At 44.2% G+C, this 129889-nt stretch overlaps 4 protein-coding genes, 1 long non-coding RNA gene and 1 other non-coding gene across 11 annotated transcripts in view; 5 read left to right on the forward strand and 1 right to left on the reverse strand.

Moving 5' to 3' along the window:
- Positions 1-1576, forward strand: part of LOC129827621 (uncharacterized protein DKFZp434B061-like) — a 25813-nt gene extending 24237 nt beyond the window's left edge. For all 3 annotated transcript variants that reach the window (XM_055888629.1, XM_055888628.1, XM_055888627.1), the window contains one exon: positions 1-1576. This exon is cut by the window's left edge and continues 4364 nt beyond it. The gene's annotated coding sequence lies outside the window, so the exon portion shown is untranslated.
- A 104-nt stretch (positions 1577-1680) lies between these two features.
- Positions 1681-33501, reverse strand: LOC129827620 (F-BAR and double SH3 domains protein 1-like). The gene is made up of 19 exons (XM_055888625.1): positions 33408-33501; positions 27029-27126; positions 26508-26553; positions 24942-25015; positions 24537-24681; positions 22196-22332; positions 17989-18052; positions 17542-17670; positions 16805-16927; positions 15569-15664; positions 15273-15392; positions 15089-15193; positions 12229-12510; positions 12041-12124; positions 7165-7357; positions 5795-5997; positions 5305-5494; positions 3981-4036; positions 1681-2337 (listed from the first exon to the last, which is right to left on the reverse strand). Exons 1-19 carry the CDS (start codon positions 33426-33428, stop codon positions 2287-2289), a joined length of 2217 nt encoding a protein of 738 aa, XP_055744600.1. The 5' UTR covers positions 33429-33501; the 3' UTR covers positions 1681-2286.
- Positions 32405-40461, forward strand: LOC129827622 (uncharacterized). The gene is made up of 4 exons (XR_008755193.1): positions 32405-32491; positions 34190-34280; positions 34423-34568; positions 40378-40461. It is a non-coding gene; the product is annotated as an uncharacterized LOC129827622 (long non-coding RNA).
- An 8908-nt stretch (positions 40462-49369) lies between these two features.
- LOC129827623 (stress-70 protein, mitochondrial-like) lies at positions 49370-58687 on the forward strand. Its single transcript, XM_055888630.1, has 17 exons — positions 49370-49696; positions 50702-50760; positions 50893-50980; positions 51243-51424; positions 51543-51667; positions 51799-51872; positions 54476-54582; positions 54700-54862; positions 54977-55069; positions 55423-55632; positions 55716-55943; positions 56055-56159; positions 56258-56375; positions 56501-56595; positions 56736-56828; positions 56993-57133; positions 57333-58687. Exons 1-17 carry the CDS (start codon positions 49616-49618, stop codon positions 57420-57422), a joined length of 2052 nt encoding a protein of 683 aa, XP_055744605.1. The 5' UTR covers positions 49370-49615; the 3' UTR covers positions 57423-58687.
- A 465-nt stretch (positions 58688-59152) lies between these two features.
- Positions 59153-113319, forward strand: LOC129827624 (fibroblast growth factor receptor-like 1). 4 transcript variants are annotated; one of them, XM_055888631.1, is made up of 19 exons: positions 59154-59668; positions 60666-60717; positions 60930-60984; positions 61435-61523; positions 61728-61765; positions 61942-62006; positions 62225-62264; positions 62439-62491; positions 62856-62900; positions 63148-63231; positions 63481-63516; positions 63697-63780; positions 64160-65333; positions 65490-65589; positions 89142-89414; positions 110412-110504; positions 110597-110875; positions 111036-111389; positions 111535-113319. In XM_055888631.1, the coding sequence occupies exons 14-19, from the start codon at positions 65517-65519 to the stop codon at positions 111930-111932; spliced, it is 1470 nt and encodes a 489-aa protein (XP_055744606.1). In that variant the 5' UTR covers positions 59154-59668; positions 60666-60717; positions 60930-60984; positions 61435-61523; positions 61728-61765; positions 61942-62006; positions 62225-62264; positions 62439-62491; positions 62856-62900; positions 63148-63231; positions 63481-63516; positions 63697-63780; positions 64160-65333; positions 65490-65516; the 3' UTR covers positions 111933-113319. The 4 variants fall into 4 exon arrangements, with proteins under 4 accessions (XP_055744609.1, XP_055744606.1, XP_055744607.1 ...); XM_055888634.1 differs by lacking the exon at positions 60930-60984 and having other exon boundaries at positions 59153-59668; XM_055888632.1 differs by having other exon boundaries at positions 62856-63231.
- Positions 60188-60386, forward strand: LOC129828038 (small nucleolar RNA SNORA74). Its single transcript, XR_008755241.1, has one exon. It is a non-coding gene; the product is annotated as a small nucleolar RNA SNORA74 (small nucleolar RNA).
- Positions 113320-129889: the final 16570 nt, after the last annotated feature.

Here is a 129889-nt window from a genome sequence, read left to right on the forward strand (position 1 = left end):
GTTATCTGTTGCAAAACATTTGCTATGGTGTATCATAATGAATAGGACCCTGATCCATAGTAGTGAACAGTGTTTCTCTCATAGACATACAACATACGCCTCACCTCTTCTCTCTCGTTGACTCCAATTCCTTATTGCTGCACAACCAATGGGATTTCAGTGTGGTATGATGTTCAATGTCAACAGGGCATTAAGGCTGTGTTCATTTTTTTGCACAACAGATATTTCCTTATTAGCCAGAGAATACGGTTTTAGCCATACGATGACAATATTCCTGAGTTGAATTTGAATTATGGAAATTATGTGAAACTCTTGATACCAGATTATTTAATCTAGTTTTGCTTGAAACTGATCACATCTGTTTTCATTTACTACAGATGCATTGCAATTAGAAAATGCAAGGTTTTGATGTGACTAAATACTTATTTATTATTATTTGTCAAGAAAGCAAATACCAGGTTAAATGACTGTCATCCTCTTCTGAATGTAAAGGCTGATCAGAGTCAATGTGATTGTTGGTGTAACCTTTTTTATTTTTATTTAACCTTTATTTAACCTTTATTTAACTAGGCAAGTCAGTTAAGAACAACTTCTTATTTACAATGACGGCCTACTCCGGCCAAACCCTGACGACACTGGGCCAATTGTGCACCGCCCTATGGGACTCCCAATCACGGCTGGATGTGATGTAGTCTGGATTCAAACCAGGTACTGCAGTGACATCTCTTGTACTGTGATGCAGTGTCTTAGACCACTGCGCCACTCGGGAGCCCCAACCTTGTAGAGATAGTATCAACATTGAAAATATTATAATACGCAATAAAGAACAACTAACATAATGGCGTTTATATGCATTAGACATGTTTACTTTAATATGCATCATAGATGTGAAATGGTCAAGAAATCAGAAGCTTACTACTGAATATATCTGTCTGTATGTCACAGTCATAAATGTTTCACCAGCGAACAGTACTGTAACTCCATATGTGAATGGTACTATATCTGGTTATAGCTCTGCTAAGCAAAGAATATGACTAATTTTAATTAAGATTTCATGTTTCAAATGAACTGGCAAACAAAAGCACACCAAAGTATTCTTTTTGTGGAATCGAAGGAATCGTCACATACAGGAATCGAAGGAATCGTCACATACAGGAATCGAAGGAATCGTCACATACAGGAATCGAAGGAATCGTCACATACAGAAATCGAAGGAATCGTCACATACAGGAATCGTCACATACAGGAATCGTTTCCTGTATGTGTTACCAGGATGTGGTCTCCTCTGCTGGTCATGGCTGCTACATGCATTATCAGTTCACAGTAATGATCTAACTCCTTAGTCTTGAGTGTAAACTATATTTAAATGTGTTTGTAATGGCCTTAGAATCATATATTGCATGTGTCTTCATTGACCGACGCTGGAAATAACTCATGAGGAAAACATATATATATTATATGCATACTATTAATCAACAACCTGATGATTTGAGTAGTCTCAAATGTGAAAGTGCAGCTGTACAATGAACAATTCTTAAGGAATCAAACTAAGTATATATTAAAGCTATGCATTTGACCTTTGTTGTTCGTATGACTAATTGTTGCAGTGGACTTAGCCCAATGTGGTACTGTTAGAGCATTTTGTTCTGATACTTCAACCATCCTGTAATTCAGAGGTAAGATATTAACAAGGACAAACACACCAGGAAGATTGTTTGTATTCATCTCAGTGTCCATGTTTGATTCTGGTTCTCATGGAAATAGAACATGACATGTAGAATATGGTTTACTACTGTATAATTAATACAGTGCATTATGTGGTTTTCTACTGTATAATTAATACAGTACATTATATATGGTTTACTACTGTATAATTAATACAGTACATTATCATGCAAGCTAAAAAAACATCAGGCACAAGCTTATTTGAACTGCAATACTGAACATTTATTTCTACAGGATCTCAAATAACCCTGTATCTTATCATTCGCAAATTATAAACATCACTTCCTACAAGATAGTTTAATACTTCTGAAAACTGGTGAAGGATGTCCCTGAAGCTCAGAGACAGACGAATCCATGTTTTTTGACATATTATCACGTAAACAATACAAGAATACTGACTTTCAAAAATAGTGTAGCCCGTCAGGAAGAGACCAAGCTCACCTGGTAGCTACAAACTGTACAAGTCCCTGTGATGGTGTGTTTCATCCTTTTGGTGAAGGCACAAGACTCTCCTGTGGTGTCCACTCTGTCTCTTCTGAACACTCCCCCACACATGCTTCCTCAGGGCATGGGGGAGTGTCTCTGAGTCGGGGGAAGAGGGGGAGCCCTTGTCTGGGACAACAAAACAATGAATAAAGACAGACAAACAGATGATTCAGCAGACAATGGAAACTACATGAAGATTTGATCAACTGAAAAGATGTTCACGCTTACGGAGCATAATATAATGACTGAAAAACTGAGCCGTCTCGCTTTATGCTCCAAAATTCAATCAAGGTGATAGGGCACCACAAAAAGGATATGATGAGAAAATGAGGAAGCAGCACAAACCCTGCCCAGCCCTGTCCTACCCTGACCTACCCATATACCTACCCAGCCTCCCCACCCCTACCCAGCTCTACCCATCCTTACCCATCCCTACCCTACCTCAACACTACCCAGTCCTACCGAGCTCTACTCAACACTACCCAGCCCTACTCAACACTACCCAGTCCTACCCAGCCCTACTCAACACTACCCAGTCCTACCCAGCCCTACTCAACACTACCCTGCCCTACTCAACACTACCCAGTCCTACCCAGCCCTACTCAACACTACCCAGTCCTACTCAACACTACCCAGTCCTACCCAGCCCTACTCAACACTACCCAGTCCTACTCAACACTACCCAGTCCTACCCAGCCCTACTCAACACTACCCAGCACTACTCAACACTACCCAGTCCTACCCAGCCCTACTCAACACTACCCAGCCCTACTCAACACTACCCAGTCCTACCCAGCCCTACTCAACACTACCCAGTCCTACCCAGCCCTACTCAACACTACCCAGTCCTACCCAGCCCTACTCAACACTACCCAGTCCTACCCAGCCCTACTCAACACTACCCAGTCCTACCCAGCCATACTCAACACTACCCAATCCAACCCAGCCCTACTCAACACTACCCAGCCCTACTCAACACTACCCAGTCCTACCCAGCCCTACTCAACACTACCCAGTCCTACCCAGCACTACTCAACACTACCCAGTCCTACCCAGCCCTACTCAACACTACCCAGTCCTACCCAGCCCTACTCAACACTACCCAGTCCTACCAAGCTCTACTCAACACTACCCAGTCCTACCCAGCACTACTCAACACTAACCAGTCCTACCCAGCCCTACTCAACACTACCCAGTCCTACCCAGCCCTACTCAACACTACCCAGTCCTACCCAGCCCTACTCAACACTACCCAGTCCTACCCAGCCCTACTCAACACTACCCAGCCCTACTCAACACTACCCAGTCCTACCAAGCCCTAGTCAACACTACCCAGTCCTACCAAGCTCTACTCAACACTACCCAGTCCTACCCAGCCCTACTCAACACTACCCAGTCCTACCCAGCCCTACTCAACACTACCCAGTCCTACCAAGCTCTACTCAACACTACCCAGTCCTACCCAGCACTACTCAACACTAACCAGTCCTACCCAGCACTACTCAACACTACCCAGTCCTACCAAGCTCTACTCAACACTACCCAGCCCTACCCAGCCCTACTCAACACTACCCAGCCCTATCCAGTCCTACCCAGTCCTACCATTTCCTACACAACCCTACCCAGCCCTAGCCAAACCTTCCCAGTCTTACCCAGTCTTACCCATCCCTCCCCAGCCCTACCCTACCCACCCCTACCCACCCTGACCTACCCAGCCCCTCACTACCCATCCCTACCCACCCTACCCAGCCCTAGTCTAGTCTACATACCGGTCGTATTCTTCTGGCTGAGAGGTCAGGTGAGCTGTGTGTGCTACCTCCACTCTCTGAGAGGATATGAGAGAAAACAAGACCAGATACACAGTGTTCAGAGAAAAGAAAAGGAACAAAACAGTGTATGTACTGTACATTGTTAATGAAGACTACTGGGTTTCTAACAGTGTATGTACTGTACATTGTTAATGAAGACTACTGGGTTTCTAACAGTGTATGTACTGTACATTGTTAATGAAGACTACTGGGTTTCTAACAGTGTATGTACTGTACATTGTTAATGAAGACTACTGGGTTTCTAACAGTGTATGTACTGTACATTGTTAATGAAGACTACTGGGTTTCTAACAGTGTATGTACTGTACATTGTTAATGAAGACTACTGGGTTTCTAACAGTGTATGTACTGTACATTGTTAATGAAGACTACTGGGTTTCTAACAGTGTATGTACTGTACATTGTTAATGAAGACTACTGGGTTTCTAACAGTGTATGTACTGTACATTGTTAATGAAGACTACTGGGTTTCTAACAGTGTATGTACTGTACATTGTTAATGAAGACTACTGGGTTTCTAACAGTGTATGTACTGTACATTGTTAATGAAGACTACTGGGTTTCTAACAGTGTGTGTACTGTACATTGTTAATGAAGACTACTGGGTTTCTAACAGTGTATGTACTGTACATTGTTAATGAAGACTACTGGGTTTCTAACAGTGTATGTACTGTACATTGTTAATGAAGACTACTGGGTTTCTAACAGTGTATGTACTGTACATTGTTAATGAAGACTACTGGGTTTCTAACAGTGTATGTACTGTACATTGTTAATGAAGACTACTGGGTTTCTAACAGTGTATGTACTGTACATTGTTAATGAAGACTACGGGGTTTCTAACAGTGTATGTACTGTACATTGTTAATGAAGACTACTGGGTTTCTAACAGTGTATGTACTGTACATTGTTAATGAAGACTACTGGGTTTCTAACAGTGTATGTACTGTACATTGTTAATGAAGACTACTGGGTTTCTAACAGTGTATGTACTGTACATTGTTAATGAAGACTACTGGGTTTCTAACAGTGTGTGTACTGTACATTGTTAATGAAGACTACTGGGTTTCTAACAGTGTATGTACTGTACATTGTTAATGAAGACTACTGGGTTTCTAACAGTGTGTGTACTGTACATTGTTAATGAAGACTACTGGGTTTCTAACAGTGTATGTACTGTACATTGTTAATGAAGACTACTGGGTTTCTAACAGTGTGTGTACTGTACATCGGGTTTCTATGATGACTGAGAGTTAATCCCCACCTGCCCTGCTGTCTGACAGGCTCTGTGTTTTCAGTGAGAAAGAAGCCTGCAACCTGTCCTCCGGGTCCTTAGGGGGCGTACTGTTTACAGACCAGGACCCAGGGCCAGATGAGAAGCAGAGGAGACTGCAGGGGGTTCCAGAAATAGGGATTGGTGGAGAGAATGGAGGAAGAGTAGGGGTGGGAAGGCTCTGCAGAATGAAATGTAGAAACAATGGGAATTGAGATCATGAAAATAATAGTAATCCCCTTGAGAATGCAGAGTTTTTTTAACAGACTCCAAATTCTATCTGCAGAGTTGAATCTTCTATCACTTGACTAGTCTTATGGAATGTGTTGTACAGTATTATACCACAAGGTGGCACACTTCACAACTAGACCTCATCCATACTGTATGTTCAAAGCTTTCTTTCTCATCCCTCCATGTGTGTTTTGAGTCCAGGTACATTTGACAACAAAGTGTCATTCAGAGGGTTAACCAGATCTCTCACCTCCTCTTCCTCTTCCTCCCCGTCTCCCAGCAGCTCCACTACCAGAGAAGGAAAGACCCCCACGCGTCCGTCCAGCTCTCCCTCCCAGAAGCCGTCGTCCACCTCCCCCTGGCGGCAGCGCAGCAGCCTAATGACCGCCCCTTCTGGGAAGGACAGCTCCTCTGGACCCTGGCCCTGGTACTCATACAGAGCCCGTGCCAGACCTGCACCACAGAACAGACCAGACCAGAACCAAACACACAGACATCAGACTGGTTCTCAAACAGAGCCCGTGCCAGACCTGCACCACAGAACAGACCAGACCAGAACCAAACACACAGACATCAGACTGGTACTCAAACAGAGCCCGTGCCAAACCTGCACCACAGAACAGACCAGACCAGAACCAAACACACAGACATCAGACTGGTACTCAAACAGAGCCCGTCCCAGACCTGCACCACAGAACAGACCAGACCAGAACCAAACACACAGACATCAGACTGGTACTCAAACAGAGCCCGTCCCAGACCTGCACCACAGAACAGAACAGACCAGAACCAAACACACAGACATCAGACTGGTACTCAAACAGAGCCCGTCCCAGACCTGCACCACAGAACAGACCAGACCAGAACCAAACACACAGACATCAGACTGGTACTCAAACAGAGCCCGTGCCAGATATGCGTCACAGAACAGACTCAGACAAGTCAGTAATACATGGGTAATGTAACGGTAGTCCTCCTCCTCTTCAACCGAAAAGGAGGAGTAGTGAGGGAACCAAGGCGCAGCGGGTTGTGTACACATAATTTATTTAAAGACAAGACGAAAAAACACGAACTTCACTATAACTAACAAAACAACAAACGGAGTAGACAGACCTGGACGACGAACTTACATTAAACACGAAGAACGCACGAACAGGGAAAATAGACTACACAAAATGACGATGTACAAAAACAAACCGAACAGTCCCGTATGGTGTGACAAACACTGACACAGGAGACAACCACCCACAACGAACACTGTGAAACAACCTACCTAAATATGACTCTCAATTAGAGGAACGCCAAACATCTAATTAAGAGCCATACCAGGCAACCCTAAACCAACATAGAAACAGACAACATAGAATGCCCACCCAACCTCACGTCCTGACCAACTAACACATACAACAAACTAACAGAAATAGGTCAGAAACGTGACAGGTAAACGTTGTCTACATTACTAATGATTAACAAGATGGTGACACAGTTATATCAATGACGGCTTGAACTTGGAATTTGGCCACTTGTCCAAATGGTATCAATCATGTCACAAACATTCAGAGGTGGGAGAGAAGCTTTCTGGTTAGTGATGATTCTTAAGACAGAAGAGATCCTACTAACCCCCAGAGTGAGGGGAGCGGCCCTGCTGCCTCTTGGAATGTTGTGATGAGGAGCCGGAACTGTTGAAAGACCAGTCCAGCTCGGGACAAGGGAAGCCCTGCGCCAGGCAGACAGAGGAGCCCTCTCCTGGTGACCACAGGAACTGCAGGTACCTCTCGGGGACGTAGCCAACCTGGCCTGCTGCATTACGTGCCTGGAGAGGAGTACACAGTCAGTGAGTGTCAATAACATGGCTTTAGGGATAGTATATGCAGGGACAGTTGGACTTCATAGATGTGTTAATTAAGAAGATAGTATTATAGCCATTCAATTATGGAGTCTCGTTGGGTCAATTATAGAGTCTCGTTGGGTCAATTATAGAGTCTCGTTGGGTCAATTATGGAGTCTCGTTGGGTCAATTATAGAGTCTCGTTGGGTCAATTATAGAGTCTCGTTGGGACAATTATGGAGTCTCGTTGGGTCAATTATAGAGTCTCGTTGGGTCAATTATAGAGTCTCGTTGGGTCAATTATAGAGTCTCGTTGGGTCAATTATAGAGTCTCGTTGGGTCAATTATAGAGTCTCGTTGGGTCAATTATGGAGTCTCGTTGGGTCAATTATAGAGTCTCGTTGGGTCAATTGCAACCAACAGGCTTAATGCGCAGCTGTAGGTTGGCGCTGGATTTCTTAAAACAATACTAATGGGAGATTACGTGCACCAGCGTGTTAAAACAAACTTGCTTGCAACCAAAAAGCCACAAGAATAAACCAGAAGATCAGTTGATCTCCCGTTGTTACTGTGTCAAATGAGTTAGATACCGCACAGCTGGGTCTAGGTTCTCTACTCCAGGCCCCAATTAAATATCGACCTATCAGGAACATTGAAAATAGCAAAGCTGGTAATGAATCAATATTTATTGTAAGAATATACACTAGAATATACACATTATTGTTGTCTATCAACAATGACAAGCCACCGGGGTCTGACAATCTGGATGGAAAATTACTGAGGATAATAGCAGACAATATTGCCACTCCTATTTGCCACATCTTCAATTTAAGCCTACTAGAAAGTGTGTGCCCTCAGGACTGGAGGGAAGCTAAAGTCATTCCGCTACCCAAGAATAGTAAAGACCCCTTTACAGGCTCAAATAGCTGACCAATCAGCCTGTTACCAACCCTTAGTAAACTTCTGGAAAAAATTGTGTTTGACCAGATACAATGCTATTTCACAGTAAACAAATTGACAACAGACTTTCAGCATGCTTATAGTGAAGGACACTCAACAAGCATAGCACTTACACAAATGACTGATGATTGGCTGAGAGAAATTGATGATAAAATGATTGTGGGGGCTGTCTTGTTTGACTTCAGTGCAGCTTTTGAAATTATTGATCATTGTCTACTGCTGGAAAAACATATGTGTTAGGTCTTTACACCCCCTGCTATAATGTGGATAAAAAGTTACTTGTCTAACAGGTGTTATTTAATAGAAGCCTCTCAAACATAATCCAGGTAGAATCAGGAATTCCCCAGAGTAGCTGTTTAGGCCCCTTGCTCTTTCCAATTTTTACTAACAACATGCCACCGACTTTGAGTAAAGCCAGAGTGTCTATGTATGTGGATGACTTAACACTATACACGTCAGCTACTACAGCGACTGAAATGACTGCAACACTCAACAAAGAGCTGCAGTTAGTTTCAGAATGGGTGGCAATGAATACATTAGCCCTAAATATTTCTAAAACTAAAAGCATAATAATAAATCATGTGGAAATTGAGCAAGTTGAGATGACTAAACTGCTTGGAGTAACTCTGGATTGTAAAATGTCATGGTCAAAACATGTTGATACAACAGTAGCTAAGATGGGAAAAGTCCATAATAAAGCACTGCTCTGCCTTCTAAACAACACTATCAACAAGGCAGGTCCTACAGGCCCTAGTTTCTAACTTCTTAACACTATCAACAAGGCAGGTCCTACAAGCCCTAGTTTCTACCTTCTTAACAACACTATCAACAAGGCAGGTCCTACAGGCCCTAGTTTTGTTGCACCTTGACTACTGTTCAGTCGTGTTGTTACGAGTCCCGCCGAGGATGGTGCCTCTTCCCGTTCGGGCGGCGCTCGGCGGTCGTCGTCTCCGGTCTACTAGCTGCCACCGATCCCCTTTTCTGTTTTCTTTTTAGTTGGTCTAATTTGTTTCACCTGTTGTGTGTTTAGGTTAGGGGTTATTTAAACCCAGTTTGCCCGCTCACTTTTGTGCGGGCTTGTTTTTCTGTTTCGTGTTTGTGGTGTGTATTAGTGGATTTTTGTGATTCAATTTACTTTGGACATTACTCTTTACGCGCCCAGTGTTTAGTGTGGCGTCAACGGATTGTAGGTGATTACTGTAAGGAAATAAATTCCACTCGTTGAAGATATTCCTGCTCTCTGCACCTGACTCTTATTTCCACCACTGGAATTGTTACACGTGTGGTCAGGTGCCACAAAAAAATTGCAATTGATTCAGAACAGGGCAGCACGGCTGGCCCTTGGATGTACTCAGAGAGCTAATATCAATAATATGCATGTCAATCTCTCCTGGCTCAAAGTGGAGGAGCGATTGACTTCATCACTACTTCTATTTATGAGAGGTATTGACATGTTGAATGCACCAAGCTTTCTGTTTGAACTACTGGCACACAGCTCGGACACCCATGTATATCCAACATGTCACAAGAGGTCACTTCACAGTCCCCAAGTCCAGAACAGACTATGGGAGGCATACAGTACTACATAGAGCCATGACTACATGGAACTCTATTCCATGTATCTAACTGATGTAAGCAGTAAAATTATATTTAAAAAACAGATTAAAAAAACACCTTATGGAACAGCGGGTACTGTGAAGCAACACAAACATAGGCACAGACTCATGCATACACACACACACGATAACATACATACTATACACACACATACACATGGATTTAGTACTGTAGATATGTGATGGTGGTGGAGTAGGGGCCTGCACACAGCGTGTTGTGAAATCTGTGAATGTATTGTAATGTTTAAAAAAAATTATAAACTGCCTTAATTTTGCTGGACTCCAGGAAGAGTAGTTGCTGCCTTGGCAGCAGCCAATGGGGATCCATAATAAATACAAATGAGCTATTTCAGCCACACCCATTGCTGACAGGTGTATAAAATTGAGCACACAGCCATGTAATCTCCATAGACAAACATTGGCAGTAGAATGGACTTACTGAAGATCTGTGACTTTCAATGTGCCACCTTCATAGGATGCCACCTTTCCAACAAGTCAGTTTGTAAAATGTATGTACTGCTGGAGCTGCCCTGGTCAATTGTAAGTGCTGTTATTGTGAAGTGGAAACGTCTAGGAGCAACAACGGCTCAGCGAAGTGGTAGGCCACACAAGCGCACAGAATGGGACTGCCAAGTGCTTAAGCACGTAGCGCGTAAAAATCGTCTGTCCTTGGTTGCAACATACACTAGCGAGTTCCAAACTGCCTCTGGAAGCAACGTTAGCACAAGAACTGTTCATCAGGAGCTTCATGAAATGGGTTTCCATGGCCGAGTAGCCGCACACAAGCCTAAGATCACCTTGCACAATGCCAAGGGCCGGCTGGAGTGGTGTAAAGCTAGCTCCCATTGGACTCTGGAGCAGTGGAAATGCATTCTCTGGAGTGATAAATCACGCTTCACCATCTGGCAGTCCAACGGACGAATCTGGGTTTGGCGCATGCCAGGAGAACGCTACCTGCCCCAATGCATGGTGCTAACTGTAAAGTTTGGTGGAGGAGGAATAATGGTCTGGGGCTGTTTTTCATGGTTCGGACTAGACGCCTCAGTTCTAGTGAAGGGAAATCTTAACGCTACAGCATACAATGACATTCTAGACGATTCTGTGCTTCCAACTTTGTGGCAACAGCTTGGGGGAAAGCCCTTTCCTGTTTCAGCATAACAATAACCCTGTGCACAAAGCAGCCTTCCCCCAAGGCCAGTCAAGTTCTTCCACACCGATCTCGTCAAACCATTTCTGTACGAACCTCGCTTTGTGCACAGGGGTACTGTAGAGTACAGTACAGTAAAGTACAATACATTATAGACATCTATGTTTGGGCTACATTATAATATAATCTGTAATTTTACATTTAGTATCCTTGATTAGACTATAATTTTATGAAAACATATATTATACTAACTCAATCATGATTGGCTTGATTTAGTTACCAATTTTAGAATGTGGATAGTTCAGGATACTTTATCTTCTGATAAAATGTGAATGTTAAATTGTCACCGAGGAATGATTGTTAAATAGTCAAATCTGTGCTTAGTCTGCTCAAATAGAAGGTTTAATTTATTCTGAAGATAATACCCACCAGAGGGCTAAATAGTCTTGAAAAATGTTGGCAGTAACCAGGACATAAAGTTAACACTTTTAGAGAGCGGTAACATGATGGCCAATAGTGGTTGTAGTTGAGATCAACTGTGTGGGATCTTATTAATGGTTTACAGAGAGCTCGCCTAATGTTGACAGTGCTTAATGTTGGTTGCAATTGACCCGTTATTTTTCACAACTGTTACGGATCACTAAAGATGAAGTTGAAGCGACATAATGCCTCTCTTTCTCAAACAGGAAGACCGGCAGTTTGTTTACTTTGTGCTTAGTAGAAACAGGAAGTGAGGAGACCACAGGCATTTGGTAGAGTGGGCAAACGCGTGGGAACAACTGCCTGCTACAGTAAATAGCACTGTTCCATGAGACAAAAGTGACATCCCAAATGGCACCCTATACCCTACATAGTTCACTGCTTTTGACCAGAGCCCTATGGAGCCTAAATATGGAATAGGGTGCCATTTGGGACGTAGACAGAAAGAAATCTGTCCTCATTTACCTTCAGCCAGTCCTCCATGTCTCCATCCTCTATCACCTGAAGCTCTTCTCCCTCTGTGATTGACAGCTCGTCTCCTTGGCAGGCCTGCAGGAAGATGGGCCAGCAAATTACACACAATAACAACTGAGAGGAAAATCCCATTCCTGTAATGTTGACATTTCTAAAATGTTAAGTCCTGATATTGTCACCTGATAGCTGTAGAGAACCATGCAAGCCAAGGGGTATCCACACGGCACCGAGCAGGAAGTTGAATCGATGAAAGTGTCACCATCTTCATCGTAGTCGTCGAAGTCTGTGAACTCAAACTCGTCCTCGGAGATATCTCCGTTGGACATGCGTGCCTCGCTCAGCCTCCTGTCCCGCTCCAGCTCCTCGTCTGCCTGGGTCATAGCACTGCTCATCCATGGCTCCACGTCCACCCCCGCCGACGCCAGCAGCGCCAGCCTGGACTCCGCCTTCACCCGGCTCACCTGGACACACACACACACACACACACACACACACACACACACACACACACACACACACACACACACACACACACACACACACACACACACACACACACACACCACTTACTACCACCTGTCACCCCTCCCACACGTCTCTCACAGGTACCTTGTACCAGATTACTTTTCCTCAATGTCATCCCTTTTACAGCCACAACTCAATGTAACACCTCAGACACTGTAACACCTCAGACACTGTACCACCTCACACACTATAACACCTCACACACTATAACACCTCAGACACTGTAACAACTTACACACTGTAACACCTCACACAATGTAACACCTCACACACTGTACCACCTCACACACTATAACACCTCAGACACTATAACACCTCACACACTGTAACACCTCAGACACTGTAACAGCTCACACACTGTAACAACTCACACACTGTACCACCTCACACACTGTAACACCTCACACACTGTACCACCTAACACACTGTACCACCTAACACAATGTAACACCTAACACAATGTAACACCTAACACAATATACCACCTCACACACTGTACCACCTAACACACTGTACCACCTAACACAATGTAACACCTAACACAATGTAACACCTCAGACACTGTAACACCTCAGACAATGTAACACCTCACACAATGTAACACCTCAGACAATGTAACCTCTCACACAATGTTACACCTCAGACAATGTAACACCTCAGACACTGTAACAACTCACACACTGTAACAACTCACAAACTGTACCACCTCACACACTGTAACACCTCACACACTGCAACACCTCAGACACTGTAACAACTTACACACTGTAACAAATCACAAACAGTAACAACTCAGACACTGTAACAGCTCAGACACTGTAACAGCTCACACACTGTACCACCTCACACACTGTACCACCTAACACACTGTACCACCTAACACAATGTAACACCTAACACAATGTAACACCTAACACAATGTAACACCTCAGACACTGTAACAACTTACACACTGTAACACCTCACACACTGTAACACCTCAGACAATGTAACACCTCACACAATGTAACACCTCAGACAATGTAACCTCTCACACAATGTTACACCTCAGACAATGTAACACCTCAGACAATGTAACACCTCACACAATGTAATACCTCACACAATCTAACAGCTCACACACTGTAACAGCTCACACACTGTAACACCTCACACACTGTAACATCTCACACACTGTAACACCTCAGACACTGTAACACCTCAGACACTGTAACACCTCAGACAATGTAACACCTCACACAATGTAACACCTCACACAATGTAACACCTCACACACTGTAACACCTCAGACACTGTAACACCTCAGACACTGTAACACCTCAGACAATGTAACACCTCACACAATGTAACACCTCACACACTGTAACACCTCAGACACTGTAACACCTCAGACACTGTAACACCTCAGACAATGTAACACCTCACACACTGTAACAGCTCACACAATGTAACACCTCACACAATGTAACACCTCAGACAATGTAACACCTCAGACAATGTAACACCTCACACAATGTAACACCTCACACTATAACAGCTCACACAATGTAACACCTCACACAATGTAACACCTCAGACACAATAACTTAAACACACTACATATTAATAAGCCATCATACTAATAGTATTCATTAAACAGCACAGCAAAATAAGCGTTGTAGTCAACAAGGACATCTGGGGCTGGCAGTAGCATCATACTAGGTTCATATTAGCAGTATATTAACAGCATATTGGCTGCATTATGTTTCCTAAACCCAACTTCTTTCTTGTAAGTAAAGAAACATGGTTTTCCAGGCCAATACAAAAGCTTGATTACATCACATAACGCTTACTCTGAGCCCAAGACAACTGAATAAAGCAGGAGGAGGTGGTGGGTTGAAGGAAACAGTTCCAACTGACTCATAGTGCCAGCAGCATTTGCATTTGTCCTTGTGGGAAGTGGGAAGTAGGCAGTGACACACATTCCTTTCAGATCCAGATAGAGGGCATTCACCTGGCTCATCAATGTGCCAGGCAGAGTAAAGGCTCTAGTAGTAGAAAGCATCCTGCATCTGCAGAGCCATGGCTATAGGCCTAGAACACACGCAGCCTTGGTCTCATCACCCACCAGTCACTTAGCATTAAATAACTACATCCACCTCTACACTACCCCATAAGAGAACCCTTTGAAGATCCCTTTTTGGTTCCAGGTCGAACCCTTTTGGGTTTCATGTAGAACCCTTTCCACAGAGGGGAACCAAAAAGGGTTCTATCCAGAACCAAAAAGGATTATCTTATGGGGACAGCCAAAGAACCCTTTTGGAACCCTTTTTTCTAAGAGTGTAAAGAAGGCTAACACCAGCGTATCAAAGAGGAACTCTGATAAAGCCTGGTTAATGACTGCTTGCCTTATCATTATCAATTTCCTGGTAGGTTGGAATAGTAGGAGGGTAATGTTAATGTGAGTTCATTAACATTACGTTGGGCTAGTAGTAGCTAACAGTAACAGTAGCGTTGGGCTAGTAGTAGTCCTACCTGTGCTTTCCTCACACTCTCCTTCACCTCCACCATCTTCTGTTCCACGCTGACTCCCGTGTCTCCTGACAGCAGTTTGAAACGCCTGTCCAGCATCTGCAGTGCCTATGAGGAAGGTAGACAGAGGTTACACAAAGTCAAGCTCCCGAACCAGAGGTAAACAGAGCTTTCGCCCACTACTCACCCTATCTCCGTGTGAGATGATCTTGTAGTCTTTGGCAGCCTTAGCAGACCACTTGCGGGCCTCCTTGTCCAAACAGCTCTCCCCCTCAGCACTGGAGCTATGTTGCTTCAGAATGCACACCTTTAGAAAGAACAGGAGAGGTGAAGCTGGGATTATCTCACACACAAAAGACTACATGAAAATATCAACATTTTCACCTCAATCAGGGTTGTATTCAAACAGCTTTGTGGATATTAATTGTGATATAATGGTGTTTACATGGTAATCAAGAACAGTGGTACCACAGTGAGCCACACCTTGTCTTGAGGGGCAACCTGGAAGTGAAAGCCGGCTGTTCTGGTGAAGACCGGGAACTCCTGGAGGAAGATCTGGATGTTCCGTTCTCTTGACACCTATCAGAGAACCAAACAAACACTCTCATTACTGCCACATTGGCACATTATTTCTTACATACCGTAATTTCCGGACTATAAGCCGTTACTTTTTTCCCACGCTATGAACCTCGCGGTTTATACAATGACGCGGCTAATTTATGTTTGGTTTTTTTCTTCACAAGATTCACGCCGCCAAAAAACTGAGCACCGTCACATAATGTGACGTAAATCGAGCGCGCTCAAACTTCCCATCATTCTGATTACGGTAGTCATTTTGTCACCCTCATCATGGCAAAGACACAGAGAAATGCATATGATGCAGCTTTCAACTTGAAGGCGATCGATCTGGCTGTTGGAAAAGGAAATAGAGCTGCTGCACGGGAGCTTGGCCTTAATGAGTCGATGATAAGACGTTGGAAACAGCAGCGTGAGGAACTGACTCAGTGCAAAAAGACAACAAAAGCTTTCAGAGAAGAAAAGCAGATGGCCCGAACTAGAAAATGAGCTTGAAGACTGGGTCAACACACAGAGAGTAGACGGCCGAGGTGTTTCAACTGTGCAGATCCGACTGAAAGCCAAAACAATCGCCACCGCAATGAAGTTTGACTTTCTTGGTAGGCTACTGCTTACTGCTATTTTTTTTATTTTTGTTACAAGCCGTGTTTCGTTAAAGCCTATTTATTTTTGTTATAAGCCGTGTTTCGTTTAAAGGCCTATTTATTTTTGTTACAAGCCGTGTTTCGTTTAAAGGCTGTGTAAAGTTCATTTGTTTCAATGTACCTGTAGGCACTTGCGGCTTATAGACATGTGCGGTTTATTTATGTACAAAATACATATTTTTTTTAAATTCAGTGGGTACGGCTTATATTCAGGTGCGCTTAATAGTCCAGCAATTACGGTAGTTCACTACTTTGGACCAAAGCCCTATGGACCCTGGTCAAAAGTAATGCAATATATAGGGAATATGGTGTTATTTGGGACACAGACACTAGTTCACATGTCTCCCATAGAACAGAACATCAGTCAGTGGTCTGTCTGGCCTCCATCAGCGGTGCCCAGGTGAGGAATGTCACAGCTCTGGGTATTACAGTGGGGCTACTGTCTGTGGAAGGGTTTTACTGTGAAAAGGGCTTCAGTGGATCCCACGCATGGCCTCACCTTGGTGGAGTTCTCGCAGATCTGGCTAAAGTTACTATGCGTTGACCGGCAGGTGTCGATCTCTGTGCAGCACAAGAGAGTGAAGTGTTCTCGGATTTGCTCATACAGGTCACTGTCCAGTCTCTGTTGGGTAAACGACAGAGGTGAGAGCTGGGGTTATAGCCAAAGCCCTGATGCAGTACAAAATCAGAAGTGATTTGAGAAGGAAATGCCCTTTTCTTATTTTCCTATGTTTCAGTCATTCCAATGTTTCAGTCTGAGGGATTTGAATCAACTGATTCATAATGAATTACATTGGTTACTGCAATAACAAGAGTTGAGTCACTGAGGGATATTTCCCTTGATTGAGAGAGAGATACTTTCAAGAAGATTGTTGTGTTATGAATGTTCTGAGGGGAAAATACCCCTGAAATGAATGGTTTCTACTGAGCTGAACTTTTGACTCACCTGATTACTTTGCAAAGGTAAAAAGCCAAAAAATTACATTTGAGGATTTCCTATTTGGGTTCATTTCTGTGTACCAGGTAGTTTGTGCTCTCCACTCTACAGCTAAGACAACCACAATGCGACAGGAAATTATGCCAACTAGCAGTGACTCATCACAAACACAAAGGAAGGTTTTTTCACTGACAGGAGGTACGTCTGAGGGGACTATGCAGTGTGTTCAGTCTTATGACAGACTCATGATGAGAATCCAGAGAGACAGTATGCCGTTAGGAGATGCCAGGTGGTCTTACCCTCATGATGGCAGGCAGCTCTGCAGTGTAGTAGTACTGGTGATGAGAGTTGATGGCAGACAGTGTCAGAAGGTACTCATTACGCACCTCTGTCAGTCTCTGGTCACACTCCCTCAGCCTGGTATTCAGCTGGACAACGGTTACAGGCAGGAGTGAGTAGAGGATAAAATATGTTTCATTATTACAATCAAAATGCATTTGATTTGATTGGTAATCAATAGGCTAAGTGCAAGGTGACTAAGAAGAGTACAATATTCAACAACGCAACTCACTATTCCTACATGTTTTACTGAAGACATTCCTTCATAGTAAAGCATATAACGGATAAAACACGATTTGCCCTTTCAGAAATATGTGTACTCTCTGTGTACTAACTAGCCAGGTGACACTTATATGGCGGTGGTGGGGTACTTCAGCCTATACAGACCTTCATGTGTGTCAGCCTACCTTTGAACTCATTTTCTGCAAGCCTGTCCTAAAATGGAAAATTCCATGGTCACTCTTCTTGAATCTGAAAAAGGTCACATGGGCACGTGATAGAAATAATCAAACCAAGACTCTTAATGACATTATTATGAATAATAATCGATAGACATAAAATATGCATTTCAACCACGTATCTGAACTAAAATGCAATGACTACAGGTTTACAGAACATTTAACATGCCACTAACTGCTCCCTCTCAGATGATGAATAATTTAACTATGGTACAAGTAGCCTTAAAGGCCCAGTTTCAGTCAACAACTTGATGTTCCTGTGTGTTCTATATATTTCCACACTATGAGGTTGGAACAATACTATGAAATTGTGAAAATTATGATTATGCCCTTTTAGAGTGAGAGGTGTTTGAAAAGACCACCTGAAATTTCAGCCTGTTTTGGTGGGATGGAGTTTTGGTCTCCCATGTGACATCACCAGGTGGTACAGTGCCTTGCAAAAAATATTCATCCCCCTTGGCGTTTTTCCTATTTTGTTGCATTACAACCTGTAATTTAAATGGATTTAAATTTCCACGTGGACGGGGATATTGGAAAAAAATTGTAGACTTTCAGGTACTCAACAAGAAGGTCTGATTTCATTACTACTAAAACAGGACCCAGGTGGTAAGTATAAAGATCCAGTGCATTTAAAAAACTGGAGGCCTCTTACACTACAATGTTGTGATGTGAAAATCCTGGCGAAATGCATCGCACAGAGAATAAAAAAAGTTTGACCAGATATTGTTAAATCCTGATAGTATTTTTTTTACATGGACAATATATTGGAGATAATATACAACAATTACTTGAAGCAATTGAACATTATGAAACATCAAAGATACCAGGCCTGGTCTTCATAGCAGATTTTGAAAAGACATTTGATAAAGTACGGCTACTTTAATTTCGGTGAATCTCTTATACAATAGGTTAAAGTTATGTACAGCAACCCCAGATGCAAAATAGTAAATAATGGTTACTTCTCAGAAAGTATTGAGCTTTTAAGAGGAGTAAAACAAGGCTGTCCGTTGTCTCCAAATCTATTTATAATGGCCATTGAATGCTAGCTATTAAAATTAGATCCATCAAAAACATCAATGGGTTAGAAATCCAGGGGATAAAAACTAAAAAGTGTCCATTTATGCCGATGACTCAAGTTTTTTCTAAAGTCTGCAATCGGGATGCCTGCACATTGAAGATCTTGATCACTTTTTTTAGCCTTTTTGGACTAAAACCTAATTATGACAAGTGTACCATATTACGTATTGGATCGTTAAAAGACACAGTGTTTACACTACCTCTACACCTGTTGTATTCGGCGCATGTGACAAATAAAATAACATGTGATTTATAGTTTACCAATAAAATGGGCGGATGGTGAAGTAGACATACTTAGTATTCACATCTCAAAAAATATAAATGAACTTACCACAATCAATTTCAACAGAAAGTTTGCAAAAATAGATAAGATTCTGCAGCCATGGAAAAATAGAAAAATATACCGGTTTCATTTGAGGACCAACATGTTGACAGCTGAACCATGCAGGTTGCAAAATAAATGGGAAGAGATTTTTGATTTACCGATTCCATGGCACATGGTTTATGAACTGGTACAGAAAAATAAACACTTGATTCAACACTTAGAGTTTTTCAATTTAAATTATTATACAAAATTCCTGCCATCAACAGAAAGTATTAACTTTTTCCACATTTTGTTATGTTACAGCCTTTTTCTAAAATGGATTAAATGTATTTTTTTTAAATCCTCAGCAATCTACACACAATATCCCACAAAGACAAAGAGAAAACAGGTTTTTAGACATTTTTGCAAATTTATACCAAAAAAAAAACAGAAATACCTTATTTACATAAGTACTCAGAACCTTTGCTACGAGACTCGAAATTGAGCTCAGGTGCATCATTTTTCCATTGATCATCCTTGAGATGTTCCTACAACTTCCTTGGAGTCCACCTGTGGTAAATTAAATTGATTGGAAATGATTTGGAAAGGCACACACCTGTCTATATAAGGTCCCACAGTTGACAGTGCACGTCAGAGCAAAAACCAAGCCATGAGGTCGAAGAAATTGTTCGTAGAGCTCCGAGACAGGATTGTGTCGAGGCACAGGTCTGGGGAAGGGTAGAGTGACCAGACAGAAGCCACTCCTCAGTAAAAGGCACATGACAGCCCGCTTGGAGTATGCCAAAAGGCACCTAAAGACTCTCAAATCATGAGAAACAAGATTTTCTGGTATGATGAAACCAAGATTGAACTCTTTGGCCTGAATAACTAGTGTTACGTCTGGAGGAAACCTGCCACCATCCCTACGGTGAAGCATGGTGGTGGCAGCATCATGCTGTGGGGATGTTTTTCAGCGGCAGGGACTGGGAGACTAGTCAGCATGGAGGCAAAGATGAACGGAGCAAAGTACAGAGAGATCCTTGATGAAAACCTGCTCCAGAGCGCTCAGTACCTCAGACTTGGGCGAACGTTCACCTTCCAACAGGATAACAACCCTAAGCACACAGTCAAGACTACGCAGGAGTGGCTTCGGGACAAGTCTCTGAATGTCCTTGAGTGGCCCAGCCAGAGCCTGGACTTGAACCTAATCGAACATCTCTGGAAAGACCTGAAAATAGCTGTGCATCCAACCTGACAGAGCTTGAGAGGATGTGCAGAGAAGAATGGGATAAACTCCCCAAATACAGGTGTGCCAAGTTTGTAGCGTCATACCCAAGAAGACTCGAGGCTGTAATCGCTGCCAAAGGTGCTTCAACAAAGTTCTGAGTAAAGGGTCTGAATACTTACGTAAATGTGATATTTCAGTTTTTTAAATTAAAAAAACAGTTTTTGCTTGGTCATTATGGGGTATTGTGTGTATATTTATGAGGGGGAAAAAACTATTTAATCAATTTTAGAATAAGGCTGTAACCTAAGAAAATGTGGAAAAAGTCGATATGCGAGTGCCGGGCACTGTATATGGGGCATACAACAGTCTCAGCTTTGTAGATTTTGCTGCGAAGAGACAGAATCACTAGATCACTTATTCTGGTATTGCCCCTATGTAGCTTGTTTCTAGTCACAGGTTCAGGAATGGTTAAAAAATCACAACCTTCACTTAAAATGAACCTTACAAATAGCAGTGTTGGGCGATTTGGTCAGTCAATAAATAATATGATAATACTCGTAGGAATGGCTTTCAACTTTAGCTCACAATCTGTGGATACTATACAATTAGATAGGTTGAAAATGTATATAAAACATCACAGAAGCTATTTTTGTTTATTTTTGGCCATTTTAATCAAAAATTATCACAACTTCATTTTTACCCAGAAATAATTTGATATTGAGATAAAAACGTCTGCATTGGACCTTTAAGGCTGTCACATGGGAACAAAGCAGGGCTAGAGTAAGAGTATTACTGGAAAATCAATGAAAATAGATATGGTTTCATTTGGGCTTTTGTCTAACACAGGGATGGGCAACTTTGATGGGGATGGGAGCCACAAAAAAATGGAACTCATCATGAGGGGCCACAGTGGCTGGTGGGTCTACGTACCCACATCCATATCCCCACCTTGCGAGCAAAACATTTTAGCAGCCAACCTCGTGGCAGCGAAGATCATTGTTTTTAGTTTTATAGTTAATTTCCTGCAATTCCACACATTTTGCCATGGTGAGGAGAGAAGATTTAGCAATTTGATAACTCAACTGGGGCAGAGAGAAATGTTTACAGTTTATAATATGAAAACTGATGATCAATGGTTGGTAATTCGACCATGCTTACTAAAAGTTTAGATAGCTGGCCGCTAGATAAATTTACCAATCTAAAGGAAAGTTGCTGACATGGGCTAATTTAGTGACTGCTGATGCACAACCACATTTTGAAATTGCACCTTGTATATTCTATTATTCTAACTCTCAACAGTAAGTTGAGACCCCGACTGAGTCCCCCCCCAAAAAAATAAAATACATTTGAATTAATTAATCTTTTTAATTGTCTACAAAAGGGGGACCACGTGCCGCATGCCACCAGTTGCCCATCCCTGGTATATAACATACAGTATATGGATGGATATTGCACACTGATCGTAAAAACAGACAAACTCCATCCCAAATCAACCTATTCCCTACATAGTGCACTACTTTTGACCAGGCTCACACTCACAGACTTACTTGGCCTGTGCGTCAGCAGCTTTCTCCCTGGCCACGTTAGCCATGTGACTCAGCTGGTAGTATCTCTTCTTGACCTTGTGGAGCTCTCGTAGTGCATCCACTACCTCACCCTGTACCCTCTGCAGCTGCTCTAGACCCTGTAGGGCAACACAACACATCATATTATTACAATGTAATACAACAATATGCATGGACGGAACAGCGTATAGGGGTAACTGAAGGAGGAACAACCTGCATTTAAACTATGTCAAACTGTCTCTAGATGGACAGATTCAACAAATCCAATAGATTCAATGCTGGTTACGTTGTGCAAAAGGCATTGTTTTAAATGATAAATACTGTCCGTAGTTTAACAGTGCATGTAGCGTGTGGAGGTCAAGGCTGTAAAAGTGTAAGGGGTTTTCCAGGGTTTTCCACTGCTTGAATAGTAACCTTAAGATCACAATATTTTCAACGCTAACAAGTGACTCACGTTCCTACTTTGTTTGATTCTCTGTCATTAACAACAACTACCACAAAGTAGCATAAAGGTCGAGAGGAAGTCGTCAGTAAGTACTGATCAATTTGGTGCCTTTCCTAATAAGGTATAGAGAAAATGAAAGACTTTGGCTGTTTGTGTTAGATTGTCTTAGAATGTATTTCCCTCCTCAAGAAAAAGTGAATGTATGACATGAGAAAACCTCTGGTAATGAGTTGTGTGGTTTTGTGAATGGAGGCATTGTGGGCTTCATGAAAACTCCACTCAAAAACGACCTAATTTGTATTTTTTCATGATGATGTGGCAAGTGACGCTTCCTGAAAGACCAATAATCTAGAAAACTTCACTGCTGACATGCAAAACATTTTTAGTACTGTATCAAGAGAGGACTAATGGAGAAAAAAATATATATATATTGTTTTGGAGTGGATTTTTTTCTTTAAAACAACATGCTCCGGTTACATAATTTAATCATTTTCATAAGGAGGAAGCTATCATAAGCTACACTCTCTTTTAACCTATATATGTGTCGGGGGGCTAGGGTCAGTCTGTTATATCTGGAGTATTTCTCCTGTCTTATCCGGTGTCCTGTGTGAACTTAAGTGTGCTCTCTCTAATTCTCTCTTTCCTTCTTTCTCTCTCTCGGAGGACCTGAGCCTTAGGACCATGCCTCAGGACTACCTGGCATGATGACTCCTTGTTGTCCACCTGTCCATGCTGCTGCTCCAGTTTCAACTGTTCTTCCTGCGGCTATGACCTGTTCACTGGGATTACTATTATTTGACCTTGCTGGTTATTTATGAACATTTGAACATCTTGGCCATGTTCTGTTGTAATCTCCACCCGGCACAGCCAGAAGATGTCACGCCCTGGCCTTAGTATTCTTTGTTTTCTTTATTATTTTAGTTAGGTCAGGGTGTGACATGGGGAATGTTTGTGTTTTGGGTGTTTTTATGGTAAAGGGGTTGTTGGGTATAGTATATGGGTTTGTGTGGAGTACATGTGTCTAGTGTTGTCTATGTATGTTTAGTTGTCTAGGAGAGTCTATGGTTACCTGAATGAGTTCCCAATTAGAGACAGCTGAATTCGGTTGTCTCTGATTGGGAGCCTTATTTAGGGTAGCCATAGGCTCTCATTGGTGGTGAGTAATTGTCTATGTCAGAACGTTTGTAGCCTGTTGTATGTGCACAACGTTTATTAGCTTCACGATCGTTTGTTGTTTTGTTAGTTTGTATTAAGTGTTTCGTGTTTATTTTTCGTCATCTTTAAAATAAAAGAAGATGGCTTATTTTCCTAAAGCTGCGTTTTGGTCCATCAATCCGCCACACGATCGTGACAGAAGAGGACTGGCCACCCCTCATAGCCTGGTTCCTCTCTAGGTTTCTTTCTAGGTTTTGGCCTTTCTAGAGAGTTTTTCATAGCCACCGTGCTTCTACACCTGCATTGCTTGCTGTTTGGGGTTTCAGGCTAGGTTTCTGTACAGTACTTTGAGATATCAGCTGATGTAAGAAGGGCTATATAAATAAATTTGATTTTGATTTATTTTTAAAATTTGGGAGGTCTACTGAAAATCTGAGTAGATGAATTCTAGTAGGCTTGATGTGAGTGTGTGTTCAAGCTGTGGATAAATCAAACAAGCTTTCACAGACTCGAAAACCATTTCTACAAAATGTTCTCAGCTTAGTGAAGCCTGATGAAGAAAATGTACAGTTGTGAATGCTGCACTACTTTTGTGAAAATAGTTCACTTGTCTAAAAACATGCATTTTCTTCTATCTGGTTACTCAGACTAAGCTGCACTGCAATGTGAATCGTACATTATTTCAGTGCATCCTCCAATAAGCCACTGCACAGCTCAGCTCACCCTCTTGGCCTTCAGCTCCTTGGCTGCCCTCAGGCTCTTCAGAGCGTCGGCAGTGAGTGAACGATATCCGTCGGCCGCCGTGAGACGACACACTCCACTCTGTGCCGTGGCCTCAATCAGAGACCTCCACACAGCAAACACACTCCTGGCAGTATACACACACACAGAATGAGAGCGGTGTTATTACACCAGCACTATGGCATCCCCTGATGTTAGACTGTGTGATTAGTGATGGGAGCATCTTCAATCATGAATAATTACAGTATTTGACAGATATTTCCTTCATATATGTCTATGAAATGCTGAATGCAACTTGTTTTACAAAAATTGGTGGTTGGAATGGCTGAGAGTAAAAAGGTCATTAACATGTAGTGGGATCAAACTATCAAGCTTCTGATAGGTTACCCAGAGTGCAAAGAGTCTCCCTTGCCTCTTTGCCAGTCTTTCCTCTGGAACTGTATGGCCAGCCTCTGAAGGGCCTTAGAGAGAAGGATATGTTTTATTAAAGATGATAGGAAACACAATCAGGGATATTTCATTACATTCACCTTATAAACCTTGTTGTAACCCATAAATATGAATTTGGTTTGGAGTGCAAGTGCAGGCCCAGCCTAAAGTGAACACGTCTTGTTTTTGTGTACAGGATAACATGTAGATTTGGAGCGAAATGCAGAGTTTTTTAAATCAATACTAGAAGCTCTGCCCTCGAGGCCCCTGGTGGAACATCAACACCCCAGTGAAAACAGCCCTATCCAGTGTTCACTTCCTGTTTCAGATTAACTCACTACCGACTTCAGAGAAGTGATCCAGGAGCTTGGCTCAGAAACACACTGGCTCCTTCACACCAAGATATCAAATAGCAGAGCTGCTACACGCCAGCCACCAGTAGTACTAAAGCCACAGACCACTTTTATTCTGAACTTTTCAGATGTGGAGGGATCGGTTCACAGGCCCTTATTTCAGCATCGCCACCCTGCTACATTCCCCATGGTGCAAGGGTCTGAGGTGAAAACACTGGTCTGAGTGTGTAGGTTAACATTATTACAACTGTTAGACCTACTCCATAGGTCCAATGTTAATGCATTGTTAACAACCAACAGAACCAAGGGACAGCACCACAGGACACTCATTTCACTACGGAAACTAACTAGAAACCACAATGGTCAGAGGCAAGTTCAAAGTCCACGGCAACAAGTGGATAGGAGACTCAATAGGAATGCTCTTATGTCAGACACTACAGGAAGTTACTACAGTAGATATAACCCAGCTAGGCATGTTAGAAAAGGAAAAGGGTCAGTTCAGTGTATCTGAAGCAGACATTTCCACAGCCATTTAATGAAGTTATCAGCTTATCAAACACCCTATTATGTAAATCTTATCAGAATGACGTACACCATGGATGACTCCATGGGGAAACATCCAATGGAACATGAGAACTACAGTACAATATGCGACATCATTATCTCTGTTTTTTCTGGTTCCTGAGACAGATGCATACTGTGTGTTGTATTCCCCTGCCTTGCTTATGGACAACACCAAGGTCCCTGAAATACACACTAATATCTGAATCAATATCTGAATGCATTCCATTTCAAAACATTCAATATGAGTGCTTTCAGTAATGCTTTTAAATGTGGGGAGGAGGGTGGTAAGAGTGTTGCTTAAAATAGTTGTTGTGGGGATGCTACCAAAAACACTCTGAGAACAGGTTAGTGTCCAAATACTCCAACCACATTTCAGCTCAATGATACGCCACTCTACAAGATGTCCCAAGGTCATATCACATGGTTTACTGCCCCCCATCACTGGAGAGGTGAACATAAGACACGGACATACACCCAACTGGGCACAGATGTCAATTCAACGTCAATTCCACATTTCGTTGAAACAATGTTGATTCAACCAGTGTGTGCCCAGTGGGACCTGACCACGGCTTGTCAATCAGCATCAGTATTATGAGAGGCCTCTCACCTGACTGTACTCTTGTTCTATGGCAGCACGCTGTTTACTGAAGGACCTGGACAAAGAAAAATAAACATCACATCTAGGATATGTCAGTGAACTGCATTTAGACAGTAATTATATCATCTATCCATCTATATCTATATATATATATATGTATATATCTCTGAGAGATAATTGTCAGAGAGCATTAGTCAGCATATACCTCTGTAAACACCCAGGAGGCCTGACCACATGCTAGACATCTGAAGATTTGTTCATAAATCCTTCTGTTTCACTCAGCATCATTAGTGTCTATTGGTTCTTGTTGTGATTACACTGGAGTCATACACACAATATTATCAAATATGTACAGTATGTATTATACAAACACATGCTTCTGTAGGATGGGGAGAAGGGGGAACAAGCAGGAGCAGGGTAGGTTAGATGGAGTAGGGGGTGGGACAGTGGGCCAGGGTGGAGTAGGGTGATGCAGGGTATAGCAGAGACAGGTAGGGAGGATGGGGCAGGGTGGGACAGGATGGTCACACCTGATGTCCTCCAGGAGTTCTACCTCCTGCTGCTGTTTGCTCTGCAGCCGCCCAACTTGCTCCGCAAAGGCCATCTTCACCTGCTGGGTCTCCTTCACCTGTCAATCAAAACAGTGACACATACCTGTATCAGGACCGGCCAGCACCGGGACTAAATCAAATCAAAGTTTATTCGTCACGTGCACAGTGGATGTCAACAGTACAGTCTATCCAGTCAATAAAAATAAGTGATTATAATTATCAGTGAGGTCCAAAAGTATTGGGACAGATAAAATGTTTTTGTTGTTTTGTCTCTGTACTCCAGGACTTTGGATTTGAAATGATACAATGACTATGAGGTTAAGGTGCAGACTGACAGCTTTAATTTCAGGGTATTCTTATCCATATCGGGTGAACCGTTTAGAAATGACAGCCCTTCTGCTACGTAGTATTCGAGGGGGCAAGGACTCTACAATGTGTTGAAATTGTTCCGTAGGGATGTTGGCCCATGTTGATTCCAATGCTTCCCACAGTTGTGTCAAGTTGGCTGAATGTCCCTTGGGTGGTGGACCATTCTTGATACACACGGGAAACTGTTGAGCATTAAAAACTCAACGGCATTGCAGTTCTTGACAGAAACCAGTGCAACTGGTACCTACTACCATACCCCGTTCAAAGGCACTTACATTGTTGTGTCTTGCCCATTCACCCTCTGAATGGCACACATACACAATCCATGCCTCAATTGTCTCAAGGCTTAAAAATATTTCTTTAACCTGTCTCCCCTGCATCTACAGTGATTGAAGTGGATTTAACAAGTGACAGTCCTGGTCAGTCTATGTCATGAAAGTGTTCTTAATGTTTTATACACTCAGTGTACAGTTGAAGTCGGAAGTTTACATACACTTAGGTTAGAGTCATTAAAACTTGCTTTTCAACCACTCTACAAATTTCTTGTTAACAAACTATAGTTTTGGCAAGTCGGTTAGGACATCTACTTTGTGCATGACACAAGTTATTTTTCCAACAATTGTTTACCAACAGATTATTTCACTTATAATTCAGTGTATCACAATTCCAGTGGGTCAGAAGTGTACATACACTAAGTTGACTGTGCCTTTAAACAGCTTGGAAAATTCCAGAAAATTATGTCATGTCTTTAGAAGCTTCTGATAGGCTAATTGACATAATTTGAGTCAATTGGAGGTGTAGCTGTGGATGTATTTCAAGGCCTACCTTTAAACTCAGTGCCTCTTTGCTTGACATCATGGGAAAATGAAAGACATCAGCCAAGTTCTCAGAAAAAAAATTGTAGACCTCCACAAGTCTGGTTCATCCTTGGGAGCAATTTCCAAACGCCTGAAGGTACCACGTTCAGCTGTACAAACAATAGTACGCGAGTATAAACACCATGGGACCACGTAGCCGTCATACCGCTCAGGAAGGAGACGCGTTCTGTCTCCTAGAGATGAACGTATCTTGGTGCGAAAAGTGCAAATCAATCCCAGAACAACAGCAAAGGACCTTGTGAAGATGCTGGAGGAAACAGGTATGAAAGTATCTATATCCACAGGAAAACGAGTCCTATATCGACATAACCTGAAAGGCCGCTCAGCAAGGAAGAAGCCACTGCTCCAACACCGCCATAGCAAAAGCCAGACTACGATTTGCAACTGCTCATGGGGACAAAGATCATACTTTTTGAAGAAATGTCCTCTGGTCTGATGAAACAAAAATAGAACTGTTTGGCCATAATGACCATCGTTATGATCGGAGGAAAAAGGGGGAGGCTTGCAAGCCGAAGAACACCATACCAACCGTGAAGCACGGGGGTGGCAGCATCATGTTGTGGGGGTGCTTTTCTGCAGGAGGGACTGGTGCACTTCACAAAATAGATGGCAGCATGAGGCAGGAAAATGATGTGGATATATTGAAGCAACATCTCAAGACATCAGTCAGGAAGTTAAAGCTTAGTCGCAAATGGGTCTTCCAAATGGACAATGACCCCAAGCATACTTCCAAAGTTGTGGCAAAATGGCTTAAGGACAGCAAAGTCAAGGTATTGGAGTGGCCATCACAAAGCCCTGACCTCAATCCTATAGAAAATTTGTGGCCAGAACTGAAAAAGTGTGTGCGAGCAAGGAGGCCTACAAACCTGACTCAGTTACACCAGCTCTGTCAGGCGGAATGGGCCAAAATTCTAAAAACTTATTGTGGGAAGCTTGTAGAAGGCTACCCAAAACACGTTTGACCCAAATTAAAAATGTAAAGGCAATGCTACTAAATACTAATTGAGTGTATGTAAACTTCTGACCCACTGGGAATGTGATGAAAGAAATAAAAGCTGAAATAAATAATTCGCTCTACTATTATTCTGACATTTCACATTCTTAAAATAAAGTGGTGATCCTAACTGACCTAAGACAGGGAATCTTTACTAGGATTAAATGTCAGGAATTGTGAAAAAATGAGTTTAAATGTATTTGGCTAAGGTGTATGTACACTTCCGACTTCAACTGTATATGTGTATTAAAGTAGTCAAAAGTTATATATCTGGTTCCATATTCATAGCATGAAGTGTATTATCTGGTCCCATATTCATAGCATGCAATGACTACAACAAGCTTGTGACTAGCAATGATGGATGCATTAGCAGGTTGTTTTGGTTGTGTTTCAGATTATTTTGTGCCCAATATAAATGAATGGTACATAATGCATTGTGTGATTTTGGAGTCACTTTTATTGTAAATAAGAATGTTTCTAAACACTTCTACATTCATGTGGATGCTACCATGATTAATGGATAATCATGACCGAAATGTGAATGATGAGTGAGAAAGTTACAGATGCACAAAGATCAGACATGCTAACCTCTCACCATTACCAATAACAGGGGAGGTTATACATTTTTGGGGGAGTATGATATTTATGGGGGTGAGAGCGAGGCGATGTGATGTGGCTTAAATGCCAGTGCCAAATTTTTGTCCCAGTCCGCCTCTGGGTACATCAGCTGAAGACTTCAGTCTGAAGGTCAGAGTCAGCAACATCAGCGAACTAGTAACGTAATGTGCGTAACCGCGACATTCAAACGAGTCTACAAAGAAAACTAACGGGACTGTAGCGACTGTGTTGACTTCAAAATCGGGGGTGTGAACTAGGTTTCTATTCAAACGTTGATCGACATGGTAATGGCTCTATAGTAGAGGTCGACCGATTAATCGGAATGGCCGATTAATCGGGGCCGATTTCATGTTTTCATAACAATCGGAAATCGGTATTTTTGGGCGCCGATTTGCTGATTTTTTATTTTTTTTTACACCTTTATTTAATCTTTATTTAACTAGGCAAGTCAGTTAAGAACACATTCTTATTTTCAATGACGGCCTAGGAACGTTCTGCCTCGTTTAGGGGCAGAACGACAGATTTTTAACCTTGTCAGCTCGGGGGATTCAATCTTGCATTGATTACATTGCACTCCACGAGGAGCCTGCCTGTTAGCGAATGCAGTAAGCTAAGGTAAATTGCTAGCTAGCATTAAACTTATCTTATAAAAAACAATCAATCAATGACTGTCATTGCTCCAATGTGTACTTAACCATAAACATCAATGCCTTTCTTAAAATCAATACACAAGTATATATTTTTAAACCTGCATATTTAGCTAAAAGAAATCCAGGTTAGCAGGCAATATTAACCAGGTGAAATTGTGTCCTTTCTCTTGCGTTCATTGCACGCAGAGTCAGGGTATATGCAACAGTTTGGGCCGCCTGGCTCTTTGCGAACTAATTTGCCAGAACTTTACGTAATAATGACAACATTGAAGGTTGTGCAATGTAACTGAGTGTGGCATCCATGAGTCTAAATGAATATTTACACTCATGGATGCCACCCGTTAGATAAAATACGGAACGGAATAAAAGTTTTGTTTTCGAGGTGATAGTTTCCGGATTAGTCAAAGGTATATGGTTTAGAGAGAAATAGTCGACGCGTTATAATTCCTGTAATAACTTGCGGCTGAATTTGAAAGGGGTTCCTTCGTTATTTTACCATTCATGTCTTCCATAGAGAATGTCTTGATCTACTTCAAATAAGGTCTGTGTTTCGTGCAGGCTTAAACCGCCTCGACGTTTTGATACCCGTGTAAATCTCACTAGGATAAGGTAACGTTTGTCAACATATTTTCATAAATGCACTCTACAATTTTTTTTATCTTCGCTTCTATTTAGCCAATATTGATCAAATATTGTCCTATGGTTATCTACACAGTTATAAAATTGGCACGGTGATGTAAGCCTACACGAAACACAGACCTTATTTTAAGTTAATCTAAAAATATCCTATGGAATAAATGAAGGAACCGCTTTTGAGATTTTGCTAGGTGTCATGGGAATTATGACTCGCACTTTGGTTGTGTCACGTTCTGACCATAGTTCTTGTGTGTTTTACTTGTTTTAGTGTTGGTCAGGACGTGAGCTGGGTGGGCATTCTATGTTGTGTGTCTAGTTTGTCTGTTTCTATGTTTGGCCTAATATGGTTCTCAATCAGAGGCAGGTGTTTTGTGTTGTCTCTGATTGGGAATCATATTTAGGTGGCTTGTTTTGTGTTGGGATTTTGTGGGTGGTTGTTTCCTGTCTTTGTGTTTTCTCTGCACCAGATAGGGCTGTATCAGTTTGCCACATTTGTTATTTTGTTTTGTAAGTGTTCACGTTTATTCGTCTTCATTAAATATGTTGAGCACAAACTACGCTGCGTCTTGGGCCGATCCCTGCTACACCTCCTCTTCAGACGAAGAGGAGGAAGGCTGCCGTTACAGGTTGTCAATTCTTACCATGCCCATTATTAAAATAGGATTTCCTGCATATAGAAATTAAAGTTTTGTTTTCAACATTCATCACAGGTAACTTAAACTCTATTTTTATTCAAACAGTTGAGAGTATTTGTCTCCTAAGCAGACTCTTCAGTATCATTGTCACTTCAGAGCTGTGTGCATGTGTGTATTTATGTATTATATTAAGTTAAAATAAAAGTGTTCATTGTTCATTCAGTATTGTTGCAATTGTCATTACAAAAATGTGTGTATGATATATATATATATATATATATTTTATTTTTTATTTTTTAATAAATCGGCCGATTAGTTGGTATCGGCTTTTTTGGTCCTCCAATAATCGGTATCGGTATCGGCATTGAAAAATCATAATCGGTTGACCTCTACTCTATAGTATTGGAGAAAAGTTGAAAAAAACTGACCCTCCGTTACATCTTGAAGTGTCATGTCATAACATACAGCACACATAAAGCAACTATTTCTGTCTTACAATCTCTCTCCACCAGGTGTAGAACTCCTCTCATCGTTTAAAAACAAGAAATGGGCAGTGACTGGGGTAAGGGGGGATACCTAGTCATTTTTTTCGTCATCATTGCATGCGATCATCATTCTCAAAGCCGCTGTAGCACCGCCCTTCGACACAAATCTTCAAATAGGTATGTAATAACACATTATATAAACTCTTTATAGTGTTTTATTTACATTTTAGTCGTGATAAGGTGATAAGTTGGACAGATCGAGTTAAAAAAAGCAATTTTCCCACACGACATCTGTCCTCACTATCACGCATTAGTGTCGCTTCCCCACCCACCATTTCTTTTTAAAGACCCGACAGGCTCATTGCCTGCTTGAATTATGCAGAAACGGGCAGTGTTTAGGTCATGTAATTGATTTTATTGGAAAGGGGAGAAATCGTGCTTTACAATGGTATTGACATTACAGTTGATCTGGAAGTATTACGTTTTTGGGGCGCTAAAATAAGGGCAATTGTACGGACCAAGGCAATGTACGAGTTTACGTTAGCCACTTAGCTCCGACACGGAGCCAGTACATGCACTATGTTAATTCATTAACTCTCTACCGCTCTCTCTCTCTCTCTCTCTCTCTCTCTCTCTCTCTCTCTCTCTCTCTCTCTCTCTCTCTCTCTCTGTGTGTTATTGTGAATTGTGGGCATCAGAATATAAGAAATAGCAGAATTAAGGGTGCAAAATGTGCCTTGAGCATCATAAGGATGCTGACATCATTACTTGGAACCTACGAAAATGCCACAAGTGAAAACGACCAAGTTCAAATTAAGACTACTTCACAGGAGTAGGACTTTTCTATACATTTTCTATTATACAGTTCAGCTCTTGTGAAATAATTCGCAATAACAACTTACATTTTCAGAAACTTCACAGTTATGTAAAATGTAGTCTGGCAAATGAAAATAGAATAGGTACTTTCGGAGGTACTTTCAACGTATTTCAACATCTCTATGGCATTGCCACTTGCCACAGTTCATGTCGTTTGACATAATTGTGAAGTTAAAAAAATGTAAGTTGTTATTGCAAATTCTTGTAAAATTCTTACCTTTCTGGGAGGAGGTTGCATTTTCGGATTCTTTAGCGTCTCCTTTTTATTGTAGCGCAATAGCCTACTTCCCGAATGCTTTTGACACACTACACACTAAAGCATCTCTAGGTAGGTGGAGCATTACGTTGGACTAGCTGTTTTACATGCTCCAAACCTCCCTAATGGAATAGTGCCACCTAGCGGGCACTTATAATGCTGTCCTCCAAGAGTTTCACTTTTGATCGCCAGTAGCCACATAATTACGCTGTTAAGTTTTTTTGTTGGAGAGAAGAGCCCAGGAAGGTGGCATGAGAAGCTACCTAGGTATGAAGCCACATCAAACAACTCAAGTAGTCCAATGTCCAAAAACATCCAATGATTTCTTTGTTTATTACATTATTTGTATAATGTTGGTTTAGGATGAGATAGAAATTGTCTTTGTTTCTAACCACTAGAATTGAAAGATCAACACCAGAATGTAAAGGTCACCCAATGATATGGCTCTAATATTCTTCAGACAGATTTATCTGTGATGCACTTTGCCATACATAGACCTACATTCAAACCTAGGCTATAGTATCTAATTTACTGGTAATTTCACAATCAGGTCAATACAGGAACAGCAAACGCAGTAGTAGATATGTCTTCCAGGTGTTAATCGAATTATTAGCAATACAATTTCAAATTGATAAATAGTGAATAAAGAAATGATAAAGAAAATAATATAGAATCAAATGTTGTTATAGTTGATCAGTTGGGTGTAGAGCGGAGGTGTTGATAAATTCGAACACTTGTTTCAGCTGCTGCAGGAACATCTTTGGAGACACCACTGGTTCACAGTGGAGGGCCAGCTGAAAGCCCTTCAATGACAGAGAATAACACATACATCTGGTAAGATCTTTGTAATTGTGAGCAATGTTACAGTAATTTCATGGCGTTTCAGTTATCTCTGCCATGTCCAGAATGGCATTATAGTCTAAGAACAAATCTTTTTTTTAACCCCATTTTAACCCCCTTTTTTCATTATATCCAGTTGGTAGTTACAGTCTTGTCCCATTGCTGCAACTCCCGTACGGATACGGGAAGGAGCCATGCGTCCTCCGAAAACACGACCCTCTGCACTGCTTCTTGACACACTGCTCGCTTAACCCGGAAGCCAGCCACACCAATGTGTCAGAGGTAACACTGTACAACTGGTGACCATGTCAGCATGCATGCACCCGGCCCGCCACAGGAGTTGCTAGAGCGCATTGGGACAGGGACATCCCGGCCGGCCAAACCCTCCCCTAACCGCTAGGCCAATTGTGTGTCGTCTCATGGGTCTCCCGGTCGCGGCCAGCTGCGACACAGCCCGGGGTTGAACCCGGATCTGTAGTGACGCCTCAAGCACTGCAGTGCTTTAGACCGGTGCGCCACTCGGGGGGTCCATCTAAGAACAATTCTGTACATTTTTAACAATTCTGTGTATGTTGAGGGGAAATAACTTACCTTGGACCAATGAATCCCTAATCTTTTCTTCAGTAGGCCTGCGATACGATGCACACTCTGCAGTGACTCCAGTCCCTGTTTGAAGTAGTCTGCTGTGCATGTTCCCTATTCAAAGTAACAGAAGAAAATATACACATTGCATGACATCCCACTGGGCACAGACGTCAATTCAATGTCTATTCCACGTTGGTTCAACGTAATTTCATTGAAATTGCGTGGAAGCCATGTTGATTCAAGCAGTGGGATACCTCTACTGTAACTCCATTTAACATTTTATGTTTCTCTTACCACTGATGTGATGGGGATTTGGAGACACTGGCATTTTCGATCCTACAGAGATAAGTAAATGTTAGAAAACACAGTTGACAGAATTGTTTAATACAACAATTGTACTGCAATACATACATCTAGGTCAACATTCCTTTAGCAGACACCAATCCATCACATTAGGACTGAAAATACTGTGATATGTATTGGCAGGTATCCTAGTGGTTAGATAGTTGGACCAGTAACCAAAAGGTTGCTGGATCAAGCTGACAAGGTTGTTCCCCGGTAGGCTGTCATTGTAAATAAGAATTTGTTCTTAACTGACTTGCCTAGTTAAATAAAGGCTACATCTTTTTTACAAAAAATGTAAATGAGACAACACAACCAGGTTTTGCTAATTGAAATGAGAAACCAAAGGAAGTTAGTGCAGCCTGTGGTGGTAGGCTATATTGTATCTGTGTGTATTCTGATTGAGATAAGCAATGTCACAAGACAGATTAGAGATGCTCTAGCAGCTTTGCTTTTCAAAAAGAGGTGTGTTTCATGAAGTGCACAGCGTACAGAAGAATCAGACTGGCATGTCTAGCACTGAGATTTGTTTAACCTAGAGTACATTGAAGTGAAGAATAGATTGAGACAATTATCCAAGATTGTTATGGACTCACCATTCCAGTTGTGCTGCAGCCTTCAGGACAGTTCTGTGGTTCAGGACACAAAGGTAACATTGATTACATTACATTCATCTCTAAAAGTTGTCTGGACTTAAACAATTGTTGAAAATGTTTTTGTGTAATAATAACTGTCTTACCTTAAGTGCCTCATCAATATAAGATTTTATATCTTTAGCATGCTCCAGAGATCTTCCTAGGCGTTGTACTGGAGATGAGGAGGCCAGGCTAATCATCATTGAGAGCAGCAGAAGTATTGTACCTTTATGTATTGCCATTTTTCTATTGATGAACCCAAGTAGACGACTGGTTCCTAATGACTTGGTTCTGGACCTGTGTGGCAGCATTTAAGAACCATTGTTGAAATTTCCAAGCTTTTGGGGAATCCCTGTTGCCAGTTTTCTCACTATAATTATTTGTCATACTATATTCTCCCACACAGGCAACTTTAGTTTGATGCCATGGCATGAGTCTGTGTGCCACTGTTAACCACATATCACTGAAATCATTTGTGTCATTTCCTTGGGTGATCTTCCACCTTTCTGGCAGGAACAGTCATTATTTACTACTTAGTAGTTTTATTATCTAAACTATTCATTCATTTGCATAAAGAGCCTTTGACAATCTTACAGACTTGTAAGAAAATCAGCACCCCATACATTTTGACATATCATTTTAAATGGGCAATCGGCGATTGGAACATACATTTTTTTACTTAAAACTTAATTACACTACACAATCAATTTGATGTTATTTTAATGGACAATAAATGTGCTTTTCTTTCAAAAACAAGAACATTTCTAAGTGACCCCAAACCTTCGAACGGTAGTGTATATACGGTATACTTTCGAACGGTAGTGTATATAACAATATTAGTGATATATTAATGATATATTCTTGTGTATTTTATTTTATTCCTCGTGTTACTATTTTATTTTTCTTTGTATTATTATTTGGGAAGGGCTCTTAAGCAAGCATTTCACGGTAAAGTCTATGTAACAGTATAACTTTACGTCGTCCCCTCGCCCCGACACGGGCGCGAACCAGGGACCTTCTGCACACATCAACAGTCACCCATGAAGCGTCGTTACCCATCGCTCCACAAAAGCCGCGGCTCTTGCAGAGCAAGGGGAAACCCTACTTAAAGTCTCAGAGCAAGTGACGTAACTGATTGAAATGCTACTAGCGCGTACCCGCTAACTAGCTAGCCATTTCACATCCGTTACATCTACACAAGTTGTAGTCGGCGCATGTGACATATACAATTGGATTTGATTTTATATATATACCCTTTGATCCTTGAATATTGTTAGAATGTGTGTGTACTGGTAGCAAAGTCAGGTGCAGGAGAGCAGAGATTTGTGAACAGGCGCATACTTTATTTAGGCAAAAGTGCAAAACGCGCAAAACAGTCACAAGAATTATGTTTAACAATAAACATCTTCGTGAAAAATAACACGGAAAAAACAAGCCAGTCTGGCGCGTCAACAATACACACGTAACCCAAACAATCTCACACAAAGACATGAGGGGGAACAGAGGAATAAATACATGCAGATTGATTGGGGAATGAAAACCAGGTGTGCAGGGAACAAGACAAAACAAATGGATACATGAAAAAAGGAGCGGCGATGGCTAGAAAGCCGGTGACGTCGACCTCCGAACGCCGCCTGAACAAGGAGAGGAGCCGACTTCGGCGGAAGTCGTGACAAATATAATTTATACATGCCTCATGAGCTTAGTTCAACTGTAGCACCTCATCAGAACCCAAAAACATAAGTTTGTTTTATTCCATTGTATACATTTTTTTAACTCTCAACAAACACAATATAGCCTCAAAACATGGTAAAAACTATATTTGTGATATCATTGATGGTCAATCCTTGAATCCATAGCTCTGTCTATGAATTTGAGAGTGGTTACATTTCTTCAATCCCATCCCTCAGCTATTTACTAAAACAGTGGTGGGGTAAACACTTGTATGAACTGCAGATTCCCCTTGAACAAAAAATGTCAACCTTTGGCTATAAACAGATGTTATCTTTTACTATACACTGATGCATGCTGATAGATGGTAAAATTGTTATCAATCAAACATTATTAACCATATCAAACACAACACTTGGCTTTCCCTGTGATGAGCCGTTTACAGAAAATGATGATGCCCACACCAGCAACGTGCTTTTCAAAAAAAGTCACTCTACCCATCAACCTGAATTACTGACATGCTAGGAAAAAGCGAAGATAAGAATTTGGGTTGAAGAGGTTATTTTCTTTGAAAGCAATAAAAAACTGCTATGTCATTGTGCACAGACCCAATTTATTAAGGAACACTGTCGTTGAAATAACTCTAAAAGGAGTCAAAAAATAACAATTAATTTAAAAACATCATACCTGTTACAGTTATATCACAAATTTATATATTACACTGCATACAAGATGTTAATGGAATGGAATTGAACATACAGTAACATCAGTTAGTTTACTTCCTCAGCTCAGTCTAGTTTAACAAAACACTTTTATTAAACAATAGTAAGCTATATTCTTTAGATTAGACTATGGTGAGCTATATTCTTTAGATTAGACTATGGTGAGCTATATTCTTTAGATTAGACTATGTTGAGCTATATTCTTAAGCAAAGAGTTAATTTCCTTCAATTCTACACATTTTGCCATGAACGGAGACAAGATTTTGGCATTTTATAACTAATTTCATGCAATTCTACAAATTTTGCCCTGAGACGGAGAGAAAAAATTGCAGTTTTATAGCTAATTCCCTGCAGTTCTACACATTTTGCCAAAGGGTGGAAAGAAAATGTTGCTGTTTTTAATATGAGATATGAGCAAGCGTGACTAACAAAATCAATGGGGGCCAGCCAGGCGATAATTCAACCATGATTAATACAAGTTCAGATAGCTGGCCGCTAGACTAATTTACCAATCTAAAAAATGTTAGCTAAAATGGGCTAATTGAGTGACTATCAGTGACTGACATAAATGAGAAAAAAACTGCTGATGCACAACCAAAATTTCGAAATTTTATTGAATTGATCAGCGGGCCTATGAAAGCGGCGTCTGCGGGCCGCCAGTTGCCCATCCCTTCTATAGTGTAACATTTTATTTTACAAGATAGATCAAGTTGCCTGGATTCTAGGTCTAGTCCTGGACAATGTACCTCCATGAGGCACATAACACATAGCAGGGAATTGGTACTGGCTGAAGATCCAACATTGTTGACCATTATGACACAATATAGCAACTCCTCTACATCCTGTGTTGTGCACTGTTGATGATGAAGGGGATCCAGAGTTGATATAGCTACTCCTCTACATCCTGTGTTGTGCTCTGTTGATGAAGGGGAGCCAGAGTTGATATAGCTACTCCTCTACATCCTGTGTTGTGCTCTGTTGATGATGAGGGGATCCAGAGTTTTCCTTTTAAACTGCGTGGTGCATGATGTCTGAGGGTTGAATGTTGATGAGCTGTAGATTCTTGACCCAATAAAGGGGATTTAAAAATGGTCTCTTCATTCAAGGAACTCGCTCTTCAGGCTTCCTTCACTGTCTGAAAAGTTCAGCAGCTCCTCCAGCTCATCCCCTGTGTCATCTTCCTCCTCCTCTGCCTCCCGGGACATCTGGGGCTTCCCCTCACCTTTCCCTCCCAACTCCAGGTAGCCCTTGGCTGTGGGGTTAGGCCCTCCGCTCCGTATACCAGCCTCTGCCTTAGCCTTTGTGCCTTGCATCGTGGACGTGTGCTCCTCCCAGACTGGTGTACCCCCTGGACTGCCGCCTCCTGGCCGTGTGCCTGCCTCTGCGCTGGGGGCTTCTGCGCTGGGGGCCAGTGACACCGCAGACTTGCTGGTACACAGCCCCATGAAGGTCTGCTTTTCTTGTGCAAGCTTACCCTCACTATTTCTCTCACACACTCCCTAGACTAGTGATGCACTGTGCGTTCTTGATGAGACTGGCTAAAACTGGACATTACTACTGGTGTCTGTGTTGCTTCCAAGAGAGGCAGAGGAGCACCCTATTCAGTATTTTCCATAACAGCCGTTTTGAACAGAAGCTTTTGTTCTTCGGGTTCAGCTGGGCTTCAGAGAGCCCTTGACTTAAGACTAGCATCAAGACAGCTTGCCAGGGAAGTCTGTTGGTCGCAGTTCACCTCAACTCTCAGAGCACACACCTAATCTAAATCATAGCATCTTTATACTTATCATGCAGTGTTATTCAGACTATTTGTAAATGCTATATTGGACACAATTTCTCTAAAAAGCTTCCAAAGGTGTGCTATTAACATTTCATCCGTTTTAAATCAATATATACATTGATAAAATTGAAGAATAATTATTGATGTAGAATTTAATTCATTACAATTATATGGATTAGGAGTCAGGTATAGTTCACAGCTATTACTGTCTCATGGACAAACACATGTAACAATTACATGAGATTATAATTCTGGGTTTCCAAGATTACACAACTACAAATGAGCTGTTTCTCTACTCATAATTATGTTTATAAAGTGAATAATATACCTTTACCGTGTTATTTATTTTTCTCTGAAAGGAGAGAAGAGGCGCTTATCTATGACCACAGGTGATGTAACGCTCGTCGTTAGGTGGAAGAGAGGAGGACCAAAGAGCTGCGTGGTAAGTATTCATGTCTTTTTAATAAGCAACACAGAACACTGCAACAAAACAATAAACGAAGAATAACGAACGAAACAGTACCGTGTGGCGAACAGACACTGACCCAGCAACAAACACCCACAAACCAAAAGTGAAACCCAGGCTGCCTAAGTATGATTCTCAATCAGGGACAACGATTGACAGCTGCCTCTGATTGAGAATCATACCAGGCCGAACACAAAACCCCAACATAGAAAAACACACATAGACAGCCCACCCCAACTCATGCCCTGACCAACTAAATAAAGACAAAACAAAGGAAATAAAGGTCAGAACGTGACAGTACCCCCCCCCCCCCCCCCCAACGGTGCGGACTCCGGCCGCAAAACCTGAACCTATAGGGGAGGGTCTGGGTGGGCGTCTGTCCGCGGTGGCGGCTCTGGCGCGGGACGTGGACCCCACTTCACCATAGTTTTAGTGCGCCTCTTCGCCCGCCTCCGTGGCCTCTTTAAAGCGGCGACCCTCGTCACCGATCTTGGACTGGGGACCCTAGACATGGGTCCCGAATGAACGGGGAATTCCGGCAGCGCCGGACAGGCGGGAGACTCCGGCAGCGCTGGAGTGAAGGGCGATTTTGGCATCGCCTGGCTGACTGAAGGCTCTGGCGGATCCTGGCTGGCTGGCGGCTCTGGCAGCTCCTGGCTGGCTGGCGGCTCTGGCAGCCCCTGGCTGGCTGATGGCTCTGGCAGCTCCTGGCTGGCTGACGGCTCTGGCAGCTCCTGTCTGGCGGGCGGCTCTGGCAGCTCCTGTCTGGCGGGCGGCTCTGAAGGCTCAGGACAGACGGGCAGCTCAGATGGCGCTTTGCAGACGGGCAGCTCAGATGGCGCTGGGCAGACGGGCAGCGCAGGCGGTGTTGGGCAGACAGACAGCTCAGACGGCGCTGGGCAGACGGGCAGCGCAGGCGGCGCTGGGCAGACGGGCAGCGCAGGCGGCGCTGGGCAGACGGGTAGCGCAGGCGGCGCTGGGCAGACGGGTAGCGCAGGCGACGCTGGGCAGACGGGCAGAGCAGGCGACGCTGGGCAGATGGGCAGCGCAGGCGGCGCTGGGCAGACAGCAGACTCTGGCCTCTCGAGACGCACAGGAGGCTTGGTGCGTGGTGCCGGAACTGATGGTACCGGGCTGGAGACACGCACCACAGGGCGAGTGCGTGGAGGAGGAACAGGGCTCTGGAGACGCACAGGAAGCCTGGTGCGTGGTGTTGGCACTGGTGGTACTGGGCTGCGGCGAGGAGGTGGCGCCGGATATACCGGACCGTGAAGGCGTACAGGAGCTCTTAAGCACCGAGCCTACCCAACCTTACCTGGTTTAATGCTCCCCGTAGCCAGGCCAGTGCGGCGAGGTGGAATAGCCTGCACTGGGCTGTGCTGGCGAACCGGGGACACCATGCGTAAGGCTGGTGCCATGTACACCGGCCGAGGAGACGTACTGGAGACCAGATACGTTGAGCCGGCTTCATGGCACCTGGCTCGATGCCCACTCTAGCCCGGCCGATACGTGGAGTTGGAATGTACCGCACCGGGCTAAGCACACGTACAGGAGACACCGTGCGCTTTTCCGCATAACACGGTGTCTGCCCGTACTCCCGCTCTCCACGGTAAGCACAGGGAGTTGGCGCAGGTCTCCTACCTGACTTCGCCACACTCCCCTTTAGCCCCCCCCCCCCAAGATTTTTTTTGGGGCTGACTCTCAGGCTTCCAGCCTCGCTTCCGTGCTGCTTCCTCACATCGCTGGCTCCTCTCTCCGGCTGCCTCTGCTCTCCTAGCTGCCTCCACCTGTTCCCATGGGAGGCGATCCTTTCCAGCCAGGATCTCCTCCCATGTGTAGCAACCCTTGCCGTCCAAAACGTCTTCCCATGTCCATTCCTCCTTCTTGCGCTGCTCCTGCTGCCGCTGCCTGTTACCACGCTGCTTGGTCCTTGGTTCGTGGGTGTTTCTGTAACGCTCGTCGTTAGGTGGAAGAGAGGAGGACCAAAGAGCAGCGTGGTAAGTGTTCATGTCTTTTTAATAAGCAACACGGAACACTGGAACAAAACAATAAACGAAGAATAATGAACGAAACAGTACCGTGTGGCGAACAAACACTGACACGGCAACAAACACCCACAAACCAAAAGTGAAACCCAGGCTGCCTAAGTATGATTCTCAATCAGGGACAACGATTGACAGCTGCCTCTGATTGATAATCATACCAGGCCGAACACAAAACTCCAACATAGTAAAACACACATAGACAGCCCACCCAAACTCACGCCCTGACCAACTAAATAAAGACAAAACAAAGGAAATAATGGTCAGATCGTGACAGGTGAGCCTCGTTTACCAAATCACTTTGTTGAATTACCACCCTGTTTCAATCCCTCATTATATGGGGGGAATCATTTCTCAAATATTATCTAGTGGAAAGCCAAATCATCTTACTGTGAGTTCTGGATCATTTACTATACAGGATAGTTATGTGCAGTTGAGGTCGGAAGTTAGGTTGGAGTCATTAAAACTTGTTTTTAAACCACTCCACAAATTTCTTGTTAACAAACTATAGTTTGTGCATGACACACGTAATTTTTCCAACAATTGTTTACAGACACATTATTTCAATTATAATTCACTGTTACACAATTCCAGTGGGTCAGAAGTTTACGTACACTAAATGGTAAATTGACAACATTTGAATCAGTTGAAGGTGTACCTGTGGATGGATTTCAAGGCCTACCTTCAAACTCAGTGCCTCGTTGCTTGACATCATGGGAAAATCAAAAGAAATCAGCCAAGACCTTAGAAAAAATTGTAGACCTCCACAAGTCTGGTCCAACGCCTGAAGGTACCATGTTCATCTGTACAAACAATAGTACGCAAGTATAAACACCATGGGACCACGCAGCCATCATACCGCTCAGGAAGAAGACGTGTTCTGTCTCCTAGAGATGAATGTACTTTTGCACAAAAAGTGCAAATCAATCCCAGAACAACAGCAAAGGACCTTGTGAAGATATTGGAGGAAACAGGTACAAAAGTATCTATATCCACAGGAAAACAAGTCCTATATTGACGTAACCTGAAAGGCTGCTCAGCAAGGAAGAAGCCACTGCTCCAAAACCGCCATAAAAAAATCCAGACTACGGTTTGCAACTGCACATGGGGACAAAGATTGTACTTTTTGGAGAAACGTCCTCTGGTCTGATGAAACAAAAATAGAACTGTTTGGCCATAATGACCATCATTATGTTTGGAGGAAAAAGGGGGAGGCTTGCAAGCCGAAGAACACCATTCCAATCGTGAAGCACGGGGTTAGCGTCATGTTGTGGGGGTGCTTTGCTGCAGGAGGGACTGGTGCACTTCACAAAATAGATGACATCATGAGGAAGGGAAATTATGTGGATATATTGAAGCAACATCTCAAGACATCAGTCAGGAAGTTAAAGCTTAGTCGCAAATGGGTCTTCCAAATAGGTATTGACCTCAAGCATACTTCCAAAGTTGTGGCAAAATGGCTTAAGGACAACAACGTCAAGGTATGGGAGTGGCCATCACAAAGCCGTGACTTCAATCCTATAGAAAATGTGTGGGCAGAACTGAAAAAGTGTGTGAGTGTGTGAAAAAAGTGTGTGAGCAAGGAGGCCTACAAATCTGATTCAGTTACACCAGCTCTGTCAGGCGGAATGGGCCAAAATTCACCCAACTTATTGTGGAAAGCTTGTGGAAGGCTACCCAAAACGTTTGACCCAAGTTAAACAATTTAAAGGCAATGCTACCAAAGACTAATTGAGTGTATGTGTAACCGATGTGAAATGGCTAGCTAGTTAGCGGTGGTGCGCGCTAATAGCGTTTCAATCGGTGACGTCACTCGCTTTGAGACCTTGAAGTAGTGGTTCCCCTTGCTCTCCAAGGGCCGTGGCTTTTGTGGAGCGATGGGTAACGATGCTTTGTGGGTGACTGTTGTTGATGTGTGCAGAGGGTCCCTGGTTCGCGCCCGAGGGGACGGACTAAAGTTATACTGTTACATATGTAAACTTCTGACCCACTGGGAATGTGATGAAAGAAATAAAAGCTGAAATAAATCATTCGCTCTACTATTATTCTGACATTTCACATTCTTAAAATAAAGTCATGATCCAAACTGACCTAAGACAGGGAATTTTTACTAGGATTAAATGTCAGGAATCGTGAAAAACTGAGTATAAATGTATTTGGCTAAGGTGTATGTAAACTTCCGACTTCAACTGTAGTTAGCCTACATAACACCATCTCTTCAGGAAGCGTGTCCACACAACACACATCGGTCAATTCCCTAGCTCCCTAGAATAGGGTGGAATGTACCGCTAAACTAAACCACCGATACTGGGTGAGAGATTTTTTTAATCCACTTTGGGGCTAAGGTTAAGAATGGGGGTAGGCGATGGGAGTGTGATCCTAGATCTGTGGTTCGGGACAACTTAATTTGGTCTCACAGGTCTCATCGCATGCTGTTTGTGATTACAAAGTTTTGTCTGAGTTAATTCAGTCAGTGTGCATGTTCCACCCTTTTCTCTGACGTTCTACAGGGGCAATCAACATGCCTGTGAGACAATGGAACACTTAGCTACTGCTGAAAGGTGCAGTGTTTTTTGCCCTCATAGTATAAATGCTTAAAATCCTCAAATCTTTAAAAGGCAAAGGTCAAGTAATACAGTAGATGTTTTCCTCTGCCCTAAGGACCCAATGCATTTAATCAGGAACAAGATTGAGAGAGACAAGTTATCTCCCATTGGATGTAGTGAATGGATGTGTAAGAAAGCAATCGTAGCCTATTTGACATGGAAGTGCAGACATCTTATATCCAGTCTCTTTGCTGTCACTGTCTCCTGTGAAGAGGCCAATCTCACATTTTATTGTTGTAGTTGGTGAGTGTGGCCAAAAGTAGACTGGTGCTGAAAGAGGACCACACAACAGGGGTGGCATTAAGTTTTGAAGAGGATCAACTGAATTTGAAGATTCCTGGTGTCTGTGAAGCCTGCCGTTTGGTGTGACGCAGACCCGGTGAAGAGTGTGGTGAAACAGAGAAGACACTGTCTGTCCTGTTGAGTTTTAATGCAGAGTCTTTACCCGACAAAGTCAAGTTAGGATATGCCAGTTATCCCGTGAGAGCTTTTGTCCCGAACCCATTAAGGCATTTTAAAGGTGCCAAGCTTATGGCCATGTTAAAACAGTGTGTAGGAGGGAGATTCCTAGATGTGAGAAGTGTGCAGAAGGGCATGGAACTGTAGGGGTACCCATGTTGCTGGGGATCAGAAGTGTCCGGTGAGAGAAAGGGTTAGGGTCAGAGTAGTACAGAAGGTGTCATATGCTGAGGCAGTGAAGAGAGTAGTAGAGGAGGATGGGTCCAGGGCGAGGGATCCTAAGAGTGCTACAGTGCTTTAGTAAGGTTGGCTTCTCAGCGTTCATAGCCATGGTTATCAACTGTACCGCAGAAATGGAACGTAAATCACAGAAAATAGATGTAGTGGCAGCTGCAGAGAAGAACTTAGGTGAGATTTTACTGCAGAAGAGTTAGAAGGTGTGTTAAACTCTAGTGTCCCGTCTTCCCAGGCTGTCAGTCTGGTATAGGACCAGACAGGGCCAAGTAGTGGAATGGGGTGGTGGGTGTTTTAATAGGTAAAGGGTTGGTGTGGCAATTTTTTCTTCAATTTTCCCTGTCCTTTTGCCCCTTTTAATATCACAAAGTGCAAGAACTTCAAACTTACATAAATGTTGAAATAATGTTTACATACTGCTTTACTCATCTCATGTGTATATACTGTTTTCTATGCCACTCCGACATTGCTCGGCCTAATATTTATATCTTTTTTAAATTACATTATTTTACTTTCAGATTAGTGTGTATTGTTGTGAACTGTTAGATACTACTGCACTGTTGGAGCAAGGAACACAAGCATTTCGCTACACCCACAATAACGTCTGCTACATTTTTGAACGTGACCAATCAAATTTGATTTCACCAATGCAGTAGGTGGCGGTGTATGCACCTGTCAAATGGGTGCGATTCGGCAATACAAACAAGAAGAAAAAGAACACCGCATGACGTGTCCACCATCTTGTGGCGTAGAAGTTGAACTACTGAAAAATGTATTATTTCACCTTTATTTAACCAGGTAGGCAAGTTGAGAACAAGTTCTCATTTACAGTTGCGACCTGGCCAAGATAGAGCAAAGCAGTTAAACACATACAACAACACATAGTTACACATGGAGTAAAACAAACATACAGTAAATAATACAGTAGAAAAATAAGTCTATATACAATGTGAGCAAATGAGGTGAGATAAGGGAGGTAAAGGCAAAAAAAGGCCATGGTGGCGAAGTAAATACAACATAGCAAGTAAAACACTGGAATGGTAGATTTGCAGTGGAAGAATGTGCAAAGTAGAGATAGAAATAATGGGGTGCAAAGGAGCAAAATAAATAAATACAGTAGGGGAAGAGGTAGTTGTTTGGGCTATGTACAGGTGCAGTAATCTGTGAGCTGCTCTGATAGCTGGTGCTTAAAGCTAGTGAGGGAGATAAGTATTTCCAATTTCAGAGATTTTTGTAGTTCATTCCAGTCATTGGCAGCAGAGAACTGGAAGGAGAGGCGGCCAAAGGAAGAATTGGTTTTGGGGGTGACCAGAGAGATATACCTGCTGGAGCGCGTGCTACAGGTGGGTGCTGCTATGGTGACCAGCGAGCTGAGATAAGGGGGGACTTTACCTAGCAGGGTCTTGTAGATGACCTGGAGCCAGTGGGTTTGGCGACGAGTATGAAGCGAGGGCCAGCCAACGAGAGCGTACAGGTCGCAGTGGTGGGTAGTATATGGGGCTTTGGTGACAAAACGGATGGCACTGTGATAGACTGCATCCAATTTATTGAGTAGGGTATTGGAGGCTATTTTGTAAATGACATCACCGAAAGTCGAGGATCGGTAGGATGGTCAGTTTTACAAGGGTATGTTTGACAGCATGAGTGAAGGATGCTTTGTTGCGAAATAGGAAGCCAATTCTAGATTAAACTTTGGATTGGAGATGTTTGATGTGAGTCTGGAAGGAGAGTTTACAGACTAACCAAATATTCTAAATCGGAACCGTCCAGAGTAGTGATGTTGGACGGGCGGGCAAGTGCAGGCAGCGATCGGTTGAAGGGCATGCATTTAGTTTTACTTGTATTTAAGAGCAATTGGAGGCCACGGAAGGAGAGTTGTATGGCATTGAAGCTCGTCTGGACGGCTGTTAACACAGTGTCCAAAGAAGGGCCAGAAGTATACAGAATGGTGTCGTCTGCGTAGAGGTGGATCAGAGACTCACCAGCAGCAAGAGCGACATCATCGATGTATACAGAGAAGAGAGTTGGTCCAAGAATTGAACCCTGTGGCACCCCCATACAGAATGCCAGAGGCCCGGACAACATGCCCTCCGATTTGACACACTGAACTCTATCAGAGAAGTAGTTGGTGAACCAGGCGAGGCAATCATTTGAGAAACCAAGGCCATTCGAGTCTGCCGATGAGGATGTGGTGATTGACAGAGTCGAAAGCCTTGGCCAGGGCAATGAATACGGCTGCACAGTATTGTTTCTTATCGATGGCGTTAAGGATATCGTTTAGGACCTTGAGCGTGGCTGAGGTGCACCCATGACCAGCTTTGAAACCAGATTGCATAGCGGAGAAGGTATGGTGGGATTCGAAATGGTCGGTAATCTGTTTGTTGACTTGGCTTTTGAAGACCTTAGAAAGGCAGGGTGGGATAGATATAGGTCTGTAGCAGTTTGGGTCAAGAGTGTCCCCCCCTTTGAAGAGGGGGATGACCGCAGCTGCTTTCCAATCTTTGGGAATCTCAGACGACACGAAAGAGAGGTTGAACAGGCTAGTAATAGGGTTTGCAACAATTTCGGCAGATAATTTTAGAAAGAAAGGGTCCAGATTGTCTAGCCCGGCTGATTTATAGGGGTCCAGATTTTGCAGCTCTTTCAGAACATCAGCTGACTGGATTTGGGAGAAGGAGAAATGGGGAAGGCTTGGGCAAGTTGCTGTGGGGAGTGCAGTGCTGTTGACCGGGGTAGGGGTAGCCAGGTGGAAAGCATGGCCATTTTTTTTTATTGAAATTCTTAATTATAGTGGATTTATCAGTGGTGACAGTGTTTCCTGTCCTCAGTGCAGTGGACAGCTGGGAGGAGGTGTTCTTATTCTCCATGGGCTTTACAGTGTCCCAGAACTTTTTTGAGTTTGTGTTGCAGGAAGCAAATTTCTGCTTGAAAAAGCTAGCCTTGGCTTTTCTAACATTTCTAACAATGACGCTTTCTTGTAAGGGTTTTACATCTCTGGTATTCGTTGGTTTTTTTGTTGCCAGTTGTGCCCACATCAGAGAGGGGGTAATAAATAGCCAGCTCTTCATTAATGCATGTTGATAAGCTGTGTTGTAAATGGTGACACGCATGAGAGTGTAAGGTAAAGTCCAATAGAGTCAAACAGAGTAGTAATATGCAGAAATACAAAATGTCAGCTGATCCCTTGATATGGTCATGGACTTTCATAAACGTTCAAAATGTAGTTACTTTATCCAAATGTGGTGATGTTTCATCAGACCAGACACCGGTATTACTGATGTAATTCTCGTGAAATTGTTCACCCCTTTTTCAAAATGACCTTCATTAAGCCCCATGGTGTGTGATGGCCGCGTCTGATCATGATTATGTTTTAGCAGAATGTATCATATAAAATAATCATACTGCACACTAAACATACATTACTGGTGTTCTGTGAGTATCTCGTCTGTGATAATTAAATATAAAACATGGGGAAAGTATTTTTATTTCAAGATAAATCATTTGACTCAGGCAATCTTTAGGCTACTAAAAAGGGTCAGTTTCACAATGCACAGAGCGACCCATGTGTTGGATAATTCGAGATCGTAGTTTCAAGTCAACTGCGTTGCTGAATGAAGAGCAGTCGTGCCATACCGGGTCTGATAGGAGAAAGACAGTCCTCGTTTTATCTTGGGAATTGTATATTTCTTGATAAATAAGATATACAGACAGCGGGGTTAATTTAAATTCAATATAAAGTCAACAACTTGGATTTTCATTGGGGCTCCATTTTAAAGCCAGAATTGTCAAAATGTTGAGTGTTGCAAGAACAGCTTCAAGGTCTCTCCCCTCTCCAAACTGCTCAAGAAGTGTGTCCTCCTTGATAAAGAAGGTAAACCAGCCACAGTTGTTACACAATTGACAAATAATGTTCGTTTAAATGTTTCCAAGAGGTGTAATTGGACATGAAGGATAACTAATTCAAGCAGTAATGGCTAGTTATAGCTAACAACGTTAGCTAACGTTAAATGTAGGAGCTAAAGTACTTAGTTAACATCGTTTGCTACTAGCTGAGTACCATCTGATGGATAAAGCTGCCATCCCGAAAAAAAGACTAGTTAACAATAGTCATGTCGGATAACTAACTGTTAGCTAGCTTATTCTCTGACTATCATAATGGAAGGCTCCCATCAAGAAGAGCTAGCCAGCTAATGTTAGCCTGGCAAGGCGTGACTAGTTGTACTGTTAGTTAACTAGCTAATTTACAGTAGCCAGCTTGCTAACTTTTCGCCAAGCCGGAGTTAGCCAGGATGTTTTCTTTAACTAAATAATGTGATCTTTGTCTGAATAGACATACAAAGTAATGTACATTAGCGACCAAAGTGGGAGCTTACTAAGGGACAAGTAATGGCTAGCTAGCTAACGTTACCCGCTTGAAGTGATTGAATTGCAAGTGGTTTCAAGCCATTTAGCGGTTTGTTATTTTGTGTAAGATAACAAGTTAATGAAATGTTTAGGTCTTGTTATAAAGGGGGGCGTCATTAATTGTCTCACGTGAAAATAACATCTGTGACCTTCACTGTGGTGTCCCAGGGCGTGATGTTCAAATGTCATAAGCCAACATCATTTTAGACAAGCTATGTAGCTATTTCATTCTTAACTGCCTTCATGTTGCTGGACCCCAGGAAGGGGCAGCAGCTGATGGGGATCCTTAATAAATACTATTACATTCATAGACACTGTTTTAGACCACATTAGGATTATTGTGTATCCATGCCCTGTGTTAATTTAAAATATACCAGTTTGTTTTCATTTATTGGTTGAAAGTTTATTGGTTGGGACAAATTTCACTAATAAGTAGTCATGATATGGTAGCTAACCAATATTTCCCCCATAGGCTTGCTGGAATGGATTTCAGCAAGATACTCTCAGGTCTGTGGCCAGACGTGACTATTCGTGAGTATTCTTTACTGAAGTTTCTAACTATTTTCCCAAGTAAACTAATTTATATGTAAATGCATTGATCAATATAGCATCCAAGAACATCTCTGATCATTTGTGCTTACCTTGATTTACTTTGTTTTCCAGATCAGAGGCAATCAAAGGATCAGTGATTGGGATTGATCTGGGTACTACAAACTCCTGTGTGGCTGTTATGGAGGGCAAACAAGCAAAGGTCAGTTTATGTTTTGAGATGGCAGTGTTGTCACCCTCGGGCATGTTATCACATTTATTTATAAAGCCCTTATACGTAGTGCTTATACAGAAACCCAGCCTAAAATCCCAAAGAGCAAGCAATGCAGATGTAGAAGCACAGGTTATCATTTCATCAGGGATTTAATTACAAATGTTTGACCTGTGTGATAAAGAGAACGTCTTTGAAATCATCTTTTGATAGTTGTTTTTCTAGACTGTTACTGACTTGTTTGTTGTGACAGGTACTGGAGAATGCAGAGGGAGCAAGGACAACACCTTCAGTGATCGCCTTCACAGCTGATGGCGAGAGACTTGTTGGCATGCCAGCCAAAAGACAGGCAGTCACCAACCCTAACAACACCCTCTATGCCACCAAGCGTCTCATTGGTCGTCGTTTCGACGACGCAGAGGTTCAGAAGGACCTGTGAGTGTTTACTATATATCTCTTATATACCTTACTAGCCATTGTAAGCCATCATTAGTTGGAAATTATTTTGAGGTGTAGATAAATTCATGACAGCGTTCTCTTTGTGGCTTCACAGGAAGAACGTGCCCTACAAGATTGTACGTGCTTCCAATGGTGATGCCTGGGTCGAGGCCCATGGAAAGCTCTACTCCCCCAGCCAGGCTGGTGCCTTCGTGCTGATGAAGATGAAGGAGACAGCAGGTAATCTACCTATCAATCAGTCTTCATTACCCCCATAGGGAAAACTAGCATGCTAATTCTCTGTTATCAACTACCCCTATCTGTGTGCTAAAAAAAAGCATGCACTCATTGTAACATTGTCCTGGTTTTAGAGAACTACATGGGTCACAATGTGAAGAATGCAGTGGTCACCGTGCCAGCCTACTTCAATGACTCCCAAAGACAGGTATCAGCCTTACTTTATTTCTTCAACTTTGTCTGCTTAATCATTCATTACTGGCAAACACTGGTGACCGAAAGTCACTTTGTCACTAGCTATGCCTTTGCCATTGACTCACAGAATGGTGCTCTATCAAGCCTCTCAACTTTGATCAGTGTATTTGTGTCTGGCTGCATTTACACAGGCAGCCCGATTCAGATTTTTTTTGAGAGAGAGAGGTCGACCGATAAATCGGAATGGCCGATTTAATTAGGGACGATTTCACGTTTTCTTAACAATCGGTAATCTGCATTTTTGGACGCTGATTATATTGCAATCCACGAGGAGACTGAACCGGATTTGACCATATTAATGACCTAAGGCTCGTATTTGTGTGTTTATTATATTATAATTAAGTCTATGATTTGATATTTGATAGAGCAGTCTGACTGAGCGGTAGTAGGCAGCAGCAGGTTTGTGAGCATTCATTCAAACCGCACTTTCCTCCGTTTGCCAGCAGCTTTTCGTAATGCTTCAAGCACAGCTCTGTTTAGGATTTCAAGCCTATCAACTCCCGAGATTAGGCTGGCAACACTATAGTGCCTATAAGAACATCCAATAGTCAAAGGTATATGAAATACAAATGGTATAGAGAGAAATAGTCCTATAATAACTACAACCTAAAACTTCTTACCTGGGAATATTGAAGACTCATGTTAAAAGGAACCACCAGCTTTCATATGTTCTCATATTCTGGGAAAGGAACTTAAACGTTAGCTTTATTACATGGCACATATTGCACTTTTACTTTCTTCTCCAAAACAGTTTTTGCGTTATTTAAACCAAATTGAACGTTTCATAATTTATTTGAGGCTAAATTGATTTTATTTATGTATTATATTAAGTTAAAATAAGTGTTCATTCAGTATTGTTGTAATTGTCATTATTACAAATATATATACAAATTGGCCGATTAATCGGTATCGGCTTTTTTCGGTCCTACAATAATCGGTATCGGTGTTGAATAATCATTTTCAGTCGACCTCTAATTTTAACCAACCGGATCAGCTCTGAAAAAGATCTTTAACTCCCAGATTAGAAACATTTCTTGTGGTATTGTGTAGAAAGACATGACTTTACAATTTCAATTACTGGATGAAGGAAAAGGAAACCGCACACTGCTCTTGATAGTATCACCGATATTTAATAAGCTCGGCCGTGTGGCCGATACGTAAGCTTATTAAATATCGGTGATACTATCAAGAGCAGTGTGCGGTTTCCTTTTCCTTCATCTTGTTCAATTGATGCCATGCACCTGCAAATAAGATTGCTCAGATGTGCGAGTGCCTTTTTGTATTTGTATAACAATTTCAATTACTAAAATGTCTTATTTTTTAATTTAACCTATTTTGACAGGAAAGACCTATTGAGACCTCGGTCTCTTTTCCAAATGCACCATGTATAATACAATATAAAATACATATTAAACACTATATATACAGACCCAGTCAAAAGTTGACACCTACTCATTCAAGGGTTTTTCTTTATTTTTACGATTTTCTACATGGTAGAATAATAGTGAAGACATCAAAACTATGAAATAACACATGGAATCATGTAGTAGTCAAAGTGTTAAACAATTCAAAATATATTTTTTGAGAGCTTTCAAAGTAGCCACCCTTTGCCTTGATGACAGCTTTGCACACTCTTGGCATTCTCTCAACCAGCTTCATGAGGAATGCTTTTCCAACAGTCTTGAAGGAGTTCCCTGCTTTCCCTTCACTCTGCAGTCCAACTCATCCCAAACCATCTCAACTGGGTTGAGGTTGGGTGATGGTGAAGGCCAGGTCAACTGATGCAGCACTCATCGCTCTCCTTGGTCAAATAGCCCTTACGCAGCCTTAGATGTGTTGGGTCATTGTCCTGTTGAAAAACAAATGATAGTCCCACTAAGCACAAACCAGATGGCATGGCGTATTGCTGCAGAATGCTGTGGTAGCCATGCTGGTTAAGTGTGCCTTGAATTCTAAATAAATCACCAGGAAAGCACCATCACACCACCACCTCCATGCTTCACGGTGGGAGCCACACATGCAGAGATCATCTGTTCACCTACTCTGCGTCTCAGAAAGACAGTGGTTGGAACCAAAGATCTCACATTTGGACTCATCAGACCAAAGGACCATCATATTTGGACCAGAATGCAACCACATCTGTATGTAATGACAATATGCTCATGTCTCCGCCCTAACAATGGAAGCCATTGTCCCAAAGGCATGAAGGCAGGCGACAAGCTTAGGTCCAAAATAAGCCCATAGAAACGCAGTTGGCTTATTTTGGCATGAGTGAAACTTCTCGCTTCGCCTCTTCCTCTCTGCTGTGCTTCCCTGCCATCGTTCACTTTGTGATTGACAGGCGCCTGCCCTATCAATAGATCGCTAGAAGATGCATGTGTTCATTCTAGCGGGAGGGGGCCCGACGGACTAGCGAATTGAAACTTTAAATAAAAGTAGCCTAAATAATATGAAGTGGAAAATGTAGCAGGCTGAAAATGAGTCTAACCGGCTGAATAGGCGACAGCCGGTACTATTGAAAAACGTTGTATAATGAGTAGGTAATTTTGTTTACAGGCCACAAAGGATGCTGGTCAGATTGCTGGGCTGAACGTGCTGCGAGTCATCAATGAGCCCACTGCTGCTGCTCTGGCCTACGGTCTGGACAAGACTCAGGACAGAATGTAAGTTTAACAGCCCTACAAACTGCTGGAAAACTTTTACGATACCTAAGCAATGACCGTGACCTTATTTTTATCTATGCTTTTAGCTCATGTTTCACACCTGTCCCTGACTTGCAGCATTGCAGTCTATGACCTGGGAGGTGGCACCTTTGACATCTCTGTCCTTGAGATCCAGAAGGGTGTGTTTGAGGTGAAGTCCACAAACGGAGACACCTTTTTGGGTGGAGAGGACTTTGACCAGCACTTACTGACCCACATTGTGAAGGAGTTCAAGAGGGAGGTGAGAAGGGGGAAGTATCTTGGAAAAATAACTATGTGATACCTTTATCTGACCAAGCACATCTGCCACATTCAAGCCAGCCATTTTTATCAAACCTTTGGTTTCTCCTTCCAGTCTGGGGTTGACCTGACCAAAGACAGCATGGCTCTGCAGAGAGTAAGGGAGGCAGCCGAGAAAGCCAAATGTGAACTGTCATCATCCCTGCAGGTGAGTTTCATCCCACAGACATGTATTTCATTGCCTAATTGGCAAGCCAATGATAAGAACAAACAAGATCTTGGTCAACAGAAATTACTTGCTTGTATTTTATACAGTCCCTTGACCCTCATGGTTTTTGTTGTAAGATCTGTAACCCCTAGCTGTACCCTCACACTGGGGCAGCTCTAGTAGAAGGGCTAACAAACATCAAATTCCACTGAATCACTCCTCTGAGCTAGGCTGTCCATCATCCAAATGTAAGATAGTTCAAGTATGGATGATGCAATATGTAAAACCTGTATATGTTACCTCCCTCTCAATCTTGATGTAAAAAATGTTTACGGAGATGTTTTCTCCCACAGACCGACATCAATCTGCCCTACCTGACCATGGATGCCTCTGGCCCCAAGCACTTGAACATGAAGATGACCCGCTCCCAGTTTGAGGGCATTGTGTCTGACCTGATCCGCAGGACAGTGGCCCCCTGCCAGAAGGCCATGCAGGATGCTGAGGTCTCCAAGGGGGACATCGGAGAGGTGCTGCTGGTCGGTGGCATGTCCCGTATGCCCAAGGTGAGCAGATCTCCCAGGGTCTATCCCACCTCATCATCATGCTCTGCCCCTCTCTGACCCTCCATTCTACGGTCTCCTCTCAGGTCCAGCAGACAGTCCAAGACCTGTTTGGCCGTGCTCCCAGCAAGTCAGTCAACCCAGATGAGGCTGTGGCCATTGGAGCTGCCATCCAGGGAGGCGTGCTGGCTGGAGATGTTACTGATGTGCTCCTTCTGGATGTCACACCACTGTCTCTCGGTATCGAGACCCTCGGAGGGGTGTTCACCAAACTCATCAACAGGAACACAACCATTCCCACCAAGAAGGGCCAGGTGCGGGACAAAAATCTAAATTTCTTCTGTCTGGTGAAACCTAAATGAATTGTATATACTTCATTGTCTTACCTCATCAGTGGTACTGATGCATTCCTCCTCCTCGTTCAGGTGTTCTCAACAGCAGCTGATGGTCAGTCCCAGGTGGAGATCAAGGTGTGCCAAGGGGAGAGGGAGATGGCAGCAGACAACAAGATCCTGGGACAGTTCACTCTGGTAAGTGTTCTGGCTGATTCATACTAACTACATTTTAAATGAGATATCTTTAAAGTCTCTGATGTAAACAATGTCTTACTGATGTTTCGCTCATGCAGGTTGGAATCCCCCCTGCCCCACGTGGAGTACCCCAGATTGAGGTCTGCTTCGACATTGACGCCAATGGAATTGTCCACGTCTCTGCCAAAGACAAGGGCACAGGCCGCGAACAGCAGAGTAAGATCATAGCCAATATCATAGCCAGATCATCAAACAACCTGCCCTTGAAATGGATGCTTTCTGTTAGTAGGATTTAAGAAATGTATTTTTACTTTACACTGCTTCTCCTTCACTTCTCCCAGTTGTTATCCAGTCCTCTGGTGGCCTCAGCAAGGACGACATTGAAAACATGGTTAAGAACGCAGAGAAGTACGCAGAGGAGGACCGGAGGCGAAAGGTAGGTTTGACATTCTCTTATCATCAGCTGTCCGTTTAACTTTTATCAGTTACATCCCCAGCTAGAGTTGGGCTGTTTTTTGAATAAGGTGTGACTGAATGCTGACAGTTGTCCTTGGTGTCCTGTTTGTTTTTGCCCAGGACCGTGTTGAGGCTGTTAACCAGGCCGAGGGCATCGTCCATGACACTGAATCCAAGATGGAGGAGTTCAAGGATCAGCTCCCTGCTGATGAGGTATGTGGGACATTTTATTATAGTAATACGTAGGATTTTTAAAGCTTTTTTCAAAAACCCAAGGACACTGAACAGCAAAATGTACATAACTATGCCTCTGAAACATCCCAAATATCAGGAAATTCCAGTAGTCCTAGTATTTGAGTTTCTTCCCCATCTTTCAGTGCAACAAACTGAAGGAAGAGATTGCCAAAGTGAGAGACTTGTTGTCACGGAAGGATGAAGAGACTGGCGAAAACATCAAACAGGCTGCCACCACCCTTCAGCAGGCATCACTCAAACTCTTCGAAATGGCTTACAAGAAGGTAATTATTTCAGCACCCCAACATTGTCCAGTAGTTTTTTCTTTTCTTCACTTGCATTTGTAAAGGATTGTGGCCAGCCTGGAAGAAGCCTGGATTGGTTGCTTAGCTTGTCAATCAAGAGCCAAACATTCTTTCGCAATGGGTCAATTGATATATTGCTGTTATATTTATTAACCAGCTGTTCTCCATTTGGTCTCAGATGGCATCAGAGAGGGAAGGTAGCAACAGCGGCTCTGGATCGTCATCGTCAGAAGGTGGAGCTGGAGAGAAGAAGGAAGGCCAGCAGTAAAACCTTTGCACTTGTGGTTGTCTGGAGACATGGACTGATGGTCTTGGGAGTGTAGACCTGTTGTCCTGAGTGGCGGCTATTGTAGCTATTCTAGTCATTCTCACACACTGTGTTTTTGCAGTAAAAAGTATACGGTATATGTCATTGAGTACATTTACATGCACAGTAATAATTTGATATTAAACAGATTATGGCAGTAGGCAGATAATGCAATAAGCAGAGAGATGTTTACATGCCTATCATAATCGGTGTAAGGTCAAAATTGAAGTAAGCATATGCTGATTAAAACACCAGGACATGTAAACATTTGTAATCGGCGAAGTGAGAGTTCGGAAACAACTGAATGTATGCGTCTTAGAATTTGTTTTCACATACAAGCTATATGTCCGAATTCGGAATCATATATGCGGTGGTAGAATATTTTGATTGACGATTTTCTGCATTTTTCAGTGTGCCATCGGGTAGCCTGATTTCATGTGTCCATGTAAATGTGTTTATTCTTCTTGCAAAGCTTGTAAATGTTTAAATTAATATAATAGTTCAATCTGACTATCCAGAATAATCTCATTAGTGTGTGCATGTAACCATACTCAGTGTATGTTCCTCTACCCCTTTGTAATTTAATTGTGAATGACTATATATCCTGTCCATTTTAAGAAACATTATTTGCATCTGTTGTGAATTAGTGAACTGTTTATAGCAATTGTGTTAGTCTGACTGTGACACCATTTTGGGTTTCATTTTTCCATGTAGCTCTGCTTGTCTGGACAACAGTGGAAATGCAATAGAAGAAGCTTGGCTTTTCTCTAGCTCCATCCTGTTTTTGTTTATCTGGTATATCTGCTCTATGAAAGCAGTTGGCATATGTACAGCGATATGAGTAAAGTCGTGTGTGTGGTTAAAGATGTATAATACAACAATACAACTGCAGGGTTTTATTTCTATTCTTAGATATTTTGAATCTTTAATATTTGTTATTCCATTCAGTACAGAGGAGCACTCGTTCTTCTTGACTTTGTCACGGGTATAAGCTGAGAGAATGATTAGAAGCTACCATGCATACAAATAGATTTGGTTTTGCCATAACTATTGTATGATGTTTGAGCTGCTGCCTATCTGACAGATATAGTGGGCAGCGGTAGTCTGTGAAAAGGAGAAAATAACCAGTCTGGTATGAGGAGGATTTGTTGTCAAATTTGAGATTGGTTTGATATTTGGTTCTCAATTACTGTTGCTAACTTTCCTAATAAAATTCTAAATTTCAACAGTGGTTTTGGACATAAGGAATTGGCAATACATTGTACATTTGCTGGGACTGAGGCAGGTGATGTGGAGTCAAGCCAGATGTATTTGTCACAGCCATTAACCAGGTTTCCATCCACCCTTTTTATGCGGATAAAAATGTTTCCACCGACATTTTTCGGTAAGCTTTACAAATGTCGACAAAACAAAATACACTAGATAATGTGGCATCTTCTTGTGGAGGTAAACTTCATTATGCGAGAAATGTCGGTGGAAACGCTTTAATGCGCAAATATTTATGAATATTGATATAACAATCATATCCAGGCTGTATCACAACCGGTCGTGATTGGGAGGCCCATAGGGCGGCGCACAATTGGTCCGGGTTTGGCCGGTGTAAATAAGAATTTGCTCTTAAATGACTTGCCTAGTTAAATAAAGGTTACGTTTAAAAAATAAATCATATCGTAGTAAACTGCGTCACGCGATGACGTGTGGTCCTCCCACGACAACTCGTCCGGAAAGCGGGCAGTTTATTGCCGCGTTCAAGACAACTGGGAACTCGTAAATCTCCGACTTCAGTGTGTTCAAAACATCTGGGAAAAATCTATTTGAAGGGTCAGCCAACTCGGGCATTACCGCGTTCAAAACAAATGTGAATTTGGAAAAATAGATGCTAGTGATCTTCAGGTCGGTAAGTCGGAGCTCCAGGAGGCCCGAGATCCCCGAGTTGGATGACTGTTCAAATCGATTTCTCCCAGTCGGAACCTCCCCCCTTCAATGAACACATTGAAGTCGGATATTCCTGAGTTCTCAGTAGTTTTGAACGCGGCATAAGGTCACAGCTGCCAACGTTTCTTTCTTGGAGGTATAGACCTATCCCACAATTCACAGTGTAACTGTAGTCTATGGTGCCAACAGGACTATAAATTTGCAAGGGGCTAGATTTCAGCCTTTTTTCTCTGACATGAGGATGAAGGAAAGACGTGTTCATTTGTCGTCTGGTAAGCTTTGCATGCTTTTCGGAAATTTTGAATGAAAATCCAGTTATTCATGTGAACTTTGGAACTAACGTTAGCTAAATAAAACAATTGTGTGGAACTTGCAGAAGAGGCCAGGTAGGAATGCTAATTTAACAAACTATGCTGGCTAAACGCTAAGTTAGCTAACGTTAAGTAACTTAAATAAACGATGAACGTTACCTTGTTCAGGTAGTTAAGTTAGTAGTTGCAATGGCTGCCATTTTACTATTGACTGTTTGAGAGGGAAGTTGGAAAGGCTAAATAATTGGCAAGTTTCACACAAGGCCGAGATGACACGTGGTGCCGCGCAAAAGTTCGGCCAAGTTGGCTAAAACAATCATTCGCTACCATTTGTTTTGTCACAAGTGATACTTTTTTTACCTACACATGTCATCAGATATGGGAGGGCTGCAAGTGGGAATTACTTGATCCCCTTCAAGGTAGCTGTTTCCCATATCCTAACATTCTAGATTTACAAAATCACGATTGGCTAGTTAGTTACCCAGCAGTAGTCAGCTGTACAGGCCAGCCCCATGCCTTAGTTAGTGTTACACTGCTGGGAGAGAAAGGCACTGCTAATGTGGCTTGGTCCAGCAGACGCTGTTTTAGTGGCTGTTGGTGCTGAACTGTAGCGGAGCTGTGCCCTTCTGAGTGGCCTGTGCCCTCACACTGGGGCAACCCTAGTAGAAGGGCTAACAAATATTTAATACAGCCACATCTGTAGTTGCTAGTGAGTTTATATTCTAAGTAATTTATTGATTATTTAAGGAAATCCTGCTGAATGAATTCCAACTATTGAAGGTGAGAATAAGAATATTGTAAATGGGTGTGTTCTGTCCAGTGATTTAACACATCATTCTTATGTATGGTGATGAACCTTTACCTTTGACACACAGCACCATTCTCAATGCTTGTCTACATAACACTTGCTTATATGGCTTATAGCGCAAGGTCTAAGCATTCTTTCTTTGCATTTCAGGAAAACATTCATCTCAATTGAAGTCCCTTCAACTCTATTCAATATGTTTAAGGTGAGGATGGCTCAGTAGTTGTAGCTAAACTTCATGACCAAGTACATTACTGTGCAGTGATGTGAGCATTATAGCTTTAACCCAGCTTTCTTACTGGTGGTGACGACTTTTCAATTCTGAGCACGTTATTAATGGCTGTTATGGCCGCTACATTGTGTGTTTGTGCTGTAAGGATTTTGATCATTCCTAACTAAATTATTTTGGTGTTTCAGGGAAACCTGACTGGGATATTACTTTACAACTCCATTGAAAAACACTCCATTGAAGGTGAGGATGGATCAGAATTATAGCTAAAAGACATGTACTGTCCTGTGATAAGGACATTTATCACCTACTTATTGTCTAGTGAAGAACCTTCGGAACCCTGAGCACAGTTCTTTCCTGAATACCTCACGTCTACATTCTGTGTATATATTAATATTTTCCTTCATCTTCCAGACAAAGCATTGTTGCTTTGACAGGATTTGATGGCTTGATTTAATGTGCCTATAACATGGAGTGTCTTTTGGACCCAAGCTGTACTCATAATCATGGCAGAGGCTACTTCCTCGTTGGTGATCTCTTTTCCTTGGGAGAATAACCCAGGACTTTGGCACAGTTTAAAGTAGTCTCCATCTACAACAATCTGACTAGAAGACCTGAGACACTTTTACTTGTAATATGTTGAAACTCTACTAATGTTGCGGTGTAATGAGCTTGGTTTGTGTACCTCCACAGGATTGTTCCTGTCTGGACTTGAATGGGGGTATATAGACTTATGCCTCCTGCAGGTGACTTCCTAAACTCCAGGCCAGACCAAGTGCAAGGTAATGAATGACCTTATAACATAAGGTGATTTCTGAACCTAAATGGTGCTGTCATGAAACTTACTGTGCGCTGATGAGAGCTTTATAGCTTTAACCCAGCTTTCTTACTGTTGGTGAAGACTAGTCAACTCTGAGCACATTTTTGTAATTGCTGTTACTGTGCACAGTATTTACTATAACTAATTCAATTTCTTTGCATTTCAGGACAACTTGCCAACTATGGAATGCTTCAACTATTCAAGGTGACAGTGGGAATTATTATACTGAAAGACATGTACTGTGCAGTGATGATGACATTTATCACCTACTTATTGTCTAGTGAAGAACCTTCGGAACCCTGAGCACAACTTCCTGAATGGCTCTTACGGTCTATTCTTGTATGTATATGTTTCTCATAGGCTTTCTCTTTTCCCCACAGGAATACTGTAGACGAGACAGGAGATGCTTAGGCTGGATTGATGGCTCAATTGGAGTCGATGCAAGGTAATGCACTCAACATCTGAAGTGATTTTCCAACTCAAACTGTACTTTCATAAACATGCTGTGCAGTGATGTGAGCATTATAGCTTTAACCCAGCTTTCTTACTGGTGGTGACGACTTTTCAATTCTGAGCACGTTATTAATGGCTGTTATGGCCGCTACATTGTATGTTTGTGCTGTAAGGACTTTGATCATTCCTAACTAAATTTTGGTTTTTCAGGGAAACCTGGCTGAAATATTACTTTACAACTAAATTGAAGGTGAGTATGGATCAGAATTATAGCTGAAAGACATGTTCTGTGCTGTGATGATGACATTTATCACCTACTTATTGTCTAGTGAAGAACCTTCGGAACCCTGAGCACAACTCTTCCTGAGTGACTCTTACTGTCCTTGTATGTATACATTGCTCATAGGTTTTCTCCTTTCCTCAGGAATAATGGAGATGCTTGGGCTGGATTGATGGCTCAATTGGTGTCGCTGCAAGGTAATGCACTTTCAAATAAAGGATTTCTGAACCCAAATGGTACAGTGCACTGATGAGAGCTTCATAGCTTTAACCCAGCTTTCTTACTGTTGGTGCAGACTTGTCAACACTGAGCACAGTTTGTAATGGCTGTTACTGTTTGCGTAGTATTTTACAAGGACTTTATTTTACTTATCAGGTAGACGTACACTTTAGTTGGATGCTACAGCTCCATTCAAGCTATGGATGGTTTATAATGATTGTAGCTTAACATCACAACATCATTATTCACCTACTTATTGTGAAGAACCCTGAGCACAGTTTCCTGAATGTCAGTCAACATTCTAATCTGTATTGTTCATATCCCTTTTCCTTCATCTTTCAGACAAAGCATTGTTGCTTTGACAGGATTTGATGGCTTGATTTAAAGGTAATGTGCCTATAACATGTGGAGTGTCTTTTTGGACCCAAGCTGTACTCAAATCATGGCAGAGGCTACTTCCTCGTTGGTGATCTCTTTTCCTTGGGAGAATAACCCAGGACTTTGGCACAGTTTGAAGTAGTCTCCATCTACAACAATCTGACTAGAAGACCTGAGACACTTTTACTTGTAATATGTTGAAACTCTACTAATGTTGTGTCGCTGTGTAATGAGCTTGGTTTGTGTACCTCCACAGGATTGTTCCTGTCTGGACTTGAATGGGGGTATATGGACTTATGCCTCCTGCAGTTGACTTCCTAAACTCCAGACCAAGTGCAAGGTAATGACCTTTAAACATAAGGTGATTTCTGAACCTAAATGGTACTGTCATGAACCTTACTGTGCACTGATGAGAGCTTTATAGCTTTAACCCAGCTTTCTTACTGTTGGTGAAGACTAGTTAACGCTGAGCACATTATACACTGCTCAAAAGAATAAAGGGAACACTTAAACACAATGTAACTCCAAGTCAATCACACTTCTGTGAAATCAAACTGTCCACATAACTAATTCGATTTCTTTGTTTCAGGAAAACTTGCAAGCTACATGATTTCTACTATTCAAGGTGAGGATGGTTGAGTTGTTGTAGCTGAAAGACATGTACTGTGCAATGATGATGATATTTATCACCTACTTATTGTCTAGTGAAGAACCTTCGGAACCCTGAGCACAGTTCTTTCCTGAATACCTCACGTCTACATTCTGTGTACAGATTGCTAATATTATTTTCCTTAATCTTCGACAGACAAAGGGGTGGCAGGTAGCCTAGTGGTTAACGCGTTGGACTAGTAACCGAAAGGGTGCAAGATCGAATCCCCGAGCTGACAAGGTAAAAATCTGTCATTCTGAACAAGGCAGTTACCCCACTGTTCCTAGGCCGTCATTCAAAATAAGAATTTGTTTACTGACTTAAACAAGTTAAATAAAGGTAAAATAAAACGGCATTGATTTGTTTGGACAGGATGGACAGCTTGATTTAAAGGTAATGTGCCTATAACATGTGGAGTGTCTTCTGGACCCAAGCTGTACTCATAATCATGGCAGAGGCTACTTCCTCGTTGGTGATCTCAATTCCTTGGGAGAATAACCCAGGACTTTGGCACAGTTTGACGTAGTCTCCATCTACAACAATCTGACTAGAAGACCTGAGACAATTGTAATGTTGTATGTATACTAATATGTCTAATGAGATTTGTGTACCTCCACAGGATTGTTCCTGTTTGGACTTGAATGGGGTATATAGACTGCTGCGTCCTGCAGGTGATGACAACGCCAGACCACATGGCTCGACCACCACTGGCAGGGTTCAGTGATGTGCTGATCAATTGTCAATATCTGTGGGGTTGGTGTTTAGGGTGCTGAAATATTTTTGGGCTGGGTTGAATGGTTTATTAAAAAATATATAATCATGACTAATTCTTGAGCATTTCAGACAGGCTGAGATTATTTGTCATTTCTAACTTTTCATTTTGGTCGGTGCAGTCGAATATAAATCCCGCCAGTTGGGAGGGTTTATTAGTAATTGCGTGTGAACAAACAGCTGACCTGTACCACTAGTTCATATGATCATTGCATAATCCTGACATGTCAGTGTTTCTGAACAGATGTACCACAATGAGGTGATTGTATTACCTCAATTGTGGATCTAACTGCATGAAAGTGACTTTCAAATGGTGTAAAATAAAAATGAATCCATAATTGATTGTTTTTGTTTGTTAAAAATGATAGTGGAACAGACTATTCAAATTGTGGTTACCCCAAATGAACCATGTACAATAAATGCGTTGGGGTATATCTGCAGAGTAGTGTAAGTGTTTAATGGTCATATTTGGGGGGAGACAGTTTGGCAACCCGGGCCTTTAAATGGTGCCAATAATACCTATTTGGCTGTAATTGGATGGTTTATTTGAAAATGGCAGGGAATAACGTTTTGCGATTAAGTCTTTACGGTCTCGGGGGTAGATAATGCCACAAATTGTGCAAAGTTATTTAATGCATGAGTGGTATGAACCAACCCGGTGGGGGCGCCTGTGAGGAGCAGAGCTCGAGCTGGTCCAGGATTGGCCAATGGAATGCCACAGCTGTTCCTGGATAAACTCATGTTCCTCATGGCGAAAGGGATTCAGAAGGGCACACCAGGAATCAAGAGAGCAGTGCGCCCCAAAACGGAACTTTTGCTTTTTATGCGAGTGGCGTTAACCTTTTAAGCAGATTCTACTTGGGCAGGTAGTCATTGATATATAAATTAATTTAAACGGAGGATAACCATACCGATATAATTGATTGTACAATACATTGGATTATTACGTCTGACTTGACAGTGAACCAATTGTTTACATCAGTTCAGTGGAAAGCATCTGGCTGGCAGAGGAGACCCAACATGTGAGTGTGCCCACTAATGTGCTCTCTTCACTGAAATTGTCTGTACATTAAATTATGTCAATGTGGAGATGTAATTTCAACGTAATTGGGTTAACTCAATCGGGGTTCTTACGTACGTTTGTCATTGAATTCTATATTTTGTCAATTTTTTCCCAGAACCGAATTAAACCGCAGTTGCTGAAAATGTTCTCTAAGGATGGATGTCTGGCTGTGTGTACAGTTATATTTATTCTGCTGTCATCAAGTGAGGCTAGAGGTAAGGGATCAACTTGTTACCTTTGTGCAGTGGATTCAATGTCACAAATAACCTAAATTAAATATGGAAAGAATTATCAGTTTTCGTCTGTCCTCATTGATGTACAAATACATATGAAAATAGATATCCATATGAAAAGATTAATATGTGGATGTGATACTGCACCTTTTTGACAGATAATATATAATCTTTTACACTTTATATACGGCACCCAGTGGCGATTAGTGCTGTTTAAGATGACGGAGGAATATTTTTTTATTTTACTAGCATGACCTTATTTCTATTACAGCATATTGGATGACTGTCATTCATATTCCATTCACCCTGTTCAATGTAACATCGATAGGTTTAGGCTACTACGTGATACTCAAATTTTCCCTATACCCATCATGAGGTTGTTGCAACCTAGCCTATGAATGGAAGTTTACAATGTAGCTGCACACAGTTTGAGAGAAAATGTAGTGACACGCCACCTTGCACACTCTTACCTGCATCTCGCTGATCTAGGGTGTAGTCATTAGTCCAACAGTTTACTTCCGTTTAAGAAACGTTTTTCAACAGAGTCGGCAGTATAGCCGTTACACGGGTGGGCCCCAGTGGAAATAAATAAATTAAACCAAACGTTTTCCTTGACTTAGAAGAGTTCCAGTGTTGTGCTGGATAGTCATAACCATATAGCTAACATAGCATCCCTCTGTTTGAGCCGGTTGTTTTGAGTAGGCTAAACTAGCTAGCTAAGTGAAACTGAAAGTTTTTTAAAAAATTAAAAAAATATTTTCAACTATTGTTTTTCTCTTTCAGTCAACCACTCACCACATTTTATGCACGGCAATGCTAGCTAGCTGTAGCTTATGCTTTCAGTACTAGATTCATTCTCAGATCCTTTGATTGGGTGGACAACATGTCAGTTCATGCTGCAAGAGCTCTGATAGGTTGGAGCACGTCCTCTGGAAATTGTCATAATTACTGTGTAAGTCTATGGAAGGGGATGAGAACCAAGCGCTTCCTAGTTTTTGTATTGAAGTCAATGTACCAAGCGGGGGACGAAAACTGTCTGTCCTCCAGCTGGACCATGCTGTTGAGGCCTCTGTAGACCTTAATTGCAAAACAGTGTGTTTTAAGAAATTATTTGGTGATGTGAATATATTTAGTAAAGTTTTATCTAAAAAGTACAACTTTTTTAATGTTTTACCATTTTTATGAAATTCACTGAGGAGGATGGTCCTCCCATTCCTCCTCTGAGGAGCCTCCGCAGAATTGGCACCATAGATCTTACTGTGTTTCCAAGCAGAGACACTAGTTGATTATTGTTTCAATATGTAGCTGATGTGAAATGGCTAGCTAGTTAGCGGGTACACGCTAATAGCGTTTCAATCAGTTACGTCACTTGCTCTGAAACCTAGAAGTAGTGTTGCCCTTGCTCTGCAAGGGCCGCGGCCTTTGTGGAGCGATGGGTAACGATGCTTCGTGGGCGACCGTTGTTGATGTGTGCAGAGGGTCCCTGGTTCGCGCCCGGGGCGAGGGGATGTACTAAAGTTATACTGTTACATTGATGCTGTTGACCCGGATCACTGGTTGCTGCGGAAAAGGAGGAGGTTGAAAGGGGGGTGAGAGTAACGGATGTGAAATGGCTAGCTACTTAGCGGGTACGCGCTAATAGCGTTTCAATCAGTTACGTCACTTGCTCTGAAACCTAGAAGTAGTGTTTCCCCTTGCTCTGAAAGGGCCGCGGCTTTTGTGGAGCGATGGGTAACGACGCTTCGTGGGCGTCAGTTGTTGATGTGTGCAGAAGGTCCCTGGTTCGCGCCCGTGTCGGGGCGAGGGGACAGTCTAAAGATATACTGTTACATTGATGCTTTTGACCCGGATCACTGGTTGCTGCGGAAAAGGAGGAGGTTGAAAGGGGGGTGAGAGTAACGGATGTGAAATGGCTAGCTAGTTAGCGGGTACGCGCCTATAGCGTTTCAATCAGTTACGTCACTTGCTCTGAAACCTAGAAGTAGTGTTGCCCCTTGCTCTGCAAGGGCCGCGGCCTTTGTGGAGCGATGGGTAACGATGCTTCGTGGGCGACCGTTGTTGATGTGTGCAGAGGGTCCCTGGTTCGTGCCCGGGTCGGGGCGAGGGGACATACTAAAGTTATACTGTTACATATATACAGTACCAGTCAAAAGTTTGGACACACCTACTCATTCAAGGGTTTTTCTTTATTTTTACTATTTTCTACATTGTAGAATAATAGTTAAGACATCAGAACTATGAAATAACACATATGGAATCATGTAGTGACCAAAAAAGTGTTAAACAAATCAAAATATATTTTAGATTTTAGATTCTTCAAAGTAGCCACCCTTTGCCTTGATGACAGCTTTGCACACTCTTGGCATTCTCTCAACCAGCTTCATGAGGAATGATTTTCCAACAGTCTTGAAGGAGTTCCCACATATGCTGAGCACTTGTTGGCTGCTTTTCCTTCACTCTGCAGTCCAACTCATCCCAAACCATCTCAACTGGGTTGAAGTTGGGTGATTGTGGAGGCCAGGTCATCTGAGGCAGCACTCCATCACTCTCCTTGGTCAAATAGCCCTTACACAGCCTGCAGGTGTGTTTTGGGTCATTGTCCTGTTGAAAAACAAATGATAGTCCCACTAAGCGCAAACCAGATGGGATGGCATGTCAATGCAGAATGCTGTGGAAGCCATGCTGGTTAAGTGTGCCTTGAATTCTAAATAAATCAAAGACAATGTCACCAGCAAAGCACCCCCACACCATCACACCTCCTCCTCCATGCTTCATAGTGGGAACCACACATAGAGATCATCCGTTCACCTACTCTGCGTCTCACGGTGGTTGGAACCAAAAATCTCAAATTTGGACTCATCAGACCAAAGGACAGATTTCGACCGGTCTAATGTCCATTGCTCGTGTTTCTTGGCCCAAGCAAGTCTGTTCTTCTTATTGGTGTCCTTTAGTAGTGTTTTTTTTTGCAGCAATTCGACCATGGAGGCCTGATTTACGCAGTCTCCTCTGAACAGTTGATGTTGAGATGTGTCTGTTACTTGAAACTCTGTGAAACATTTATTTGGGCTGCAATCTAAGGTGCAGTTAACTCTAATCAACTCATCCTCTGCAGCAGATGTACACTACTGTTCAAAAGTTTGGGGCCACTTAGAAATGTCCTTGTTTTTGAAAGAAAAGCACATTTATTTGTCCATTAAAATAATATAAAATTGATCAGAAATACAGTGTAGACATTGTTAATGTTGTAAATGACTATTGTAGCTGGAAACGGCAGATTTTTTATGTAATATCTACATAGGCGTACAGAGGCCCATTATCAGCAACCATCACTCTGTGTTCCAATGGCACTTTGTGTTAGCTAATCAAGTTTATAATTTTAAAAGGCTAATTGATCATTGATCACAAATGTGCATGTGTCAGCAAATGGTCTCACAAGGGGTCTGAGGATCTCATCTCGGTACCTAATGGCAGTCAGGCTACCTCTGGCGAGCACATGGAGGGCTGTGCGGCCCCACAAAGAAATGCCACCCCACACCATGACTGACCTATCGCCAAACCGGTCATGCTGGAGGATGTTGAGGCAGCAGAACGTTCTCCACGGCGTCTCCAGACTCTGTCACGTCTGTCACATGTGCTCATGTGCTCAGTGTGAACCTGCTTTCATCTGTGAAGAGCACAGGGCGCCAGTGGCGAATTTGCCAATCTTGGTGTTCTCTGGCAAATGCCAAACGTCCTGCACGGTGTTGGGCTGTAAGCACAACCCCCATCTGTGGACGTCGGGCCCTCATACCACCCTCATGGAGTCTGTTTCTGACCATTTGAGCAGACACATGCACATTTGTGGCCTGCTGGAGGTCATTTTGCAGGGCTCTGGCAGTGCACCTCCTTGCACAAAGGTGGAGGTAGCGGTCCTGCTGCTGGGTTGTTGCCCTCCTACGGCCTCCTCCTCGTCTCCTGATGTACTGGCCTGTCTCCTGGTAGCGCCTCCATGCTCTGGACACTACGCTGACAGACACAGCAAACCTTTTTGCCACAACTCGCATTGATGTGCCATCCTGGATGAACTGCACTACCTGAGCCACTTGTGTGGGTTGTAGACTCCGTCTCATGCTACCACTAGAGTGAGAGCACCGCCAGCATTCAAAAGTGACCAAAACATCAGCCAGGAAGCATAGGAACTGAGAAGTGGTCTGTGGTCACCACCTGCAGAATCACTCCTTTTTTGGAGGTGTCTTGCTAATTGCCTATAATTTCCACCTTTTGTCTATTCCATTTGCACAACAGCATGTGAAATTTATTGTCAATCAGTGTTGCTTCCTAAGTGGACAGTTTGATTTCACAGAAGTGTGATTGACTTGGAGTTACATTGTGTTGTTTAAGTGTTCCCTTTATTTTTTTGAGCAGTATATATATATAAACGCAACATATAAAGTATTGGTCCCATGTTTCATGAGCTAAAATAAAAGATCCCAGAAATGTTCCATACTCACAATTTTTATTTCTCTCAAATGTTGTTTCATTCACTGTTAGTGAGCATTTCTCCTTTGCCAAGATAATCTAGCCACTTTACAGGTGTGGCATATCAAGAAGATGATTAAACAACATGATCATTACACCTTGTGTTGGGGACAATAAAAGGCCACACTAAAATGTGCAGTTTTGTCACACAACACAATGCCACAGATGTTTCAGGTTTTGAGGGAGCGTGCAATTGGAATGCTGTCTGCAGGAATGTCCACCAGATCTGTTGCCAGATAATTGAATGTTAATTTCCCAACCATAAGCCACCTCCAATGTAATTTTAGAGAATTTGTCAGTACGTACAACCAGCCTCACAACCACAGACCAAGTGTATGGCTTTGTGTGGGTGAGTGGTTTGCTGATGTCGACATTGTATGCCCCATGGTGGAGGTGGGATTATGGTATGGGCAGGCATAAACTACGGACAGCAAACACAATTGCATTTTATCGATGGCCATTTAAATGCACAGAAATACCATGACGAGATCCTGAGGCCCATTGTTAGGCACATTTTCTGTAAGATATCTTTGACCAACTGATGCATATCTGTATTCCCAGTCAACTGAAATCCATAGATTAGAGCCTAATGAATTTATTTCAATTGACTGATTTCCTCATATGAATTGTAACTCAGTAAAGTCTTTGAAATTGTTGCATGTTGCGTTTATATTGTTGTTCAGTATATATATATATTTTTTTTCATTATTATTAATTTGTTTAACCTACAGTTGAAGTCGGAAGTGTACATACACTTAGGTTCGAGTCATTTAAACTTGTTTAATGCACACATTTCTTGTTAACAAACTATAGTTTTGGCAAGTCGGTTAGGACATCTACTTCGTGCATGACACAATTCATTTTTCCAACAATTGTTTACCAACAGATTATTGCACTTATCACAATTCCAGTGGGTCAGAAGTTTACATACACTAAGTTGACTGTGCCTTTAAACAGCTTGGACAATTCCCGAAAATGATGTCATGGCTTTAGAAGCTTTTGATAGGCTAATTGACATCATTTGAGTCAATTGGAGGTGTACCTGTGGATATATTTCAAGGCCTACCTTCAAACTCAGTGCCTCTTTGCTTGACATCATGGGAAAACCCAAAAGAAATCAGCCAAGACCTCAGGAAAAATTGTAGACCTCCACAAGTCTGGTTCATCCTTGGGGAGCAATTTCCAAACGCCTGAAGGTACCACATTCATCTGTACAAACAATAGTACGCAAATAATAACACCATGGGACCACACAGCCGTCATACCGCTCAGGAAGAAGACGCGTTCTGTCTCTTAGAGATGAACATACTTTGGTGCGAAAAGTGCAAATCAATCCCAGAACAACAGCAAAGGACTTTGTGAAGATGCTGGAGGAAACAGGTACAAAAGTATCTATATCCACAGTAAAATTAGTCCTATATCGACATAACCTGAAAGGCCGCTCAGCAAGGAAGAAGTCACTGCTCCAAAACCGCCATAAAAAATCCAGACTACGGTTTGCAACTTGTCACGGCTCCTCCTCTGCAGTGCAGGGGGCGGTTCCTCCTGCGGGCAGAGGAGGGTCGTTAAGTGATTGGAGCCACCTGGGCTCAGGGTATAAAACTGCTTACTAATCACCTCTTGCTCTCTCTCTGCTCCTCCAGGTATGCTCATGATTTGTTTGTTCCTTTTTAGTTTTGCATAGTTTCCACTCAGTCATGTTCACACACACATATTCATGCACCCATGCACTTTACATACACCTTACATTATGATACATCCACACCTCATTCCTATTTCTTAGTTTAAGTTAATAGTTTGCTTAATAATAAAGAACACTTTTGAATTGGCCTATACCTGTTGTTCGTGTCCTCTCATTTGTCACAGGCTATGAGCCGGCTTGTGACAAACTGCATATGGGGACAAAGATTGTACTATTTGGAGAAATGTCCTCTGGTCTGATGAAACAAAAATAGAATTGTTTGGCCATAATGACCATCGTTATGTTTGGAGGAAAAAGGGGGAAGCTTGCAAGCTGAAGAACACCATCCCAACCGTGAAGCATGGGGATGGCAGCATCATGTTGTGGTGGTGCGTTGCTGAAGGAAGGACTGGTGCACTTCACAAAATAGATGGCATCATGAAGTAGGAAAATTATGTGGATATGTTGAAGCAACATCTCAAGACATCAGTCAGGAAGGTAAAGTTTGGTCGCAAATGGGTCTTCCAAATGGACAATGACCCCAAGCATACTTCCAAAGTTGTGGCAAAATGGCTTAAGGACAACAAAGTCAAGGTATTGGAGTGGCCATCACAAAGCCCTGAACTCAATCCAATAGAAAATTTGTGGGCAGAACTGAAAAAGCATGAGAGCAAGGAGGCCTACAAACCTGACTCAGTTACACCAGCTCTGTCAGGAGGAATGGGCCAAAATTCGTCCAACTTATTGTGGGAAGCTTGTGGAAGGCTACCCAAAACGTTTGACCCAAGTTAAACAATTTAAAGGCAATGCTACCAAATACTAATTGAGTGTATGTAAACTTCTGACACACTGGGAATGTGATGAAAGAAATAAAAGCTGAAATAAATCATTCTCTACTATTATTCTGACATTTCACATTCCTAAAATAAAATGGTGATCCTAACTGACCTAAGACCAGGAATGTTTACTAGAATTAAATGTCAGGAATTGTGAAAAACTGAGTTTAAATGTATTTTGCTAAGGTGTACGTAAACTTCCGACTTCAACTGTAATTATTCTCAGCAAATACTTAAGTTATTTTATTATCTAACAATTATGTTTACTCTACTTCCAATCGCACATTCAAATTTACTGTAAGGTCCAGAGAAACAGAAAAATCCTCTGTGGTAAATGTGTTTAATGAATAACTGCTCACCCAGAGAGAGTGGCCTGCGCTGTGTTTACAGACCACGGGGCTGCACATAAATGTGGCTTTTGAAGCAACCCAGTTTTCATCAGTGGAGGAAGGAGGCTGTCAGAGCGCAAGCATGCCTTTTCTTGGAGTTGCTGTGGAAATATAGAGGTACCTAAGTGTGTATCTCCTGCCAAGTTGAAAGCCGTTAACGTATATCAAAGCAGGGCTGATGACATCTGCTGGGCTGTGTGGGTAAACCAGGGGAACAAGTGTTGCTTTATACGGAGCATAGAGGAGCTGTTGGTCTGGCCTCTGTGATCCTCTAGTCTACCCTGCTGACTCTAGTAGACTCAAGGCCACTGGCACTGACATTTTAAATCAAATTTTATTTGTCACATGCACTGAATACAACAGGTGTAGTAGACCTTACTGTTAAATGCTTACTTACAAGCCCTCAACCAACAATGCAATTTAAAAAATAAGAGTGAAGAAAAAATATTTACTAAATAAACTAAAGTAAAAAATAAAAGAGCAACAATAACGAGGCTATATACAGGTGGTACCGGTACTGAGTCAATGTGCCGGGCTACAGGTTAGTCAAGGTAATATGTACATGTAGATAGGGGTAAAGTGACTATGCATAGATAATATATAATAAACATTGAGTAGCAGAAGCTTGAAAAAAAAGGGTGGGTCAATGCAAATATTCCGGGTAGCCATTTGATTGGAGGTAGAAGCTGTTTAGAAGCCTTTTGGCGCTCCGGTACTGCTTCTCATGCAGTAGCTGAGAGAACAGTCTATGACTTGGGTGGCTGGAGTCTTTGGCAATTTTTAGGGCTATAGAGGTCCTGGATGGCAGGACGCTTGGCCCCAGTGATGTACTGGGCCTTGCGGTCGGAGGCCGAGAATTTGCCATACCAGACAGTGATGCAACCAGTCAGGATGCTCTTGATGTTGCAGCTATATAACCTTTTGAGGATCTGAGGAACCATGCCAAATCTTTTCAGTCTCCTGAGGGAGAATAGGTGTTTTCGTGCCCTCTTCGTGGTGTGAATGGACCATGATAGTTTGTTGGTGATGGGGACACCAAGGAACTTGAAACTCTCAACCTGCTCCACTACAGCTCCGTCGATGAGAATGGGGGCGTGCTCGGCCCTTGTTTTCCTGTAGTCCACGATGTCCCCAGAATGGCGCTGTTGGTCTGGCCTCTGTGATCCTCTAGTCTACCCTGCTGACTCAGGGTCACTGGCACTGACATGTCCCCAGAATGGCAGGAAATAAAAACTAAATTCAGGAAACAAGCACAGTCCAAAATTAATGATTATTGTTTGTTTAATTTGAAGCAACATTACATTTTGTATTGCGTTATACCTCATTGGATGGGTATGGCCTATTTGAATTCCCTTTGGATATTAATGTTGAAATTAATTGACTAAATGTTGATTTGAGTGTCAATATTAGGTATACAGATTTATTGACTGTTTTTAAACCTTTTTATTCAGTTCAGTATGACACCTGTGATATGTTTCTAAAGTTGACATACCGGCCTTACTGTAGAATTCTCACTTGTGTCTCAGGGTTTAAGTGTGATATCATCATCCAGCTGGGCTCTGACTAAAACTACCTGATGACATTCAGAGAGAGACTGCTGGGCTCTGACTAAAGCTACCTGATGACATTCAGAGAGAGACTGCTGGGCTCTGACTAAAGCTACCTGATGACATTCAGAGAGAGACTGCTGGGCTCTGACTAAAACTACCTGATGACATTCAGAGAGAGACTGCTGGGCTCTGACTAAAACTACCTGATGACATTCAGAGAGAGACTGCTGGGCTCTGACTAAAGCTACCTGATGACATTCAGAGAGAGACTGCTGGGCTCTGACTAAAGCTACCTGATGACATTCAGAGAGAGACTGCTGGGCTCTGACTAAAACTACCTGATGACATTCAGAGAGAGACTGCTGGGCTCTGACTAAAGCTACCTGATGACATTGAGAGAGAGACTGCTGGGCTCTGACTAAAGCTACCTGATGACATTCAGAGAGAGACTGCTGGGCTCTGACTAAAGCTACCTGATGACATTCAGAGAGAGAGGCCACCACAAGACTGCTGGGCAAATCAGATCTTGACCTTAGTCCGTCCATTGTTCTCTCTGTTGATCCTCGTGTCTGTTCACTGCACTCCTCCCACACTGTGTGTGTGTGTGTGTGTGTGGTAAAAGGGGAAACACTCTGTGTTGTTCTTGGATTGCTCCTTTCCTTTCTGCCTTGTCCGAGTCATCCTAGGAATGTCATGTCAGAGCCCAGGAAGTTGGGAAACGTGTGTCTCTCTCCGGCAGTGTAGAGAGAGGTGCTATGCGGGAGGTTTGGAACGGGAACAGGTTCATTGTAAAGTACTGGTTTTGATCCAGGTGAGGGATGCAGCCTATTGGGTTTTGTCTCCGTTATGTACTGTCCCTTGCTGGCCTGATATACAAATACCTCTTGTTATTCTGGTGGGTCAGATCAAGAGTTCACAATCCTCATTTCATTGAAATTTTATATAGTGTCAGTGTCATGCATTCAAGTATTTATTTTCGCACAAGAGAGAGTTTTTGGTGTTTTTGAACGGCTTCTACTTTTGTGTATGAGTGTGCTAGACATAACGGTTATCATACAGTGTTCACAGTTTCACCATGTGGGATTAATCCAAAATTCAGTTTTCCCTTGTTCACAGTATGAATCCTCCACTAATCATAGTTATGACTGCCAAGACTGTTATGAGCAGGGCTCGCGAAAGGAAGTCCAGGCAACATGTATGCCATTGACCGCTGATAAATACCAAGTCCATGCTGGCTGGCCCTCAATGAATGAAGAATGATGCTGCAGGAGCAGGCACATCACTGGGTGGGCTAGCATATATACGCTCCACACACCAGCCAGCAAAGATAAAGTGTGAACACAGCCAATTTGTCGAATGTTCTTGTTCCTCCTCTCCCTGGTGCGTTGAGATAGTTCCTGTTTCTCACTGGCTCTTTGTGGTGTCTGGATTGGAAAGAAGTAGCCCACATTGACACCAGACACTAAGGCTCTAGGTAGCCTATCTACCACTGCCAGCCCAACCCAGCTCAGTGCCTCGATGCTTAGCCACTCTCACCCACTCTCACCCAGCGTCCATGGCTCTGTGCCGGCTATCACAGCTCCAGGACCAGCCAGCCATCTGCCGGACCGACATGCTCAGATGGGCTTGGAGATTGCTGGTTCTGAGCTGATTTAAAACTCCAAGTCAACCATACCGTACCCAAAGCTAATAAATAGGAAGCTGTTTAATTAGTACTTCCACTCAGCGGTACAGAACTCTGAAGAAACGGTTTCTTTCTCCGACGCAGTGACAGTCATGTTTGTTCTTTTTCCTTTTTTCTTGTCTTGGACATACATCAAAGAACCCACCTTGCGCTTTAGCCTCTCAATCTGAAAATGATTTTGAGGAGTCTAGTTGGTGTTAAATGAGACATAGTAACATGCTGCATTCTGCACAGTGTCAGTGAGGGAGTGTTTGTGCCATGGCCTCTCCTCCCAGAGACCTCACAGCACAACAAGGCCTTCTGGCCAATCAAGGCCCCTAAACAACCTTGTAACAATAAATAAATAGGAGATCATCGGATTCAGCTGATAGGCACGCAGCCAGGCTGCTGATTATACAGGCTCTGCTGAGCTATGGAGACTGACAATTGACTGGGGACTGGCTGGAGCCATGGGGACTGGCTGGAGCCATGGGGACTGACTGGGAACTGGCTGGAGCCATGGGGACTGACTGGAGCCATGGGGACTGACTGGAGCCATGGGGACTGACTGGGAACTGTCTGGAGCCATGGGGACTGACTGGGAACTGGCTGGAGCCATGGGGACTGACTGGAGCCATGGGGACTGGTTGGAGCCATGGGGACTGACTGGGAACTGGCTGGAGCCATGGGGACTGACTGGAGCCATGGGGACTGGTTGGAGCCATGGGGACTGACTGGGAACTGGCTGGAGCCATGGGGACTGACTGGGAACTGGCTGGAGCCATGGGGACTGACTGGAGCCATGGGGACTGACTGGAGCCATGGGGACTGGCTGGAGCCATGGGGACTGACTGGGAACTGGCTGGAGCCATGGGGACTGACTGGGAACTGGCTGGAGCCATGGGGACTGACTGGAGCCATGGGGACTGACTGGGAACTGGCTGGAGCCATGGGGACTGACTGGGAACTGGCTGGAGCCATGGGGACTGGCTGGAGCCATGGGGAGCCATGGGGACTGACTGGAGCCATGGGGACTGGCTGGAGCCATGGGGACTGACTGGGAACTGACTGGAGCCATGGGGACTGACTGGAGCCATGGGGACTGACTGGGAACTGTCTGGAGCCATGGGGACTGACTGGGAACTGTCTGGAGCCATGGGGACTGACTGGGAACTGACTGGAGCCATGGGGACTGACTGGGAACTGTCTGGAGCCATGGGGACTGACTGGAAACTGGCTGGAGCCATGGGGACTGACTGGAGCCATGGGGACTGACTGGGAACTGGCTGGAGCCATGGGGACTGACTGGGAACTGGCTGGAGCCATGGGGACTGACTGGGAACTGGCTGGAGCCATGGGGACTGGCTGGAGCCATGGGGACTGGCTGGAGCCATGGGGACTGACTGGAGCCATGGGGACTGACTGGAGCCATGGGGACTGACTGGAGCCATGGGACTGACTGGGAACTGTCTGGAGCCATGGGGACTGACTGGGAACTGTCTGGAGCCATGGGGACTGACTGGAAACTGGCTGGAGCCATGGGGACTGACTGGAGCCATGGGGACTGGCTGGAGCCATGGGGACTGACTGGGAACTGACTGGAGCCATGGGGACTGACTGGAGCCATGGGGACTGACTGGGAACTGTCTGGAGCCATGGGGACTGACTGGGAACTGTCTGGAGCCATGGGGACTGACTGGGAACTGACTGGAGCCATGGGGACTGACTGGAGCCATGGGGACTGACTGGGAACTGTCTGGAGCCATGGGGACTGACTGGGAACTGTCTGGAGCCATGGGGACTGACTGGAAACTGGCTGGAGCCATGGGGACTGACTGGAGCCATGGGGACTGACTGGAGCCATGGGGACTGACTGGGAACTGGCTGGAGCCATGGGGACTGACTGGGAACTGACTGGAGCCATGGGGACTGACTGGAGCCATGGGGACTGGCTGGAGCCATGGGGACTGACTGTCCCTAACAGAGCTGAGTTCCAGTCTCATCCTGTAGACAGCCTGAAGACACAGGTAATGCGGAGGGATACCAGGAGGGCTTGGTGTGCCAGGAGAATGACTGATGTCAGCCAGGATATTATGTAGTGCTAATGTTGCTGATGTTTTTAGATTATGACTCATGGGTCAAGTTTAGAAGACAACTGAGTTTTTTGTCAATTGTGTAGATGAAGGAAACTCAGACCATTACTGTGGACCTATTGAAGCCTGTTGTCCACCAAGATGACCCTGCTAAAGGACAATATGTCAGGTGTTATACACTTAACACACACATGATCGCATTCAAAGTTAACACAAGCCCACCTTTCTCATATTGCAGTTTTTACTTTCTCTCTTCATTTTTGGCCTGGAAACGGACTGCTTGGCTGATGCTCCTGACTGTGTTCTCTGCCTCCATAAAGCTAGTGCTCCATAAAGCTAGTGCTCCGTACAGCTAGTGCTCCATAAAGCTAGTGCTCCGTACAGCTAGTGCTCCGTACAGCTAGTGCTCCGTACAGCTAGTGCTCCGTACAGCTAGTGCTCCGTACAGCTAGTGCTCCGTACAGCTAGTGCTCCGTACAGCTAGTGCTCCGTACAGCTAGTGCTCCGTACAGCTAGTGCTAGTTAACCAACATATTTTCATTAGGGAGAAGCCTTCTTATTAGATTGGAACATGATGTTCATTGTGGCAGATCTCACAGTGTGTGAAGCACACACCAATGTGTTAACGTCCGGCTCTTACCAGTCCACATGAATTCAGCTTGCCAAAGTCCCATATTGTATCTCTCACTCCATATTTTTTCAATTCCGCAGGAGAATTGTTTTGAAGTAGGTCCCAGCTTTCTTTGTTGTTGTGATCTCTGTTAAGCGTGCACACTTAAAACAAGTCTGTGGTGTTTCGCGTGAGGGGAAAGGAACTTAACGTAAACAAGCCAGTTAATGAGCTGCATTTGGTTTGAAGCATATTGCTCAAGCATGGCTATTTGAGAAGTGTTGGTATTTATAGAAGAAACATTAAAACACGAAGGAAGGAGAGCGGCTGGTGTTCAAACATTCCCTGGTTTCGATAAGGCCCCCACTCTGCTGGAGGTCAGTGAGGTGTCAACCTGGGTGTGCTCTTTACCTGCCTGAGCCCGAAGCTGCACTGTTTGCACAGCTGGGAGAGGGTACCTTGGAGTGAATGAGAGATTGGAAAGACACTGTCATCCCTCCCTCCATTGTTCACTCCATTCCCGTGGATTTAGCTTGTCGGAGCAGCGCACTGGTACAAGACCAGGCCGAGTGTTCGTCACGACCAATTTGTTCTCATGTGGGGCCCCTCCTCCTAATGGAAGCTTGCTTTGTGGCAGTCTCTTTGTCCCATGGTAAAGGTGGGATTACACAGCATTTAGCCAGGAGGATTACAGGAGCCTACCAACCAGCACCACTCCTCATAGCCCTACAATATAGGCTTTTAAAATGTCACAGAAAAGACGCTGTGAATATGCCCATTCTGTGCGTTTGTCCCATTGACTCAGGGCGGCTTCTCTGTAGAATCCTGTGGTTTTCTCAGAACACCAACATTCCAGGCATTTAGAACCTGTGGCTCAACGGAAGGGCCTCCTTAATGGCCTTCATCCCTACTCAGCTGCTTCACCCATTCGATGGCAGCTAGAGCCCACTACTGCCTGGCCCTGGTTCAATGCCGTAGGTCAAACAATGTTATGGGACTAAGCAGCACAGAAAACACGATCCCCAACAGTCATACATAGAGCTCACAGTGCTAATGAAAGGCCCCCCTGATGAAAGAGAGCGAGGGAGCGCCCACCCGGCCCCCCTGATGAAAGAGAAAGAGGGAGCGCCCACCCGGCCCCCCTGATGAAAGAGAAAGAGGGAGCGCCCACCCGGCCCCCCTGATGAAAGAGAAAGAGGGAGCGCCCACCCGGCCCCCCTGATGAAAGAGAAAGAGGGAGCGCCCACCCGGCCCCCCTGATGAAAGAGAAAGAGGGAGCGCCCACCCGGCCCCCCTGATGAAAGAGAGAGTGGGAGCGCCCACCCGGCCCCCCTGATGAAAGAGAAAGAGGGAGCGCCCACCCGGCCCCCCTGATGAAAGAGAGAGTGGGAGCGCCCACCCGGCCCCCCTGATGAAAGAGAAAGAGGGAGCGCCCACCCGGCCCCCCTGATGAAAGAGAAAGAGGGAGCGCCCACCCGGCCCCCCTGATGAAAGAGAAAGAGGGAGCGCCCACCCGGCCCCCCTGATGAAAGAGAGAGTGGGAGCGCCCACCCGGCCCCCCTGATGAAAGAGAGAGAGGGAGCGCCCACCCGGCCCCCCTGATGAAAGAGAAAGAGGGAGCGCCCACCCGGCCCCCCTGATGAAAGAGAAAGAGGGAGCGCCCACCCGGCCCCCCTGATGAAAGAGAAAGAGGGAGCGCCCACCCGGCCCCCCTGATGAAAGAGAAAGAGGGAGCGCCCACCCGGCCCCCCTGATGAAAGAGAGAGTGGGAGCGCCCACCCGGCCCCCCTGATGAAAGAGAGAGAGGGAGCGCCCACCCGGCCCCCCTGATGAAAGAGAAAGAGGGAGCGCCCACCCGGCCCCCCTGATGAAAGAGAGAGAGGGAGCGCCCACCCGGCCCCCCTGATGAAAGAGAAAGAGGGAGCGCCCACCCGGCCCCCCTGATGAAAGAGAGAGAGGGAGCGCCCACCCGGCTCCCTTGATGAAAGAGAGAGTGGGAGCGCCCACCCGGCTCCCCTGATGAAAGAGAAAGAGGGAGCGCCCACCCGGCCCCCCTGATTAAAGAGAGAGTGGGAGCGCACACCCGGCCCCCCTGATGAAAGAGAGAGTGGGAGCGCCCACCCGGCTCCCCTGATGAAAGAGAAAGAGGGAGCGCCCACCCGGCCCCCCTGATTAAAGAGAGAGTGGGAGCGCACACCCGGCCCCCCTGATGAAAGAGAGAGAGGGAGCGCACACCCGGCCCCCCTGATGAAAGAGAGAGAGGGAGCGCCCACCCGGCCCCCCTGATGAAAGAGAGAGTGGGAGCGCACACCCGGCCCCCCTGATGAAAGAGAGAGTGGGAGCGCACACCCGGCCCCCCTGATGAAAGAGAGAGAGGGAGCGCACACCCGGCCCCCCTGATGAAAGAGAAAGATGGAGCGCCCACCCGGCCCCCCTGATGAAAGAGAGAGAGGGAGCGCCCACCCGGCCCCCCTGATGAAAGAGAAAGAGGGAGCGCCCACCCGGCCCCCCTGATGAAAGAGAGAGAGGGAGCACCCACCCGGCCCCCCTGATGAAAGAGAAAGAGGGAGCGCCCACCCGGCCCCCCTGATGAAAGAGAAAGAGGGAGCGCCCACCCGGCCCCCCTGATGAAAGAGAGAGTGGGAGCGCCCACCCGGCCCCCCTGATGAAAGAGAGAGAGGGAGCGCCCACCCGGCCCCCCTGATGAAAGAGAAAGAGGGAGCGCCCACCCGGCCCCCCTGATGAAAGAGAGAGAGGGAGCGCCCACCCGGCTCCCCTGATGAAAGAGAGAGTGGGAGCGCCCACCCGGGCCCCCTGATGAAAGAGAAAGAGGGAGCGCCCACCCGGCCCCCCTGATGAAAGAGAGAGTGGGAGCGCACACCCGGCCCCCCTGATGAAAGAGAGAGTGGGAGCGCCCACCCGGCCCCCCTGATGAAAGAGAGAGAGGGAGCGCCCACCCGGGCCCCCTGATGAAAGAGAGAGTGGGAGCGCCCACCCGGCCCCCCTGATGAAAGAGAGAGAGGGAGCGCCCACCCGGCTCCCCTGATGAAAGAGAGAGTGGGAGCGCCCACCCGGGCCCCCTGATGAAAGAGAAAGAGGGCGCGCCCACCCGGGCCCCCTTATGAAAGAGAGAGTGGGAGCGCCCACCCGGCCCCCCTGATGAAAGAGAGAGAGGGAGCGCCCACCCGGCCCCCCTGATGAAAGAGAGAGAGGGAGCGCCCACCCGGCTCCCCTGATGAAAGAGAGAGTGGGAGCGCCCACCCGGGCCCCCTGATGAAAGAGAGAGTGGGAGCGCCCACCCGGGCCCCCTGATGAAAGAGAGAGAGGGAGCGCCCACCCGGCTCCCCTGATGAAAGAGAGAGTGGGAGCGCCCACCCGGGCCCCCTGATGAAAGAGAGAGTGGGAGCGCCCACCCGGCTCCCCTGATGAAAGAGAGAGTGGGAGCGCCCACCCGGCCCCCCTGATGAAAGAGAAAGAGGGAGCGCACACCCGGGCCCCCTGATGAAAGAGAGAGAGGGAGCGCCCACCCGGCCCCCCTGATGAAAGAGAGAGAGGGAGCGCCCACCCGGCCCCCCTGATGAAAGAGAGAGTGGGAGCGCACACCCGGGCCCCCTGATGAAAGAGAGAGAGGGAGCGCCCACCCGGCCCCCCTGATGAAAGAGAAAGAGGGAGCGCACACCCGGCCCCCCTGATGAAAGAGAGAGAGGGAGCGCCCACCCGGCCCCCCTGATGAAAGAGAGAGTGGGAGCGCCCACCCGGCCCCCCTGATGAAAGAGAAAGAGGGAGCGCCCACCCGGCCCCCCTGATGAAAGAGAGAGCGAGGGAGCGCCCACCCGGCCCCCCTGATGAAAGAGAGAGCGAGGGAGCGCCCACCCGGGCCCCCTTATGAAAGAGAGAGAGAGAGGGAGCGCCCATCCGGCCCCCCTGATGAAAGAGAGAGAGAGGGAGCGCCCATCCGGCCACACTGTGATCCTACAGCAGCAGCAGGTTTGTGTAAAGCAGTAGTGGTCTGCCCCTCCCTGGCCCTCTGCTACACGCTCTTGTCTGGGTGATTGTTATGCAGCCCTGCCTTGCCCTCCCTCCCTCACTCCCTGCCCAAGCTACCCTGCACTGCCCTCCCTCCCTCCCTCCCTGCCTTACCCTCCCTCCCTCCCTGCCCTGCCTTCTCTACCTAGTCTGCCCTACGCAGTGACAGACAGACCAGCAGCCTCAGCGGTAGCAAGCTGTGTCTGTGACTGTGAGACACAGCTGAACATGTAAACATTAAATACTGTGTAGAGCCAGAGCCAAACCAGGATTAGGAGCCTGGCATGAGACACTAGCTGTCTGTCGGTGTGGACTGTTGACACAAAGGGTTGTGCTTAATAAGCAGGTGCTCATTATTTCTGATGGGGCCGGCGTTCTACAACATTACCCAGAATCCCTGTGGAGCTGTGGCTCTGTTTATGAGGGCAAAATTGGAGCATTGTTGCCCTTCCTTGTGGTCTGAGATGCTGGTGGTCCACCCTGTGTGTGAACAGATACATGTAGTCCCATACCACCTCCACTGGGTGACTACAGGCCAGGGCTGTGGGTTGGGTCCTCTTACCTTCATAACATTGTGCCCAGATCTGATAGGAAACAACACAACTATGGAACCTGAGCCTCCAGGCTTCAGACAGAGTGTGTAGATAGAGCGCCCAGTCCCCACCACTCCCTCCTGTGACTCACATGAATTCCATTCATGCTGAAAGGAGAGAATGACATTTACATCTGCTTCAGTGAGTGTGTTAGGACTGGTGGTATGGAGAGGGGAGTCAGAGGTGGGTACATCATTGCCCCCATGCCCATACTACACAATCACCCACCCACCTCCCCACATGGGCCTGATGTCAGGGTGAACAGACCAGGCTTTGTGCCCTCGCCAGCTTCTGCCATGGTGGAGGTGGAGCGGGCATAGCATTTGCTCCAACATGCCAGAGCTAAAAAGAGGCAGACACTCGACGTCACCCTCCAGAAATGTAAAATGTTTTGAATTTATGGAATGACCAGGTTTCTGTGTGTTTTTCTATGAATGTAGGGGAGTGAGTGTTCTTCCAAGATTCCAAGACGGAGTTCTATGGTGTCTGTCTGAGAGACAGCTGGAGGGTTGGATGGGCTCTAGCGGGGTGAGATGGACGGACGGAGAGGGAACCAATGAAAGCCAGCGTAATGACAGACACATACTCTGCTGTCCATTTACAGCCACGGCTGCAGCACTACAGTCAACTCCAGCTTGTCTCAAAACACCTCTAGGTGGAGTGTTGGAAGAGTCTTGAGTAGAATGACGCTGAAGTGACCTGCCCTCTACTCAAATGTGTGACCCCACCATGAAATCATCATGGGATTGAGATGATGTCTTGGATGTGCAGAGTTACACTGAACAAAAGCATAAACGCAACATGTAAAGTGTTGGTCCCATGTTTCATGAGCTGAAATGAAAGATCCCAGAAATGTTCCATATGCACAAAAAGCTTCTTCCTCTAAAATTTTGGGCACAAATTTATTTACATTCCTGTTAGTGAGCATTTCTCCTTTGCCAAGACAATCCATCCACCTGACATGTGTGGCATATCAAGAAGCTTATTAAACAGCATGATCATTACACAGGTGCACCTTGTGCTGGGGTTAATAAAAGGCCACTCTAAAATGTGTAGTTTTGTCTCACAACACAATGCCACAGATGTTTCAAGTTTTGATGGGGTGTGAAATTGGCATGCTGACTGCAGGAATGTCCACCAGAGCTGTTGCCAGATAATTTAACGTTCATTTCTCTACCATAAGCCGCCTCCAAAGTGGTTTTAGAAAACTTGGCAATACGTCCAACCAGCCTCACAACCGCAGACCACATGTAACCACGCCAGCCCAGGACCTCAACATCTGGCTTTTCCACCTGCGGTATCGTCTGAGACCAGCCACCTGAACAGCTGATGAAACTGTGGGTTTGCACAACCAAAGAATTTCTGCACAAACTGCCAAAAACTGTCTCAGGGAAGCTCATCTGCATGCTCGTCGTCCTCACCAGAGTCGTGACCTGACTGCAGTTCGGCGTCGTAACCGACTTCAGTGGACAAATGCTCACCTTCGATGGCCACTGGCAGGCTGGAGAATTGTGCTCTTCACGGATGAATCCCGGTTTCAACTGTACCGGGCAGATATGGCAGACAAGCGTGTATGGCGTCATGTGGGCGAGCGGTTTGTCAACGTTGTGAACAGAGTGGCCCATGTTGGCGGTGGGGTTATGGTATGGGTAGGTATAAGCTATGGACCAAGAACACAATTGCATTTTATCGATGACAATTTTAATGCACGGAGATATCGTGACGAGATCTTGAGGCCCATTGTCGGCAAACATTACATTAGGCCTCTCTCCCTAGCCCCCCCCCCCCCCCCATACCAGGATATGGGCACAGAGATAAGCAGGGTTGCTCTCTGAATGAGAAGAGATCAAACTCAAGATGGATGGCACCTTGGCAGGAACTCGTTTAAAGGCTGCCTATCTTCTGCCTGATAACATTGTATCAGCACTGTTTGACTTCTCTCCTCGCTTGCTGTTGAAAGCTGCACATATACTTGCGATGTCTCTTCTTATGAATCCAGCTGTAATGGTATTGTCCACCAGCCTGTCTGGACACCACCCCAGAAGAGCTTCATTCAACATGATCTTTTGATGAACTGTCCTTTGATGGAAGTTATTGCAGTGCTCTCCCTTGTTCTAGTCTGAAGGACACATGTTCAGTAGTCCTTCGCGAGGAGCATGTGGCGATCTGCATGTGTCCATTCTACTCTACTCACAGCAACAAGCAGGTTCCTCCAATATCTTCCTTCCAATCTCTCGCTCTCTCTTCCCCCTCTCTTGCTCTCTCTATCTCGCCCCCTCATCTCAAAGCCCTGCTACTTCCTTAACCATAATAATTTATCCAGGCAGAGCGCTGTCGAGGTCCGTTTGAAGCTCTCCGTATGACACCAGCCCAGCGCCTTCCTCCTGACTCTGGTGAGGCCGCCCCAGCTTCAAAGCTCCTTTGGGGCTGCGGCTCGGGGGCGGCCTCCCTTTCCCATAAATCGTCCTTGAAATCAAAAACCCCTATCAAAATGTCTAAAACAGAGTGGGCCACAAGAGTACAAGCACAGTGGAGCTTTAAAGTGATCCCTGGTTATCCATAGGTTAGGCAAGCTCCTTCTGTCTTACACAGATTAAATGTCTTGGATGGTTCCAGCTGTTTTGGATTCTGCTGCACTGAAATCCCTCTGACAACCAGACTAGTAACAGTTTCACCACTGCACTGAGGACGTCATGCCTTTCCTCTTTGTTTTTATTGATGCCGTTACCTGTCTGGATCAATAGGATTCATAGGCCTTCATTCCTAATGGTGGAAGTAGGAATGTTGTTTGCTGTAGGTTGTGGCACTGGGAGGTCTGTCAGGATGTCCCATCTGCTGATGGAGTGAATATCACTTTCAGCTCAACAGCAGCTCTGTCTGTGTCTCCCCTAAACTTAGATTTAAAAAACACTGAATGGGGAAGACTTTCAAACTTAACAAGACAAATTAGGAAAAAAGGCTGACATTAATTTCAGATCAATGCTGCTATACATCTGTGTGCGTGTGTGTGCGTATGTGTGTCTGTGTATGTATGATTGTGCATGTGTGTGTCACTCCCCGTTTCTTCCACACTTCGCCCTCCCTGTCATTGTTGGACAGAGAACACACTGCAGGGTTCAGAAGGCAGATGTAGGACTTTTTGGGATCTACCAGGCAGGGAGTGTATATTACGCTTCAATAGGGAGGAGGAAGGCTGTTTATGTTGTTTCCAGAGCTGAAGCATGGGTCTAGGAGCAGGGGTCTAATAGCAGGGGTCTAGGAGCATGGGTCTAGGAGCAGGGGTTTAGGAGCAGGGGTCTAGGAGCAGGGGTCTAGGAGCAGGGGTCTAGGAGCAGGGGTCTAGGAGCAGGGGTCTAGGAGCATGGGTCTAATAGCAGGGGTCTAGGAGCATGGGTCTATAGATGGAAAGAGCTGCCTCTATGGAGCCAATGGTCAGTCAGGTACCTCTCTATCTCAGTCCAACTGCAGCATCTCAACAAGACTACATCTCCTACTGCAGGGTTCCTCAACAGGTGGTTTTAGCAGCAGCAGTGTGTGTGTGTGTGTGTGTGTGTGTGTGTGTGTGTGTGTGTGTGTGTGTGTGTGTGTGTGTGTGTGTGTCCGTGTCCAACCAGACTGATCTCCTCCATCTCTTCTGTCTTTTATTCCACCTCTCTCCGGTTGTGTGTGATTGTGAGCAAGCTAGTGGATCAGATCGGGGAGAAGGAAGGCTCTTTACTTCAGCCTCTTGGTCTCACTCTCATCTGGTGCTGCCTGATTTACTGGCAGCCAGGCTGTTTCAATGAGGCCTCCATGGATCCACCCAGATATTGCCAGGCTGTTTCAATATTTCAACTAACAATACTAAGTCATATCTTACCATTTGAATGTCTTGAAGCCAACTGTTTTCCCAGTAAGGTGAATTAGTGGTCAATGTAATGATTTGTTTATGACAGAATGCTGTGTTAACATTCAAACCTGCTGAAATAGGTCTTTATGGTCAACCTTTTGTTCTATTCGTGGAGACAGGGGAAGTTTGATTCCATACTTGGTGCTGTGAAACCGTCTCGGTCTAACATTCTGGAATGTGCTGTAATTTAATTCCGGCTCCAAAACAATCTTGACTTTTTTCTGCCGCTTTTTCTTCTGGCACTTTCCTGGATGGCAACCAGTAGACTCCAGGTGAAAATACTTCACTCCTCCACAGAGATGTGTAGTGCAGAGAGAGAGAAAGGTAGAGAGAGAAATCATTTTTCAATTTCCATAATCTTTGCAGTTCTCACAGCAGCTGCTGGTACAGCTACAGGATGTGACAGTACCAGGCATGAATGAGAACTGCCGTCCAACACACACACAACCGGACTCCAGTTCTGAGGCAGTGCAGGAGGGCCAGAGGAAATGGACCCCGGAGCTCTCATGGGAGTCTCAGAGCGCTGAACGAACAAGATGAAAAGAACGTTGTGCACGCAAGGACCGTACCGAAAGAAGTTCCCCGTCAAGTAGTTGACTTAACTTCCCCGAAGTTGCCCCTCGCTCTTCTTGAGAAGGGTTATGTTTTTGAGTGGACTTTGGGTGGACCCAAGTTGGTTTGTTTTGCTGATTGGAATGTTCCCTTGGGGTAGCCTGACCCAGTTCTATACAGGTCTTCTCACACAGGGCCTATCTGTGTTTGTGGGCCTGGACACGTACAGTTTGTGGTATGGAGTGGTGACACAGGGCCCCCCTCAGAATCAGACAGACACGGCAGGCCAGTGTTAGTTCGGGGGAAGCAGGTCTCTGGTCTGCCTTTGTAATTCCATTTTATTTTCCATGGTTCGTCTGGCTCACCGGCCCAAGGTCATTTGACCCTGTGTTGCCAGCGGCAACAGAATGAATAAAATGTTTAATGTGATAGACAGAGTCATTTCTTTTTACAAGGTTCAGTAAAACATCTTTGTGAGTTTTGAATTAAGCAGCAAATGAAGTGTACACTACTGACTATTCTTGAATGGTGGAATTATATTCAGTTGATATAAATGACTTAGCCAGCAAATACACAAGGCCCATTGATACAATAACATGGAAATGGAATGAAAAGTTCCGTGAAATATGAAAGGAAACTATGCTATGACTCCAAAGACAATCCCCAATTTATGAATTGAGCAGCTTGTCCAGCTTCATAGCAAATGGAGCATGATTCAACTATGGATCCTGTCCACTGCAGGCTACTGTATAATACCCATGAGCAGAACTTTACTATGTCTTACCAGATGCCCAGGTCTGGCGACTAACTCTGATGAATAAGTCAAAAAAGTATTAGCTGTAAACTGATAGGTAAATTATTACGTTTGTTTGTGATTATACTCCATAACAACTTGATCAATCAGCCAATCAATCAAATGTATTTTAAAAAGCAATTTTTACATCAGCAGTTGTCAAAGTGCTTTACAGATACTCAGCCTAAAACCCCAAAGAGCAAGCAATGCAGAGGCAGAAGCCCAGTGGATCCAATATCACACAGGGTTTATATTTAGAAAGGAAAGCTGTAGAGAAAAAAATATTTTGTGGAACTGAACAATGACCGTACTCTGCCCATCTCTCTCTCTGATCCTTCCAGGTCCACCGTGGGTGAGTCGTCAGGTGGAAGAGCGTCAGACGGCCAGGCTGGGGCGGACGGTGCGGCTTGCGTGCCCCGTAGAGGGTGACCCTCCTCCCCTGGTGCTGTGGGTGAAGGATGGGCGTAACGTCCACCCGGGCTGGAGCCGCTACCGGGTGCTAAATAAGAGCCTGAAGATCAAAGAGGTGGAGCTGGGGGACGCGGGGGTGTACATGTGCCGTGTCACCAACGGCTTCGGAAGTATCACGCTCAACTACACCCTCATCGTCATGGGTAAGGCCAGGGAGGGACTGACTTCATCCTAAGTCAGTGCACACCCTTGTAATTCATACACATACTGTAAATACAAATATTACATACACACTTCATGCTTTATGTTCCAATTACCTTCAACTCCTTTCATATCAAACCTCAGGAGAACATTACAGAACCCCAGCAGCTTCTCTGTCAGGTTTCATATCAAACCTCAGGAGAACAAAGAGAGGCTTCTTTACGTGCTTCTCCTGTCACACTGCACCCAGGTACTTGTTTATAGTGCCGGTAACTTCATCCAGTGTTCCTTATTTTATACTCACTGTTGGGGGTTTCACCCCCTTCTGACACAATGAGAAATTAATTTAAGAACGAATGCAGTAAAGGAGTATGTGGCGTGTGTGTCAGTGTGTGAGGTTGTGTGGTAAAAGAGTGAACTCTGGAAGGTGATTGGTGGGGGAGGGTGTAGAGGGTTGTGGGAGGTGCACCACTAGATGACCTGCACCGCTAGATGACCTGCACCGCTAGATGACCTGCACCGCTAGATGACCTGCACCGCTAGATGACCTGTAACGCTAGATGACCTGTAACGCTAGATGACCTGCACCACTAGATGACCTGTAACACTAGATGACCTGCACCACTAGATGACCTGCACCACTAGATGACCTGCACCACTAGATGACCTGTAACACTAGATGACCTGCACCGCTAGATGACCTGCACCGCTAGATGACCTGTAACACTAGATGACCTGCACCACTAGATGACCTGTAACACTAGATGACCTGCACCACTAGATGACCTGCACCACTAGATGACCTGCACCACTAGATGACCTGCACCACTAGATGACCTGTAACACTAGATGATCTGCACCGCTAGATGACCTGCACCACTAGATGACCTGCACCACTAGATGACCTGCACCGCTAGATGACCTGCACCACTAGATGACCTGTAACACTAGATGACCTGTAACGCTAGATGATCTGCACCGCTAGATGACCTGCACCGCTAGATGACCTGTAACTCTAGATGATCTGCACCGCTAGATGACCTGCACCGCTAGATGACCTGCACCGCTAGATGACCTGCACCACTAGATGACCTGCACCACTAGATGACCTGTAACACTAGATGACCTGTAACACTAGATGACCTGTAACACTAGATGATCTGCACCGCACCGCTAGATGACCTGCACCACTAGATGACCTGCACCACTAGATGACCTGTAACACTAGATGACCTGCACCACTAGATGACCTGCACCACTAGATGACCTGCACCGCTAGATGACCTGCACCGCTAGATGACCTGCACCACTAGATGACCTGCACCACTAGATGACCTGTAACACTAGATGATCTGCACCACTAGATGACCTGTAACACTAGATGACCTGCACCACTAGATGACCTGCACCACTAGATGACCTGCACCACTAGATGACCTGCACCACTAGACGTCCCTGCTGCTTGCATCACTATAAATCTGATGAAAGGCTCTGAGTGAGGAGTTGTGACGAGCGGCGCAAGCACAGAGCCCCCGGTCCTTCCTGTGCCTCAGTCGGCCTGGTCCATGAATCATGGGGCCGCTAAGGATAGCAGCCACTGTGTGTGGGCGGGCGGGCGGGCGTGCGTGCGTGCGGAGGATGGAAGGTTAATGACTCAGTTAATGACTGAGATGGTGGAACTGGCCTTGGTCAACCTCTGTGGACCTCCTCCCCTGTGTCCACGTGTCATCATGTTGGAGCTCTGAGCAGGGCCTCCCTCATCCCTCCAGCCTCCCTCATCCCTCCAGCCTCCCTGTGTGGGGAGTGAAGGTAGCATGATGCTTTCCTGTTTGGTCCCTGGGAGGGAGTAATGTGGAACTGAGTTATAGTGCCCTGGCTCCCCCTGGGACTCACTGTGCTGAAGTCTTACTGAAGTCATTCATTAACAATGACCTCAAAACAGTCCTGGAACAAACCAAGGGCTAGAACGCTGAATGCACACAGGTTGCATCATTACATTGCCGTACAGTACATTTTACGCGGTCTTCACAATCCATGTGCCGCATCGCAACAAAAAGAATCACGCTACATATTAGCAACTTCTTTGGTGGTTTGTCTACTTCCGTGTCTGATACTGCACGGAAAAACAACGCACAAGTTGGAAAAGTCCAACGCACACGATACACTGCACGCAGTGCCACGCACAGCAACCTAGTCCGGCAGATGAGTCGCAGCGGTGCAGATTCTGCCAGAAAGCATACAGTTTGACGCAACCGGTGTGCACAAGGCTGAACTCAGAGGTTAACTATATATAGAAGTACAGGGACTCATGGCCATTTATGAAGGGGCTGATGATGGCTTATACTGGTTGTGAGTATGTGAGACAAAGCAGAGGATGTGACGTTGCCAAATTGGATCTGTTGGATTAAGTTTAAACAGGGTATAAATACCTCTAGTGACCCCTCCAAGGCCCCTGACTTGATCCACTCAGGTCCTCCCCTGCAGCAGAAACACTATGCAGATGTACGAGTCGGTGTGTCCCCAAAAAATAGTGTGAAACAAATCAAAATATATTTTATATTTGAGATTCTTCAAAGTAGCCACCCTTTGCCTTGATGACAGCTTTGCACACTCTTGGCATTCTCTCAGCCAGCTTCACCTGGAATGCTTTTCCAGCAGTCTTGAAGGAGTTCCCATATATGCTGAGTACTTGTTGGCTGCTTTTCCTTCACTCTGCGGTCCAACTCATCCCAAACCATCTCAATTGGGTTGAGATCGGGTAATTATGGAGGCCAGGTTATCTGATGCAGCACTCCATCACTCTCCTTCTTGGTCAAATAGCCTTTAAATAGCCTAGAGGTGTGTTGGGTCATTGTCCTGTTGAAAAACAAATTATAGTCCCACTAAGCGCAAACCAGATGGATGGTGTATCGCTGCGGTAGCCATGCTGGTTAAGTGTCCCTTGAATTTTAAATAAATCACAGACAGTTTCTCCAGCAAAGCACCATCACACCTCCTCCAACATGCTTCACGGTGGAAACCCCACATGCGGAGATCATCCGTTTACCTACTCTGCGTCTCACAAAGACACATTTGGATTCATCACACCAAAGGACAGATTTTCACCGGTCCATGTCCATTGCTCGTCCAATGCTCGTGTTTCTTGGCCCAAGCAAGTCTGCTCTTCTTATTGGTGTCCTTTAGTCGTGGTTTCTTTGCAACAATTCGACCAAGAAGGCCTGATTCACGCAGTCTCCTCTGAATAGTTGATGTTGAGATGTATCTGTTACTTGAACTCAGTGAAGCATTTATTTGGGCTGCAATTTCTGAGGCTGGTAACTGTAATGAACTTTTCCTCTGCAGCAGAGGTAACTCTCGGTCTTCCTTTCCTGTGGCGGTCCTCATGAGAGACCGTTTCATCATAGCGCTTGATGGTTTTTGCGACTGCACTTGAAGAAAGTTTTAAAGTTCTTGAAAGTTTCTGGATTGACTGACCTTCATGTCTTAAAGTAATGATGGACTGTTGTTTCTCTTTGCTTATTTGAGCTGTTCTTGCCATAACATGGACTTCGTTTTTTACCAGATAGGACTATCTTCTGTATACCACCCCTACTTTGTCACAACATAACTGATTGGCTCAAACGCATTAAGAAGGAAAGAAGTTCCACAAATTAACTTTTAACAAGGCACACCTGTTAATTGAAATGCATTCCAGGTGACTACGTCATAAGGCTGGTTGAGAGAATGCCAAGAGCGTGCAAAGCTGTCATCAAGGCAAAGGGTGGCTACTTTGAAGAATCTCAAATATATCATATATTTTGATTTGCTTTTTTGGTTACTACATGATTCCATGTGTATTTCAAAGTTTGGATGTCTTCACTATTATTCTACAATGTAGAAAATAGTAAACATTTGTTATGCACCGATATGACATTTTTGGCCGATACCGATATCCAATATTTTCCTTGCTCAAAACAATACCGATAACCGATGTTAAAATTTTTGCGGCCTTTTAAGCATTCTAGTACAATTAAATAGTTAACCCACACACACATGGACGCAGCGGTCTAAGGCACTGCATCTCAGTGCAAGCGGCGTCACTACAGTCCCTGGTTTGAATCCAGGCTGTATCACATCCTGTCGTGATTGGGAGTCCCATAGGGCGGCGCACAATTGGCCCGGTGTTGTCCTGGTTTAGCCGGGGTAGGCCGTCATTGTAAATAAGAATTTGTTCTTAACTGACTTGCCTAGTTAAATAAAGGTTACACACACACCACACTGACCAAAAAGTTATTTTGTTGGCATTTACGTATGTCCCAATTACCAGTAAAACATAATCAAAACCTATTTATTTAACTGACTTGCTGTGCTGTTTCGTTGGTCTTTTGATCAGTCATTTCATTCTCAACTAGGATTTCTATGGAACGCCATTTGGGTCTTTGCATGTCAAAAAAGATACACATCAAATAACACTATTTGACATGTCAAATAAGCTTGTTGACCAATCAGGACCTGAATATGACTGCACCTCACATAATTATTTAACGCGTTCATACATTTTTTACGCGTTCATACATTTTTTACGTAGTTATTACACATTGATTACACTATCACTCGTATTTCATGTCACAACGATTCATCGATACGTATGCTATGATGCTGGTAAAGTTGTCTCGCTAGCTAAAGCCAGCTAACTCATGGATGCAAACAATTTTTCTTCCCCAAAAACAGAGCAAACAACATCTGTTTCAGTAGCTATAGTTAGCTAGCTAACTATATAGCTAGGTGTCATCATCTAAAATAACCCTAATTTATAAGACAGTTCTTATTTGATTAATGGTGGTCGGACCCATCTATGTGAAAATAGCCACAATAAGGATTAGCCACAATAGTGGACTTTGCGGTTAGCCTTCAAAATAAAAGTATGGCATAGTTCTACTATTTGTATGCATTTGCATCACTGTCAATGACATACGTTTATTTTGAAGGCAAACCGCAAATTCCACTATTGTGCCTAATCCTTATCTACCCGTTCCGGTAGAGCCTCACTAGCCAGATGAAGCTCGCTGGCTGTGGAACGCTGTTTGGGTCTTTACGTGTCAGAAAAGATACATGTCAAATAACACTATTTGACGTGTCAAATAACCTTGTTGACCAATCAGGACCTGAATATGACTGCACGTCACATAATAATTTAACGCGTTCATACATTTTTTACGTAGTTGTTACACATTGATGACACTATCACTCGTATTTCATATGTCACAACGATTAATCGATACGTATCGCTATGATGCTGGTAAAGTTGTCTCACGCACCTGCCCTTCCCCAAGCTCTGGACAGTAAAAAAGTTAGCTAGTTGATGGATTTGATGCAAACAATGTTCTTCCCCAAAAACACAGCAAAACGACAAGTTGTATTGGTGCTAGCTAGGCTAAAGCTAGCTAAATACCAAATAAATTGCGGTTGAACAAATAATGCCTTATTACCAACGCGGTATTGTAAACACATCGTTTGTGGCCAGTGTGTGCTTGTTTGCAGGCTTTTGGTACAGCTTTGACAATGCTACTGATAGTAGTGGTGGTGCTTGGCTTGCACGTGCAAATTTATCACACACACAACACTCTATAATAGAATTGTGTTACTTGACGTGTCAAATGAAAAGCTTATTTGACACGTCAAATAGTAGTATCTCTTTTCACACGTAAAGACCCAAACTGCGTTCCATATCTGGCTGCTTATAACATTAGTTTTGGGCAACATGGTTAAGTAGCTGGCTAGCTATTTATTTTCATGAACTACAGTTCAATTTCAATAGGCGAACAACAAGTGGCAACCTAGCTAATACTTACTCACAAGGATTGCTAATAATAATGAAAATGACTGCAGTTTTTACTGGTCATTGTTTTCAGGCTGGTTGTATCGGTGCTAGCTAGGTACCAAGCTAAAGCTAGCTACCCCAGAAGTTGCTGTCAAAGTTTACATACAAAGTTGGAAGTTTACATACACCTTAGCCAAATACATTTAAACTCAGTTTTCACAATTGCTGAAATTGAATCCTAGTAAAAATTCCCTGTCTTAGGTCAGTTAGGATCACCACTTTTATTTTAAGAATGTGAAGACAGAATAATAAGAGAATGATTTATTTCAGCTTTTATTTCTTTCATCACATTCCCAGTGGGTCAGAAGTTTACATACACTCAATTAGTATTTGGTAGCATTGCCTTTAAATTGTTTAACTTGGGTCAAACGTTTCGGGTAGCCTTCCACAAGCGTCGCACAATAAGTTGGGCATGAATTTTGGCCCATTCCTCCTGACAGAGGTGGTGTGATGGCCATTCAAATACCTTTACTTTGTTGTCCTTAAGCCATTTTGCCACAATTTCGGAAGTATGCTTGGGGTCATTGTCCTTTTGGAAGTCCCATTTGTGACCAAGCTTTAACTTCCTGACTGATGTCTTGAGATGTTGCTTCAATATATACACATCATTTTCCTGCCTCATGATGCCATCTATTTCGTGAAGTGCACCAGTCCCTCTTGCAGCAAAGCACCCCCACAGCATGATGCTGCCACCCCCATGCTTTACGATCTTTGTCCCCATGTGCAGTTGCAAACCGTAGTTGGGCTTTTTTATGGCGGTTTTGGAGCAGTGGCTTCTTCCTTGCTGAGCGGCCTTTCAGGTTATGTCGATATAGGACTCGTTTTACTGTGGATATAGATATGTTTATTCCAGCATCTTCACAAGGTCCTTTGCTGTTGTTCTGGGATTGATTTGCACATTTCGCACCAAAGTACGTTCATCTCTAGCAGACAGAACGTGTCTCCTTCCTGAGCGGTATGACGGCTGCGTGGTCCCATGGTGTTTATACTTGCGTACTATTGTTTGTACAGATGAACATGGTACCTTCAGGTGTTTGGAAATTGTTCCCAAGGATGAACCAGACTTGTAGAGGTCTACAATTTTTTTCTGAGGTCTGATTTCTTTTGATTTTCCCATGATGTCAAGCAAAGAGGCACAGAGGTTGAAGGTAGGCCTTGAAATACATCCACAGGTACACCTCGAATTGACTCAAATGATGTCAATTAGCCTATCAGAAGCTTCTAAAGCCATGACATCGTTTTCCAGAATTTTCCAAGCCGTTTAAAGACAGTCAACTTAGTGTATATAAACTTCTGACCCACTGGAATTGTGATGCAGTGAATTATAAGTGAAATAATCTGTCTGTAAACAATTGTTGGAAAAATGACTTGTGCCATGCACAAAGTAATGTCCTCACCGACTTGCCAAAACTATAGTGTGTTAACAAGAAAGTTGTGGAGTGGTTGAAAAACGAGTTTTAATGACTCCAACCTGAGTATGTAAACTGTAGACTTCAACTGTATGTCGTGAAGCTAACAGCAGTGATGCTATCACTGTGTAACTCCGGTAGGGCAACATCTGAAAAATAGCGCACTTGGTAGTGTGCACCGTGCTCAACCAGTCAGCAAAAGCCAACATCACCCATGACAGAACGGTTTATTGTCAAGGGCAATGAATTCCATTATCTTGGTTTTAATGGATTTTGCCTTTGAGTTGTCTCGCTGAAATGTTCTTACTCTTTCAAATGACTGCTCGACTTGTTGACTGCTCAAAATTGTACGTGGCGCCATTACGTCAGGTACCTACGTTATATAGGTATGCACGTCAGCTTTGACATCGGTTTTGCACATCAACATTAAATTAGACATCGGCCGATACCGATGTTGGCATTTTTAGCTAATATCGGCCAATTCTGATATGTTGACCGATATGTCGTGCATCCCTAGTAAAATTAAAGAAAAACCCTGGAATGAGTAGGTGTGTCCAAAATTTTGATTGGTACTGTATGTCAGACTGCAGTACGACAGGGAAACTCCAGACAGACTTTGGTAGTCAACACAGAGGTATTCAGTGACATTCAATATCACCTGGAGTCATCATCAACTTGTCTCTAATGTTATCAAACCCTCCTCAGAGCAAGCACAGACAGAGGCAAGTCTAACCTCAAGTTGCGATCCCTTTTATTTAATGACCGTTGCAAGCCTGCAATACACTGATTGAGGTAGCAGTCATTTAAAGCTTTTTCTTAAACACTTAAAACACAATTCTCACTGAAGTCCTTTTTTTTGTGTGCTTGTCTGCAACAACACGTAAATATTAACATAAAATATAAACATATTTTTCCCACAATAGTGGCAGGATAAAATTACCCCATAGGTATTAGATGTGCTCTTGACTTACGTTTTTGCAACTGCGTGGTATATTTTATTCAAATCAAAGTTTATTGGCCGTGTACACAGATTTGCAGATATTATCGCAGGTGCAGCGAAATGCTTGGGTCTCTAGCTCCAACATTGTAGTAATACCTAACAATAGAAAATAAAGAAACAATACACACATAATCCAGATATTTTGAAAACATTTTTTATTAAGAAAAATCAGAACAAGCCATGTCAGAGACCAGAATATAAATATATCAACATATAATGGTGTGTAAAGACAGTATGGACATTATATGAATATAAGAGGTGTGTACAGCAGTAGTTATATAGGATAAGCCATGACTAGAATACAGTATATACATATACAATGTGTAAAACAGTATGTGACAAGTGTTCAATGACTGTGTACATATGGCAGCAGTCTCTAAGGTGCAGGATAGAGTACCGGGTGGTAGCCGGCTAGAACAGTGACTAAGTTCCGGCCAGGGTACTGGGCGGAGGCCGGCTAGTGATGACTGTTTAACAGTCTGATGGCCTGGATATAGGAGCTGTTTTTCAGTCTCTCGGTCCCAGCTGTGATGCAACTGTACTGTCTCCGCCTTCTAGATGGTAACGGGGGGAACAGGCCTTGGCTCTGCCACGAGGTCCTTGATGATCTTCTTGGCCTTCCTGTAACACTGGGTGCTGTACAGTCATGGCCAAAAGTTGAGAATGACACATATCAATTTCCACAAAGTTTTCTGCTTCAGTGTCTAGATTTTTTGTCAGATGTTACTATGGAATACTGAAGTATAATTACGAGCATTTCATAAGTGTCAAAGGCTTTTATTGACAATTACATGAAGTTGATGCAAAGAGTCAATATTTGCAGTGTTGACCCTTCTTTTTCAAGACCTGTGCAATCCACCCTGGCATGCTGTCAATTAACTTCTGGGCCACATCCTGACTGATGGCAGCTCATTCTTCCATAATCAATGCTTAGAGTTTGTCAGAATTTGTGGGGTTTTGTTTGTCCACCCGCCTCTTGAGGATTGACCACAAGTTCTCAATGGGATTAAGGTCTGGGGAGTTTCCTGGCCATGGACCCAAAATATCGATGTTTTGTCCCGAGCCACTTAGTTATCACTTTTGCTTTATGGCAAGGTGCTCTCGGAGGATGTGTTGGTACCATTCTTTATTCATGGCTGTGTTCTTAGGCAAAATTGTGAGTGAGCCCACTCCCTTGGCTGAGAAGCAACCCCACAAATGAATGGTCTCAGGATGCTTTACTGTTGGCATGACACAGGACTGATGGTAGCGCTCACCTTGTCTTCTCCGGACAAGCTTTTTTCCAGATGCCACAAACAATCAGAAAGGGGATTCATCAGAGAAAATGACTTTACCCCAGTCATCAACAGTCCAATCCCTGTACCTTTTGCAGAATATCAGTCTGTCCCTGATGTTTTTCCTGGAGAGAAGTGGCTACTTTGCTGCCCTTCTTGACACCAGGCCATCCTCCAAAAGTCTTTGCCTCACTGTGCGTGCAGATGCACTCACACCTGCCTGCTGCCATTCCTGAGCAAGCTCTGTACTGGTGGTGCCCCGATCCCACAGCTGAATCAACTTTAGGAGATGGTCCTGGCGCTTGCTGGACTTTCTTGGGCGCCCTGAAGCCTTCTTCACAACAATTGAACCGCTCTCCCTGAAGTTCTTGATGATCCGATAAATGGTTAATTTAGGTGCAATCTTACTTGCCTGTGAAGCCCTTTTTGTGCAAAGCAATGATGACGGCACATGTTTCCTTGCAAGTAACCATGGATGACAGAGGAAGAACAATGATTCCAAGCACCACCCTCCTTTTGAAGCTTCCAGTCTGTTATTTGAACTCAATCAGCATGACAGAGTGACCTCCAGCCTTGTCCTCGTCAACACTCACACCTGTGTTAACGAGAGAATCACTGACATGATGTCAGCTGGTCTTTTTGTGGCAGGGCTGAAATGCAGTGGAAATGTTTTTTGGGATTCAGTTCATTTGCATGGCAAAGAGCGACTTTGCAATTAATTGCAATTTATCTGATCACTCTTCATAACATTCTGGAGTATATGCAAATTGCCATCATACAAACTGAGGCAGCAGACTGTGAAAATTCATGTGTCATTCTCAACTTTTGGCCACAACTGTAGATGTCCTGGAGGGCAGGCAGTGGGCACCTGATGATGCGTTGGGCTGACCGCACCACCCTTTGGAGAGCCATGCGGTTGCGGACGGTTCAATTGCCTTACCAGGGGGTGATACAACCGGACAGGATGCTCTCAATGGTGCATCTGTTGAAGTGTGTGAGGGTCTTAGGGGGCCAAACCAAATTTATTCAGCCTCCTGAGGTTGAAGAGGTGCGGTTGCACCTTCTTCACCACACTGTCTGTGTGGGTGGACCATTTCAGTTTGTGAGTGATGTGTACGCTGAGGAACTTCGATGTGGATGGGAGCGTGCTCCCTCTGCTGTCTCCTGTAGTCTACGATCAGCTCCTTCGTTTTGTTGACATTGAGGGAGAGGTTATTTTCCTGGCACCACTACGCCAGGGCTCTCACCTCCTCCCTGTAGGCTGTCTCATCATTGTTGGTAATCAGGCTTACTACTGTTGTCATCTGAAAACTTGATGATTGAGTTGGAGACGTGCATGGCCACGCAGTCATGGGTGAACATGGAGTACAAGAGGAGGCTGAGCACGCACCCCTGTGGCCCCCCCGTGTTGTGGATCAGCGTGGTGGAGGTGTTGTTGCCTACCTTCACCAGTTGTGGTCGGTCCACCAGGACCCAGTTGCACAGGGAGAGGTTCAGACCCAGGGCCCTGAGCTTGGTGATGAGCTTGGAGGGCACTATGGTGTTGAAGGCTGAGCATAGGTATTTATCTTGTCCAGGTGGAAATAGGCCATTGTGCAGTGTAATGGCGATTGCGTAGTCCGTGGATCTGTTGGGGCTATATGCGAATTGTAGTAGGTCTAGGGTGTCAGGTATAGAGGTGATATGGTCCTTAACTAGCCTCTCAAAATGCCTCAAGTAAATGCTATGAGCCGATAGTAATTTAGTTCAGTTACCTGCACTTTCTTGGGTTCAGGAACAATTGTGGACATCTTGAAGCAAGTGGGAACAACAGACTGGAATAGGGAGAGATTGAATATGTCCGTAAACACTCCAGTCAGCTGGTCTGCACATGCTCTGAGGATGTGGCTTGGGACGCTTAAATTACTTACGTCGGCCACGGAGAACGAGAGCACACAGTCCTCATGAGCGTCGGGGCCTGCGTCGGCAGCTCGATGTTTCGTTGAAGTAGGCGAAAAAGGTGTTTAGCTCATCCTGGAGCAAGGCGTCGGTGTCCGTGATGTGGCTGGCTTTCCCTTTATAATCCGTGATTGTCTGGAGTTCCTGCCACATACGCATTGCGACTTAACTTTGTACCTTGCCATTTTGCCTCTTCGATTGCCTTACGGAGGTCATAGCTGGTCTGGTTGTACATGTCCATGTTCCCAGTCACCTTGCCATGGTTAAATACGGTGGTTCGCACTTTCAGATTTGCCATCTATCCACGTTTTTGGATTGGATAAGTTCTAATTGTCACAGTGGGATCAACATCCTCTATGCACTTTCTGATGAACCCAGTCACAGAGTCAGTGTATACGTCAATACTATTCTGAGAGGCGACATCATAAACGCAGGTTGTAATCTCACACTGCTGGGTGAGTACTGCTGCTTTATGTGCTGCTGCCAAAACAAGGCTTTAAAATGTCTCCCTCTTTTCACCTCCACGTCAGTACAAGTTCTTTTGTCAGGGGATGAAACATTTGGAAGCTGTCAGAGTTCAGGAGAGGTAACACCTTGACCCTTGACCTCTGGTGAGCCCACCCCTAATCCCCAGTGTCCCACACACTGGGCTCCAACGGCTCACATCTACACCACCACTACTGCTGCCCAAGGGCATGGCTGTATATATCCCTGGCTCTAGCTCTAGCCCTACCATGCCCCAGCTGTGTAACTCTGCTGTTTTAGGGCCAGGCCGCATGCAGTCAACATTGTTAATGCGCAGCACTAGTGCTTTGTTTGGGAATTCAGAAGGAAAGGACTGTAGCTCTCCTTCAACAGTTGTACATAAGGGATGGAGTCAGTAATAGTTATTGGCCATTTTCTGGGTCACAAACCATGCCAATACAAGAGGCAAAGGAAGTCTATCAGACCCAGAACTGATACTGGAACAAAAATAGAAGATCAGTCATGTATAGATCGATACTAGGCAGGTGAGTCTACTTGGCTTGCATGACCTTGCTGTTCTATATATGCCCTGTGTCAATGTTGACTCTGAACAACCACACAGGGTAGGAGAGAGACAGACATTCTTTCCTTAGCGAGTTCTCTCTGCTTGGCTTCCTTCTCTGCTTGGCTTCCCAGCAACACACCTATAGCAGCGCTCACAGCGGCGTCCCTGGACACCCACCCCACTGTCTGTCTGTCTGTCTGTCTGTCGTTATGGTGGAGACTGTGAGACCGTGGTCAGACGAGAGGCGGGCACGGTCTGATGGTTGGTCGGTGAGTTAGGGCTGAAGGTTTTCTAGAGGGCCTGGTGGAGCAGCTCCAGCCCCAGACCTTTTGTTCTTTGTTTGCCGCTGTGAGGTACATGTGTTGCAGTTTAGCCCACGCCTCCCACACCTAAATGGATAATTGTATCGAAATTACAATGGCAGGCCCAGCTCTAGACCACTGCTGCGGCCACAGGGGAGTTAGTCAGAAGTGCAGGCACACTTTGGATTGTGCCATGTTAAGGAACGAGTGGGGGTTAGTTGCCACCAGTGTTAATACATGACTCATGTGGTGAAAACTGAACACTCCTCTCCCAGTTTCCTCCTCCCGCTACCAAACTCATAATACTCCTGGAAATAGAGTGCCTCAACAGTTACCACCACAAACTCATTTACATTACATTTTAGTCATTTAGCAGACGCTCTTATCCAGAGCGACTTACAGTAGAGTGCATACATTTTATTAAATTTTTACATACTGAGACAAGGATATCCCTACCGGCCAAACCCTCCCTAACCCGGACGACGCTATGCCAATTGTGCGTCGCCCCACGGACCTCCCGGTTGCGGCCGGCTGCGACAGAGCCTGGGCGCGAACCCAGAGATTCTGGTGGCGCAGCTAGCACTGCGATGCAGTGCCCTAGACCACTGCGCCACCCGGGAGCCCCACACTCCTATCTGTTGCCTTGAGGGACAATGATTGACACTTATTTTTCAGACAGCTCACAGTTTGTCTCTCTGATGGCCCGTGAACTATTGGTGAGGTAAGGTTTGTGAGTCTAACATGTTGAGAGACGAAAAGCTGTTGACAGTGAGTAGCGCGAGTAGTGTTTACAGTGCTACAGTTGACACTGGAGATGACACATTAACACTTCTGAACAGTGAAATATGCGTGTGAGGGAGAGAGTCGTCCCTTTTGATCACGTTTTCACCGACGTGACAATGATCTAATTTCTAATTCTGATGAATGCTTTTGTGACACAGAACCACAGAACTCCGCGACCCGACCCACCCGTGCGTCCTAGGACATGTTTGTTTTTGTCCTCATTCATTGTAGTCAAATATGTTGCAGCAACTTCAAAGCACAAGCACATATGGACACATGAATCCATGCTAGTGAGTAGTGGATGAAAGACAGAAAGATGAAAGGATGTTTAATGGAATTGAATCCATTCTGGTCTCAGATGAAATGAAGCTGAACAAGGAGAGACACAGAGAAAGAGTTGTCCGTTGTAAGTAGTAAGACAAGCAGTGAGGGAGTCAGTTCTGTCTAGACTTTGATACCTAGGGCAAGAGGAGGTTGGGGTTAAGGATAGTGCCAGGATGTGGGTGAAGTTAAATATGGAAATATGTTAAAGGTTATAGTTAGTTGAGGAGAGGGTTTGGCTGGGAGCCAGAACGTGTCATGGTAAAGGTTAGCGTCAGGGTTAGCATTAAGTCATCTTCTAAACATGACTACATTATAATAACAATACAAAGGGGTGATGGAATTTTCATTGTGCTATAATTAATATGCTATCCGTACCAAAGACACCATTACGCTCGTCTATTCTCACGTATTGTTAGTGAGAACAGCTCAGAACAATGTTATCCTAAATAATCCCCCACTCCCCCCAGGCCCTGTGTGGCTAGCTAGGCCCTCCATGACCCAACAGAACCCTGCCAGCCTCCGCTAGGCTGCTGGTAGAAACAGGGGTTTGATCCAACTGAAAGGATGCAAATTAGCCCCCTTGACCAGTTCACCACATTAAAGTAGCTTTCATCCAGAGGCTCCTTGGAGTGGCCAGCAGGTAGCTGACTGACTAGAGGATTGGGCTGGGCCCTCCTCAGCAGGCATGATGCACCGGGGCCTGCCTGCCCACCCACCCTTCCTCCCCCCGCCACACCCTGCCTCGCCCCTCACAGCCAAGCACAACAGAGAAGAAAAGAAAATGCTGGGGGTAATTTCCTCTGGAGTCACAATGCGCCTGTTGCTGTAAACCGCTTATGGCTCTATAAAAGATACCAGGAGACTTCTAATTAGCATTTCCTCCAGCGCAGCGCTAGCTTCCCCTCTGTCTCTCATGCTGTGTGGAGGGACGCTGACGACAACGCTCTCTAATTTGCCTGACTGCCATCCTGCCTGCTTGCCTCTCTCTGGCTTCAATTAACGTGAGGTACAACAGACACTCAGTCACTGCTGTAATTAGCTATTGGCAGGCAGGCATACATGCAAAGAAATATGTCAATTTCACGTTGTGAGAAACATGGCTCCATGAGATTTGTAATGGGGTCTTGATAAATGATTAACTTGATAGTCACACATTGAACAAAAAGCTTTAGTCTATTTTAAAATGAACCTCAAATCTTCTGAACTTACGAACTCCTTCTGACTTTCTTGACATGTCAAGTTCTATGATTATCTTCTCGTCTGTGAATTTCTTTGCTCAAGTAGAACTCATATGTCATTCAGGTCCATATCACTGCTCAAATCTTATGACCTGTGAGAGGAAGGTAAAATAGCTCTGCTTCATTATCTCTTCATGAACAGTATTGTTTTGGTAACAGTGGACCACCATCACGGAATGGAATTACCACATAATACTCTATTCTATGTTTTCTAACATAAAAAAGAACAACTCATCTTTCCATTATTTTCATCAGTCAGAGATTTTTAATTTTTATTAAAGACTGTTATTTTGGCTTTTTGCTCCATGGCAGACACAGTGGCACGTGTTTGAACACAGGTACCCGGTATGAATGGAGAATGAGGCTTTTTGAGGGGGAGGCCCAAAAAGTTTTCCCAGTAGGAAAAAATAATATGGGACCTTATAAACACAGCCTCCACATGAAGAGTGTTTGTAAGGAAAGCTGTAGGGTTAGAGCTCCCCCAGACCTACCGTCTCCAACCTTACCTCCGCCCTCTACCTTCCCCTCTCTGCCCGTCTGTGTGTGTGCTCTGTGGGACTGGAGCAGAGGAAAAGGGCCCCCCTGTCCCCCAGCCTAGCGCTACAGCAGTCCAGCACCACTTTCCTCTCCACTACACACAGGAGCCAGAGCTGGAGCTGTCTGCTCAGCCGTGCTGTGCCTCCGTCATCGCGTCAGGCCATGCTCCTGACGGCTGCCTACCTGACGTACTTTCTTCACCTAGACAATCTTTTTCCACCACTCACTAAAAACTTCAACTAGTCATTTAAACTGGTCACAGATGACATCAAATGTATTGAATGTATAAACATAGTATTAGAAGAAAATAAATCCAATCCTTAGGAAAAGGTCCAATGATCAGGGAAAACCTGTTCTCTCCCTCCGCACCTGTTTAGGGATAACATCCCCATACATTAGCGCAGAGTGAAGGAATGAGCCCTGGCTGAAACCTCTTTAGACAAGATAATGCCCCCCTAATTCCACCTCAGTGCTGCTGAATAGCCCCCTCTCCCATGCCAATGGAACCGTTACTATACCCAGGCTTACTCTCCCAGAGCCCTGGGCCAATAGTAACAATGGGAGCTGGGCTAGAAAAAACACTTGGTGCTGGCTTTGGGCTCTCCGGACTCTCCTGTGCCTCACTACACTGTGTTGAGAAGCAGGGTGTGGCCTTCGCGCTGTAGTAAGGCCCTCTGGACCAGAACAGTGGGATGAAATCAGGACAAAGGACAGCACACACACACACAAGTACACCCACACCTGACCTGACCCTCCACACCTGGTGACCTGAGGTTCCATCAGACAACAGGGATGTTGATGCTATGTAGAGCAGACAGAGTGGGCAATCAGCTTAGTCTCTACTCTGTGGTGTTCAGTGCTGCTAGGAAACTTTTACATCTCAAATCAAATTGTATTGTATTAGTCACGTGTGTGGTGTAGACCTTACAGTGAAATGCTTACTTACGAGCCCCTAACCAACGATGCAGTTAAAAATAAAATAAAAAATCTAAAAAATACAAATAAGAAATAAAGTAACAAGTAATTAAAGAGCAGCAGTAAAATAACAATAGCGAGACTATATACAGGGGGGTACCGGTACAGAGTTAGTTAAGGTAATATGTACATGTAGGTAGTTATTAAAGTGACTATGCATAGATGATAACAACAGAAAGTAGCAATGCTGTAAAAGAGGGGGAATGCAAATAGTCTGGGTAGCCATTTGATAAGGTGTTCAGGAGTAAATCTCACTATTGATCATTTACAGATAAAAACTCAATGTTCCTATTTCAAATGTAAATAGATCCGGTATGTTATTTTACACAGACTCCGTTGTCACAATAAGGAGTTGTTACAATTCATCTGTGAATGTTTTAACGTGTGAATCATTATTGCCTGCGTACCACACACAGTTGTTGACACGAGGTTAATCAAAACACGGTTGGTTAGTAAGTGTGTGTGTGTATGTTTACAGTAGATACAGTGCATTCAGAAAGTGGTCAGACCCCTTGACTTTTTCCACATTTTGTTACTTTACATCCTTATTCTAAAATGTATTGAATAATTATTTTACTCAATCTACACACAATACTCCATGACAAAGCAAAAACTGATTTTTTAGAAATGTTTGAAAAACAAACACCTTATTTACATAAGTAAATCAGGTGCATCCTGTTTCCATTGATCATCCTTGAGATGTTTCTACAACTTTATTGGAGTCCACCTGTGGTAAATTCAATTGATTGCACATGATTTGGAAAGGCACACACTTGTCTATATAAGGTCCCTCAGTTGACAGTGCACGTCAGAGCAAAAACCAAGCCATGAGGTCAAAGGAATTGACCGTAGAGCTCAGAGACAGGATTGTGTCGAGGCACAGAACTGGGGAAGGGTACCAAAACATTTCTGCAGTATAGAAGGTCTCCAAGAAAACAGTGACCTCCATAATTTTTAAATGGAAGAAGTTTGGAACCACCAAGACTCTTCCGTCTGGCCAAACTGAGCAATCGGGGGAGAAGAGCCTTGGTCAGGGAGAGGACCAAGAACCCGATGGTCACTCTGACTGAACCTTCCAGAAGGACAACCATCTCTGCAGCACTCCACCAATCATGTCTTTATGGAAAAGTGGCCAGATGTAAGCCACTCCTCAGTAGAAGGCGCATGACAGCCCGCTTGGAGTTTGCCAAAAGGTACCTAAAGACTCTCAGAATATGAGAAACAAGATTATCTAGTCCGATTGAACTCTTTGGCCTGAATGCCAAACGTCACATCTGGAGGAATCCAGGCACTGCTCATCACCTGGCCAATATCATCCCTACGGTGAAGCATGGTGGTGGCAGCATCATGAAGTGGGAATGGTTTTCAGCAGCAGGGACTGGGAGACTAGTCAGGATCGAGGGAAAGATGAATGGAGCAAAGTACAGAGAGATCCTTGATGAAAACCTGCTCCAGGGCGCTCAGGACCTCAGACTGGGGCGAAGGTTCACCTTCAAAAGGACAATGACACTAAGCACACAGCCAAGACAATGCAGGAGTGGCTTCGGGACAAGTCTCTGAATGTCCTTGAGTGACCTAGCCAGAGCCCGGACTTGAACCCCAAAATCTCTGGAGAGACCTGAAAATAGCTGTGCAGCGACGCTCCCCATCCAACCTGACAGAGCTTGAGAGGATCTGCAGAGAAGAATGGGAGAAACTCCTAAATACACAGGTCTGCCAAGCTTGTAGAATCATACCCAAGAAGACTCGGGGCTGTAATTGCTGCCAAAGGTGCTTCAACAAAGTACCAGTTAAAGAGTCTGAATACTTAGGTAATTTTAACATTTACGTTTGTTTTTTTTATTAATACATTTGCAAAAAAATCTACACCTGTTTTTTGCTTTTGTCATTATGGGGTATTGTGTGTAGATTGATGAGGGAAATACATTACAGCCTTATTCTAAAATGTAACAAAATGTGGAAAAAGTCAAGGGTTCTGAATACTTTCCGAATGCACTGTATGTGTGTGTTAGCCCAGTCCGCAGTGGACTCTGGGTTAGAATAGGTTCACTGTGTATTCCTGTGGGTCGTGCCAGAGGGTCGGCCCAAACAAAGCAGCGCTCTCTCTCAGCCTTGTCCGTTTGACTGCCTGCCTGCGCAGTTTAGGTTAAAGGCAGTTAATTGGTTTCCTGCTCAGGGTTACGTCAACACGCTGTCTTGTTTTAAACATTGCGGAAACTTGAGAGAAGCAACAATATGGCACTGTTTGCTCACCCCTGCCTCACATAGCCAGTTAGAATAATACCAGTTTTGCCTGCTTATCATTCCTATAGAGCTGTAGAACTTCATACGCTCTGAAAGCCAAACACACGGTCATTTAGACACCTCACACTCCACTGATCTCCAAGCAGAATTATTCATCCTGTTTCACACAGAGCGGTCCTGAACACTGGTCACTTTAATTATTACATACTGTTTTATCCACTTCATATGTATATACTGTATTCTAGTCATGGCTCATCCTACATAACTACTGCTGTACACACCTTTTCTATTCATATACTGTCTATACACACCATCCTATATTACTTACTGCTGTACACACCTTTTCTATTCATATACTGTCTATACACACCATCCTATATTACTTACTGCTGTACACACCTTTTCTATTCATATACTGTCTATACACACCATCCTATATTACTTACTGCTGTACACACCTTTTCTATTCATATACTGTCTATACACACCATCCTATATTACTTACTGCTGTACACACCTTTTCTATTCATATACTGTCTATACACACTATAACATATAACTACTGCTGTATACACCTTTTCTATTCATATACTGTCTATACACACCATCCTATATTACTTACTGCTGTACACACCTTTTCTATTCATATACTGTCTATACACACCATCCTATATAACTACTGCTGTATAAACCTTTTCTATTCATATACTGTCTATACACACTATAACATATAACTACTGCTGTATACACCTTTTCTATTCATATACTGTCTATACACACCATCCTATATTACTTACTGCTGTACACACCTTTTCTATTCATATACTGTCTATACACACCATCCTATATTACTTACTGCTGTACACACCTTTTCTATTCATATACTGTCTATACACACTATAACATATAACTACTGCTGTATACACCTTTTCTATTCATATACTGTCTATACACACCATCCTATATAACTACTGCTGTACACACCTTTTCTATTCATATACTGTCTATACACACCATCCTATATTACTTACTGCTGTATACACATTTTCTATTCATATGTCTATAGTCTATACACACCATCCTATATAACTACTGCTGTATACACATTTTCTATTCATATGTCTATAGTCTATACACACCATCCTTTATAACTACTGCTGTATACACATTTTCTATTCATATGTCTATAGTCTATACACACCATCCTATATAACTACTGCTGTATACACCTTTTCTATTCATATACTGTCTATACACACCATCCTATATTACTTACTGCTGTATAAACCTTTTCTATTCATATACTGTCTATACACACCATCCTATATAACTACTGCTGTATACACCTTTTCTATTCATATACTGTCTTTACACATACATACATGCATATTCCAGTCTCTGACATTGCGCATTCTGATATTTCTTAATTTAGATTTTTCTGAATTGTGTGTATTTTTGTTTTTTATCGTTAGATATTACTGCACTGTTGGAGCTAGAAACACAAGCATTTTGCTGCACCTGCGATAACATCTGCACATCTGTGTACGCGACCACTAAACTTTGATTTGATCCGGTTGGAGCTCAAAGCAAGGCAAATATATCAGAGATTCTCCAGCAGTTTGCACTCATCCTTAGACCCCATGTGATTTATGCGACGCCATTTGCAGACATTAGTACTTGGGTCCTAGATGAAATAGCTCAACTCACTGAAACAATAACTGACCACTAGATTTATGTGGCAATATCTGAAGGATACGTTGTGGTAATGGCATGGGGTAGGAGAACTCTCATCTTTGACCCATTGGTTTTATATTGGCTTTGTTTCCTCTGTAGTGACAAGTAGATTATTTTTCAGCAATTTTTTTTTTTTTAAGACTACATAAACACCCAACTTTGATGTTTTTTAGATACTAGAGTAATGTGTTGTCTTCCAGTCCTACAATCAGATTTATTCAGAATGGGAATTAATAGTCCTATGAATGTTATAAACCCTTTCTTTTGCTATGAAATGATCTTCATACTCCATACATGGGTGTAAGTCACAGAGACTAACTCTCAGTCAATGACTGACTGACTGTTTTTCAGATGACACAGCAGCGAGCCAGACAGACGCTCCACCTGCCGTAGTGGAACCCAATGCTGAGCTCACCCAGCTTGACCCTACAGGAGAGCCCTGGGGTGAGTACCCGACTGCTTCCCTTCACTACATTATAGCCCTGCGGAATGTTATTGAAGTCTGTGTTAACCTTCATGATGCATCTTCTCTGCAGTGAAGCCTCGGTTTAGTCAGCCCACTAAGATGCGCAGGCGGGTGCTGTACAAGCCGGTGGGCAGCTCAGTGAGGTTCAAGTGCCAGGCCAGCGGCACCCCTCCTCCCGTCATCACCTGGTGGAAGGACCAGACCCCGCTGCCACCCCCGCGCCAGGGCAAGCGCCCCCAGTGGACCCTCACCCTAAAGAACCTGCAACCCCAGGACAGTGCCAAGTACACCTGCCAGGTCTCCAACCCAGCCGGGCACATCAACGCCACCTACAAGCTGGATGTCATCGGTAAGGATGGGTCCCTGCACTGGCCAACACCACAAATCATTTTACAGCACACTCCAGTTGTATTTATACCCCAGGCCTCTCTTACGTTGCCAAGGTAATTGTGCTGAGTATGTTGTCATTATGATTCACATGCTTATGAATCCTGTCCATCTCCCTACAGAGCGCTCTCACTGCAAGCCTGTTCTGACCGGCACCCACCCGGTCAACACCACTGTGGAGTATGGTGGCACCGCCTCCTTCCAGTGTAAGGTCCACAGTGACGTGAAGCCTGTGGTCCAGTGGCTGAAGAGGGTTGACCCAGGCACAGAGGACCGCTATAACTCCACCCTGGAAGTCGGAGGGCAGCATTTTGTGGTTCTGCCCACAGGGGACGTGTGGTCCCGGCCTGACGGCTCCTACCTCAACAAGCTGGCTATCATCAAGGCCCATGATGGGGATGCTGGGATGTACATTTGCCTGGGAGCTAACACAATGGGTTACAGCTTCCGCAGTGCCTACCTCACCGTGCTGCCAGGTGAGTACAGCCATTCACTAACTGTAGAATGGGACTTTACTGGGATGGAATGGCAGTGGGTTATTCTTGTTATATCTTGTCTTATAACACTTCAGAAAGCTTAGATCTGTAGAGCTCACTGATCTCTCCACTGTTGTGTGTCCAGACCGTCAGGTGGAGAACACAGTGACTCCTCCACACCTGAGCTCCGGCCTGCCCTGGCCTCTGATTATTGGCATCCCTGCAGCAGCCCTCCTCATCGTAGGCACCATTGTACTCTGGCTGTGCCACAGCCGCCGACGCCACAACACCTTGCCCCCCCGCTCCATGACCATAGCCCACCGAGACCAACACATTTTGGACAAAGAGCCCAGCACCAACACCCCCTGTAATACCCTGAATAGCCCTGACTACCCCAGCCATAGACTGGTGGGCCTGGGAGCCCCTGTCCTTAGTGGCCCCCCTAAGATTTACTCCAACGTTTACACAGACATGCACTCGCACACACACTCCCACTTGGATGGTAAGGTCCATCAACACCAGCATTTCCACTACCAGTGCTAACCAGCCCCCTCTCATCCCACCCCACACCTACGGCCTTGTCTTCTAGCCACTGCTGCTATTCTCACCCAACAATGGACTATGAGCAAGGTAGATGGAAACAAGGAAAGGCTTGTAGTTCATATGAACTACACCTCCCATGATAAGCAGTGCTAAAACACCATACAGGTCAAAACCTTTACCTGGGATACGCATATTACTAAGACTATTTCTATTTGTAGAAATACAGCTTCATTGAGAAGTCTCAGGGCGAGAAATACCCTCTCACATGTGTGCTAGAGTCATTTCTTTATTATGTGTTTTTTTTATACTAGTCAACCAAGAGCAAACTCTAATTGTATTTTAAAGGATGAAAATTACTTACAAAAAAGATTTAGATGTCTTTGGATGCATGTAGCCCTGGATAAATCATGAATTAGTTAATAGGAGAAATTACCAGGTTTAGGTTCAATTTAGGTCAACTGAAATTTGATTAAAGGTATTCAAATTTACACAAATTAACATTTCTAATAGAATTAATCCCAACTCTGGAATGTACAATTGTATTACTATTTTTTAACACTCATCTAAACATGTACCGGTATCCAAACTCCCAAAGCATTAAGTAATATAAGAAACTTTTAAAAGTTTGTGTAAATTAGAAAATGTAACTCTGACAAATTAAAATCTCAACAAAATGTTTACAAATGTGAAAGCTTTTCTATTCTCATTATAGCAACACAAACTGTGCTGTTCTCGGTTCTGATTAGGTGGTATTATTGTTTCATGTAGGGAAGTACAATTCATCAGGGAAATTAGATGGATTTGGTGATGAGGGCTTTTTTATTTTTGTATTCAGATATTGTATAATATGTATCCAACTAAAAAAATCAGTATTATTAGGAGTAGTATTATTCACCCTATGTGTAAGATGCCAAATTATTTTACAGCGCTATAGATGTGTATTTTACTTACATTTCTTGTGAGGTATATTTTTTATATAAGGTACATGAGGATGAGTATTGTACCTGTGTCTATTGGTTTTTAAAACTCACCAAAAAGCTATTTAGTTGTTTTTACTTTATTCTTCTATTTTTCTTTTGGTTTCCACCATTATTACAGATTGGATTGACCTATGGGTCATTTAGTGAAAAATGACAAGTGTTGATTGTATTGTTCAGTTGAATTACAACTTTATGCTTGCTTAGTTGTCTCATATTTAATTAAGAATCTGACCATATGTATACTGTATATAAGATAATGATTACAAAGAAAATGTGGTTTAGAATTGCCATGTTAATCTTATGCAATTCCTCTGTGAAACATTGCATGCCGCAAACTCACCTCTGGTGCTCATGTACATTTAGTACTGTACAATAATATTTTTGTAATAAATTGTTTTTTTAAAATACTTTTTACTGTTTCGGGTTCTGTTTGCAAAATGCATTTCAATTAAAACATTTTATTTGTGAAATGTTTCTCTCAGAAAACAAAATGCTCACAAAACATTATCTTAAGAGGATACCATTAAAAGGCCAGGGAGTTTAGCTGTTTCTTACCATGTAAAATACTCAAGTTGTGTTGAGAATGTGTTTGTTATGCCATCTAGTGGCATTTTAGCGCCATAGCTTCATTCTTAGAAAATATGTGTTTTTGAACAACAATTTATGTGTAATGATTTCTCAACATTTTGTGTCAGTTCCTGCAATGAATTTGTTAAATGCTGAAAATGTCAGTTCTTCTGTATCTCAGGTCCAAAATTGTCTGAGTTGGTCAATCTGGACTGCATATCTGACTGGCTGACATCTAATAAATAACTTGTTTGAGATGTTTCAAGAATGATCTTTTGCATGTACAAAAATGTGTTCAATGTAAAAGTTTGGTATATAGAGCACTGTATTAATTGAACAAATGGCTACTGTTTTTCTACACGTCTTTCCCATTTACAGAATTGTTAAGTGGAATATAATGCAATATGTGAAGAACCAGCTGTTTACACAGCCCAATTCTGATCTTTGTTTCACTAATTGGTATTTTGACAAATCAGATCAGCTCTGTAAAAGATCTGATGTGAAAATATCTGATGTGATTGGTCAAAAGACCAATTAGTAGAAAAATATTAGATTTTGCCTGCCTTTGTAGACACAGCAATCTTTTGACTCACCCGTTTCTAGTTAGGGATGACACCCTGGGAAGATCTCAACTGCATACCCCGCTCGTCCTCTCTCAAAACCCATTGGATGAGAAAGCCAGAGGTCCCGCCCCTCTGACCCTGTCCTCCAGTGCGTTTTAAGAAAGGAGACGAGAAGTGATTGCATTTGAGATCTTCTCCTGTTGTGTTAACAAATGATGTGTTAAATGTGCCAACACAATGATTGTTCCTAATTAGACACACAGATGTATTAAAACAGTGGTTCAAAACTTTTTTTTGTTAATATACCACCGACTGAATTTTGCTCTGCCCGGAGTACCCCTGAAGTACCCCCTCATGTGCATTTTACCATTGGCTTGTGGGAGGGCGGACTCATTGTAATGGCTGGAGTGGAATTAATGGAAGGCTATCAAACACATGGAAACCATACATTTATTCCATTCCAGCCATTACAATGAGCCTGTCGTCCTATAGTTCCTCCCACCAGCCTCCACTGAGGCCTATGGTCCCATGAGTCTTCTCAAGTACCCCCTGTAGATTGCCCAAGTACCCGGGGACCACTGTGTTAAAAAAATAACACAACTTGTTTTTAACACATCTGTTCTAAGAGTGTTGAACAGAAAAACAACCAACAACATTTCAAATGCACATGATACATCTATATTCCCTGATATGATTGCAGTGTTGTGAATGCACAAGTTCTAATTTAAAATCTCAATGTGATATTTTTGTGTTTTACACTATTACAACATCTTACATAATAACAAGGAACATCAACACTCCCCAGTGGCGTTATACGTTTTCTGCCATTCACTACCGAGCATCCTAATTCCAGCATGTTCGCCTAATTCTTCTGCGGTATTTTGCCGATCGCACAATTTTATGTGCATTCCGCAACCTACTGTGCGGGATGTAAACAGGATTTCCCAAAATGGAACAAAATACTAAAACAGCTACCAAACTATAAAAAATGTATTAAATAAATCAAACAACTTTTCTTTAAAAAAAAACATTAAACAGATCTGATCCCTACACTGGCTCAAGGTGAATCTGGGAGGTCGGGTCTTCCGGCGCCAGTACCTCTCGCAAGACTTCCGATGTAAAATCCTTGAGTCCCCAAAAAGATTCTGCCTCAGCCACAATAATGTACAGTTTTTTCGACTTCTTTGAGACTTGTGCTGTACAGTTTACAACTGTGGCAACGAACGAAACAAAATCCGCCTTTTTAACACACAGGGTATATTTTGTCTGGCAGCAAACATTTACTACAAGCTGTGGTGTATCCACTACCATCTCTTCACTAGCACCACTTGTTTTCTCAATTATTTTAATCGCCTTCGCATAGGAGATTCGGTTGACTGCTCTTACTTTTGCCAACTCAATTTCCTTCACACTTACAGGGCTCTAACTCAGGATCATGATCAAATCCTTTACAATTCTTCTGCAGTGGTTTGGGGACGAAAGCTCTTACAGTGTATCTTACGTATCCAAGCTTCACATGAGTAGGTTCTTGCTCTTTATCAACAAACAAAAAAACAACCGACTATCTTATTTTTCTCCATTCACCCAGTAGGTCAGACGCCGGGCACAAACCACACCAGGAATTCTCTTCAGGTATTCAACCTGAATATCCATCGTCACCCCTGAAATTACTCCTTGACAGGTGCTCTATTCCACAAAACTTATATTGTTAGGATTCTTTTGAGGCCCACTGCAATCTTCTTCTACTCTTCAGAAACAGAAATACAATTAATCAAAATAAGACCACTCCTGGTCACTCTGACACTCCATTTTTCCAAGCACATACTTAACAATTTGACACCTGAAACGGGTTTCCCACATATACATCCTTACTCAACCAACACATCCCAACAAGAAGCGAATCATTATCACTTACACACTTACCCTCCACTACAATTTTTGACTATTTCAATTTTTTTGATACTAATGTTGTCCATTCAAAACATTCGTCTTCACCAAATTTACTCGACGCGCTGCTCAATTCGAAATCAGCATCCATTTCCGACATCTTTCCTTCAAACGGCCTCCTAGCCGGTCAACCTCGAACAGCTCTGTTCGTTAGCGTTTCGTTTGATTTGGCGTTTTGTAACCCCTCCTCGTGACTCCTCCCTGGAGATCAGCGTGAGGTGCGTTCATGATCAAGTGGGATGTGGAATTTACCACATAATACTGGTAAAAATGCACTTGAACGGCCCTCCAACTGCTAATTACTAGTGAGAACTCATCTATCGTTCTGAGCTCCCACTTCTCCCACATGCTGACTTCTGACGTGACATACTAAAAGAATTTCCCCGATACCAGCCTTTTCTGCAGTGAAATGCAACAAAACATTATTTATAAAAAGTAATCTATTAATATTGTCTTTGAACACTATAATTTGTTCACAAGCATGATAGCTGTACTTTTAGTTTATGGTTTACACAGCTTGTTGGCCATTAGCCAATTAGCGTTCCAACGAGTTCAACACTGTAATTACAAAAATATACATATCAATACATTAGTGTTGCATGTTATACTGAAACTTCAGAACTTTTTTTGATACTAGATCATGAAAAAAGGTGGGAAACTTTCAGTACCGTACTTGTCAAATGTGTGTCACGGATCAAGTCTATCAGCGCAGCCGATGTACCCCTTATAGCGTGAGCACACCGTGCCTGCTCCACCTAGCCTGCACTGGGAGTCTGGGCAGTATCATATTCGCTCCCCACTCATACTGCACAGAAGTTAACACACTTGAATAATGCAACATTGTATATAGAAATGTTGAAACTGTTATTTACTGTTTGCTATGTCCATACAGGCTAGAACACGTTACATTGGAAGAAGATTCCGGTATCTTCCAGCTTTGGAAGCCATCTTTCCTTGCTAGTTTACAGCTGAAGCGAACATAATTTCACTACCCTAATACTTAGTTTGTGATAATATGCAAAACATGCTGATTTCTAAGACGATTGCCACCAAAACTGTATTCATTCACATAACCTTTGAGAGAGAGGTGAGAGATTATCTATTGCCTCAGCGAACTGACAGATTGCCCCTCTCTTGCCTCATAAATGACCTCATTACTGGTTAGACAGCAAAAAATAAAATAAGCTACTTCTATGAAAATTATGTTGATCAGTACAATAAAATAAGTCCCAAATGGAAGGGACACAGATTGACATCTGAAATCAGCCTAAACAAGCTCAATAACTCAATGCATGCACTCACTCCTATTGAATATGCATTCACCTGTCTTGTGAATAGGCCTAGGCTACATCTTGATTTACCCAGTTTATCAATAGATTTACAATTCAATTAAATTATTACCATTATGTAGTTAGATTGGTAAAAAAAACAGTCATTAATTGTATAATTTATTCATTAATGCATACATGGCTGTCTCTGAAAAATGTTGACGTAATTCTTTTATAATGTAATGATATTGAACTTAGCAGTAGCTGAGTTTATCTGCCTGGATCAAGTGCCATTCTGTGACTTTGGCTAATATGCATTTTTTTTGCTGTGGTATTGTGATGGTATCGAGTATTGTGATAATAAACCTGGTATTGAAGTCAAAATTCACTACAAAACACTACAATGCACCACGAAAAACAAAACAGAGATACAAAACACAATCATAGAAAACAAACACCTCAGTAAGAAGGTCAATCAGCTGCCTGAATTGCCCTAGAGGTACCAGAACATCACATTTAAGAGTTTTGAAGATTATTCCACAAGTAATTTAAAAAAGCAGATTTACCTAACTCAGTGGAGATAGAAGGGATCTCCAGAGTTAGCTGTCCCTGAGACCGGGTCTGGTTAACAATGAAGTAAGGTATGGCGGAAGTTTGTGTAAGAGGGCTTTATAAACAAAAATAGTGCAATGCATCGATCTATGAAACTTGAGAGAGGGCCAGACGATTTTCTGATACAGAATGCAGTGATGTGTACTGAACCTGTCGCCCGTAATTAAGCGTAGTGTGATGATAAGCTATGATAAACTGTGTCCAATGGCTTCAATACAGTGGCAGCTGCATTCATATAGACGATATCCCCATAGTCTATAACCGGTATGAATGTTGACTGAATAATTTGTTTTCTTCTGTTTAATGAAATGCATCAGTGGAGGCTGCTGAGGGGAGGACAGCTCATAATAATGGCTGGAACAGAGTGAATGGAATGGCATCAAACCTTGTGTTTGTTGTGTTTGATACTATTCCACTTCAGTCATTACCACAAGCCTGTCCTCCCCAATTAAAGTGCCACAAACCCCCTGTGGAAGGAATCCCATTTTAATGATTGACTTAACTCATCAATATGCTTTTTGAAAGATACCCAGATAAGATTTTTGAAAGATACCCAGATACCCGGGCACATGATCAATGTAGGCACCATCCATAAATCATCAGAAACTGTTGAACTAAGCTTAAAAAGCTTTTTGGAAAATAACGTATACTTAGTTTTACCTGCGTTAGGGACCAATTTCAGTTCAAGGGCTTTCCTCGTCCATGCAGGTATCTACCTATGCAGGACGTCATGTGTATGGAGTGCCTGTCTCGGAAGCTCCGAGAGGTGGTAACACAGTACCTGCGGCGGGTGAAGGTGGTGGACCTGTGTGCCAGCCGCTGGTGGGAGTACATTCCCTCAGGTAGGCAGAGAGGTACATGGTATGCTTTGAGTGAAGCTACAGGGGATTGATTATGATAATGATCCTATGCAGAATAGTTGATAGTTATTTTTTTGAATGGTCAATTTTTTGGGGCTGTCAAACACAAATTAAAGATTAAAGCACTTAAGATTGCAGGTAATATGTACGTACTCTGTGATAGGGAACCTATACAGACTGCACTCTGTAGTTAACCCTCTGTAACTGTTCTGGCCTGGTGCAATGGAGCAGGATTCACGGACTCCAATTTCCTTATGCTGCTGAAGAAGATGCCAGACCTGGAGCAGCTGTATGGGCTGCACCCCCGCTACCTGGAGCGCCGCAAGGTACGGGGATACCATGCTTTCAGCATCCCAGGAGTACTGGAGGCTCTTCAGGCCTGCCCCAATCTGCTGGTGAGTCTGGGGCTCATGTGTACTGCACTACTTTTGACAAGGGCCCATAGGGCTCTGTTTGAAAGCAGTGCACTATATATAGGGAATAGGGTGCCATTTGGGACACGGCCTGTGACTGTTATGTTCAATTCAGAAAACAACATTCATGTTGAGGTGATCTTGAAAGCTATTTATAGGTCTGCATAAAGATCTTTTATAGTGATGTGATACATTTAGAGTTATACCAGCTCTATGATACTGTATGCCTAGTAGAGATGTTGTGTACGCTAAGATGTCTTTGTCTGTCCGTGTACGCTAAGATGTCTTCGTCTGTCCGTGTACGCTAAGATGTCTTCGTCTGTCCGTGTACGCTAAGATGTCTTCGTCTGTCCGTGTACGCTAAGATGTCTTCGTCTGTCCGTGTAAGCTAAGATGTCTTCGTCTGTCCATGTACGCTAAGCTGTCTTCGTCTGTCCGTGTAAGCTAAGATGTCTTCGTCTGTCCGTGTACGCTAAGATGTCTTCGTCTGTCCATGTAAGCTAAGATGTCTTCGTCTGTCCATGTAAGCTAAGATTTCTTCGTCTGTCCGTGTACGCTAAGATGTCTTCGTCTGTCCGTGTACGCTAAGATGTCTTCGTCTGTCCATGTAAGCTAAGATGTCTTCGTCTGTCCGTGTACGCTAAGACGTCTTCGTCTGTCTGCAGGGAGTGGAGACGTCTCATCTGGAGCTGGTGAAGGCGATCTGGCACTACATGCCTCAGGTCCACATCCTGGGGAAGTTCCGCAGCCACAGCGGGGCGTTCCCCATTCCCCCCCGAAAACAAGCTCGCCATCCCCATCGCCACCAAAATACAAACCCTGCATCTCGTCGGTGAGTGCATCAGGGACTATAGCTACCTGTCTGTTTAGGCCATGATACCCTAGCCTGGTAACAGCTGTGTGGGCTTTAGATAACTCCTTTGTTGTGCTCAATGGACAACTGTATTTACCAGGCTAAAGACACTCACAACAGTGTACTACGTTATTGTACTCCTCTTATGTCCCAGGGGTGAATGTGCCAAAGATCCCTTGTGTGTCCATGCTGAGACACCTCTACCTAAAGTGGGTTCGCCTAACCAAGCCCCAGCCCTTCAAAGACTTCCTGTGTGTCAGCCTACGGACCTTTGTGATGAGGAACTGCGCGAACCCCACCAACTCCCTGAAGTACGTTCCCCTGGTGACAGGCCTGGCCTCAGCCCGCAACCTGAAGCAGCTGGAGTTGGTCGAGTACCCTTCCTTGGGGGGCTCATGCAGCACATGGTGGAGGACAGCTGGAAGTCAGGTAAGCTGAGGGACCATCTTAATGATATTCAGTACAGTTTATGTGTGTTTCAATCACCCTCTGCATTTACTCCTACCTATTGTGCCCCAGGGGGATTTTGCAATTTGCACACTATTGTATTTGGTGCCTGTAAGAATGCACTTGAAGTTGACCTGGGCTACCTCATCATTACTGCTGCACGCAGGTAACAACTCACTGTTTAAGATCATTCAATAGATAAACATGATGAATGGGGAGATTTAGCGAGTGCTTTGGGTTTTCCTCTAGATTGCGTGAGGTTTGAATCCAGCCTTCCCTAACCAAAGATGGGGTGTTCTCTGCACTGAAGATGGCTGAACTGGAGTTCCCCCAGTTTGATACTTTGCACCTCGGATACGTTGATGAGTTCCTATTGCAGTGTGAGTCAGTCAAGGTCTAAGATGTTATACTGTATAGTTACTAGTGCTGAGCAATTAGTGCTTTATGAGATCAGTTTCGATTTGATCAAAAATATATACACTGCTCAAAAAAATAAAGGGAACACTTAAACAACACAATGTAACTCCAAGTCAATCACACTTCTGTGAAATCAAACTGTCCACTTAGGAAGCAACACTGATTGACAATACATTTCACATGCTGTTGTGCAAATGGAATAGACAAAAGGTGGAAATTATAGGCAATTAGCAAGACACCCCCAAAAAAGGAGTGATTCTGCAGGTGGTGACCACAGACCACTTCTCAGTTCCTATGCTTCCTGGCTGATGTTTTGGTCACTTTTGAATGCTGGCGGTGCTCTCACTCTAGTGGTAGCATGAGACGGAGTCTACAACCCACACAAGTGGCTCAGGTAGTGCAGTTCATCCAGGATGGCACATCAATGCGAGCTGTGGCAAAAAGGTTTGCTGTGTCTGTCAGCGTAGTGTCCAGAGCATGGAGGCGCTACCAGGAGACAGGCCAGTACATCCGGAGACGTGGAGGAGGCCATAGGAGGGCAACAACCCAGCAGCAGGACCGCTACTTCCGCCTTTGTGCAAGGAGGTGCACTGCCAGCGCCCTGCAAAATGACCCCCAGCAGGCCACAATTAATTTGCTTTTCTTTAAAAAACAAGGACATTGCTAAGTGACCCCAAACTTTTGAACAGTAGGGTACATTACATGACCAAAAATATGTGGACACCTGCTCGTCAAACATCTCATTCCAAAATCATGAGCATTAATATGGAGTTGGTCGCCCCCATTTATTTTGTACTGACCTCCACTCTTCTGGGAAGGCTTTCCACTAGATGTTGGAACATTTCTGCTGGGACTTGCTTCCATTCAGCCACGAGCATTAGTGAGGTCGGGCACTGATGTTGGGCGATTAGGCCTGACTCGCAGTCAGCGTTCCAATTCAACCCGAAGGTGTTCGATGGGATTGAGGTCAGGGCTCTGTGCAGGCCAGTCATGTTCTTCCACACCGATCTCGACAAACCATTTTTGTATGGACCTCGCTTTGTGCACAGGGGCATTGTCATGCTGAAACAGGAAAGGGCCTACCCAAACTGTTTTCACAAAGTTAGAAGCACAGAATTGTCTAGAATGTAATTGTATGCTTTAGTGTTAAGATTTCCTGTCACTGGAACTGAGGGGCCTATCCTGGACCATGAAAAACAGCCCCAGTGTAAAGGCAGTCATTGTTGTTCTCCTCCTCAAACGAGGAGGAGCATGGATAGGACCAAGATGCGGATTGAGGGAAATAAGCCATCTTTTAATGAACACAGCAAACAAGACACTACAAAACTACAAAACAACAAAATGAGACTAACCTTCAACTGTCCTGTGAGGACACAGGAACAAACACCCACAAAACCCCAGTGAAACCCTGGCTTCCTTAGTATGACTCTCAATTAGAGACAAACGATACACACCTGTCTCTAATTGAGAATCATACCAGGCCGAACACAAAAACCAACCTAGAAATACAAAACATAGACTACCCACCCAACACTCACGCCCTGACCAATAAAGACATACAAAACAAGAGAAAACAGGTCAGGAACGTGACAGAACCCCCCCCTTAAGGTGCGAACTCCGGGCGCACCAGCACAAAGTCTAGGGGAGGGTCTGGGTGGGCGTCTGTCCACGGTGGTGGCTCAGGCTGAGGGCGAGGTCATGGCAGGACGGCTCTGGCAGGTCATGGCAGGACGGCTCTGGCTGGTCATGGCAGGACGGCTCTGGCTGGTCATGGCAGGACGGCTCTGGCTGGTCATGGCAGGACGGCTCTGGCTGGTCATGGCAGGACGGCTCTGGCTGGTCATGGCAGGACGGCTCTGGCTGGTCATGGCAGGACGGCTCTGGCTGGTCATGGCAGGACGGCTCTGGCTGGTCATGGCAGGACGGCTCTGGCTGGTCATGGCAGGACGGCTCTGGCGCTAGGCAGACGGCAGACTCTGGCCGGCTGAGACGCACTATAGGCCTGGTGCGTGGTACCGGAACTGGAGGTACCGGGCTGAGGGCACGCACCTCAGGGCGAGTGCGGGGAACAGGAACTGGGCACACTGGACTCTCGTGGCGCACTCTAGGCCTGGTGCGTGGTACCGGAACTGGAGGTACCGGGCTGGAGACACGCACCATAGGGAGAGTGCGTGGAAGAGGAACAGGGCTCTGGAGATGCACTGGAAGCCTGGTGCGTGGTGTAGGCACTGGTGGTACTGAGCTGGGGTGGGAAGGTGGCGCCGGATATACCGGACCGTGAAGGAGGACACGTGCTCTTGAGCACCGAGCCTCCCCAACCTTACCAGGTTGAATGGACCCCGTAGCCCTGCCAGTGCGGCGAGGTGGAATAGCCCGCACTGGGCTATGCAGGCGAACCGGGGACACCACCTGTAAGGCTGGTGCCATGTACGCCGGCCCGAGGAGACGTACTGGAGACCAGATACGTTGGGCCGGCTTCATGGCACTCGGCTCGATGCCCAACCTAGCCCTCCCAGTGCGGCAAGGTGGAATAGCCCGCACTGGGCTAAGCACGCGTACTGGGGACACCGTGCGCTTTACCGCATAACACGGTGTCTGACCAGTACGACGCCCTCTTACTCCACGGCAAGCCCGGGGAGTTGGCTCAGGTATCCTACCCGGCTTCGCCACACTCCCCTTTAGCCCCCCCCCCCAAGAAATTTTTGGGTGAGCCTCTCGGGCTTCCAGCCTCTCATATGTGCTGCCTCCTCATACCAGCGCTCCTGGGCTGTGGCTGCCTCCTTCTCCTCCCGAGAGCGGCGATTCTCTCCCACCTTAGCCCAGGGTCCTTCTCCATTGAAAATTTGCTCCCAACTCCATTCCTCTTCTCTCCATTGCTTTAGTTCTTTTTCTCTCTCCTCAATCCGCTTGGTCCTGTTGTGGTGGGTGTTTCTGTAAAGGCAGTCATTGTTGTTCTCCTCCTCAAACGAGGAGGAGCATGGATAGGACCAAGATGCGGATTGAGGGAAATAAGCCATCTTTTAATGAACACAGCAAACAAGACACTACAAAACTACAAAACAACAAAATGAGACTAACCTTCAACTGTCCTGTGAGGACACAGGAACAAACACCCACAAAACCCCAGTGAAACCCTGGCTTCCTTAGTATGACTCTCAATTAGAGACAAACGATACACACCTGTCTCTAATTGAGAATCATACCAGGCCGAACACAAAAACCAACCTAGAAATACAAAACATAGACTACCCACCCAACACTCACGCCCTGACCAATAAAGACATACAAAACAAGAGAAAACAGGTCAGGAACGTGACACCCAGACCATTATTCCTCCTCCACCAAACTTTATAGTTGGCACTATGCATTGGGGCAGGTAGCGTTCTCCTGGCATCCGCCAAACCCAGATTCATCCGTCAGACTGCCAGATGGTGATGCATGAGTCATCACTCCAGAGAACGTGTTTCCACTGCTCCAGAGTCCAATGGCGATGAGCTTTACACCACTCGAGCCGATGCCTGGCATTGCGCATTGGGATCTTAGGCTTGTGTGCGGCTGCTCGACCATAGAAACATACTTCATGAAGCTGCTGACTAACAGTTAATTTGCTGACCTTGCTTCTGGAGGTAGTTTGGAACTCAATAGTGAGTGTTGAAACCGAGAAGACGATTTTTGTGCACTAGGCTCTTCATCATTCATCGGACCCGTTCTGTGATCTTGTGTGACCTACCAGTTTATGGCTGAGCTGTTGTTGCCTCTAGATGTTTCCTCTTCACAATAACAGCACTTAGAGTTGACCGGGGCATCTCTAGTAGGGCAGAAATTTTACCAACTGACTTGTTGAAAAGGTGGCATCCTATGACGGTACCATGTTGAAAGTAGAGGTCGATCGATTCAGTTTTTTCAACACCGATACCGAATAATTGGAGGACCAAAAAAAGCAGATGCCAATTAAAAAATATATATAATTACAACAATACTGAATGAACACTTTTTTTATTCTAACTTAATATAATACATAAATATAATCTATTTAGTCTCAAATAAATAATGAAACATGTTCAATTTGGGTTAAATAATGCAGAAACAGTGTTGGAGAAGAAAGTAAAAGTGCAATATGTGCCATGTAAAACAGCTAACATTTAAGTTCCTTTCTCAGAACATGAGAACATATGAAAGCTGGTGGTTCCTTTTAACATGAGTCTTCAATGTTCCCAGTTAAGAAGTTTTAGGTTATAGTTATTATAGGACTATTTCTCTCGATACCATTTGCATTTCATATACCTTTGACTATTGGATGTTCTTATAGGCCCTATAGTGTTGCCAGCCTAATCTCGGGAGTTGATAAGCTTGAAGTCCTAAACAGCGCTGTACTTGAAGCATTACGAAAAGCTGCTGGCAAACGGAGGAAAGTGCGGTTTGAATGAATGCTTACGAATGCTTACGAGCCTGCTGCTGCCTACCGCCGCTCAGTCAGACTGCTCTATCAAATATCAAATCATAGACTTAATTATAATAAACACACAGAAATACGAGCCTTAGGTCATTAATATTGTCAAATCCGGAAAATATCATTTCGAAAACAAACGTTTATTCTTTCAATGAAATACGGAACCGTTCCGTAATTTATCGAACGGGTGGAAACCCTAAGTCTAAATATTGCTGTTACCTTGCACAACCTTCAATGTAATGTCATAATTATGTAAAATTCTGGCAAATTTAACCACAGTCTTAGTTAGGAAGAAATGGTCTTCACACAGTTCACAACGAGCCAAGCGGCCCTAACTGCTGCATATACCCTGACTCTGCTTGCACTGAACGCAAGAGAAGTGACACAATTTCCCTAGTTAATATTGCCTGCTAACATTAATTTATTTTAACTAAGTATGCAGGTTTAAATAAATGCACTTGTGTATTGATTTTAAGAAAGGCATTAATGTTTATGGTTAGGTACATTGGTGCAACGATTGTGCTTTTTTTGCGAATGCGCTTTTGTTAAATCATCACCTGTTTGACGAAGTTGAAGTCGGCTGTGATTCAATGATAAATTAACAGGCCCCCGCATTGATTATATGCAACGCAGGACAAGCTAGTTAAACTAGTAATATCATCAACCATGTGTAGTTAACTAGTGATTATGTTAAGATTGATTGTTTTTTATAAGATAAGTTTAATGCTAGCTAGCAACTTACCTTGGCTCCTTGCTGCACTCGCGTAACAGGTGGTCAACCTGCCACGCAGTCTCCTCGTGGATTGAAATGTAATCGACCATAATCGGCATCCAAAAATGCCGATTACCGATTTCTGAAAACTTGAAATCGGCCCTAATTAATCGGCCATGCCGATTTAATCAGTTGACCTCTAGTTGAAAATCACTGAGCTCTTCAGTAAGACTATTTCACTGACAATGTTTGTCTATGGAAATTGCATGGCTGTGTGCTAAATTTATACACTTGTCAGCAACGTGTATGGCTGAAATAGCCAAATCCACTCTTTTGAAAGGGTTTCCACATACTTTTGGATATATAGTGTATAATAATATGTAATTTAGCAGATGCTTTTATTCAAAGCAACTTAGTCATGCATGCAAACATTTCAGGTATGGGTGGCTCCCAGAAATCAAACCCGCAATCCTGGCATTGCAAGCGACATGCTCTACCAACTGGGCCATACAGGACCAGTATATATGATATTAACCACCTTGGAAGACTGAATATGAAGTGCTTAATACAGGCTGGTCTATATAGTTAACACCTTCTAGGTAATAATGTTCCCTGTTCTGAACTGTTGTCTCTGAGTGACCTCTGTTTCTCCCTCAGGGCTGTGCCCGTGTGGGTCTAAGTGCTGGCACTGGGATAGGTGTCTCCTCAGCTCTGGTCAGCAACCAGAACTCGCACAACAACAACGCACCCAACATCCCACCGCACAACAATGACAACGAGGAGGGTGATGCTGCTGCTGCCATGCCTCAGCCACAACACAGGGCCGAGGGTACGCCGCCGCTCACAATCTTACTTTACTACATGACAATATAAACTGGGTGGTTTAAGCCCTGAATGCTTATTGGCTGAAAGCCATGGTATATCATACCGTATACCACGGGTATGACAAAACATTTATTTTTACTGATCTAATTACGTTGGTAACCAGTTTATATTAGCAATAAGGCACCTCGGGAGTTTGTAGTATATGGCCGATATGCAACGCCTAAGGTCTGTATCCAGGCACTGCGTTGCGCATAAGAACAACCCTTAGCCGTGGTATATTGGTCATATACCACACCCCCTTAGGCATTATTGCTTAATTATAACATTCCTACAACATTGCTACTATTGCTACAAACTCATGGCCTTAATACTACTGGTCCTCTGCTGCAGAGCTTCCTGAGGTGAATGGGATGGTGCTGGAGGAGAACATTGAGGCTGAGGTGGTGGGCCAGGCCTGGCCTGTCGAGGAGGAAGAACCGCCTGATCCTGGTCCCAGTCAGCCTGCTGAGGAAGAAGAACCGCTTGGTCCCAGTCAGCCTGCTGAGGAGGAAGAACCGCCTGGTCCCAGTCAGCCTGCTGAGGAGGAAGAACCGCCTGGTCCCAGTCAGCCTGCTGAGGAGGAAGAACCGCCTGGTCCCAGTCAGCCTGCTGAGGAGGAAGAACCGCCTGGTCCTGGTCCCAGCCAGCCTGCTGAGGAGGAAGAACCGCCTGGTTCTGGTCCCAGTCAGCCTGCTGAGGAGGAAGAACCATCTGGTCCCAGTCAGCCTGCTGAGGAGGAAGAACCGCCTGGTCCCAGTCAGCCTGCTGAGGAGGAAGAACCGCCTGGTCCCAGTCAGCCTGCTGAGGAGGAAGAACCGCCTGGTCCTGGTCCCAGCCAGCCTGCTGAAGAGGAAGAACCGCCTGGTTCTGGTCCCAGTCAGCCTGCTGAGGAGGAAGAACCATCTGGTCCCAGTCAGCCTGCCAACCCTCAGCCTGACAAGGAACAAGCAGGTCTGGACAGAACTAAATCCATAACAGGAAAGGGACGTTTCTCATTTTTATTTCTCTCTCGCTCCTCTGACTTATTTTCTCTCCTCTGTCTCTCTCTCTCTCTCTCTCTCTCTCTCTCTCTCTCTCTCTCTCTCTCTCTCTCTCTCTGTCTCTCCCCCCTGTAGATCCCAGTGGTGTTCAGTTTGTGGTGAAGAAGCCTCCAGTGGTGATGTCTGACTCGGACAGTGAGGATGAGGAGGGCCCTACCAGACACCGGGCTCCTGGCTGGCCCCAGCAACACACCACCTATCCTCCTGAACCACCACAGCCCACTGGCAAGACTGCCACTGCTGAGGAGACAGCCACACACAGTAGTGAGTATAGCTGTTGCGGAGACCTTATTACCGGCAAACCGTCAGTCATAACCGCAGTAAAATCCAACGTGACCGTTGGGTCATGGTAATCTCCTCTTATGCACTCTGGACATGCGTTGGTAGTAGGCCTACCCAACTCGCTAACGACCGCCATGTCACTAATGGCCTGGTACGCGTGCTCTATTTGCCCTCTAACCACTCTGACATCAATGCAATTGAAAATCACATCAAACACTTGTCAAAACTGTGTCATGCTTTTAAACTCACCATTAGGCTACATTTTTCGACTTCACTGTGATGATCAATGTGAAGAAAGAAGTTCAACTGTAGGTTGAAACTGAGGGGGAAAACATAGTTGTTGTGGATGTTGTTTTTAAGCCAAACAAGGAAATGGACAGCGCTTTTCTGAGATGATAATGATTAATTCAAAGCATTTAAGATATTGCATGTAAAACACTCATACGCATACTAAAACTTATACATATGCGTAGGCCTATATGCACCGGCCAGTTTATTAGGTATACCCAACTAGTACCGGGTCTGATCCCCCTTTGCCGCCGTAATAGTCTGAATTCTTCAGGGCATGGATTCTACAAGGTGTCGGAAACATTAGTTGCTGAATTGGTATCAAGAGACCAAACGTGTGCAAGGAAAACATTCCCCACACCGGTACACCACGGCCACCAGCCTGTACCAGGCAAGATGGGTCCATGGACTCGTGCTGCTTTCACAAAATCCTGACTGCCATCAGCATGACTCAACAGGAACAGGGATTTGTCAGACCAGGTGATGTTTTTCAATCAATTGTTCAGTGTTGATGATCTCGTGCCCACTGGAGCCACTTCTTCTTGTTTTTAGCCGATAGGAGTGTGGTCATCTGCTGCAATAGCCCATCCGTGACAAGGACCGACGAGTTGTAGCTTTCCGAGATGCCGTTCTGCATACCACTGTTGTACTACGCCTTTATTTGTCTGTTAGTGGCCAGCCTGTTAGCTTGCATGATTTTTGCCATTGTCCTTCGACCTCATCAACGAGCAGTTTTCGCCCACAGGACTGCCACTGACTGGATGTTTTTTGTTTCACACCATTCTCTGGAAACCGAGGCCATTTCTGAGATACTGGCATCGAAGATAACGTCAAGCTCAGTCGACTAGGTCACTCGTTTTGCCCGTTCTAACATTTAATCGAATAGTAACTGAATGCCTCAATGCCTATCTGCTTTATATAGCAAGCCACGGCCACGTCTCACTGTCTGTAGGAGCAAACCATTTTCACGTAATAACTGTCTGGTGCATGTACTGTATATGAGCGTGAATTAAAATAATGATTGTGCCGTCATACAATACATGGCCTACCGCATATTACTCACGGCAGAAAAACATACAAAAAAATACTGATTTAAGATGTCTTTAGTACATAATTGGTGTAGCCTATACTCCAAAATGAAACAAATTCTAGTAATTGCCTTTGTGTGGACTATATTATTATGCATACGGGATGGACTGGTTACCTAATGTTACGCGCCAAACATTCTATCCATGAGTGTGGGAGAGAACATATAGGCAGGCCTAGGCAATGCTGTTGGTTCTTGATTGTGCAGGGTGGATTACCGTGTTGGCCTACAATTCTACAGTGCCTTTGGAATGTATTCAGACCAATTTACTTTCCCCGCATTGTTACATTACAGCCTTATTCTAAAA

Source organism: Salvelinus fontinalis, chromosome 29 (assembly GCF_029448725.1).
Source record: "Salvelinus fontinalis isolate EN_2023a chromosome 29, ASM2944872v1, whole genome shotgun sequence".
NCBI classification, from domain to species: Eukaryota; Metazoa; Chordata; class Actinopteri; order Salmoniformes; family Salmonidae; genus Salvelinus; species Salvelinus fontinalis.

Coding starts and splice junctions, on each gene's coding strand:
- LOC129827624 (XM_055888634.1), top strand. CDS start 65,517: ATGTTCTCTAAGGATGGATGTCTGGCTGTGTGTACAGTTATATTTATT. Junction 65,590..89,141: donor GTCATCAAGTGAGGCTAGAG/GTAAGGGATCAA, acceptor TGATCCTTCCAG/GTCCACCGTGGGTGAGTCGT. Junction 111,390..111,534: donor CTACCTCACCGTGCTGCCAG/GTGAGTACAGCC, acceptor TTGTGTGTCCAG/ACCGTCAGGTGGAGAACACA.
- LOC129827623 (XM_055888630.1), top strand. CDS start 49,616: ATGTTGAGTGTTGCAAGAACAGCTTCAAGGTCTCTCCCCTCTCCAAAC. Junction 51,425..51,542: donor GCAGAGGTTCAGAAGGACCT/GTGAGTGTTTAC, acceptor GTGGCTTCACAG/GAAGAACGTGCCCTACAAGA. Junction 54,583..54,699: donor GACAAGACTCAGGACAGAAT/GTAAGTTTAACA, acceptor CCTGACTTGCAG/CATTGCAGTCTATGACCTGG.
- LOC129827620 (XM_055888625.1), bottom strand. CDS start 33,428: ATGCAACCTCCTCCCAGAAAG. Junction 12,511..15,088: donor AGAGTGTGAGGAAAGCACAG/GTAGGACTACTA, acceptor GTGTGTGTCCAG/GTGAGCCGGGTGAAGGCGGA. Junction 7,358..12,040: donor ACATGGAGGACTGGCTGAAG/GTAAATGAGGAC, acceptor ACTCCTCTCCAG/GCACGTAATGCAGCAGGCCA.